This window comes from Mastigoproctus giganteus, chromosome 6 (genome assembly GCF_048544385.1).
Source record: "Mastigoproctus giganteus isolate SK-2022 chromosome 6, ASM4854438v1, whole genome shotgun sequence".
NCBI lineage: Eukaryota > Metazoa > Arthropoda > Arachnida > Uropygi > Thelyphonidae > Mastigoproctus > Mastigoproctus giganteus.
Genome location: NC_143580.1, coordinates 44,907,390 through 45,029,285, shown reverse-complemented (window position 1 = coordinate 45,029,285; position 121,896 = coordinate 44,907,390). Strand labels below are relative to the sequence as shown.

General features: G+C 39.1%; 1 protein-coding gene across 1 annotated transcript; it reads left to right on the top strand.

The window, feature by feature from the left end:
* Window positions 1-6,501: 6,501 nt before the first annotated feature.
* On the top strand, window positions 6,502-77,636 carry Lamtor4 (Late endosomal/lysosomal adaptor, MAPK and MTOR activator 4). Its single transcript, XM_090375104.1, has 4 exons — window positions 6,502-6,605; window positions 35,446-35,530; window positions 74,617-74,737; window positions 77,140-77,636. Exons 2-4 carry the CDS (start codon window positions 35,453-35,455, stop codon window positions 77,235-77,237), a joined length of 297 nt encoding a protein of 98 aa, XP_090231230.1. The 5' UTR covers window positions 6,502-6,605; window positions 35,446-35,452; the 3' UTR covers window positions 77,238-77,636.
* Window positions 77,637-121,896: the final 44,260 nt, after the last annotated feature.

Here is a 121,896-nt window from a genome sequence, read left to right as displayed (position 1 = left end):
CTTTGCATTTGTCAAGGTTAAACTTCAGTTGCCACTTCTTAGCCCATCTGCCCAAATTATGTAGATCCTGTTGCAGTAGCACACTGCCATTGCTGTCATTAACAACCCTGCCAACCTTTGTATCATCTGCAAACTTCGATATTAAGCCTGATATACCTTCATCAATATCATTGATAAATATTCAAAACTACAGTGGATCCAACACCGAACCCTGTAGGACTCCACTAATAACATTAGTCCACGAAGAGCAGCAATCATCAATATCAAAATAATATTCATGATGGTATATCATGTTTAATTTCCAAGTTTGCAGACGATAAGAAAGTTGGCAGAGTTGTGAATGACACTAATGACAGTATGCTGCTGCAACAGGATCTAGAAAAGTTTAGTAGATGGGCTGAGAGGTGACAAATGAAGTTGAACACTGACAAATATAAAGTTCTACACATGGGAAGCAGTAACTCCAGAGTAACGTAGAAACTCTGTGGTGTCACACTGAGAGTGGTTGAGAATGAAAAGGACCTAGAGGTAATTGTGCAGGCAGCTATGAAATTTTTTGACAGTGCAGACGATCTGCAAGAGTAGCTCATGGTAACTTGTCAATGATATGCAGGAATTTTTCTAGCAGGGGATAAAGAGATGATTATCCTCTTCTATAAGGCGATGGTCAGGCCACACATTGAGTACTGTATACTGGAATCATCATTTTAAGAAGGATTTAGAGCTGTTGGGAAGAGTACAAAGAAAAGGTAACAAGATTAGTGAATGGAACAAACGGTTGCGCTTACGAAGAAAGGCTTCAGTTTTGCAGATTACAGTGTTTGGAGACTAGGCACCTTTGAAGCGATCTGATTGACGTGTATAAAGCTTTGAATGGTTTGAGCATGCTCAATGCTGATGGGATCCTTCCTCTTCCTCAAAATAATCGCCTGAGAGAGCATAGATTCAATTGAGGAAAGACAATTGTAGGATACATGTGCGGAAGTTTTCCTTTAGCCAGCGGGTAGTTGATTGGTGTAACAGACTTCCATCTTTCGTTGTGGAAGTGGATAGGTTAAATAAATTTACGTAAGAAGTGAACAAACTATTGGAACGAATTGGATTAAACGGAAAGTGGTTTTTTTTTTTTTTCTTTCGTTGTGCCATGCTCGATAAGTTTCTTTTCTTGCAACTTATTCCTCTGCTAATGCTACTATAATCAGGGTCCTATACACTACAATAACGCTTTATTGTAAAGCGTTATTGTAACGTATTGTCGTATGTTGTTGTAGTTAGGTTTTTAGGAGCTTAAGTTATTAAGGTTATATTGCTCCATATATGCTGCCTGTAAATTGAGTGTGTTCTGTTGTCCATTTTCTAAGCAAAAAGCCCGATTTTCCATGAGAAAAAAAGCCATTCATAACGCGACTAAATAAACCACGTCGTGAAAGAAGATCATAAATATTCTGTGATTGTCCGTACTCGAACTCGCGGCTTTTCTATCCGGTGTGCGGAGGATGGCAATTCTTCGGTTCTTCCACGTGGCCGTGTTAGCATTAGCATTAGTAGAGGCATATGATGCAAGAAAGCAAGCTTATTCAGCATCAGCCAAAAAAAAAAAAAAAAAACCCTCTCCCATTTCACCCCTGCGTTCGTTCGAAATACCTGTCCAGTTGAGCTTTAAATTTGTTTAGGCTATCAACTTCAACAACAAGTGATGGAAGACGGTTCCACCAACCAACCACCCGCTGGCCAAAGGCAAATTTCCGCACATCTATCCGACATCCGTCCTTCCTCAATTTGAATTTATGCCCTCTGAGGTGATTATTCTGAGAAAGATGAAGAATCCCATTGGCATTGAGCATGCTCAAACCATTCAAAGCCTTATACACCTCTATCAGATCACCTCGCCGGTGCCTAGTCTCCAGACTCTGTAATTTGCAAAACTTAAGCCTTTCTTCGTAAGAGCAACCCTTTGTTCCATTTACTAATCTTGTTGCCCTTCTCTGTACCCGTTCCAGCAGCTCTACATCCTTCTTGAAATGAGGCCTCCAGACCTGTATACAGTACTCAAGATGTGGCCTAACCATTGCCTTATACAAGGGAATAATCACCTCCTTATCCCTGCTAGAAAAATTCCTGTATATCATTGACAAGACACCATGAGCTACTCTTGCAGCTCGTCTGCACTGCTCAGAGAACTTCATATCTGCCTGCACAATTACCCCCAGGTCCTTTTCATTCTCCACCACTGTCAGTGTAGTACCGCAGAGTTGATACATTGCTCTGGGGTTACTGTTACCCATATGTAGTACTTTACATTTGTCAATGTTAAACTTCATTTGCCACCTCTCAGCCCATCTGTTCAACCTTTCCAGATCCTGTTGCAGAAGCATAGCGTCAGTAGTGTCCTTAACGACCCTGCCAACCTTTGTATCATCTGCAAACTTAGACATTAAACTTGATATCCCATCATCAATATCATTCATAAACACCGAAAACAACAACGGACCCAACACTGAACCTTGAGGAACTCCACTAATAACATTAGTCCACGTTGAGCAGTGTCCATTGATTACCACTCTCTGTCTTCTGCCACTCAACCATCCCCTTATCCATAGCAGCAATTTGCCTCCAATGCCACACTGCTCCAATTTGTGCAGCAGTCTTCCATGTGCAACAGTGTCAAAAGCCTTTCTAAGATCCAAATATATAATAAAAAAGTTATTCCATGCATCCAGTTCTTTTGTGACTACATCATAGTATCCAATCAAATTGGTCAGGCAAGACCTGCCCTTAACAAAACCATGCTGCGTCTGAGCTATAACTGAATTCTTGTCTAGATGATCCTGCAGTGCTTCTTTAACCAGTGCCTCCATTAATTTACCTGGAACAGAAGTTAAACTAACAGGTCTATAATTACTTGTGTCAGCCTTTGATCCTCCTTTGTGAATTGGGGTTACATTTGCACATCTCCAGTCTATGGGTACCTCCCCTGAGTCCAAAGAAGCTCTCATAATTATGGCTAGGGGTTTGCATACTTCCTTTGCTGCCTCCTTTAATATAACTGGATAGAGCCCATCCACCCCAGGTGCCTTTTTTATGTTTATCCTCAACAATCTCTCCTCCACTTTCCTCTCAGTTATTACAAAATCATCCAGCTCACTGCCAATGTTTACTTTACCTACATCATTCTCCTTCCTGAATAACTCCTCATGCGTGAATGTAGATGCAAAATACTCGTTTAGATTGTTAGCCACCTGAGCAGGATCCTCAACTGTTGAACCATCAATATCCAGTGGACCAATCTGATTCATCCCTTTCCTTCTCGAGTTCAAGTATGTAAAGAACTCCTTTCTGTTTTTCTTTGCATCCTTTGCCAAGGATTTTTCGTAGTCTGCCTTTGCCTGCCTAATCTCCTTTGTGACTTGGTTACAGACCAACTTATATCTATCATAGGCTTCCATGTCACCCATTAATTTGTATGTATCCCATGCATTTTTCTTCTCTGCCACATGTCTCATTAGTCCTTATATCTATCATAGGCTTCCATGTCACCCATTAATTTGTATGTATCCCATGCATTTTTCTTCTCTGCCACATGTCTCATTAGTCCATCTGACAACCATTTAGGCCTAAACCTTGAACAATATTTCTTAGTTGGTATGTAAAGCCTGGTAGCCACCAAGATTAGTTCCTTGAATGCTTCCCATTTTGAGTTTGCTATTGGTAACATCATCAGTTGGTCCCACTGTATAGAATTTAAATACTGTCTCAGACCATCATAGTCGCCTTTACGAAAACAAAAACCCGTCTCTTTACCTCTGATGGTAATTACCTCCTTGAGTAAATCCCACTTCAACACACTATGATCACTGCCACCTAGTGGTTCATTTATCTGCAGGTTCTTAATGCATGAAGAATCACTACTGATAATCAGATCAAGAGTATTGCTCCCTCTTGTTGCCTCACGAACATGCTGATGTAGAAAACAATCATCCAATAAATCCACAAAAGCCTTGCTAGTGTGCGAGTGACCAACCCACAAATTCCAGTCAATATCTGGGAAATTAAAATCCCCCATTATAAGACTCTCTGATTTACTGGCCCACTCTATTTCCCTGTACAATATATTATTATACTCATCAGAGTCATTAGGCCTATAGCACACTCCTACTCTCAATTTTGATTTCCCTATGCTTATGTCACACCAAACTGTCTCGACACTGCCCTGTCCATCGATGTCAACTGGCTTCACTTCCTTTGACTTTATGTGTTTCTTAATTAATAGCATAACCCCTCCTGTCCTGTCTATCCTTTCTATATACATTGTATTCCCCAAATTCCAGTTCCGCATTACTTATATCTGTGTGACACCACGTCTCTGATATCCCAACAATGTCTGCCTTTGATGTTCTGAACAATACCTCAAATTCATCAAATTTATTTACCAAACTGCTAGCCTTGGTGTACACGCAGGTATACATGCACCTGTTTCTATTCTTAGCTACCCTAACACAACCCATGTGTTTACTTGTAACGCAATGACTACCAGCAGTCTCTGAAATATCCTGCATCTTGTTTTTCAGACTTCTGCTCATTTGAATAGAAGCAGTGCAAGAATCACTTCCACCTCTGCCAGTGGCTACTGTTAATCTATTAGTCCTTGTATCCCCCCCAACTAGCAGTTTTCCGACCCACCTAACACTGCCTCGACAGCATCAGCAAAAATTCTTGCACCCTTTCTATTTAAGTGTATCCCATCCCTGTAGAAGCAATCTCTCCTGTTAACAAGTACAGTCCAGGCTGAAAAAAATTCTACCCCTTGAGACTTGCACAATCCCTCCAAGGCCGAATTGATCGACAAGGCTCTCATCATATACTCCCTCCTATCGTGTCTGGGCAGAATTGCAGACACTTTCAAGTTCAACCCTAATTCACGGCTTTTTTTCAACAGTGACCTGTACTTGCTAAGTAATTCCGCCGGTCTCCTACTCTTAATATCATTAGTGCCAACGTGTACAACTATATCACCTTTTGTGCCCTTAAAAGATGATATCCGCTCTACAACGTCATCAACCTTTGCTCCTGGCAGACATACCCTTGTCCTATTCCACCTATCCTTTTTACAAAGCATGTTCCCCGTTTCCCTGACAATAGAGTCACCAACAACTACTAGTTCCTGTGGGACCAGCGCATTCTGCCTAGGGGGCTGCCCCTGTGTTGCCTGATGACCAAGTGCAAGCTCTGGCGTTGATGTGGGCAGCTGAGAGCTTGATGGGCCCCTCAATTTATTTCCTTCGAGGGTATCCACCCTGTCCTTCAAGGTCTCATAAAGGCCCATAACAACGCTGAGTTGTCGCCTGATTTCCTTGCACTCCTTACATCGTGCACACACAAAGACATCCCCCTTGGCAGTATCATGTCCCGTACCCGACTGCTCCGCAAACATCAAGCAAACAGTGCATTTTAATAGACTGTGATTCAGAGGGCAACTGCCCCCCTCAGTTCTCCCCTGAACCACAGCACTCCCATTAGCTTGAGCCTTTTGCTTTGCTGCTCTGGTCAGAGTCATGATTCCAATTTAATTCAATAAAATTTAAAACAAAAATTAAATCCTTAAGTTATATCCCAAAACAGTTATGTTATATATATATATATATATATATATATTTTTTTTTTTTTTTTTTCGGTATCTGGTGTTCCCTTTATACAACTTCCGTATCACGTGTACCACTATAGTTATGTATTAATTATTTGTTACGATTAAGTCGTTATATATATATATAGAGTTAAAAATACAATTTTATTGACAATAAAGTTTATCAAGATTAATAGATTTACTGATTAATTGACAATATTATATTATGCAGTATACTACACTAAGCTTATGCTATCGTGTAAAAATGGCGGGAATTCACGAACGGTATTTATACGGACTCGTAAGTATTGATTAGCTTCGAAATCTCGCTATCTCAATTTAGAATAAACTAAGGATCCTGACTAGGTCTATAATCTACTTATAGAAGATAATTTGATATAACAATTGGTTAATAAATCGACTAAATTTGGTTAAAAGACCTCTCGTTCAATTTGTGACACGTGGATTTGATACCGTTACCGATACTAAGTAATATCTACGAAATCTCTGTCTAAGTTAAACTTTAAACTAAGTATCGTAACTAGGAATATAAAGCTACTCTAGAAAATAAGTTAATATGACAATTTAAACTAATAAAGCAGAAAATAAATCAGGAAAATCCTCTCTGTTTGAAGAGCTTTAAGGAGCAATGTCTGCCCAGGCTAACCTCGCACCCAGACTGTGTTGATCCACAGTGCTATTACAGCAGCTTTTGAATCAAGCCTATACGCTGTCGCAATAATGCTGTTTTGCTAAAAGTTATCAGTTGTGTTCATATTTCGGCTCTAAAATAGTTACAATGGTATTGCTACTTTCCGCAGCAGTTGCCGTACCGCGCACTGGTTGTATTTGAATTTATATTCTGTGTCATGCCATTTACGCTACCAGATGGCGTATATTTCCAATGAACTAACTGTCAAGTGATGTTTGATCATGTGATTGTCACATCCGCTATTTACTGAGTGGGTTGTTTGGGTTTTGTGAAGTAAGTATGACCTTTTAATAATTTTGATATATAGGCAGCGTTCACCCAATTTGTGATGGAGTTGAAGAGGTGTAATTTGGACTTTAACATTGCATTCCATATACAACTGTCACGTGTGATATTTCTGGTTATTTCTGGAATTTTATTCTCGGTATTAATCTGCAGTTCTCGTTTTGGTCATGTTTTATTTTTATTTATTTAATTTTTTTTCACCAAACCATTTTCGTTTTCTTTGACTCAGCGTTGATTATACACAGAGCTCAAAAGGATTTTCTCAACGGTTACTTTTGTCTCAGTAATGAGGATTTATATATATCTTAATGTGACTAAAAAAGTCTTAAAATTTGGACAGGCATTCAATGTTTCACTTTAGCTGATTTTTAAGTAACCTGGTTTTTTTGGTTTTTTTTTCCATTATTGGTAGTTTCTTAATTCAGCTTCCTAAATTATTTCCTTTGCGAAGCCGAGTACACCTCAATGCTCTTCCCAACTTCTGCACTGGTGTTCAAAGAAAGTGCATCACTTAGCAGTTGCACATTTTAAACCCTTTTTCGCGATGGTATGTTACATTAATTACTACCATCACATATAGAAATATAAACAAAAGATATTTATTAATAGTTAAGGCAAAGCTAAGTAATATTTGACAGGTGCTCTCAAAATATTCCAAAATGAGAATTTGCAACCTTTAGACAACCGTTTTGGTAAACAACAATTATGGCTGAAATGTTATCAGAAGCTCTCAATTTGCTTCAGTTTATCATTTTAAATGGAAAACGTTTTCTTAAATGAAACGTTTTCGAGGCGCAAACTAATCATCATCATCATCAGCCATTTTCAATCCACTGCAGGATGAAGGCCTCTCCAGCAACTTTCCAGTTCCTTCTGTTTTGAGCACTGGCCATCCATTTACTACCCACAAACTCATGAATTTCATCTATCCATCTCCGCCTTTGTCTTCCAGGATTTCTTCTAGTCCCCCTTGGGTACCATTCTGTTATTTTTTTAGTTCATCTGTCATCATGTCTTCGAGCTATGTGTCCTGCCCAAGACCATTTTAGTTCTTTAGTTTTGATAAGAATGTCCTTTACTTGAGTTTGCTGCCTAATCCACGTGTTTCTCTTGTTATCTAACAGTCTGATTCCCAATATAATTCATTCCATTCTTCGCTGTGTAGTTCTCAGCTTCTCTTCCATTCTTTTGGTGAGTGCCCAAGTTTCACTTTCATAAGTCATGGTGGGGAGTATACATTGGTTCATTATTTTACGTTTCAGACAAACTGGGATATTGCTCATCAGTATGTGACTATATTTCCTGAATGTTATCGATCCAAAATTTATTCATCTCTTGACTTCCAGCCATTTATCATTATTACAGCTAATAACTTGTCCCAGATAAGTATATGACTCCACCTTTTCAATTACTGCTCCTTCAATCATTATTTCCCTTTCTGTGGTATACTTGTTCATCATTACTTTTGTTTTAGCCATATTCAACTTTAGTCCTAAATCCTTACTAACTGTGCATAAGTGATTAAGATTTTCCTCTAATTCTTTGGGATTGGGGCTTACTAATATTTAGTTGAATATGAGTGCAAACTAATATTTAGTTGAATTGCCTCTGGCCCTGATGACAGCAGCACACTGTCAAGGCATTGACAATATCAATTTCTGAAGATAATCAACTGATATTTCATGGTTCCAAACACGAATTATGAAGTTCACGAAGGATCTTTGGTTTCTTTCTAGCAACTGCAGATTCCACACGATGCCGACAGTTCTTTATAGGATTCAGGTCCGAGCTGTTTCCTGGCCAGCTAACAGTTGTAACGGACCGTTTTTCCAACCATTTTTTCACTTGTAACAAATGTAAACACATTACTGTCGAACCTCTAATGCAGAAATGAAGCTAAAGTAACTACAGAAGTGCCTACTTACACTTTTCGCCTGATGACAAGGAGCAGAGTTGTCCTGAAAGATGTAGTTACTGAAAGTAGAATTTGAATTATTAAAAGTAGCCCTTGGCATGTTGACATTGTCTCTAATGGTTGGCAGCAATTTGCCTTCCAATAGAAGGTTCCGTTGGCATTTACGGAACCTTCTATAAACTGAAAGGGACCTACTCCGTGATACAAAATGCAACCCCATATCATTTGGCTGGTAATGAATTTCACTATAGACACCATACAGTCTGGATGGTATTCTTCACCACCTCTATGGCAAATCGTTTGTCTCCCATCCGAGAAAATAACTGACTTCCACTTCCCAGTGGTCCATTTGACATGCTGCTTACACTAAATTAATCAGCCCTTTTTCATTTTTTGTGTGAGGAGGGGTCTTCTTCTTAGGATGATGGCCTACAAGTCCATTTTTGAAGTGGTGTCTTCTGACTGTTACTACACTTACTACCACTCCTGTATGTTCTTCCCATTCTCTTTTCAGCTCACACGAAGAAGCTTTATGGTTTTTAAGGCATAAGCGCTTCAAAACGCAGTTCTGTTTTGGCGCAGAGACTTGTTTGCATCCGTTTCCTTTTTCCTATCAGCAGAACCAGTATACTTGAGTTTGGAAAAAAATCTACTCACTATCGACTGATTACAAGGCACTCTATAAGCAATATGACGGGAAGAACATCCTTCCTCACGTAAAGCAACAATAGCACTATTTTTTCATGGTGTTAACTGTCAAGTAACTCGCCAACCTGACACAGTCAAGGAATGACTGCAGAGCATGCTTATATAGCTGAGAGTAACAGCTGATGCAATATTATGTCATCACCTACGCATGTCAATCTTATCTGATACAATCTGTAAGAGATATTGCCATATACTTACATTATTCGGACAACAATTACAATCAATTTTGTCTGAAATTCTGCCCAGACACGATAGGAGGGAGTATATGATGAGAGCCCTGTCGATCAATTCGGCCCTGGAAAGATTGTGCAAGGCTCAAGGCGTAGAATTTTTTTCAGCCTGGTCTGTACTTGTTAACAGGAGAGACTGCTTCTACAGGGATGGGATACACTTAAATAGAAAGGGTGCAAGAATGTTTGCTGATGCTATCGAGGCAGTGTTAGGTGGAAAACTGCTAGATTGGGGGGATACAAGGACTAATAGATTAACAGTAGCCACTGGCAGAGGTGAAAGTGATTCTTGCACTGCTTCTATTGGAATGAGCCGCAGCCTAGAAAATAAGATGCAGGATATTTCAGAGACTGCTGAGTATCATTGGGGTACAAATAAACACATAGGTTTTAGGGTAGCTAAGAAAAAGAACAGGTGCATGTATACTTGCGTGTACACCAATGCTAGGAGTTTAGTAAATAAATTTGATGAATTTGAGGTATTGCTCAAAACATCAAAGGCAGATATTGTGGGGATTTCAGAGACGTGGTGTCACACAGATATAAGGAATGCACAACTGGAATTTGGGGAGTACAGTGTCTACAGAAAGGATAGGAAGGGAGGAGGGGTTATGCTATTAGTTAAGAAATACATAAAATCCAAGGAAGTGAAGCCAGTCGACATTGCTGGACAGTGCAGTGTCAAGTCAGTTTGGTGTGACATAAGCATTGGGAGATCAAAGTTGAGAGTAGGAGTGTGCTATAGGCCTAATGACTCTGATGAGTATAATAAGAAACTGTACAGGGAAATAGAGTGGGCCAGTACATCAGAGAGTCTTATAATGGGGGATTTTAATTTCCCAGATATTTACTGGAATTTGGGGGCTGGTCACTCACACACTAGCAAGGCTTTTGTGGATTTATTGGATGATTGCTTTTTACATCAGCATGTTTGGGAGGCAACTAGAGGGAGTAATACTCTTGATTTGATTATCAGTAGTGATTCGTCATGCATTAAGAATCTGCAGGTAAATGAACCACTAGGTGGCAGTGATCACAGTGTGCTGAAGTGGGATTTACTCAAAGAGGTAACTACCAATAGGGGTAAAGGGAAGGGTTATTGTTTTCGTAAAGGCAGCTACGATGGACTGAGACAGTATTTAAATTCTATACAGTGGGACCAACTGATGATGTTGCCAACAGCAAATTCAAAATGGGAAGCATTCAAAGAACTTATCTTGGAAGCTACTAGGCTTTACATACCAACTAAGAAATATTGTTCAAGGTTTAGGCCTAAGTGGATGTCAGATGAACTAATGAGACATATGGCAGAGAAGAAAAATGCATGGGATACATACAAATTAACATGTGACACAGAAGCCTATGATAGATACAAGTTGATCTGTAACCAAGTTACAAAGGAGGTTAGGCAGGCGAAGGCAGATTACGAGAATCTTTGGCAAGGGATGCAAAGAAAAACAGCAAAGAGTTCTTTACTTATGTAAACTCTAGAAGGAAGGGGATGAATCAGATTGGTCCACTTGATATCGATGGGTCAACTGTTGATGATCCTGCTCAGGTAGCTAACGAACTGAATGAATATTTTGCATCAACATTCACACATGAGGAGTTATTCAGCAAGGTGAATGCCAGAGGTGTATTCAACTCTGGCAGTAAGCTAGAGAATCTTGTAATAGCTGAGAGTAAAATGGAGGAGAAATTGTTGAAAATAAACACAAGAAAGGCAGCTGGGGTGGATGGGATCTATCCAGTTATATTAAAGGAGGCAGCAAAGGAAGTAAGCAGACCCTTAGCCATAATTATGAGAGCTTCCTTGGACTCAGGGGAAGTATCCATGGACTGGGATGTGCAAATGTGACCCCAATTCACAAAGGAGGATCAAAGGGCGACACAAGTAATTATAGACCTGTTAGTTTAACTTCTGTTCCTGGAAAATTAATGGAGGCACTGGTTAAAGATGCACTGCAGGATCATCTAGACAAGACTTCAGTTATAGCTCAGACACTGCATGGTTTTGTTAAGGGGAAGTCTTGCCTGACCAATTTGATTGAATCCTATGATACAGTCACAAAAGAACTGGATGCAGGGAATAACTTTGATATTACAGTGAAACTTCCCTTTAACGGACAGCCATGGGGAACGAAAATGTGTCCGTTAGATAGATGTGTCCGCTAACAAGAAGTCTGAGGGAGAAAAAAAAAAAAAAATCGTTAAACGTTTAATGTAAAATTAAATTAAAATATATATACAGATTTTGAACAATATTTTTGTAAATAATATACATACAATTATGCTATGCATATTATAACTTTATCTTAAGAAAAATACATACAGTAATCACTTATTTTCTTCTGCACCTTCTTCCGGCTGATAATTTTGTTTTCAACATTTGTTTGGAGTGAATAAACCATCGAAAGTCCTTCAGTATCTTCTTCAGCGGCAAAAAACATTTTTAAACGATTGATTTGTACGAGCGCTTCTATTTTCATCGGTGGTTCGTCGTTAATATGTTCTTCGACAGAATGACCTCCTTCCATTTCTTCATCCTCATGGGGAACTTCTTGAAAAATATCGATGATAATGTCGTTGATACCTAGAGCACCATCTGTAGTGAGGTTCGAGTCTATATCTTTGAAGCCAGGGTCACTTATAGCAGAAGTATTGTACCTTATCAATAGATGTTGAAGTTCTTGTTCTTCTTGGTGCTCCACATTGCTGTTCACAACTTAAATTTTTGCGTTGAGAAACCAGACTTTACAAAACAGTTCACGACAGTTTGTTTTCTGATTGCGTTTACTGAAGAGGAAATCCATTGAATCGCATCTAGGATGCTGATTTTCTTTGCAAGGTCACTCACACATGTTACATCGTTCATGTTTCAATGAGATGTCTTAAAACATGTTTTCTGTAGTGAAGTTTAAAATTTTTTTATTATCCCTTGATCCAAGGGCTGACACTCTGCAGATGTGTTTGGTGGCAGAAAAACGATTTGAATGTTGGACAATTCAATGTGCGGGTGAGATGCAGCATTATCCATGAAAAGATTAATTTTTCTGTTTTGACGAATCATGTTTTGGTTAAAGTGACTTATCCATTCGCTCATGATATCTCGTGTCATCCACGCTTTTTTATTAGACTTCCAGTCAACATTCAAAAGATTCAACTTTATGCCCTTGAAACGAGGATTTTGTGGTTTTCCTATAACAAGAGGTTGTTCAAAGTCTCCCAGCATATTTGTACACAATAGTACAGTCAAGCTTTCCTTAGAAATTTTTCCGCCCTGGCACTTTTCGTTTTTTAGACTCATTGTTTTTTCAGGAAGAGCTTTAAAAAACAACCCTGTTTCGTCACAGTTGTAAATACCCTTAGCTTCAAAATCACGACATAAATCTTCCAATTTGACGGTCCACTCTGTTACAACCCCAGTATCAACAGATCCACTTTCACCACTTACGGTTTTCCAAGAAATTTTATGCCGAGTTTTGAACTTGTCTAGCCATCCCACAGAAGCTTTGAACTCATTTACTCCCATAGATTTCGCAACCTCCAAAGCCTTTTCCCTAATAATAGGCCCATTAATGGGAATTTTTTTAGCACGTTCGCGACAAAACCACTCATACGGAACATTGTCAATTTGAAGTCCAACAGTTTACGGGAATGATTTTGAACCTGATCATTTCCGTGTTGCCAAAATTGTTTGAGGAGTTCATTTTTTTTTCTTTGGGATGTCGCTTACCTGCATCTTCCCGATTTTGAATTTTGCAGCGAGATTGCGAATGCTATTTTTTTTTTTTTTGCCGATCATACGCATTAATGAGTTCGACTTTATCTTTTAAAGTTAAATGTTTACGAGAAGACATTGTGCACTTCACACAACACTGAAGGAAACTGAAAAGACGAAAGGCTAACCATATTCCCCCCCCCCCTCCTGCACACACACCTATTTCAAAATTCTTGAAAAAGGGTTTAGAACCGCGACGTAAACCTTGATAAAATTCAGAGAATCGGAAATAGAAAATAAACATACGACTGAGGCAATACGTGGAAGAAAAGTTCCTAGAAAAAGGGCTGTAAGCTCGCCCGCTGTCCGTTATGGGGAGATCAAATTAAGTGCTAATCTAAACGAAACAGCGCAGATTGCCTATGTGCGTCCATTACAGAGAATGTCCGCTAGACGGAAGCTGCAAACACGTTAAAACCAATAGAGGTGAGTTGGGGAATTTGAAAATGTCTGTTGTAGAGAGGTGTCCGTTAGGAGAGGTCTCACTGTATATACTTGGATCTTAGAAAGGCTTTTGATACTGTTGCACAGGGAAGACTGCTGCACAAATTGGAGCAGTGTGGCATTGGAGGCAAATTGCTGCTATGGATAAAGGGGTGGTTGAAGGGGAGAAGACAGAGTGGTAATCAATGGACACTGCTCATCGTGGACTACTGTTTATTAGTGGAGTCCCTCAGGGTTCAGTATTGGGTCCATTATTGTTTTCTGTATTTATAAATGATATTGATGATGGTATATCAAGCTTAATGTCCAAGTTTGCAGACGATACGAAGGTTGGCAGAGTTGTCAAGGACACTACTGACACTATGCTACTGCAACAGGATGTCGCGGGTTCGATTCCCGCCTCGGGCTTGGATCAAAGTACTGCAAAAACCTTGGGAGGTGCAATATGGCCACAGATGCCGATGCGCCAACAACTACCAAATCGAGAAAAAAAAAAAAAAAAAAAAAAGATCGAGAGCAACAGGATGTGGAAAGGTTGAGCAGATGGGCTGAGAGGTGGCAAATGAAGTTTAACATTGACAAATATAAAGTACTACATATGGGAAACAGCAACCCCAGAGCAATGTATCAACTCTGTGGTACTACGCTGACAGTGGTAGAGAATGAAAGGGACCTGGGGGTGGTTGTGCAGGCAGATATGAAGTTTTCTGAGCAGTGCAGATGGGCTGCAATAGTAGCTCATGGTGTATTGTCGATGATATATAGGAATTTTTCTAGCAGGGATAAGGAAGTGATTATTCCCTTGTATAAGGCAATGGTCAGGCCACACCTAGAGTACTGTATACAGGTCTGGAGGCCTCATTTCAAGAAGTATGTAGAGATGCTGGAACGAGTACAGAGAAGGGCAACAAGATTAGTGAATGGAACAAAGGGGTGCTCTTACGAAGAAAGGCTTAAGTTTTGCAAATTACAGTGTCTGGGGACTAGGCACCAGCGAGGTAATCTGATAGAGGTGTATAAAGCCTTGAATGGTTTGAGCATGCTCAATACTGATGGGATTCTTCCTTTTGCTCAGAATAATCACCTGAGAAGGCATAAATTCAAATTGAGAAAAGACAGATGTAGGATAGACGTGAGAAAATTTGCCTTTAGCCAGCGGGTGGTTGGTGGAATAGACTTCCATCCCTTGTCGTGGAAGTTGATAACCTAAATAAGTTTAAGGCTCAGCTGGACAGGTATTTCGAATGAACAGAGGGGTGAAGTGGAAGTGGTTATTTTTTATTTATTTATTTTTTTTTTGGCTGATGCTGCATAAGCTTGCTTTCTTGCATCAAATGCCTCTACTAATGCTAATTTTAAGGGGTGATGCACTTTCTTTGAACACCAGTGTATGTACAGGTGATCCCCCGCTGAGTGTAGGGTTATGTTCTGACCAATGTTCACGCATGGCGATTCAGAATTTGGTGCTGCTAGTGCAAATGGTGAACCAAGTTCACCATTTGCACTAGCAGCAAAAAATGAGACTTTGTGATGATAAATACATTGGGCCTTGCATCTGATCATAGAACTGAGAGGTGCATTTCTTTTACTTTGGTCTTCGATCCAAACATTCAATAACTGTTCCATTTTTTTCAATAAGCGTGTCATGTCGACTAACAAAAGTGGAATTTTCACTTGTAGAGTTTGTTTCCAAGCTAATGCTTGCTTTAATTAATTTTGTCCTCCCACTTTTTAATTGCTCATATTGATGATTCGTTGCACTCGTATTCTTTAGCTAAAAATGCATATGCTCTTCCTTGCTCCATTTTCTCATGCAATGACAAAATTTTTCAGGATTTTTTCTTCTTGGATTCACTTTCAGATGTAGAGGCAAGCTTTGAAGCCATTATGTTAGGGTTACTATTGAAATAAAATATGAATTCACTCAATGATGAAACACACAATGAAGTCACTTTTCACTCAACTCAAACTCACAATGACATTGTCACTAGCAAAGACTCAAGCCCACTAAGGGATCATTCAAGTATTACGTAATGCAGTTTCTGATAAGTGCAGAGTTGAAAGATATATAATTAAAAATATTTTGTAATAAAAAAGTAAGTACAATATAGAGAGGCTAAATTTTGACTGATCGTGAAACTGCAAAGTGCCACAAAACAGCTGTCTCTGATAACAGAGTTGCTTAGAATGAAATTGGTGATGCTATAAATTCAGTCGCACTAAAGCAACTACATACTATGTAATAAGGTATCACAACTGAGTCAGATACACCACACTACTGCAAACCTTGGGCCATGTATGGCACGATCCACATCATATAGATTTCTACCACATAAGTGCAAAGCCGTTCTTGAAGGGGGTCACTTGTACCTCCTTGCAAGCCCTCATGGGTAGCATGGTTGGTTTTATCACTGTCCTCCGAGCCATGTGGATGGAAAAGACATTTCAAATCCTGTCGATGATGCGAGGAATTTTTATCTGCCTTTTTTGAAAGACCATTTTTTTCAGGGATGGGATGCAAGTGAATAGAAGGCATGCAGGAATATTTGCTGATGTGACCCAGGCAGTTATAGGTTGGTCAGAAAACTGCTGCTTGGAGGGATACAGACTAATAGCTTAACTAGAGCCACAGGCAGAGGCAAAAGTGATTCTTGCAATGCTGCTATTGGTGCATGTAGCAGCCTGGAAAGCAAGTTGTCTGGGACTTCAGTCACTGCTATGGATCATCATGGAAAAAATAAATACATAACTGTGTTAGAGTAACTAAGAGTAAGAACATGTACATGTATACTTTCATGTACATTAATGACAGGAGCATTCTAAATAAATTTGTTCAATTTTGAGTACTGATTAAGTCAGTACTCAAAATTGAACACTGAGTACTGACATTGTAGGAATAGCAGCAAAATGGTGTCACTCAGACTTAAGTGATGCTGAATTTGAATATGGGGGGGTACAATGTTTACAGGAAGACAGACAGGAGAGGAGAGATTGAGGAGATTATGCTCTTAGTTAAGAAGCATATTAAATCTAAGGGTGTGCATCCAGTTGACATGGGTGATGAGTGCAATGTTGATTCAGTTTGGTGTGATATAAACAATGGGAAAACAAAATTGAGAGTAGGACTATGTAATAAGCTTAATGACTGTGATGAGTATACCAAACAGCTATACAGAGAAATAGTGAGCCAGCAAAACAATGTCTCATAATGGGGTATTTTAACTTACCAAATGTTGATTGGAATTTTTGGGTTGGTCACTTGCACACTAGCAAGACTCATGGATTTCTTGGATGACTGTTTTCTACAGCAGCATGTTAGAGAGGCAACAAGAGGAAGCAATACCCTTGATATAGTTATCAGAGTGATTTTCATGCATTAAGAATCTGCAGATAAAAGACCCACTGGGTGGCTGCAATCACAGTGTATTGATGTGGAATTTAATTAAAGGCAACTACTGTAAAGGGAAAGGCATTTGTAAGAGTGACTACAGTGGTCTCAGACAATTTTTAAATTGTGTGCAGCAGCAAATTCTGAACAGGAAGTATTCAGAGAAGTAATCAAAGAAGCTACTAAGCTTTTCATACCAACAAAGAAATATTGTTCAAGGTTTAGACCTAATTGGATGTCAGAAGAAATATTGAGACACATGGCAGAGAATAAAAGTGCACGGGATGCATATAAATTATCTGGTTATACAAAAGCCTATAGTAGATATAAATTATTTAGCCTGTAATTAAGTCACAAAGTAGGTTAGTTAAGCTAAGGCAGATTATGAGAAATCTGTGACAAAGAATTCTATGCTTATATTAACAGTAGAAGGAATGGGTTTAATCATATATCACCCAGCGGGTCCACAGTATTAGAAAACAACAGCATCGAGTCTGCAAGATCAACACCGGACTCAACGGTGAAGGGTTGTCAACAGTGTGCGGCCGTCTGTTTCACCCCTCCGTTCGTTCGAAATACCTGTCCAGCTGAACCTTAAATATATTTAGGCTATCAACTTCCACAACAAGGGATGGAAGTCTGTTCCACCAACCAACTACCCGTTGGCCCGAGGGCTCACATCTGGTGAGTATGGGCTTGGCACACCCAGGGTCCTGAGCTGGATATCATCATTCTTCTCTTTCTTGGTGATTCCCTTCTACTTTTCTCTCTCTCTCTCTCTCTTAGGGTAACTTAGGAATTTTTTTTTTGGCTGGTGCTGCATAAGCCTCAGGCTTCCTTGCACCATATAGCTAATAATAATAATAATATTGGGCCACATGATGTCTATGGGTTAACTGTTAATGACTGTGCTCAGGTTGTAGAGAAGTTGAATAGGTAATTTGTAGCTACATTCATACATGAGTAATTCTTTAGGGAAGGGAAGCCAGAAGTTTATCAGACTCTAATAAATGACTTTGTGATACTGAAAAGAAAACGGAGGAGAAATTGTTGAAGAAAAGGCACCTAGGATGGATGGAATCTATCCATCCACCTCACATAATTATATTAAAGGAGGTAAGCAAACCTTAGCTGTAATTATGAGAGCATCCTTGGATTCAGAGGACATCCCTATGGACTGGAGATATGCAAATGTGTCCCCAGTTCATAAAGGGGATCAAAAACTGATGTGAGGAATTTCAGACATCTTAGCTTAACATCTGTTCCAGGGAAAATAATGGAATCACTGCTTAAAGAAGTAATGCAGAACCATCTGGGCAAGCATATAATTATACTGATCACAGCATGGATTTGTTAAGGGGTGGTCTTGTCTAATCATCTGATAGGTTACTCTGATGCAGTGAGGCGCCTCCGTAGCCAGGTGGGAAGGAGCAGCAGTGCGTAGCACACGCTTCTTGATTAGACCGGGGTTCGAGCCCGTCACCACCAAATACAAAGGATGCGGAAAGGTCAGGAATGACCACCGCATATTCGCGGAGCAATATGGCCTTAGTTGCTAATGCTCCTAAAAACCAAATAACAAACAAACAATCTGATGCAGTGAACATGGAACTGGATGCAAAAAGTAATTTTGATTTCAGGAAGGCACTTAACAGGGAATGCTGTTTTAACAGAATTAGCAAGTTTGCAGGGATCATTTAGTTACTATATTTAGAATTTTACTGAATTTGTAGTGTTAGCTCTATTAGAGCATAAGAACAACTCTGTGGTCTTAGATTTTCTGATGATACTTGTTATAGCAAAAATGTAAAAGTCCATATCAAGTGGCTGTGCGACATTCAGCATTTGTCCAGGGAGAAATCTGTCAGCCATGTGTAGCCTGTTTCTGTTGGTGGCTAGGTAAGGAGTAGCCCAAAGGGTGTAAACTGGTATTCTTCACTGAAATATGTCCTATTAGCATATTTACAGTGGTAGTGAGTCACTCTCAACGATTGAGCTAAGGAGCCTTGGAATTTATTAGGGATTGTGCCAGGGCTGTGGTACTAATAGAGAGCACCATGTTTATGAGCTGTCCGCCGAGGCAGCCAGTATTCTGAAGCGTGTGAAATAATTTTTACCATTAATGACCATATTTTTACATATTAATTGTAAAATATTTAAAAAATGTATTTCTATATATATATATATTTCTTAAAATTGTGGAATAATGATGCTGATTAAACTGCTCACTGTATAGATGTTATTTATGAAGAAGTGTAATGCTTGCTTAATTGGGAACAATTTCATTTTCGATTCATAACCAACGAGATTTGGAGGAGGTTATGTTTAAACCTTCTTTAAAAGATGCACACAATGAATGGTTCTTAAAAGGCAAAGTTTATTTTACTTTTCTTTTTTTTTTTTTTTTTTTAATTTGATATTAAAGGTAAACCATTATTAACCCACTGCAGGATGGAAGCCTCCTCAACAATTCATGCTGAGGGAAGTGGACCATAATCTGCCACGCTGGTCCAGTGCGGGTTGGCAGATCGACTGTATTCAGTAGTCAGGGGCTTGAACCCCGGTCTACTCAAAGAGCGTGTGCTACTGCACACCCGCTCCTGACCACTCAGCTACAGAGGCTTCCAATTTGATATACTCTATGGCAAATATTTGTTAAATGTGGTTTGTCGTGCACTTTTTTTTTAACTCCTTTTCCAAACTTTGATGGATTTTTTTGTGTTATTTATTTTGTAATACTACTATAAAGATTATTAAAACATTAATAAGAACTTATTTTAGCTAAAAAGGAATTTTAACCCCAGGGTAGCTGTGCAAAAAAAAGTTTCAAATGACCACTTAATGAATGGTTAAAGCATTAGCAGGTATTCAAAACTCAAAAAATAATTGAACTGTACATTTTCAATGTTAGTTTTTATTTAATATTATAATGAACACAAAATGCATTTTAAATTTTTTTATTATTTTTAATTTGAAAACAAATGGAAATATGATATATATTTACATATGAAATATGATACATTTTTGCAAAAAATTATTTTACATCTTCGATAAAGTTTTATTACCTAAACTTTTTACACAACTTTTACATTTTGTGAACATTTTTGTGAAAGTTGTAGAAGTCAAACTTCTCTAGTTACATAACTGTTTAACTATATAATCTTTATTTACATTTAGTTGCATAATGTTGTTTTTTAGTTACATAACTTTTTCCAGTGCCCTTGCTGGATGTTTATATGCATTCATGTTTATTTAATTTTATGTCACCTTGCTTTCTAAAGATACCTAAGCAAGAAACATGCATTGCTTGCAATGGGTAGCTTTGCCACAATGCTTTGTGTGAAAAACTCTGATTCACAAGCAGTGGTGAGTTTGGTCACTAATGCAAAAAAAAGATTGATGTTTATTTCTGCCATACTTCTTTATTTCCAACACAATGAGTGATGCAAATTGAAAGTCAAACCCACAATGGAGAAATACAAACATTTTCATTGACATCACTTTTATAGGTTTTGTGAGAAACTACCACCAGTGTGGCCATTATTGGGTTAAAATCAGTGAACTTGCAACAAAAAATATGCCTAATTTGGTTGACATTCATCATCACATCAGCCATTTTCAATGCACTGCAGGATGAAGGCCTCTCCAGCAACTTTCCAGTTCCTTCTGTTTTGTGCAATGGCCATCCATTTACATTTTGTGCAATGGCCATACATACCCAACAACTCATGAATTTCATCTATCCATCTCCGCCGTTGTCTTACAGATTTTATTCTAGCTCCTCTTGAGTACCATTCTGTTATTTTCTTAGTCCATCTGTCATCATGTCTTCGAGCTATGTGTCCTGCCCAACCATTTTAGTTCTTCAGTTTTGATAAGAATGTCTTTTACTTGAGTTTGCTCCCTAATCCATGTTTCTCTTGTTATCTAACAGTCTGATTCCCAATATAATTCGTTTCATTCTTCGCTGTGTAGTTCTCAGCTTCTCTTCCATTCTTTTGGTGAGTGCCCAAGTTTCACTTCCATGAGTCATGTTGGGGAGTATACATTGGTTCATTATTTTATGTTTCAGACAAACTGGGATATTGCTCTTCAGTATGTGATTATATTTCCTGAATGCTATCCATCTGAAATTTATTCTTCTCTTGACTTCCAGCCATTTATCATTATTACAGCTAATGACTTGTCCCATATAAGTATATGACCCCACCTTTTCAATTATTGCTCCTTCAATCATTATATCCCTTTCTGTGGCATACTTGTTCATCATTACTTTTGTTTTAGCCATATTCATCTTTAGTCCAAAATCCTTACTAACTGTGCATAACTGATTAAGATTTTCCTCTAATTCTTTGGGATCTTGGCTTATGACCACAATGTCATCTGCAAATCATAAATGGCTTAGGTACTCTCCATTCACATTGACTCCTTTCTGCAACCAGTCTAATCTTCTGAAAGCTTCCTCAAGGGCAGCAGTAAACAGCTTCGGAGATATTGTGTCTCCTTGTCGAACTCCTTTCTCGATTTTAAATTTTCTAATATCTTTGTCTAGACTAATAAAGGCGGTAGAGTTCTCATATATTTTCTTCAAAATCATAATATATGGGGTATCTATGCCTTGTCTTTCCAGTGCCCGAAACATTGCCTTATGCTGTATGGAGTTTTGGTTGACATATAGCTGATAATGTCTATAGTCATACAACCACTTGAATGAACTCATGGTCACTGCCAGATGGTCTGTTTTAGAATTGGAGTGATTGGGGAACTTTAATATTTAGATTACTTTTGTTTAAAATTAAAATTAATAATTTTTTTATCTCATTTTGATTTTGGTCTATAATGTAAATATATCTGCATTCACCTTTTTTTTCTCCTAGTTCAGTACTTCTTATGCTTCTTAATAGACTATATAGAGGTGATCTTGAGTTCATTCTCATGGTGGCAAGATTATGCATTCCATACTGCATGTGGCAGCCTTAGGTTGATGTATGGCTTTACAAGAATGCATTGCATATTGTAACCAAGTGCTAGGCATACATAAATAACAGAATAAAAGTTTGGAAAAAAAATAAAGAATTACTGTACATCTGGTGAGTATGTGCTTGGCACACCCAGGGTGTGCCAAGCTGAGCTGAGCTGGATATTATGATTCTTCTCTTTCTTGGTGATTTCCTTCTACTTCTCTCTCAGGGTAATTTAGAAATTTTTTTTTTCAGCTGGTGCAGCATAAGCCTCAGGCTTCCTTGCACCATACAGCTAATAATAATAATAATAATATGGTATTTTGGTACCATACTGTCAACTTGGCATACATGTCTTGTCATGTCATGAAATATATTAAATACTTATCGTGTACCAAACAGGGAAATTAAAATTGCTTATATTTATGGATTGTTTTTCCAGTTTATAAACAAGATTTTATATCTGTTTCTCCCATATCTCACTGTTTATGAATCAGAAAAAGTCTAATTATTGTTTGCAATTAAAGGTTATGCATAACACTTTTTTATGGATAATTACAGGTGAGAGAGTAGTAATAATATATTGGAATACAGGTGTTCTTTCTTAAGCGTTACAAAGAGAAATAATTGAAAACACTGAACTAGAAAATGAACAGTTGTTAGAATGTTGTGGGACAATTTCATCTTTTTAATCAAACATTGCTTGATTAAAAATATTTAATAAGTTAATGTTTGGTAAACAATTTATGCTATTAACTTTACATATGTTCATATCCTAGCATAGGCACCAACATTTTTAACAACCTTTCTTAATCTGTATTTTCCACTGAATGTTTAGAAAGTCTACAGGGGGACATTGCCAATCTCTTCCCTGATCAAGTCCTCCATTGCAGCAACAGTCCTTGACTTTCTATGGTATACATTTTCTTTTACCTAGCTCAAAAGAAAAGATCTACTGGAATAAAATTTGATATTGCTTGCCACACTGTTGGCCAACAACTGCCAATTCATCGATTAGAAAAATTAATATCAAACCAGTTTTGCACAGAAATATTGAAGTCTGGTAAGGTGTTGTCCTGTACAAAGATCATTTCTCATATATTTGAGCCACATGACTTCACCAAAAACAAAATTTTGAAGCACATTGTGGAATATCTTTCTGAATCTATTGTATCTTGTAAAATGCATGGGCTAAAAATTGCCATGCTCTTCTCAACTGTTTCCTGCTGATTTTGTGATCAGTTGGAGTTGGCAGTCACAGAGAATGGACATGTTTCAGTTATCACTTTAGGAGTATATTCAAAATTATTAAGGGGTGTGTGAGTTAATTTTAGTAGAAAATTTCTGTTTTTCCTTAATCCCTTTAATTATGATTTAAAGAAAATTAAAAACACTGTTGTCACACCACATGATAGTTTTAAATGTTTATTGAAGTGACTCATGTCAAATTACACGTAATGTTTTGGTGATATTTTTAGGCTTAATTGAATCCTGTCATCAGTCCTGTTGTGCAAAGGCTTACCTATAGGGGAAGTTAAAACATGAAATAAACCAGCAGTTGTAGTGTTACAACTGGATTGCATTATGAAATTACATTAATGAATTTTAATATAATATTGGCATTAAATTTAAAGAATTTAAATGAAATTCTTTACAAAATTACAAAGAATATTTTATGAGAAATTGTCCACAGGGAATATTGAGTAAGGTTTGAATTTAAATTTGGAAAGCACAAGGACCACCTGGTGTTATAGAAAGGAGGTGCACAAAAACATATAGAAAATTGAGGTAAGTTAACTCAGAAGGGAGAGGATATGGAAGTAAAATCTGAAGAAGGATTATCAAATCAGTAAGATTGTGGGACGGCTTACCTGAAAGGCTCTCCCTCCAGAATTCTGGAGGGAGAAAGTAGACTGGGATACTAGAACTGGTAGGGTGTGACTGTTTTTATAGAACAAGAGAAAGTGTGATCATTCAGGATTAAAAATAATGGACTACCCTCTAATAGGGTTGGCTTCAAACAAAGGGTAAAACAATTTGCTGGGTGAAAAGAGCTTCAGGCTAAGATGGACAATACCCAATTGATAAATAGACTAAAGGTGAAGGAAGTTGTTTTGGTTTCATGTTTATGTGGAGGTAAAGCTTAATAATTAAGTTCCAAATAACAATCCAAATTCCATGAAATCGAGAAAATTAGGAATAAGGATGTATTTATAAATTACAGAGAAACATTTGAACTCAGACAGATCAGAAAATTACCAAGGAATTAAGACATCAGAATGGAATAGGCAGGTTAGCTGCAGCTGTAGTTTCTTTTCCTTTTCCATTATTACTTTCCATTATTACCTCGGAGGGCGCTGACTCTATTTAAAAGTTACAGCTGACAGTTACAGGCTCCGCAAAAACGATAAGTGTTTGCCTTTTATTTACATGATTGTTGTTTTATATTGTACTTAATACGTAGTCATATAGTTATAGTTACGCTGGTTATTTTTTATTTTAATTTAGATAAAGAGTTTTTGTGGATTTTACTTACGATAGGTAAAACCGTTATTTTTGTTCGATTTTTGTAGCCATTGTTTTTGTATATAGGGAATTCAAAGTTTTTGTAGGGAATTCAAATTTTTTAATTGCGGTAGCTCTAACGCATAATTATATAGTAATACGCTTCACTGTTTCTATTTCATAGTTTCTATTCAAATACTACTGACATTTAATTTATTGATTTTATTAATTTAAACTACCATGCCCCGAACTAGAGCAGCAAAGCAACGGGCACAAAGTGGCAGGAGTGTTGTGACTCGGGGGAGAACTGAGGGGGGCGATTCTCCAACGCGTCACAGCCTAAAACAATGTGCAACTTGTGAAATGTTTGCCGAACTCTCTGGAACGGAACATGATATTGCCATGGGGGATGTCTTTGTGTGTGCGCGATGTAAGGAGTGTAAGGAAATCAGGCGACAACTCAGCGTTGTTATGGGCCTATATGAGAGTTTGAAGGACAGGGTGGATGCCCTCGAAGGAAATAAATTGAGGGGCCCATCAAGCTCTCAGCTGCCCACATCAACGCCAGAGCTTGCACTTGGTCATCACGCAACACAGCGGCAACCCCCAAGGCAGAATGCGCTGGTCCCACAGGAACTATTAGTTGTTGGTGACTCTATTGTCAGGGAAACGGGGAACATGCTATGTAAAAAGGATAGGTGGAACAGGACCAGGGTATGTCTGCCAGGGGCAAAGGTTGATGACGTTGTAGAGCGGATATCATCTTTCAAGGGCACAAAAGGTGATATAGTTGTACACGTTGGCACTAATGATATTAAGAGGAGGAGACCGGCAGAATTACTCAACAAGTACAGGTCACTGTTGAAAAAAAGCCGAGAATTAGGGTTGAATTTAAAAGTGTCTGCAATTCTGCCCAGACACGATAGGAGGGAGTATATGATGAGAGCCTTGTCGATCAATTCGGCCCTGGAAAGATTGTGCAAGGCTCCAGGGGTAGAATTTTTTTCAGCCTGGACTGTACTTGTTAACAGGAGAGATTGCTTCTACAGGGATGGGATACACTTAAATAGAAAGGGTGCAAGAATATTTGCTGATGCTATCGAGGCAGTGTTAGGTGGGTCGGAAAACTGCTAGCTTGGGGGGATACAAAGACTAATAGTTTAACAGTAACCGCAGGCAGAGGTGAAGGTGATTCTTGCACAACTTCTATTAGAATAAGAAGCGACCTGGAGCGAGGGGTGTTGGGGGTTTCAGGGACGGATGGCAGTCATCCTGGAATAGTTGGGTATATGGGATGTGTTAGGGTAATAAGGAATAGGCATAGGAGCATGTATGCTTGCATGTATACCAATGCTAGAAGTATAGTAAATAAATTTGATGAATTTGAAGTGTTGGTCAAGACATCAAAGGCGGATATTGTTGGGATAGCAGAGACGTGGTGTCACAAAGATATAAGGAATGCAGAACTGGAATTTGGGGAGTACAATGTGTACAGAAAGGATAGACAGGACAGAAAGGGAGGAGGTGTTATGCTGTTAATTAAGAAAAACATAAAATCAAAAGAAGTGCATCCAGTTGATATAGATGGACAGTGCCCTGTTGAGTCAGTTTGGTGTGACATAAGCACTGCAAAAGCAAAAATAAGAGTAGGAGTGTGTTATAGGCCTAATGACTCGAATGAGTACAATGAACAGTTGTACAGAGAAATAGAGTGGGCCAGTAAATCAGAATGTCTTATAATGGGGGATTTTAACTTCCCAGCTATTGACTGGAACTTGTGGGTTGGTCACTCACACACTAGTCAGACTTTTGTGGATTTATTGGATGATTGTTTTCTGCAGCAGCATGTTCGAGAGGCAACCAGAGAAAGTAATACTCTTGATCTGGTTATCAGCAGTGATCATTCGTGTATTAAGAATTTGCAGATAAAGGAACCACTAGGTGGCAGTGATCACAGTGTGCTGAAGTGGGATTTACTCAAAGAGGTAACTACCGTCAGGGGTAAAGGAAAGGGTTTTTGCTTCCGTAAAGGGGAGTACAGTGGTCTCAGACAGTTTTTAAATTCTGTACAGTGGGATCGACTGACGATGTTACAAACAGTAAATTCTAAGTGGGAAGCATTCAAGGAATTAATCGTGGAAGCTACTAGACTTTTCATACCGATGAAGAAATATTGTTCAAGGTTTAGGCCTAAATGGTTATCAAATGAACTAATGAGACTCGTGACAGAGAAGAAAAATGCATGGGATGCATATAAATTATCAGGCGACGCAGAAGCCTGTAGCAGATATAAGCTAGTCTGTAATCAGGTCACAAAGGAGGTTCGGCAGGCAAAGGCGGATTACGAGAAATCTTTGGCAAAAGATGCTAAGAAAAACAGCAAGGATTTCTTTACTTATATAAACTCTAAAAGGAAGGGGCTGAATATGATTGGTCCACTTGACATCGATGGTTCGACTGTTGATGATCCTGCTCAGATAGCAAACAAACTGAATGAGTATTTTGCATCTACATTCACACGTGAGGAATCATTACAGTTTGAAAATGGAAGAAGGTTATCAAATTGTAGCAGTGTGCTTAATGATTTTGTAATAACTGAGAGCAAAGTGGAGGAGAAATTGTTGAAGTTAAACATAAGAAAGGGACCTGGGGCGGATGGGATCTATCCAGTTATATTAAAGGAGGCGGCAAAGCAACTAAGCAAACCCTTAGCCATAATTATGAGAGCATCCTTGGATTCAGGGGAGGTTCCCACGGACTGGAGATGTGCAAATGTATCCCCAATTCACAAAGGAGGTTCGAAGGGTGACACGAATAATTACAGACCAGTTAGTTTAACTTCTGTTCCGGGTAAAATAATGGAGTCACTGGTTAAAGATGCATTGCAGGATCATCTAGACAAGACTGCAGCAATAATTCAGACACAGCATGGGTTTGTTAAGGGAAAGTCTTGTCTGACAAATTTGATTGGTTATTATGATGTGGTCACAAAGGAACTGGATGCAAAAAATAATTTTGATATCATATACTTGGATTTCAGAAAAGCTTTTGACACTGTTGCGCATGGAAGACTACTGTACAAATTGGAGCAGAATGGTATTAAGGGTAAGTTGCTACAATGGATAAAAGGATGGTTAAGTGGGAGAAGACAGAGGGTGGTAATCAATGGGTGCTGCTCTTCGTGGACTAATGTTATTAGTGGAGTCCCACAGGGTTCGGTGTTGGGTCCACTGTTGTTTTGTATATTTATCAATGATATTGATGAAGGTATATCAGGCTTAATGTCGAAGTTTGCAGATGACACGAAGGTTGGCAGGGTTGTTAATGACAGTAATGGCAGTGTGCTACTGCAACAGGATCTAGATAATTTGGGCAGATGGGCTAAGAAGTGGCAACTGAAGTTTAACCTTGACAAATGCAAAGTACTGCATATGGGTAGAAGTAACCCCAGAGAAACGTACCAACTGTGTGGTACTACACTTAAGGTGGTAGAAAATGAAAAAGACCTGGGAGTAATTGTGCAGTCAGATATGAAGTTTTCTGAGCAATGTAGACAGGCTGCTAGGGCAGGTCATGGGGTTTTGTCAATGATATATAGGAATTTTGCTAGCAGGGAAAAGGAGGTGATTGTCCCTCTGTATAAGGCAATGGTCAGGCCACGCCTTGAGTACTGCGTACAGGTCTGGAGGCCTCATTTTAGGAAGGATGTAGATTTGCTTGAGCGTGTACAGAGAAGAGCAACACGATTGGTGAGGGGAATGAAGGGATCCTCTTACCAAGAGAGGCTTAAGTTCTGCAAATTGCAGTGGCTGGAGACTAGGCACCTGCGCGGTGATCTGATTGAGGTCTATAAGGCCTTGAATGGGTTGAGCACGCTGAATTCTGATGGGATCCTCCCACTTGTTCAGAATACGAACCTACGGGGACATAAGTTCAAATTAAGAAAGGATAGATGTAGAATAGATGTGCGGAAATTTGCCTTTAGCCAGCGGGTGGTTAATTGCTGGAACAAACTTCCATCTGTCGTTGTGGAAGTTGATAGGTTAAATAAATTTAAGGAGGAACTGGACAGGCAATTGGAGGGTATGGTGTGATTTTTTTTTTTTTTTTTTTTTTTTTTTTGGCTGATGCTGCATAAGCTCCTACACTGCTTTCTTGCATCAAGTGCCACTACTACTACTACTACTACTACTTCTTGGAACATGTAATGCAACAGGTTGAAATTGGCTCCTTGTTTCTTGTTAATTTCTCTAGTCACTGTTGCGAAAGCAAAAGCCCTTCTCTTTGCCCCTGGCAGTAGTTAAATTTAAATTCTACAATGTCTTTAAATTCTACATTAGTACACTGTGATCGTTGCCACCCAGTGGGTCTTTTATGTGCAAATTCTTATTTGCATGAAGAATCACTGCTAATAACAAGATCAAGAGTATTGGTTCCTCTTGTTGCCTCTCTAACATGCTGCTGTAGAAAACAGTCATCCAAGAATTTCACAAAAAGTCTTGTTAGTGTGTGAGTGACCAACCCACAAACTCCAGTCAACTTCTGGAAAGTTAGAATACCCCATTATGAGTCATTCTGATTAACTGGCCCACTCTATTTCCCTTTATAGCTCTTTGGCACTCACCACAGTCATTATGCCTACAACACACTCCTACTCTCAATTTTGTTTTCCCAGTGCTTATATCACACCAAAGTGACTCAACATTGCCTTCGCCATGCAAGGCAGATAGCTGATAAACTGAGTAAATGAGTATCTTGCAAGAAGGGGTGATATGGAACATTCACGTAGGAGGAGTTATTCAAGGAGGGAATGCCAGAAGTTTATCAAACTCTAACAGGGAGCTAAGTGATTTTGTAATAACTGAGAGCAAAGTGGAGGAGAAATTGTTGAAGTTAAACATAAGGAAGGCACCTGAGGTGGATGGGCTCTATCCAGTTATATTAAAGGAGGCAGCAAAAGAAGTAAGCAAACCCTTAGCCATAATTATGAAAGCTTCCTTGGGCTCAGGGGAGGTCCCCATGGACTGGAGATGTGCAAATGTATCCCCAGTCCTCAAAGGGGATCAAAGGATAACATGCATAATTACAGACCTGTTAGTCTAACTTCTGTTGACTTCTAATGGAGTCACTGGTTAAGGAAGCAATGCAGGATCATCTAGATCAGACTGCAATTATAGTTCAGACACAGCATGGGTTTGAATTTAAATTTGGAAGGCACAAGGACCAACTGGTGTTATAGAAAGGAGGTGCACAAAAACATACAGAAAATTAAGGTAAGGTAAGTTAACTCAGAAGGGGGATATGGAAGTAAAATCTGAAGGAGAATTATCAAATCATTTGTCTGACAAATTTGATTGAATACAAAGGAATTGAATGCAATGAATGCAATGAATAATTTTGATATCATATACTTGGATTTTAGGAAAGCTTGATACTGTGGCACATGGTAAGACTACTGTACAAATTGGAACAGTATGGCATTAAGGGCAAGTTGCTACAATGGATAAAATGATGGTTGAGTGGGAGAAGATAGAGAATGGTTATCAATGGACACTACTCTTCATAGACTAATGTTATTAGTGGAGTTCCCCAGAGTTCATTGTTGGGCCCATTGTTGTTTTCTGTATTTATTAATGATATTGATGATGGTATTTCAGGCTTAATGTCGAAGTTTGCAAATGATACAAAGGTTGGCAGGGTTGATAATGACAGTAATGATAGTACGCTACTGCAACAGGATCTGGAAAAGTTGAGCAGATAGGATGAAAGGTTACAACTGAAGTTTAACATTGACAAATGTAAAGTAGTACATATGGATAGCAGTAACCCTTGGGTAACCTATCAACTGGGTGGTACTACGCTTAGGATAGTGGAGAATGAAAAGGACCTGGGGGTAATTGTGCAGTCAGATATGAAGTTTTCCGAGCAGTGCAAAAAGGTGGTAAGAGTAGCTCATGATGTCTTGTCAGTGATATACAGGAATTTTGCTAATGGGGATAAGGGGATGATTGTCCCCTTGTATAACGTAGCCAAGTGGTCAGCAGCAAGAATGCATAGCATGCGTTCCTTGAGTGGACCGGGGTTCAAGCCCGTGACTACTAAATACGATAAATATTTGTATTGACGATTTATTGTAAACTCTACTGACTTGGTTGTTGTGCCCGAGTATAAACAGAAAATTTATTTATAAGGCAATGGTCAGGCCACACCTTGAGTACTGTCTGGAGCCCTCATTTCAAGATATAGAGCTGCTGGAACAAGTACAGAAAAGGGCAATGAAATTTGTGAGTGGAACAAAGGGTTGCTGTTACCAAAAAAGGCTTAAGTTCTGCAAATTGCAACTTGTAGAGACTAGGCACCTGCAAGGTGATCTAATTGAGATGTACTGTATAAGACCTTGAATGGATTGAGCAGGCTCAGTGCTAATGGAATTCTTCCTCTTGCTCAGATTACTCACCTTGAGGTGACAAATTCAAATTGAGGAAAGGCAGTTGTAGAATAGATGCGTGGAACTTCACCTTTAGCCAGCAGGCAGTTGATAGTTGGAGCAAACTTCCATCTGTTAAAGTGGAGGTCAGCAACTTAAATAAGTTCAAAGCAGAACTAAACAAACATTTGAAGTGAATGGATGGGTGAAATGGGAAGGGTGGTTATTTTATTTATTTTTTTTTGACTGATGCTATATAAGCTTGCTTTCTTGCATCATATGCCCTACTAATGCTAAGTGAACTGGATGCGATACATACTTAAATTTAATATTCTTCTTATGGCACAGAAATGAGGATCAAGGAGTAGTGTAACAATCTTATGAATTTAGAAATTTTGCTTATAGATGGTGATTAGAAAAACATTTCCAGTACCCATTTATATGAATTAAAATATTTCAAAGACAGTTATTCTCCACCAAAAATATTTCATGTATTGAAATAATTTAGCAGCATCAATGGCAAATCTTTTCATAGTGCATAATATTCTTTAATGTTGTAGGTATCAATAACTAGGGCAGGAACTGTTGCAAAGTGTACATTTGTGTTCATTGTGTTTCCCTATGTGTTTGTTTGTGCCCACATGTAGACATGAGGATTAGTAGTAGTAGTGTTAACCATGTAGTTACTATTAGCATCAACTATCTGTGATGGCAACTTGTTCTAGTAACCAGCAAGTCACTGACAAAAGAAAACTTTCTGTACTCTGGTTTAAACCTCATCCCCTGTAATTTGAATTTATGGCCCCTAGTTCTGGAATTCTTTCTCTCTCCTCAGTGTATCAGCATTTTGGCTGATTTGCACCTTTGATGAGTGGTCTCCATTTTTCATGTATTTTACTTCTGTGTTTCACTTCTGCATAACTCCAAAGCTCAGTTTCCTACAGAATTGTATTTATGATGGTGTTTCTTGGTTTTCCTTGTTTCTTTTTCTTCATATTTTGCCTTCCAGCATGTCCAGTAACATCCCTCTATGCCTCATAGTGTCTGATCTATTGTAGCCGTTATCTTCTAATTCATCTTAGCAATTCTTGTTCTTCTCCGACACATCTTAAAACTATTATTACTCATTTTTTTCTCTCCAGCTAATCTCTTCTATTCTCTGCCAGCACCACATTTCAAACGCCTCTAAATCGGTTTTGTTTAAAGTCCATGTCTGCTGAATATAATGGAATTGATCAAATGTATGTTTTCATAATTCTTTTTCTTAGATCTAGTGACATTTATTTGGCTTAGTAAAAAGATTTTACCTCTAAATGCATGATTTGTCATTGCAATTCTTGAACTGATTTCATTGTGGCAAGATGCATTGTTATAATCTGTCCTAGGTATTTAAATTTTGTAACCTCTTCTATTTTTTCGCCATCAATTTCGATGTGAAATTGTTTTACCTTTTTACTTATCGTAATCTTTGTTTTATTTGTATTAATCTTCATTCCATATTTCTTCACTTTCTTGGTTAACAGTTTTAGCATATTAGATAACATTCTTGGGCTACATACTTGATTATCTGCAAGCTTAATTGTGCTAAGCATCCTTCCACCTATCTTTATACATAGGTCATTTATCATCAAATGCTTCTTTCACTATTAACCCTGTTCGGGCACAGACTTTTTTTTTAACCCCAGGGGCTCACATCTGGTGAGTATGGGATTGGCACACCCAGGGTCCTGAACTGGATATCATTCTTCTCTTTCTTGGTGATTCCCTTCTACTTCTCTCTCTCTCTCTCTCTCTCTCTCTCTCTCAGGGTAATTGAGAATTTTTTTTTTTTTGGCTGGTGTAGTATAAGCCTCAGGCTTCCTTACATCATATAGTTAATAATAATAAATAATAATTCTGCAATTCTGCAAATATATTAAATAAACCTGGGTAAAGCAGGCATCCTTGCCTCACTCCTCTCCCTATTTTGCTGTTTCTGTCAATTCTCCATTTAAGTTAGAAGACAGAGAGCCATCTACCATCACCCTCAGTTAGCGATCAGAGAGAAAACTGGATAACCAATTACAAAAAACAGTTGACAAACCATATGATGGAAGCTTGTTTAGAAGACCTTTATGCCAAACATGATCGAAAGCTTTTGAGATGTCAAGAGCAACTGCTTGTTTCACCGAACTTTTCCATTGAATTTCTCCATAAATGGGTAACGTAAGCCAGAATATCACCAGTGGATCGACACTGATGGAACCCATATTGGTGATCATTGATCAGATGGAAGGTGTCTAAGTAGTTTAAGAGTTGCCGGTTAATTGATTTCTCCATTACTTTAGAAAGAGTAGAAGTAATTGCAAATGGATGATAATTGGATGGGAGGGATTTGTCACCCTTTTTAGGAACTGGCCACCAAGGTACAGGGAAATAAAAAAATTAATAAATAAATACCCCCCCCCCCCCAACTTAGATTTGGTTTCCTCACCAAGCTTAACTGTCAGTCCCTTTCTTTCATTAATATAGATATAGGAAAAGTCAAAAAGGAAGTATTTTTTATTTTTGATAAAAAGGAAAAGATTTTTTGAAGATGAGGGAATAGGGGGGGTTAAACTGTAACTTGTCTACGACTATCTCAGTACAAAGCACCAACCAGCACAGAATCCAAAAGGATGTTTTCTGCTGCTAATTAAATATGTACCAAAATTAGATCCAGTTTGAACAATAATATTATTGAGTTTCTTAAGTGCTCACTTTATTCAGACAGGTAATGTTGGATGTTTATTTTTTTTTTTTAGAATAACTGTGTTCAATAATGTTTGCTAGAATATTTATTATTGTAATAAAAGTTCAATTTAAAACATGAATTCAAGTAATTACTTGTTTTTTCCTTACTTTATTGCACCTAATTGTCATCAAAATATATTGCGAAAAATGTTTTTTTTTTTTTTTGGAATACTGGTATCCCGGTTTCATAAATTTAAAAATACTGAAATACCGGTATTAAGATTTTGACTGGTATTGTGTGCCCTAGTTGGAAGGGCTGGAAACTTTATCATATCACCTGAAACAGGCCATTGCCAAGAATTTAGATCTGAATGAAATGATCTAAAGATTTTCAGCTGAGAAAAATTATTGTTGAAGGTGAAATTTTAATGATTATGTAAAATTAAAGCTATTTGTTCAATAAAGTTAAAATTAATTAATTATATTTTTTATTTTAAGATTTTAATAAAATGAACTGAATTAAATAAACAATTATAAAAAAATTTATTTTTGTTTTTGAATTGGTGCTAAAGAAAACTTAACTCACTGTACCCAGCCTTTTGAGATGGCTCTGTCTGGATATATCAAAAGTAGATTATTGTATCTACTTTTGTTATATCACTGTATACCTATATTTAGTGGAGTTGGGTGAGATCTCCATTGCCACCAGACAATTAACACAATATATATACTGATTCCTTAAATATTCTTTTAGTGGCGTGGTGTGTTGGTATATCAAGAACTGGAAATTGGTGGAATAATGAACACTTATACCTGCGTGGAGTGTAATCTGCCATTAATTTCTTAAAGAATTGCAGATTGTTCTCAGATATTTGGCTATGTGAGGCTCATGGACAGCATAAGGACAGCATTACAGGAGTATAAGTATTCATAATTATCATTTACTTAATGTTAATTGATTTATTATTAATCTTATTAACCAATTTAATAACTAATGTAAAATTAATTATTTACAACTGTTAAAATTTAATTCTTTGCATGATGGTTGCTGCTAGCTGTTTGTTAACTAATGCAAGACTTAACCTTAACAAATAAGAAATGTGTAGTCAAATTAATGTCTAATAATGTATAATCAAATTAACATGTAATCAAAATTACAACTTTGTGTAAATCACATCACCATAATTTATCAGTTCTGCAATCTTTATTGTCACTGAAGAAATGGTACAGGAAGTACCACGAAACATCTGAGAATAAGCTGTAATTCTTTAAGAAATTAAAGGCAAATTACATTCCACACAGGTTTAAATGCTTATTATTTCACCAATTTCCAATACCTGTAGTTGATGTATACTTATATTCCTGTGATTTATGTGGGTTTTCCAACCTGAACAACGTGCAGATCGGTCGATGAAAATGTACTTGTACATACACATAATGCACAATAGTGCAGTGTGGTTTACACTGCTGGTGTGCCTAAAACCCAGCAACTTATACTCATGTGTAGGTATATAGCAGTAATGCAAAAACACTTTAATTAAACTTGATTATTGGGAAAAAATTGAAATGATGTGTTACTTGATATTGGTCTAAAATTAGTTATTTTGCAGACAAGTGTGTACAAATGAACTAACATGAAATGCTATAATTTGATAATTTTTTACTCTGTGACATTATAATTTGATATTGACCTTATAAAGTTAATGTAAATCTTAATTTTGGAATGTATTTCATTACTATTTTCTTTTTACATCTAGTTTCAAGATGACTAGTTGGGGTGTAGAGAGGATACCACAACAAACTGGATTTCTAGTGGTTAATGAGGAGGGTGGTGTTATGTCGGTATGTTATGATTATTTAATGATTCATAAAATTATCTAGTGTGTGTTTAGCTTGGTTGGATAAGTTTGCATGAAGGAAGCTATCAAATTCACCTATTAGAATTTGTCCCACTAGGAATAGTGAGACAGATATTATAAAAGCTAAGCCTCTGTTATATAGACAAGTACCTTTCAAACCATAGGGAGTTAAGATATTTAAACTGTAGTCTGTAACTTTTTTGGTCTTGTATAATAATTATTTTCTCATTAAATAATAAAAGGGTTTGAAAAAATTTCAAGAAATTTTTTTAAAGTCATGGAGTTGTCTAATTGCTATTCATGAGCAACTCAATTGGTGATAATACTCAGTTTCTGAGTTTTGTGATTCATATATGAAGCATTAGACTGACTGATTTAACAAACACATTTTCTGTTGGTTTAGTGAACGTTTTTAGAACTTCTGAGACTGTAGTTTGTAAATGTTGGCACAGCAGCTTTCATTCATTTGTAGTTGTTCGTATGCACTTCCAGAAAGAAAATTAAGAAGCCCAGAGGATTTGTGCCCTTTTAAAATGCATGCGTAGGTCCTTATCTGTTGTGGAAAAGGTTGTATTGTCAGGGATGATCAACACTGGTACTTCTGTGAAGTCCAAATACGAAGGATGCAGAAAGGTCAGGGAATGACCACCGCATATCCCCAGAGCAATATGGCCTTAGTTGCTAATGCTCCTAAAAACCAAATAACTTCTGTGAAGTGACTGTGAAACTATTTGATTTTCACCTTTCAAAATATACCTTACACAGTATAGTATATTTTGGAAGTGGCAAGTAATTTAATTAGTATTATTATTATTTTTTTAATACTGTACTTTCCAGTATATACTATATATTTATTTCACTTGTAATATTTACTGTATCTTTTTGTGTAGTGTATGTTACCTTTCTCTTGAGGTGGGGGAAGCTTTATTGTGTCATCTGTGGAAAGCATTCAAGGAATTAATCGTGGAAGCTACTAAAAGGTTCATACCTATTAAGAAATATTGTTCAAGGTTTAGGCCTAAATGGTTGTCAAATGAACTAATGAGACTCGTAACAGAGAAGAAAAATGCATGGGATGCATATAAATTATCAAGCGACTCGGAAGCCTATGGCAGATATAAGTTAATCTGTAATCAGGTCACAAAGGAGGTTCGGCAGGCGAAGGCAGATTACGAGAAATCCTTGGCAAAAGATGCTAAGAAAAACAGCAAGGATTTCTTTACTTATATAAACTCTAAAAGGAAGGGGATGAATCTGATTGGTCCACTTGACATCGATGGTTCGACTGTTGATGATCCTGCTCAGATACCAAACAAACTGAATGAGTATTTTGCATTTACATTCACACATGAGGAATTATTAAGGTTTGAAAATGGCAGAAGGTTATCAAATTGTAGCAGGATACTTAATGATTTTGTAATACCTGAAAGCAAAGTGGAGGAGAAATTGTTGAAGTTAAACGTAAGAAAAGCACCTGGGGTGGATGGGATCTATCCAGTTATATTAAAGGAGGCGGCAAAGCAACTAAGCAAACCCTTAGCCATAATTATGAGAGCATCCTTGGACTCAGGGGAGGTTCCCACGGACTGGAGATGTGCAAATGTATCCCCAATTCACAAAAGGGGATCGAAGGGTGACACGAGTAATTACAGACCAGTTAGTTTAACTTCTGTTCCGGGTAAAATAATGGAGTCACTGGTTAAAGATGCATTGCAGGATCATCTAGACAAGACTGCAGCAATAATTCAGACACAGCATGGGTTTGTTAAGGGAAAGTCTTGTCTGACAAATTTGATAGGATATTATGATGTGGTTACAAAGGAACTGGATGCTAAAAATAATTTTGATATCATATATTTGGATTTCAGGAAAGCTTTTGACACTGTTGCGCATGGAAGACTATTGTACAAATTGGAGCAGAATAGTATTAAGGGTAAGTTGCTACAATGGATAAAAGGATGGTTAAGTGCTAGAAGACAGAGGGTGGTAATCAATGGGTGCTGCTCTTCTTGGACTAATGTTATTAGTGGAGTCCCACAGGGTTCGGTGTTAGGTCCACTGTTGTTTTGTATATTTATCAGTGATATTGATGAAGGTATATCAGGCTTAATGTCGAAGTTTGCAGATGATACAAAGGTTGGTAGGGTTGTTAATGACAGTAATGGCAGTGTGCTACTGCAACAGGATCTAGATAATTTGGGCAGATGGGCTAAGAAGTGGCAACTGAAGTTTAACCTTGACAAATGCAAAGTACTACATATGGGTAGAAGTAACCCCAGAGAAACGTACCAACTGTGTGGTACTACACTTAAGGTGGTAGAAAATGAAAAAGACCTGGGAGTAATTGTGCAGACAGATATGAAGTTTTCTGAGCAATGCAGACAGGCTGCCAGGGCAGGTCATGGGGTTTTGTCAATGATATATAGGAATTTTGCTAGCAGGGAAAAGGAGGTGATTATCCCTCTGTATAAGGCAATGGTGAGGCCACGGCTTGAGTACTGCGTACAGGTCTGGAGGCCTCATTTTAGGAAGGATGTAGATTTACTTGAGTGTGTACAGAGAAGGGCAACAAGATTGGTGAGGGGAATGAAGGGATCCTCTTACCAAGAGAGGCTTAAGTTCTGCAAATTGCAGTGGCTGGAGACTAGGCACCTGCACGGTGATCTGATTGAGGTATATAAGGCCTTGAATGGGTTGAGCACGCTGAATTCTGATGGGATCCTCCAACTTGTTCAGATTACGAATCTAAGGGGGCATAAATTCAAATTAAGAAAAGACAGATGTAGAATAGATGTGCGGAAATTTTCCTTTAGCCAGCGGGTGGTTAATTGCTGGAACAAACTTCCATCTGTCGTTGTGGAAGTTGATAGGTTGAATAAATTTAAGGAGGAACTGGACAGGCATTTGGAGGGAATGGTGTTTTTTTTTTTTTTTTGGCTGATGCTGCATAAGCTCATACATTTGCTTTCTTGCATCACATGCCACTACTACTACTACTACATTAGTTGTTTTTCCACTTGTCACTCATTTGGTGAGGTTGGTTTAGGGTTTGGGTTAGAGTTCCATCATAAACTGGAGCAATTTCCAAAGGTTTCTTCAGGAGGGGCTGCAGGTAGCCAATCTTGTGTGGGAGCAGGCTCCCCAATCCTGTGAGCTATTTAGGGTTTTCAGCTGCAAGACAAGCAAGTCGTTTGTGAACACACATTTCTAAAGACATAGCTCAATTGAGTAATATGATCAGTCACTGATGCACCTAAAAAACCACCACCAACAATGACTATTGTGTACAATACTATGTACAATAAGTTTCAGTATAGAACTGTTGTATTTTTTTGCGGATTTATTTTTAACTGTAATATGACTTTGCATAATTTGGGACACTATTTATTGACCAATGAGATAAGGTGTTTTATGTAGCCTTGATACTACAGAATTAAGTACAGTTTTAATCTTAATTTTATCTTTAGCTTATGAAGCCTTGATGCCAATTCTTCCTTTCAGACTTGGTGAGTTGAAGATGATAAAAAAATGGGTACTGAAACTGTTTGACTTGTTCTCTCTCTCTCAATAGTGTGAACAGTTCCACTGGCGACTTTATTTGGACTGAGGAGAACCCATACATTGGAGCATCATTTATATCAAATGAATGTAAACATATTGTGGGAGTACTAATGCATTCTGTTCATTAGCAGTGGGAAAAGGATATGACCAGCTGATGGTTGGTGCACATTTAACAGGTGCTGTGATACAAATGACAGTCTTTTCAAAATCTTCAAGATAACTGTTATTCAAGTATTCCAGTGAAAAGAGTCTAGGAAGCACATTCTGAAATATGCAGGAATTTCTTCTGACTTTAATTTACTTTTCTTCTAGAAAATTAAGTAGATAGAAAAGTTGTATAGCAGTATGTCATTTGCATCTTGTGTCTCTTAGTTCCAAACATTAAACTTGTAGTGCATGTGACTGAAGTTTGCCACTTTTAATAATACCAGGTTGATCTTATATACTCAACTTGGAATTATTAAAGATTTATATTTTTGCTATTATTATCATCATTGTTGCCTTTGCATTGCTATCTTACACATCAAGTAATGCACTAACAATGAAAAAGGACCAAGTGCAGTCTTAATCCAGAGCTAGTTTAGGCTGAGATTTTCCAGCAGGAAGTCTATGTAACAATTTTGAATCACAGATGATGTTTTGAACAGCTTGGAAAGCTTTTAGCATTTGAAATGGAATAGAGGAGTTGGAAAAATATAATAGTTAAGTTGTGATAAATTTATATGATGTGTGCAGATCATTGTTTTGTGATCTTTTTGCTTAATCAGTTTATGCAGATGAATTCACCAGCTTGTAAATGTTAATTGTTTAATCCATTTCTAAAATGTAAAACTCTGTTTATGCTGTAATCAAAACTAAATTGATCACACACTCATCATTGGGGTGTGCGAGTGCCCTGATGGAAGAAGGAGCAGTTTTATCTGCTATTTTAAAACAAGGCAGCCACCATTTGATTTAAGTATAACCTGTATAAATTAATATGTTTACTGTCTGATCCAGACCAAATTTACAATACTTTTTTTGGGGGTGGGGGAGGAAAGAGTTCATTCTGATGGGGATATTTCCATTTCAATCAACCATTTAAATAAAGAAGGCCATTACTCAAAATACACTTTAATATGTTTGAAACTTCAATTTAACTGCCTTTCTGGAGCAAAATTTATAATATTTGATTTGCAATATAATATGGTCTAGTTACAATAAAATCATCATCTTTTAAACTTTGCATAAACCATTATGTTATATTAATTAATAATATCTGTTGATCCAGAACCTGGTTCAAGAACAGAATTTTTGATTTCCAAACTGCTGTTATACATAAATTTGTTTTACAAAAAACAGTGTGATGTAAAAGTATTATTACATTATTTTTATTTACTTGCATTATTTATTTTTATATTACATTATTGTTATTTTAAATTATTATTATTTTTTTATCATTTGGAAGTAATAAAATGGCAAAATAAACATCTCAATGCTAATCTGTCTATGTATTCATCACCCATTAGCATTAGTAGAGGCATATGATGCAAGAAAGCAAGCTTATGCAGCATTAGCCAAAAAAAGCAATGCTCCCATTTCACCTCTCTGTTCGTTCCAAATACCTGTCCAGCTCAGCCTTAAATTTATTTGGCCTATCAACTTCCACAACAAAGGATGGAAGTCTGTTACACCAACCAACTACCTGCTGGCTAAAGGCAAATTTCCGCACATCTATCCTACATCTGTCTTTCCTGAATTTGAATTTATGCCTTCTCAGGTGATTATTCTGAGCAAGAGGAAGAATCCCATCAGCATTTGAGCATGCTCAAACCATTCAAGGCTTTAACACCTCAATCAGATCACCTCACAGGTGCCTAGTCTTAGGACACTATAATTTCCAAAACATAAGCCTTTCTTCGTAAGAGCAACACTTTGTTCCATTCACTAATCTTGTTACACTTCTCTGTACTCGTTCCAACAGTTCTACATCTTTCTTAAAATGAGGCCTCCAGACCTGTATACAGTAATCAAGGTGTGGCTTGACCGTTGCCTTATACAAAGGGATAATCACCTCCTTATCCCTGCTAGAAAAATTCCTTTATATCATTGACATAATCTCATAATCTGCCTTTGTCTGCCTAATCTCCTTTGTGACTTGGTTACAGACCAGCTTATATCTGTCATAGGCTTCCATGTCACCCATTAATTTATATGTATGCCATGCATTTTTCTTCTGAGCTACTCTTGCAAACTGTCTGCACTGCTCAGAAAACTTCATATCTGCATGCACCATTACTCCCAGGTCCTTTTCGTTCTCAACCACTGTCAGTGTAGTACCACAGAGTTCATACGTTACTCTGGGGTTACTGCTTCCCATATGCAGTACTTTACATTTGTCAATGTGAAACTTCATTTGCCACCACTCCGCCCATCTGCTCAACTTTTCTATATCTGTTGCAGCAGCGTACTGTCATTAGTTTCATTAACAACCCTGCCGACTTTCGTACCATCTGCACACTTGGACATTAAGCCTGATATACCATCATCTATATCATTTATAAATACCGAAAACAACTATGGACCCAACACTGAACCCTGAGGGACTCCACTAATAACATTAGTCCACAATGAGCAGTGTCCATTGATTACCAGTCTTCTATGACTCAACCATCCCTTTATCCATAGCAGCAATTTTTCTCCAATGCCACACTGCTCCAATTTGTTCAGCAGTCTTCCATGTGCAACAATATCAAAGGCATTTCTAAAATCCAAATATATCATATCAAAGTTATTTTCTGCATCCAGTTGCTTTGTATCCACATCATAGTATCCAATCAAATTGGTCAGGCGAGACTTCCCCTTAACAAACCCATGCTGTGTCCGAGCTATAACTGAAGTCTTGTCTAGATGATTCTGCAGTGCTTCTTTAACCAGTGCCTCCATTCATTTTCCTGCAACAGAAGTTAAACTAACAGGTCTATACTTGTGTCGCCCTTTGATCCTCCTTTGTGAATTGGGGTCACATTTGCACAACTCCAGTCCATGGGTACCTCCCCCTGAGTCCAAAGAAGCTCCCATAATTATGGCAAAGCGTTTGCTTACTTCCTTTGCTGCCTCCTTTAATATAAGTGTATAGATGCCATCCACCCCGGGTGCCTCTTTTATGTTTATCTTCAACAATTTCTCCTCCACTTTCCTCTCAGTTATTACAAAATCATCTAGCTCACTGCCAGAGATTAATTCACTTCTGGCATTCCCCTCCCTGAATAACTCCTCATGTATGAATGTAGATGCAAAATACTCATTTAGTTTGTTATCCACCTGAGCAGGATTATCGACAATTGAACTATCAATATCCAGTGGACCAATCTGATTCATCCCTTTCTTCTAGAGTTTACATAGGTAAAGAACTCTTTGCATCCTTTGCCAAAGATTTCTCATAATTTGCCTTTGTCTGCCTAATCTGCTTTGTGACTTGGTTACAGACCAGCTTATATCTATCATAGGCTTCCATGTCACCCATTAATTTATATGTATCCCATGCATTTTTCTACTGTGCTATATGTCTCATTAGTTCATCTGACATCCATTTAGGTCGAAACATTGAACAATATTTCTTAGTTGGTATGTAAAGCCTAGTAGCTTCCAAGATGAATTCTTTGAATGCTTCCCATTTTGAATTTGCTGTTGGTAACATCATAAGTTGGTCCCACCGTATAGAATTTAAATACTGTCTCAGACCACCGTAGTCTCGTCCTTTATCTAAACCTTGGTTTTCCAATAAATGTGCTAAGGCTATTCAAGTGAAGAACGTTGCAGTTTGTAATTGGCTTGTTTCCAAATCTTCAGATTCATTTTCTGCATACACAAACTCGCAACAATTGTAAAAAAAAAAAAAAAAGCAAAGTGCAGCCAATATCAACCCGCTGCAGGATGGAAGCCTCTTCAACAATTCATGCTGAGGGAAATAGATCATAATCTGGTGCAGTGCAGGTTGGCAGATCGACCGTATTCAGCTGTCAGGGGTTTGAACCCCGGTCTATTCAAAGAGCGTGTGCTACTGCACTCCCGCTCCTGACCACTCGGCTACTGAGGCCTTTTTATAAAGCAGTTATTAATCAGTCCAAACTAGATTTTGAACAGGTTAAGATTAGAAAACTTGCTTCTTGCCCTAATGGTAGCTGAGCATTCTGGTCTCTTGCCAAAGATATTGGCTGCAACTTTTGGCCATCTCTGCTCCCACCTCTGTCAAAACCAGATGGTGCTATTGTCACTTCAGCCAAGAATAAAGCTGACCTGCTAGCATCCCATTTTTCTTCCAACTCATGTATTAATAATCTTCGAAAAACACCTCCCACCATTCTCAACACGCTCCATTCAATGCCTCTTGTGGTCTTCCGTCAAAAGGATGACAGAAGGATTTTGATGAATGTTGATGATAAGAAAGCTCCAGGTCCTGATGGTATCTCTCCACTTGTTCTCACTGTGCTACTGAACTTACTCCTGTTCTTTGCCACCTCTTTCACTTTTTTATTCCAAAAATGTGTTTTTCCTTCTGCTTGGAAATTTGCTCATATTCAGCCAGTTCCTAAAAAGGGTGACAAATCCCTCCCATCAAATTATCGTCCCATTGCAATTACTTCTACTCTTTCTAATGTAATGGAGAAATCAATTAACTGGCAACTCTTAAACTACCTAGAAACCTTCCGTCTGATTAATGATCGCCAGTATGGATTCCGTCAGTGTCGATCCACTGGTGATATTCAGGCTTACGTTACCCATTTATGGACAAATTCAATGGAAAAGTTCGGGGAAACACAAGCAGTTGCCCTTGACATCTCTAAGGTTTTTGATCGTGTTTGGCATAAAGGTCTCCTAAACAATCTTCCATCTTATGGTTTGCCAACTGTTTTTTGCAATTGGTTATCCACTTTTCTCTGTGATCACTCACTCAGGGTGGTGGTAGATGGCTCTCTCTTCTAATTTTTCCGCTAATGCTGGTGTCCTTCAAGGTTCAGTTCTTTCCCCCACTCTTTTTCTCTTGTATATTAATGACCTTCCATTGACCGGAAATCCTATTCATAGTTTTGCTGAAGATAGCATGTTGCATTTCACTTTTCATTTTGAGAAACCTTGCCCTGCTCAATCAACTTCAACTACTCAAATATCCACTACCAGTTCCTTAAATGCCGATCTCCAGGTAATTCTCCAGTGGGGGGCAAAAACAAATTAGTTGATTTCAATCCTTCTAAAACTCAGTCTTGTTTTATATCTCACAAAAAGGATTCTTCTGCTCCTATGCTTATCTTCGGTGACACTCAAATTTCTAGGGAAAATGATATCTCTTTTGGGGATTACCCTGACTTCTAATCTCTCTTGGTACAAGCACATTACAAATATTGCTTCCGCCGCATCTAAAAACTTAGTTTTCTCTTTCACTCTTGGTGTTACTTTTCTTCCAAACAGCTGTTCACTCTGTACAAATCCCAAATCTCATACCATGGAATGTTGTTCCCACATCTGGGGCGGTGCCCCCAAAACCTCTCTCGGTCTTCTAGATTCCATTCAGAAGAGGGCAGTTAGGTTAATTAATTACTCCTCTCTAACAGAGTCTCTCCGCTCATTGTTCTCATAGACCTACTGTTTCTGCTGCATGCCTTTTCTACAGATACTTCCATGTTCACTGTTCTTCTGAATTGACTTCTATAATTCTTTCTCTCTCTTTCAAAACAGTCCGAACATGTGCCGCCACCAGCCAACATCCATTTACTGCCCAACTTCAAACTCACAGAACCAACTTTTCATCTTCCTCGTTTATTCATTCAACTGCCATTTTCTGGAACAGTCAATATCTGTGAAATTAAAATACCCCATTATAAGACTCTCTGATTTACTGCCCCACTATTTCCTTTTACACTTTCTTATTATACTCATCAGAGTCATGAGGCCTATAACACACTCTTACTCTCCAGTTTGTCTCCCAATGCTTATGTCACACCAAACTGACTGGACACTGCACTGTACGTATTTCCTGAAAATTACAGTCTACAGAAGTTCAAGTCTAATGTCAACAAATATCTTCTTTCATCTTCTCAACCTCCAACCCAAGCACAGTACTAAGTATTATAGGTTCTAATACCTCTCGTGTTTGGGATTTTCATAAAAAAAAAATAAAAAAAAGTCGCCTTTACGAAAGCAAAAACTCTTCCCTTTACCCCTGATGGTAGTTACCTCTTTGAGTAAATCCCACTTCAGCACACTATGATCACTGCCACCTAGTGGTTCCTTTATATGCAGATTCTAAATGCATGAAGAATCAGTACTGATAATCAGATCAAGAGTATTACTCCCTCTAGTTGCCTTCCGAACATGCTGATGTATAAAACAATCATCCAATAAATGCACAAAAGCCTTGCTAGTGTGTGAGTGACCAACCCACAAATTCCAGTCAATATCTGGGAAATTAAAATCCCCCATTATAGGTCTCTGGTTTAGTGCCCCACTATTTCCGTGTACAGTTTCTTATTATACTCATCAGAGTCATTAGGCCTATAACACACTCCTACTCTCCAGTTTGATCTCCCAGTGCTTATGTCACACCAAACTGACTCGACACTGCACTGTGCAGCGATGTCGACTGGCTTCACTTCCTTGGATTTTGTGTTTCTTAACTAATAGCATAATCCCTCCTCCCTTCCTATCCTGTCTAACCTTTCTGTACACATTGTACTCCCCAAATTTCAGTTCTGCATTCCTTATATCTGTGTGACACCACGTCTCTGATATCCCAGCAATATCTGCCTTTGAATTTTTGAGCAATGTAGTCAGTCCTCGTATAACGTGTTTACACTACACGAATTCGATCATACATGATTTATCAATAGGGGAACGATATCTTATATAATATGAACCGAATTTGCTTATGCACGATTCGCCTTTGTGTTTACAAGAAATGGCAGTCGAACGGGAATCACCCGAATTGAACGCAACATGATAGGAGTGAAGAGAAGATTCTGAAAATGTATTTATGTGTTTTATATCAGTGAAGGGGAAACACATTTTACCATAATAAACCAACACAATTCCAGCTATCGGTATAATCGCAAATGCAATTAGATCGAGTTTACTACCAATTTATAACAGATTCCACTAGCAGAAACGCAACTGGAAATTGTTTTTATTTTTTTATGGTAGTAACCCCTAGAAATGTGCTTTAGTAAAATGTGAAGTGTTAATAGTATCTCTGCCTTTACGGTGTTTATTCAGTTGCTTCACGTTCACAGCTTTGTTTATGTGTATCAAGCGTGCCTCCTCATTTTCTTATTTGTGTTTTATTCCCTAAAAATGAGTAAAATACTTAAAAGGTGTGAAAAGGAAGTGTCCTGGTGAAGACACTGCAGATTCAGAGAGAAAAAGAAAAGCTATCGATAAACAGAGGCGGACTGGATCAAAAATTCTTACCCTGGAAAATTTGTAGTGGCCTCATACAAGCGTTTATGGCCAAAATCACATTGGCCTCCCTCCCACCGGGGTTTTCCTGGTACGGCTTATGGCCAGTCCGCCTCTGGCTGAAATTTTGGAATATTAGGCTCTTTGTCTCTAACAGGGATCTGTTACCAGCCAAATATGCCAAAAGACCAACACAGTATATGGAAATTTTATTTGAATTGCTTTCTTTGTAATTTTTTTTTTTATCTGAAGTAGATATCCAATATTTTGCTGAATAAATGTATTATTTTCTAAAGAAATCGCACAGATATCAATTTCATGCCTTAACAGAGAATAAATCTTTATACCAGTGTTTCCCAAACTTTATATAGTTGGAGACTGGTTTTTCCAATACTTTTTTTTTTTTGAAGCCCCACAAGTATAAATGAATACAAAAAAAAAAAAAAAAAAAAAATCACTATTTATTTACTCTTATAATATTAAGTTATTTCTTTTGCATTCCCTTTATAGCTTTTAAATAACTAAGAAGAGAGATTTCTAAAAATTATAGAAATCTTATAATACTGAGTATTAGACTAAAATATGGAATAGCAAGTGCTTAAAAAAAAATCCATATTATCCATTTTAAATTCACTCTTAATGATTTCTTCTTTCTTTAATGACAACCTAGGATTGGAGATATGCACTTCTACTTCCTTCTCCCATTTTAAAATTCCGTTAAATTAACTTTAACAACCTCCTTAATCCCTTTACCTCCCTACCTAAATGATTTAATTACCATTCTTCTTAAAAAAACTATTGCAGATTTATTCAAAGGTGAGTACTGTTTTTTAAGCACTTGCTATTCCATATTTTAGTCTATGAAGAGAACTAATGTGAATGGTGATGTCCTTTAACATCACACAGCAAAAGAAGACAGTTTTATTCTTAAACTTGAATGAGCATACCAAACATTCTTAAATGCCTTTTGCTAATAAAATTCTTTTCTGGACCAGAAGTAGGCTTGGATGGCTGCAAGGTTGGTGAGATTAGCATTTTAGCATTAGCATTAGTAGAGGCATTTGATGCAAGAAAGCAAGCTTATGCAGCATCAGCCAAAAAAAAAAAAAAAAAAAAACCCCACTTCCACTTCACCCCTCTGTTTGTTCAAAATACCTGTCCAGCTGAGCCTTAAACTTATTTAGGCTATCAACCTCCACCACAAGGGATGGGAGTCTGTTCCACCAACCAACCACCCGCTGGCTAAAGGCAAATTTCCGCACATCTATCCTACATCTGTCTTTCCTCAATTTGAATTTATGCCCTCTCAGGTGATTTTTCTGAGCTAGAGGAAGAATCCCATCAGCATTGAGCATGCTTAAACCATTCAAGGCTTTATACACCTCTATCAGATCACCTCGCTGGTGCCTAGTCTCCAGACACTGTAATTTGCAAACTTTAAGCCTTTCTTCGTAAGAGCACCCCTTTGTTCCATTCACTAATCTTGTTGCCCTTCTCTGTACTCGTTCCAGCAGCTCTACATCCTTCTTGAAATGAGGCCTCCAGGCCTGTATACAGTACTCTAGGTGTGGCCTGACCATTGCCTTATACAATGGAATAATCACCTCCTTATCCCTGCTGGAAAAATTCCTGTATATCATTGACAATACTCCATGAGCTACTCTTGCAGCCTGTCTGCACTGCTCAGAGAACTTCATATCTGCCTGCACAACCACCCCCAAGTCCCTTTCATTCTCTACCACTGTCAGTGTAGTACCACAGAGTTGATACGTTGCTCTGGGGTTGCTGTTTCCCATGTGTAGTACTTTACATTTGTCAATGTTAAACTTCATTTGCCACCTCTCAGCCCATCTGCTCAACCTTTCCAGATCCTGTTGCAGCAGCATAGTGTCAGTAGTGTCCTTGACAACCCTGCCAACCTTTGTATCATCTGCAATCCAAGGTATCTTTTTTAGATAAAGGAATAGGGTGGTCTATGTTTGTGTGTTTCTGAGTTGATTTGTCTACCATGGCTAGCTTTTTTGTGTCTGTGAAGGGGATATTGGTGAACACTGACTTGAATCAAACTTGCAAAACCTGCCTGACAGATTTCTCAAGATAGGAGAAACCTGTCACCATAAGAGAAACAATGGCCCCAAAGGATAATAATATGAATTTGAGTTCAAAGTGTCAAATACAAATTAATTATACTTTCCTATATTCCTGACAGGTGGAGTTGAGCTTGAAAGCGAAACTTTGCTAATAGGAGTGCACAATGGCATGAATGGTTACCATACACATAATGCACTTAACAGCATACATTGTTATATGTGTGTAATAGTTATGATGCTTTTTAAAAGATTTTTTTCCCCCTGTCTTCTGTTATAATGTAGTGGTAATAGTATGGGAAAGACGAAAGGATGTACCACAGCGGTTCAGGGAAAAAAAAAAATGGCAAAATAATAGAAATGGATTTGGAAAAAAAAAAAAAAAAAAAAGTACAATTTCTTGATTTCCAAGGACAAGAGAGAGAGTGAAAATTATTCAGAAATTATAAAACAATGTATTTTTTTGTTAATTTTCATGTATGAAAGATATTGAGTTAGAGAAAGGAGGGTAAGATAAAAAAAAATAAGTTTTAAATCTAGAAAATTTAATCATACCTTATCACAAATGTCACAATTTAAAAAAATATCAGTAGTGGAGTAGTGTCATGTGTAATTCAAATTGCACAATAAAAATGTGACACACCTGATAATTTAATTAATAATACTTAGGAAAAAAAAAACTAATAAAATAGTTATTTTATGCAGTAATGTATTAAATTTTTGAAATGATTAATTACTGACATTCAAAAACTGAAACCTGACACATTTGCAGGTTTCCACTGGTACTTGATCTAATGCAGGACTCTAACCTAGACTGTCCAGAACTTTTTAAAGTATAGGTTGCACATGTGAATAGGTTTATTTTTATTTTTTCTTGATGGAAGTAATTTTGTATTGTATTTTTTAGAATTTTGCTTTTTTTTTGTTATATAAATTAACTTCAGAGACTAGTAGTAGTAATGGTAAATGATACAAGAAAGAAAGCTTATATAGTATCAGCCAAAAAAAAAAAAAAAACCGAGTTCATCCATCTGTACACTCCAAGAATTTGTCTAGTTCTTCCTTGAATTTATTCAACCCATCCACTTCCACAACAACAGGTGGAACCCTATTCCAATCAACCATCCAGGCTGAAGGCAAACTTCTGCACATCTATTCTGCAACCATTATTCCTCAACTTGAATTTATGCCCCCCATGTGTGTAGTCTCAGCAAGTGGAAGAATGCCATTAACATTCAGCTTATTCGATCTATTCAAGCCTTTAAACATCTCAATCAGATCTCCCTGCAGGTGTCTACGCTTGAGACACTACAATTTTCAGAACTGAAGCATTCTAGGTAAGAGCACCCTTTTGTCTGGTTGTCCTTCTTTGCATCCATTCCACTAGATATACATCCTTCCTAAAATGAGACCTCCAGACTGTATACAGCACTCAAGATGCAGCCCAACCATTGCTTTATACAAAGGGATAATCACCTCCTTATCCCTGCTAGCAAAGTTTCTGTATATCATTGACAAAACCCTATCAGCTGTCCTGGCAGAATGCCTGCACTGCTCAGAGAATTTTGTCTGACTGCACAATTATCCCCAGGTCTTTCATTTTCCACTACCATGAGTGTAGTACCATACAGTTGATAAGTTACTCTGGGGTTACTGCTACATATATGCAGTACCGTTCATTTGTCAATGTTAAACTTCAGCTGCCATTTCTTAGCCCATTGACTTAATTTCTAGATCTTGTTTCAGTAGCTAACCCTGATGATAGTTGTTAACCATCCTGCCAACTTTTGTATCATCTGCAAACTCAGACATTAAACCTGATATACCTTCATTGCTATCATTCATGGATATTGAAAACAATAATGGGACCAGCACTGAACCCTGGGGAACTCCACTAATAACATTAGTCCATGAAGATCAATGCCCATTGATAACCATTCTGTCTTCTTCCACCTAACCATTCCTTTATCCATACCAGTAACTTGTCCTAATGCCATATTGCTTCAGTTTATACAGCAGTCTTTTATTAAAAGACTGCTGTATTAAAAGCAGTCTTTTAATAAAAGACTGCTGTATTAAAACAGTATTAAAAGCCTTCCAACAGTATTAAAAGCCTTCCTGAAATCCAAGTAAATGATGTCAAAATTATTTTTTGCCTCTAGTTCCTTAGTCACGGTATCAACAGTATTAAAAGCCTTCCTGAAATCCAAGTAAATGATGTCAAAATTATTTTTTGCCTCTAGTTCCTTAGTCAAGGTATCATAGTAACCTATCAGATTGGTTAGACAAGACCCTTGACAAATCCATGCTGTGATTGCAGTATAATTACATGCTTGCCCAGATGGTCCTGCATTACTTCTTTAACCAGTGATTCCGTTATTTTCCCTGTAACAGACATTACGCTAACAGGTTTGTAATTACTCACATTGCCTTTTGATCCCCCTTTATGAATTGTAGATATATTTTCACTTTGGGAGTCTATAAGGACCTCCTCTGAATCCAAGGATGCTCTCATAATTATGGCTAAGGGTTTGCTTACCTCCTTCTGCCACCCTTAATGTAACTGGATAGATTCCATCCACCCAAGTTGCCTTTTTTATGTCTGTCTTCAACAATTTCTCCTCCACTTTCCTTTCAGTTATTACAAAGTCATTTAGTTCCCTGTTAGAATCTGATAAACTTGTAGCCTCTCCTTTACCTAAATAATTCCTCATACATGAATGTAGATGCAAAATACCTATGCAATTTGTCTGCAACCTGAGTAGGGTCATCAACAGTTAACCCAAAGACATTGTGGCCAAATGAGATTCAACCCCTTCCTTCTAATGTTAATATAATCATAGAATTCTTTGCTGTTTTGTCTTTGCATTCTTTGCCAGAGACTTCTCATCTGTTTTAGCTTGCCTAACCTCCTTTGTGACTTGATTACAGACTAATTTATATCTACCTAGGTTTTTATATCACCTGATAATTTATATACATCCCATGCACTTTCCTTCTCTGCCACATGTCTCAATAGTTCATCTGACATCCATTTAGGTCTAAGTCTTGAACAGTATTTCTTTGTTGACATTCATAGCCTAGTAGCTTCTTTGATTACTTCCGTGAATATTTCCCATTTAAAATTTGTTGTTAGAAGAATGATTTTGTCCCACTGCACAGAATTTAAAAACTGTTTGAGACCACTGTAGTCACCATTGCAAAAGCCTTTCCATTTTCTCTTGACAGTTATGTATTTAATTAAATTCCCCATTAGTACACTGTAATTGCTGCCATCCAGTAGGTCTTTTACATGAAGATTCTTAATGTATGAAGAATCACTGCTAACAACCAGATCAAGAGTATTGCTTCTTCCTCTTGTTGCCTCTGTAACATGCTGCTGTAGAAAACAGTCATCTAAGAAATCCACAAAAGTCGTGTGTGTGTGTGTGTGTGACCAACCCACAAATTCCACTCAACATCTGGAAAGTTAAAATTCCTCAATGATTGAAGAATGCAGTGATTAAGTTTTATCAAGAGTTAGACTATTTGAATGGTATAAGCACTTCAGACATGCATGCAATGTCACTGAGAATGATGCTTGTGTCCCACATTAAAAGCATTATGCTGTCCAATTACCTAATGAGAATTGAAGACAGCCTCTCAAGATGAAATGTCATATTGCAGTTTCAAGCCATCATATCAAATATAATAGCTCCCAAATCACCAGATTTACGTTGGAAAATTTCTCTCTTTGACTTGATTTGACTTCTCTGTGTCACCGGCATCGCATAGAGTTTTCCCTTTTTGCAAAAACTGTTTCTTGTCTTTCCTCTTGCAAAGAAATAATAAAACTACATTAAAATCAGAATTTTTTTCTTAATTTTGTTAAAATATACATCTGCTTTATCACCTGAGAATAGTTTGCTGTAATTGTTCAGTTGGCCATTAAAAAAAATAAATAAATAATAAAAAGCAAACTTTATTCCTGCAGGTTTTCATTTTCAACACGTACAATATGGCCCACGAATGATGCCTCTTTCTTGATTTAGAAAGCAGTGAAGGCTAAAAAAAAATTTAAAGTTTATTAAAAACAAATATAATTAAAGATTTCCTTTCAAATAAAAAAAATAAAATTATGCAGTATTCAACTACTAACACATTAACTCAGTAAATTAGTTAATACTGCCTTCCTTTCAATCAATTAAAAAAACTAATGAGATAAGTACAGAGACAGGTATGCCATGAATGTAAAAACAAGTTGATGCAAAAAAACTCTAACCTAAGCTGTTTGATGTATGTACCGTAAAAAAACAAAAAGAAAAAAAAAACAGAGAGGGTAAAGGAAGCTAGCACGAGAACCAGAGGAAACTTACCTGGCAAACTCGTTTCCCACTACCACAGTTTCTCCATACATTCTTGGTAAACAGATGGTGTGTGTTATCAGTAGTGGCAGTAGAAGTTGATAATGATGTATTGATTAGTTTTTTCTCATTATTAAAAACAAGATTATTGAAGTTCATGAGTGTAATGCCTTTGCGGCTAAAATTTACTTATGGGAACACCCTCCAGACTGCCTCAGTCTTAGGGTGTTTATCTCCCCTTCCTGCTGTTTTAAAATAGGAAAATGACTTCTACAGATGGTGAATGTTATCAGTAGTGGCTGTAGAAGTTATGTTCCTATTTTAAAACAGCGGGAAAGGGGAGATAAACCCCCTAAGACTGAGGCAGTCCGGAGGGGTGTACCCATAAGTAAATTTCAGCCCACTCATGGGCTCCAATAATCTACTTTTAATTATAAGAAAAAACTAATCAATACATTGTTATTGACTTCTACTGCCACTACCAATAACACACACTATCTGTTTACTGAGAATGCAGGGAGAAACTGCAATAGCTGGAAATCAGTTTGCCCACTAAGTTTCCCATGGTTCTCATGTTGGCTTTCTTTACCTTAGCCAAAAAAAAACATTACTGAATGTTCACATGTACCACAGAGGTGATTTGATCCAATGGAGTATTATAATTTCAACTATATAATAAACTCATAGCAGAAGCTGTATGATTTTATTAATAAATTTGGTAGATAGCACACTTAGTTTGGTGACTGGATGGCACTTTCTGTCATGAATTCTGAAGACCAAAACAAGGAGACTTTCAACTCCTTCCAGCAATTGAAAGTCTCATAGTTCCAAACAGAATTCATAGATAGCAAGTTGGTTAACTGGGTTATCAGCAGCATTAAGTTAAATATTGTTTAACTTTAATTTAAATATAATAATATTTGGAGAACCAACCAGGTTTCACAAAAAAAGAAAAACGTTTCCAATACTTCTCAAGGAAAATAAATATTTTTCAGATCAGTTCTGTCAATTTTAGTGTGAGAACTCAGATGATGTTATGAAGAAAAAAGAATCAATGTACAGTGGTCCTTGGTCAGGGAACTGATAAGTGTTATGAGGAAGCATGATTATAAGTTATTCCAAGTGATTCTTGACATTTTAATAATTACTCATAGCAATGCTGAGTGCTAGATAATTTAGAGGGTTAGAAAACCATCAGGTGAACAAAATGATTGAATTTAGGCCATCTCTTTCCGGTACAGTTTTGATGAGGCTCTTGACAGTCAAGTGTGAAGGGTAATGCCATTGTTATAAACAAAACCATGACTCTATATTTCTGAGGAGATGCAATTCTCATCATCAGCCATTTTTAATCCACTGCAGGATGAAGGCCTCTCCAGCAACTTTCCAGTTCCTGTTTTGAGCACTGGCCACCCATTTACAACCCACAAACTCATGAATTTCATCTATCCATCTCTGCCTTTGTCTTCCAGGTTTTCTTCTAGCTCCTCTTGGGTACCATTCTATTATTTTCTTAGTCCATCTGTTATCATGTCTTCATGCTGTCTCTCCTGCCCAAGACCATTTTATTTCTTTAGTTTTAATAAGAATGTCCTTTACTTGAGTTTGCTGCCTAATCCATGTGTTTCTCTTCTTATCTAACAGTCTGATTCCCAATATAATTTGTTCCATTCTTTGCTGTGTAGTTCTCAGCTTCTCTTCCATTCTTTTGGTGAGTGCCCAAGTTTCACTTCCATAAGTCATGGTGGGGAGTATACATTGGTTCATTATTTTATGTTTCAGACAAACTGGGATATTACTCTTCAGTATGTGACTATATTTCCTGAATGCTATCCATCCAAAATTTATTCTTCTCTTGACTTCCAGCCATTTATCATTATTACAGCTAATAACTTGTGCCAGATAAGTATATGACTCCACCTTTTCAATTACTGCTCCTTCAATCATTATGTCCCTTTCTATGGCATGCTTGTTCATCATTACGTTTGTTTTAGCCATATTCATCTTTAGTCCAAAATCCTTACTAACTGTGCATAATTGATTAAGATATTCTTCTAATTCTTTGGGATCGTGGCTTATGACTACAATGTCATATGCAAATCATAAATGGTTTAGGTACTCTCCATTTACATTGACTCCTTTCTGCGACCAGTCTAATCTTCTGAAAGCTTCCTCAAGGGCAGCAGTAAACAGCTTCAGAGATATTGTCTCCTTGTCGAACTGCTTTCTCGATTTTAAATTTCCTACTGTCTTTGTCTAGTCTAATAAAGGAGGTAGCATTCTCATATATTTTCTTAAAAATCATAATCTATATAATATCGGTGTGTAGATACACCATAGACAACTCTTAAGAAACTACAAAGTAGTTGTTATAGGCATCATTTGCTCTTTCTCATATTGTGCTCTGCCCACCCACTGATGATAGGCCAATAGCCTTGAAACATGTCTGGGTGGTGGTAGTCACTGAGAATAAGTAACAATGGTCTTCTCTATTAGTGAAGCGTTACTTATTCGAGGTAGTGCAATATCATGGCAACTCATCGTGAAGGCAGAGCACAGTATGAGAAAGAGCAAATGATGCCTACAACAACTTTGTAGTTTCTTAAGAGATGTCTATGGTGTATCTACACACCGATATTATATAGATATTAAACTCTTAATGTATTATGCCTTGTGCATTTAGTTATTTTAAATATTGTCAAAATCATAATATATGGAGTATCTATGCCTTGTCTTTCCAGTGCCCGAAACATTGCCTTATGCTGTATGGAGTCAAATGCCAGGCATAATGGTGTTTTATATTCATTTGCTTTCTCCATTAGCTGTGATATTACGTGAAGGCGATCCATAGTTGAGAATCCTGTCCTAAAGCCAGCTTGCTCTTTTGGTTGATTCTCATCAAGTATACTTTCTAATCTGTTAGTAATGACCCTTGTTGAACAACTTGTAGATGTGGGATAACAAGCTAATTGGTCTATAATTTCCAATTTCTGATTTATCTCCTTTCTTATGCAGCAAAACTATGATTGCATTATTCCACTGCTTAGGCGTCGCACCTTTTCTAATGCACTTTGTGAAGAGCCTTGCCAGTTTTTGTGTTATGTCTCTTCTTCCCAATTTTAACAATTACAGTAACTTCATCTTTCCCCGGGGCCCTTCTGGTTCTTCATTTTCTTTAATGCATGTTCTCCCTCATCAGGAAGAATATCAGATATGTTGTATGTGTTGCTAATTTGCAATCCATCTTCCCCACCACTGGCATCATTCCCTCGCTCCTTGTATAATTCTTTATAGTAGTCTTCTGCTATTTGAATTATGGCTTCTCTGCTGTTTATAAGTACACCATCCCTATTCTTCAGTTTCAGTATCATTTGTCTTTCTGTTTTACTGCTCATGGCTGCTGATTTAAGTCCTTTGTTTTCCCTTAATGCTTGTTCTACTTTACTTGTGTTAAATCTTCTTATGTCCTCTCTGAATCTCTCTCTAATGGTTTTGCATAACTCAGTATACTCAATTTTGTCCTTGTCAGTGTTTATCTTGCTCTTCACTTGTTGCCTTCAGTTCATCATAACAAGTGTTTCTTGACTAATTTTTCTTCCTTGGATTTCTTTTTCCCTATAAGTTTCTTGGGCTTTATCGCTTTCAGAAAGTTGTAATATTCCTTGTCGATATCTTGGTCCTGAGCAGTCTGCAGAAGCTCAAACTTGTTCTTAAGTTCCAGTACATACTACTTTTTCTTGTCTTCTGTTATCTCAAAGACCTTTGTATTATTTACTCGAGTCAGTTTTTTTCCTTTCCTACATCTATATCAAGTGTACATCTTACCATTCTGTGATCACTTCCAACATTTACCTTATTCAGGACGGTAACATCATTCACAATGTATCTTCTGTTAGTGAGGATAAAGTCCATTTCATTAGTTAATCCATTTGAACTCTTCCATGTCCACTTTCTGTCCACCCTTTTCTTGAAAAAAATGTTCATTACTGACAATCCTTGAGATTCTGCAAATTCCACAAGTCTTTCGCCTCTTTCATTTCTTTCACCAATTCCAAAATATCTTCCCGTTTCTGGGCTGTTTTGTCTTTTTCCAACCTTAGCATTGAAGTCCCCCATAATAATAGTGTAGTGGGTTTTCTGCTCATCTACAGTACATTTCTCGAAGCAATCATAATCAGTTAACATCTAAAAGACAATTCAAACAGGAATCTGTGGATAAATAAATGTTGGGCAGGCTGATGTTTAAAAGGATACTCGACTGCTAAACAATCCTGTGACTGTATTTTAATGCAAAATGTGTAATTTTCCTGTGAAATTTAATTTCTATTTTCTGTTGCAGTGCACTTTAAAAAACCACCTGTTTTTTTTTTTAAAAATCTGTTTTCTGTCTTTTAGGAAGGACCTACTTTTTACTATTTTTTTTTTTTTTTTTTTTGCATTTTTGGCTAAAAAAATCCCCCTATTTTCCTCCAGCCTAGAAATACCTAATCTCCAACTTTTAAAAATCAAAAGTTTCCAGATATGCAGTTTTTTTAAACACAAATTATGAAACTTCTTTTCAACCAAATAGCAGATCAGATAGAAACAACAGTTGAACTTTAAAAATAATTTAGTTTAAATACAGTATATAAATTTTTTTTTAATAAAAATTCACCCCTTTAATTTTTTTTCCTTTTATAAATTACTTTCCCCAGATTTAGAATTTCATGTGAAATTTTAACCCTTTACCTGGTGCACTTGGTGTATAATATATTCTATTCTTGATGCAAAATTTATAAATTTAAATATCTATTAGAATCAAATCTATATGAATTTAAGTATTCCTTCAGTATATGATATTGGGTGGCATAGTAATGGTTAAGTGCTTATGGAATTGTGCTCCCCTGTTTTGATGTATAAGTGTGGTTTAAAGAATTATGTTTATTAAATATATGACATGGATAGAGATAATGTTGGTGAGTTTTAGGATAAAATTTTATTGCAGGTGCTAAAGAGACATACAAGATATTGGCATTTGAAAATTTTGTAACTAATAGCGACACACATACAGGGTTATTCACTACCAGTGCAACAAACTTGCAGGAGGTGTAGGGGGCACAAAGACGAATCGCATAGCATTGCAGGGTCCGAAATGCCTTCGTCATGCGGTAGAGGATGTTGAACGGGAGGCTGCGTGAACAGCGATCCCGCTGGAAGTCAGCATTTACGAACCATTTCTGTTGAGGAAACCAGGTAGCAAAAGTCCTCCAGAGTGGATAATCTGCAGGCATCCAATGATGGGATGCATTGCAGATGGTATGAACTCATTTGGTTTGTTGACAGTATCCTCCATACAGTGGATTGGGAAATACCCAATCGTTGGCCTATCGCTCGAGTACTCGTACTCGGATTGCCTTCTGCAAGACGTAGGACATTCTGTCTGGCATCCTCGTCGTTCGCTCTCGATTCATGGTACCTCTCGTGAAACAACCAGTCTCATATAACCTTCTGTGCACACGTGCGAAAATTGTATGATGAGGAGCACGCCTGTGCGTGAAACGTTCCTGGTACAAGCGCAGAGCGGCGCATCCATTAAAGTCCACAGCTCCATACGCGAGGTGCATGTCGGCCAGATCAACATTTGAATACTCGTCCATCCTACTCCCTCGGGAACCGGTTCGCAAATGCTGACTTCCAGCGGGATTGCTGTTCATGCGACCTCCCGTTCAACGTCCTCTACCGCATGACGAAGGCATTTCAGACCCTGCAATGCTATGTGATTCTGATTCGTCTTTGTGCCCCCTATACCTCCTGCAAGTTTGTCGCACTGGTAGTGAATCACCTTGTAGAGACCATAGGCTTACCATAGAGGATTTTCCCTTGTGAAAATTCCCATAGATTTTACATTTTCCTGTTGAAATAAGATTACCTTGTTGATATCTTGTTGCCTTGGTTATTTACTGGCTTGGGTTAGCCACCTTTAGGGAGAAGCCATTAAATATTTATGTGATCATTTACTGTAGACATTAATGTTTATTAATACATAAATGTATATATTAATGTTTATGTTCCTTGAGGTTGTCAAAAACATTCTCTCAGATATGCCAGACAAGCTGTACTTGCTACCTGGAAGTCTAAAATGTGATGGAACTGATATTCGGGTGACACTCAAGTCAAGTGGACCCAATTTTGGCGAAGTCCGGAAGGTCTGTGACAGCCAAATCCTCTGCTTGCACCTTCATGATGGTGGGACTGTTAGTAATCCTGGGTATAACCTCCATGCATCCTGGGTATAACCACCCAGGTGTGAACCAATGTAAGCAGGGGTCGAGGTGTGGCGCCCACACCACATGGAGGAACGCTACCCCTCTATGTTACCAGGCAGTACTAGGTGGTAGATGACTCTTATCAACCGGTGCAATACCACCACTTTGCTTATTGGAGGCTTGAAGTGGTGGAACCCATGTTTAGTCTCAAGAGCTAAGTTCCGGTCAACCCTTACCTATCTCTTCCATCATGCAGTATGATTGATGACTTTTGAGGTTATGATGAACGTCGTGGTGAGATCCAATATTCCTTACATTTCGAGGGTACAGCTCTAAAACGGTGTTCGCAGGCCGGCCGATAGTTAGTACACCGGACCGAACCTATTGGTAACTCTATAGAAGGCTTCCAGATCAGCTAGTGTATAATCTTGCTACCTGTACTCTGCCAGATAGTGACTGGAGGGAGTCCGAGTAGTGTATATGCGGGGACGATTGTCGAGGTCACACTATGTCAAGGATCTGGGTATATTCTTACCATGTGTATGCCATATCCAAAAATTTCATTACTTCAAACAGCATGTCCCACCGACTTTTTCGTACTATTGAATACACCATGAAGTATCAAACTAATAGAGCAAGCTTATCTGCGAAAAGATCTAAACCACCCAAACACTTCCTAATTCATTTCACAAATATAAGTGATCTCAATTCTAATCTCAACGATGTCCATTTCCACTTGCAGTCTGCCAAACCCCATGTACTTTTTCTAACAGAATCTCAGTTATCAGTTGATTCAACTACTGCTCATCTCAGATCCCCAAATTATTCGCTGTATGATTCCTTTCGCCTCAAAGGTGGTACTTGTGCATATGTCAGTTCTGATATTCCCTGTCAGAGACTTGGCAATTTGGAATCTCCTCTCTTTGATCTTCTCTGGCTTAAAATCTCTCTACCTCATTGTGTCAAATTCATCTGTTGTCTCTACTGTTCTCCCAACTCCACTAATCACTTGGAGCTCTTTGACTTCCTCTCTTTGCAACTTGACTTTCTCCTGTCCAACTTTCCTAACAGTGAGGTAATTTTCCTTGGTGATTTTAATGTTCACAGCTCCAGCTGGCTTCTGTTTTCTAGTCACGCTGACCCATCAGGTCGAGATGCTGAGGCTTTTGCAATTACTAATGACCTAGCACAGATCCTTCATTTACCTACAAGAATACCGGAAAATCCTAATCATACAGCCAATATGCTTGATCTTTTTCTCACAAACAACCCTTCTAAGTACACGGTCGAAGTGAGAGGTCCTTTAGGCACTTCAGATCACAACTTGGCGATTGTCTCTTCTCCAGTGGAACCTTTATCTCATGGCTATTCCCAACCTCGTGTTGTTTGGCATTACAAGAATGCAAAATGGGATGACCTGCAAGACTTCTTTTCCTTGGTCGGATTACTGTTTGTGTCAGTGAAATTATTCTTGTAGGAATGGAATCCTTTATCCCACACTCCACTTTAAAATCTCATCCTTTATCTGAACCTTGGTTTTCCAATAAATGTGCTAAGGCTGTTCAAGAGAAGAATGTTGCATATCGTAATTGGCTTGTTTCTAATTCGTCAGTTTCATTTTCTGCCTACACCAAAGTTATTAATCAGTCCAAACTAGAGTTTGAACAGGCTAAGAGTAGAAAACTTGCTTCTTGCCGCAGAGCATTCTGGTCTCTTGCCAAAGCTATTGGCTGCAACTTTTCACATCTCTGTTCCCACCTCTGTCCAAACCAGATGGTTCTGTTGTCACTTCAGCCAAGGATAAAGCTGAACTGCTAGCATCCCATTTTTCTTCCAGCTCATGTATTAATGATTTGGTAAAACACCTCCCACCATTCCCAACGTGCTTCATTCAGTGTCTCCTGTGGTCTTCCGTCAAAAGTATATCAGAAGGATTCTAATGTATCTTGATCCTAAGAAAGCTCCAGGTCCTGATGGTATTTCTCCACTTGTTCTCAAAACCTGTGCTCCTGAACTTACTTCTATTCTTTGCCACCTTTTTTCACTTTCTTATTCCAAAGGTGTTTTTCCTTCTGCTTGGAAATTTGATCATATCCAGCCAGTTCCTAAAAAGGGTGACAAATCTCTCTCATTCGATTATTGTCCCATTGCGATTACTTCTACTCTTTCTAAAGTAATGGAGAAATCAATTAACTGCCACCTCTTAAACTACCTAGAAACCTTCCGTCTGATCAATGATCACCAATATGGATTCCGTCAGTGTCGATCCACTGGTGATATTCTGGCTTATGTTACCCATTTATGGACTAATTCAATGGAACAATTCGGTGAAACTCAAGTAGTTGCTCTTGACATCTCAAAGGCTTTCAATCGTGTTTGGCATAAAGTTCTTCTAAACAAGCTTCCATCTTATGGTTTGTCAACTGTTTTTAGTAATTGGTTATCTAGTTTTCTCTCTGATCGCTCACTGAGGGTGATGGTAGATTGCTCTCTGTCTTCTAACTTCTCCACTTATGCCAGTGTCCCCCCCCAGGTTCAGTTCTTTCCCCCACTCTTTTCCTCTTGTATATTAATGACCTTCTTACATTGACTGGAAATCCTATCCACAGTTTTGCTGATGATAGCACATTGTATTCCACTTTCCATTTTGAGAAACCTTGTCCTGCTCAATCAGCTTCAACTTCTCGAAAATCTACTACCAATTCCTTAAATGCCGATCTTCAGGTAATTCTCCAGTGGGGCAAAGACAACTTAGTTGATTTCAACCCTTCTAAACCTCAGTCTTGTCTTGTATCTCGCAAAAAGGATTCTTCTGCTCCTATGCTAATCTTTAGTGACACTCTGATTTCTAGGAAAAATGATATATCTCTTTTGGGGATTACCCTGACTTCTAATCTCTCTTGGCACAAGCACATTACAAACATTGCTTCCTCTGCATCTAAAAAACTTGGTTTTCTCTTTCACTCTCGGTGTTACTTTTCTTCCAAACAGCTGCTCACTCTGTATAAATCGCAAATCTGTCCTGCCATGGAATATTGTTCCCACATCTGGGGTGGTGCCCCCAAAACCTCTGTCTTCTTGATTCCATTCAGAAGAGGGCAGTTAGGTTAATTAATGATTCATGTCTAACAGAGTCTCTCCACTTGCTTTCTCATAGACATACTGTTTCTGCTGCATGCCTCTTCTACAAATACTTCCATGGGCACTGTTCTTCTGAATTGTCTTCTATAATTCCCGCTCTCTCTTTCAAAACAGTCCGAACACGTTCCGCCACCAGCCAACATCCATTTACTGCCCAACTTCAAACTCACAGAACCAACTTTTCATCTTCCTCATTTATTCATTCAACTGCCATTTTCTGGAACAACCTTCCTTCATATGTATTTCCTGAAAATTACAATCTACAGAAGTTCAAGTCCAATGTCAACAAATATCTTCTTTAGTCTTCTCAACCTCCAACCCAAGCATGGTACTAAGTACTATAGGTTCTAACACCTCTCGTGTTTGGGGTTCACATAAAAAAAAAAATAATAAATAAAATATTACTTAGAATTTATATTTTGGTAAAGTCCCATAGGCTAACATGGGGCTAGTTTTGGGCTACTTTTAAAGAAACTTGAAGATGTTATAGCTCTCTTAATTTTGAGGTTGAGGATCTTATCGAAGAAAGGAAACGTCTTGTAATTACTTATTTGGTGCATAATTTTGTGACATGCCCCGTGTCCATTAGGGGCTGAGATCTGAAAACCCGCTTTAGAGAAATCTTCAACTCTAATGCAGATTTCTTCATGGGCTGGGAAAAGTGTCTATATAGACATATATTGATAGACTGTGGGAATTGTGTAGATTACTTTTGTAAATAATATAATGTCAGAAGAAGACAGAAATATTACTTGGTCCCAGGAATATGAAACATATTCTTCCTCTCTGGATTTCGCAACAAGACAAGTGTCTATCAAGAAAGAATCTTCTCGGACACCAGTAAGGAATAAATGTAAAAGGAAATCAAAAAGCCCTAAAACTATTATAATAAGGGAAAAAGACAAACCGAAACTTGATAAAACTAATATGGAAAAAATTATTACCTTGAATGATGAACAAAATATGAACCACCCATCTCTCGTTAAAGTAGTTCAAGCAAGTACAGCCAAGAATGGTGAGGGTTATGGAGTTTTTCATTCCCCAAGTGGTGTAGGTGATAATATAATTACTGTTTATAGTAGGGAGGACTATAGACTTTCTTTTATAGATGGTTTAAACTTGGGAGGATCATTAAATGCCTCTGAGGTATATGTTGCATTGGCTAAGATCAGAAAGGCTTTAGGAGAAATAATGTCTAAAGAGTCAAGTAAAATAACAAAACCAGCGTCCAATACAATTTTTGGTCTCTGGCCTAAATTGGAGGTGGTGACAACAGCTTTGGACGTGGACAATGAGCACCTCAAGCTATGAGCTAGGGATCTGGAGGAGAGTGCTTATCAGATAAATCAAATTTTAGATTGCCAGATTGAATTTCATAAGAAATCTTATGCAGAGATAGTGCAGCAGGATCTCAAGTTAATTGATCCTGTGGACATCAGGAATAAACCAAGATCCGAAGAGGGGACTGTCAGTGCTAGGCGGGATAGATCCTTATCAGTTCCTAGAGGTGTGCCTAATCCTCAGAATCTGGTTATTCTCAGGCCCACTGAAGACTCTTCCTTGAGTTCGAGTCAGGACATAAAGCAGAAAGTGACTCAAGTCATTAAGCGTGACCACAAGGAGATGAAAGTAAAGGTATTAGTCTCCTTAGGAATAAGGGGATCCTTGTGGAGACCAGAAATTTGGTGGATGCTAATAGGATCTCTTCTGCTCCTGCCTTGAAAGAGATAAGCCTTACAATGGAGAAACCTCAGTTATCAGATCCAACAGTGTTAATATATGGTGTCCCTCATGATTATGTTAAGGAGGATATACTTGAAGATCTATTCTTTAAAAACTTAAAAGATTTTGAATTCTCGCAGGATGAAGTTAAAGAGATGAGGTGACTTTCAGATTTAGTTCTTAATCAGTACAAAAGTGGTTAATTGGGTGATCGGATTTAGGCCTCGTATGATGAATTATATTCTGGAGAGTGATAGAATCTATCTTGGATTCACATCACACAGATTCCGTAGGTTTATGATTGTAAGCAAATGTTTCCGTTGTTTGGGGTATGGCCACTCGGCCTAATTTTGTTCCCATAAGGCAGTTTCTTGTGGACACTGTGCAGAGGATGGTCATGTCTATGGAGAGTGTCCCCATAAAGAAGATTCTCCAAAATGTGTCAACTGTAAGAGACATGGTAGAGATTATAATCATTCTGTAAGGGATGTTAAGTGTCCAGAATACTTGAAAGCGGTACAGCTTATGGACAGTAGAACAAAACATGCGAATAATGGTTAATGGTTCAAATTCAGTGAGAGAGTGGCTGATAAGAATCTAATTTTGGGTGATGTTATACATGAGGGTGTAAAAGTTCTTCAGATAAATAGTCAGCACTCAAGAGTGGCAGTGGATGACGTTAGAATATGGGCATTTGAAAATAACTTTTGACATTATTTGCAAACAGGAACCCTTCCATTCTTTGCAGGTAGGAGGTGGGGCCCATAAAGTTATGGGTTTTCTAACCTCGGCAAGAATTATTCATTCCCTTGAAAAACCTCCAAAAAGTTCAATAGTTGTTTTTATATAATGATACGGTGGTTACCAACATTACAGGTATGTGTACCGACACTGTGACCTGTTTAATGATCTCCACACCTTTCATAAGTTTTTATATTGCGTCTGTTTACTGTTTGCCAACCGAGGACATACAATCGAGTCTCTATCGGATTCATGTACTTTTGAACTGTCCATTGTACTCTCAACCTTACAGTGGATTTAATGTCTGTGGTTCCAAACCTATTGGAGACCAATGTAAATATCCTATTTGAAGATCGTGATAACTTTACACCTCTGCAAACCTTCTTGAGAACTGTCTTTACATTGAGGACTCAGCTAAGAACTTCAGCTTCTCCTGGGAATTGACTTCACAAAAAGACAAATGATTAATGTGGAAATGGAAGATTTACGTGAATTTTTGTTGTGTTGATTTCTGTTAATCAATGTTGATTTGGGTCAATTGCTATTGACAAGATGTCAGCAGGTTTGGAAGTTCTAGTGGAAAGACTAGATAGTGCTGTTAATTGAATGTGGAGGTAGTCTTTCTTTGAAGAGTATTTCTGTAGTTAAACATAGTCTATTGTATGTAAACTAATTATATATTGTTTTCTGTATTCTCAGGAATTCTGAGACTGAGCACATTTAAAACAAGTGTTGTATATATCTCTTTATATAATCATTAGCATTAGTAGAGGCATTTGATGCAAGAAAGCAAGCTTATGCAGCATCAGCCAAAAAAAAAAAAAAAAAAAACCCACTTCCACTTCACCCCTCTGTTCGTTCAAAATACCTGTCCAGCTGAGCCTTAAACTTATTTAGGCTATCAACCTCCACCACAAGGGATGGCAGTCTGTTCCACCAACCAACCACCCGCTGGTTAAAGGCAAATTTCCGCACGTCTATCCTACATCTGTCTTTCCTCAATTTGAATTTATGCCCTCTCAGGTGATTTTTCTGAGCTAGAGGAAGAATCCCATCAGCATTGAGCATGCTTAAACCATTCAAGGCTTTATACACCTCTATCAGATCACCTCGCTGGTGCCTAGTCTCCAGACACTGTAATTTGCAAAACTTAAGCCTTTCTTCGTAAGAGCACCCCTTTGTTCCATTCACTAATCTTGTTGCCCTTCTCTGTACTCGTTCCAGCAGCTCTACATCCTTCTTGAAATGACGCCTCCAGACCTGTATACAGTACTCTAGGTGTGGCCTGACCATTGCCTTATACAATGGAATAATCACCTCCTTATCCCTGCTGGAAAAATTCCTGTATATCATTGACAATACTCCATGAGCTACTCTTGCAGCCCGTCTGCACTGCTCAGAGAACTTCATATCTGCCTGCACAATCACCCCCAAGTCCCTTTCATTCTCTACCACTGTCAGTGTAGTACCACAGAGTTGATACGTTGCTCTGGGGTTGCTGTTTCCCACGTGTAGTACTTTACATTTGTCAATGTTAAACTTCATTTGCCACCTCTCAGCCCATCTGCTCAACCTTTCCAGATCCTGTTGCAGCAGCATAGTGTCAGTAGTGTCCTTGACAACCCTGCCAACCTTTGTATCATCTGCAAACTTGGACATTAAGCTTGATATACCATCATCAATATCATTTATAAATACAGAAAACAATAATGGACCCAACACTGAGCCCTGAGGGACTCCACTAATAACATTAGTCCACGATGAGCAGTGTCCATTGATTACCACTCTCTGTCTTCTCCCCCTCAACCACCCCTTTATCCATAGCAGCAATTTGCCTCCAATGTCACACTGCTCCAATTTGTGTAGCAGTCTTCCATGTGCAACAGTATCAAAAGCCTTTCTAAGATCCAAGTATATAATATCAAAGTTATTCCCTGCATCCAGTTCTTTTGTGACTGCATCATAGTATCCAATCAAGTTGGTCAGGCAAGACTTCCCCTTAACAAAACCATGCTGTGTCTGAGCTATAACTGAAGTCTTGTCTAAATGATCCTGCAGTGCTTCTTTAACCAGTGCCTCCATTAATTTTCCTGGAACAGAAGTTAAGCTCACAGGTCTATAATTACTTGTGTCAGCCTTTGATCCTCCTTTGTGAATTGGGGTCACATTTGCACATTTCCAGTCTATGGGTACTTCCCCTGAGTCCAAGGAAGCTCTCATAATTATGGCTAAGGGTTTGCTTACTTCCTTTGCTGCCTCCTTTAATATAACTGGATAGATCCCATCCACCCCGGGTGCCTTTCTTGTGTTTATCTTCAACAGTTTCTCCTCCACTTTACTCCCAGTTATTTCAAGATTCTGTAGCTGACTGCTAGAGTTCAATACACCTCTGGCATTCCCCTTGCTGAATAACTCCTCATGTGTGAATGTCGATGCAAAATATTCATTTAGTTTGTTAGCTACCTGAGCAGGATCATCAACAGTTGACCCATCAATATCAAGTGGACCAATCTGATTCATCCCCTTCCTTCTAGAGTTTACATAAGTAAAGAACTCTTTGCTGTTTTTCTTTGCATCCCTTGCCAAAGATTTCTCGTAATCTGCCTTCGCCTGCCTAACCTCCTTTGTAACTTGGTTGCATATCAACTTGTATCTATCATAGGCTTCTGTGTCATGTGTTAATTTGTAAGTATCCCATGCATTTTTCTTCTCTGCCATATGTCTCATTAGTTCATCTGACATCCATTTTGGCCTAAACCTTGAACAATATTTCTTAGTTGGTATGTAAAGCCTAGTAGCTTCCAAGATAAGTTCTTTGAATGCTTCCCATTTTGAATTTGCTGTTGGTAACATCATCAGTTGGTCCCACTGTATAGAATTTAAATACTGTCTCAGTCCATCGTAGTCGCCTTTACGGAAGCAATAACCCTTCCCTTTACCCCTAATGGTAGTTACCTCTTTCAGTAACTCCCACTTCAGCACACTGTGATCACTGCCACCTAGTGGTTCATTTATCTGCAGATTCTTAATGCATGAAGAATCACTGCTGATAATCAAATCAAGAGTATTACTCCCTCTAGTAGCCTCCCGAACATGCTGATGTAGAAAACAATCATCCAATAAATCCACAAAAGCCCTGCTAGTGTGTGAGTAACCAGCCCCCAAATTCCAGTCAATATCTGGGAAATTAAAATCTCCCATTATAAGACTCTCTGATTTACTGGCCCACTCTATTTCCGTGTACAGTTCCTTATTATACTCATCATAGTCATTAGGCCTATAGCACACTGCTACTCTCAATTTTGATCTCCCAATGCTTATGTCACACCAAACTGACTCAACACTGCACTGTCCAGTGATGTCGACTGGCTTCACTTCCTTGGTTTTTATGTGTTTCTTAACTAATAGCATAACCCCTCCCCCCCCTTCCTATCCTGTCTATCCTTTCTGTAGACGTTGTACTCCCCAAATTGCAGTTCTGCATCCCCTATATCTGTGTGACACCACGTCTCTGATATCCCAACAATATCTGCCTTTGATGTTTTGAGCAATACCTCAAATTCATCAAATTTATTTACTAAACTCCTAGCATTGGTGTACACGCAAGTATACCTGCACCTGTTTCTATTCTTAGCTACCCTAACACAACCCATGTGTTTACTTGTACCGCAATGGCTCCCAGCAGTCTCTGAAATACCATGCATCTTGTTTTTCAGGCTTCTGCTCATTCTGATAGAAGCAGTGCAAGAATCTCTTTCACCTCTGCCAGTGGCTACTGTCAATCTATTGGTCTTTGTCTCCCCCCAAGCTAGCAGTTTTCCGACCCACCTAACACTGCCTCGATAGCATCAGCAAATATTCTTGCACCCTTTCTATTTAAGTGTATCCCATCCCTGTAGAAGCAATCTCTCCTGTTTCTTGGTGGACTGAGGATAATTTGTGGAATTTTCTGCACTAGTGATTCACTTTTCATTCATTTCTTATTTCATATTATTTAATTATTCGGTTGTTCCAGGTTCAGGGTAATCTGGAAGCGAGATAGGCACCCACCGGTATTGCACTACATGTGGTGGGTGTGAGACTTGTGCATTCGGCATAAACAGACAATGTAAACCCAGGCCTAGAGAAGGGCACCAGGTAGCAGCTGCCTTGTATCGGTGGTGGTATAATACCGCACATGTTTTTAAGCCAATATCGTAGAGCTTCTACAGATGAGCTAGGTGGAGCTTTTGCCTAGGAGCCACCCTTGATTCTGGGATACACAAATGCTATGCACGAAGAGAGTATATGATATTCACTTTTGATCTTTATCATTATGTTAATAATTCATGGTATGTTGTTTTACTTGAAAAAGTTTAGCCATTTAAAAAAAAATCCTTATGGCACCATGCACATCAAAAATACCCATTGCTGTGGTAACGTTCCATAGAATTTTGTTTTTCCCTCTGTTTTTTTTTGCCTACTTGCTACCCCCAGATTTGGCTTTACAGTTTGAGTACAGCCAAATCTGGGGTAATTTTTTTTTTTTTTGATAACAAGACATTGTTTCTAATAATGTTTTTGATCTTATTAATACAAATATAACAAGATCAGGCACCTCCGTAGCCAGGTGGGCAGGAGTAGCAGTGCGTAGCACACGTTTCTTGATTAGACCAGGGTTCGAATTCGGTGACCACCAAATACGGAGGATGCAGAAAGGTCAGGAAATGACCGCCGCATATCCCCGGAGCAATATGGCCTTAGTTGCTAATGCTCCTAAAAAAATAAATAAATAAATAAATAACAAGATCAAAAATCATAATTAAGAATAAATTTTGACAGTTACCATTTTAAACTATTTCTTGCCTCCTCTGACCCCCCTCCAAAAAATACTGACTGGTGAAGTTAAAGGCACCATATGCCTACTGTTATTGTTTTTTACATATCCACTAGACAATTAACTTCTCAGCAGCTCACTTTTTTATAGCATTAAACAGCATTTTCAGATGCAGAGGAAACAATATATGTAATGTGCTTTATGCCAAGAGAGATCAGAAGTCAGGGTAATCCCCAAGATCTTGCCTAGAAATCGGAGTGTCATCGAAGATAAGCATAGAAGCAGAAGAATGCTTTTTTTGTGAGATATAAGACAGGACTGAGTTTTAGAAGGATTGAAATTAAGATATCCTTTCCCCACTGGAGAATTACCTGGAGATCAGCATTTAAGTAAATGGTAGGGGACATTCGAGAAGTTGAAGCTGTTTGAGCAGGGCAAGGTTTCTCGAACTGGGAGGTGGAATGCAATATGCTATCGTCAGAAAAACTATGGATAGGATTTCTGGTCAATGGAAGAAGGTCATTAATATACAAGAGGAAAAGAGTGGGAGAAAGAACTGAATCTTGGGTGACACCAGCATTAGTTAGAAGACAGAGAGGCGTCTACCATTAACCAGTGAGCAGTCAGAGATAAAACTGGATACTCAATTACAAAAAACAGCTGGCAAACCATAGGATGGAAGCTTGTTTAGAAGACCTTTATGCCAGACACAATCGAAAGCCTTTGAGATGTCAAGAGCAACTGCTTGTGTTTCACTGAACTTTTCCATTGAATTAGTCCATAAATGGGTAACATAAGCCAGAATATCACCAGTGGATCGACACTGCCAGCATCCATACTGGCGATCGTTGATCAGACGGAAGGTTTCTAGGTAGGTTAAGAGTTGGCGGTTAATTGATTTCTCCATTCCTTTAGAAAAAGTAGAAGTAATTGCAGTGCGATGATAATTGGATGGGAGGGTTTTGTCACCCTGTTTAGGAACTGGCTGGATATGAGCAAATTTCCATGCAGAAGGAAAAACTTTTGGAATGAGAAAGTGAAAAAAGTGGCAAAGACAGAAGTAAGTTTAGGAGCACAGGTTTTGAGAACAAGTGGAGAAATACCATCAGGACCTGGAGCTTTATTAGCATCAGATTCATCAAAATCTTTCTGACATCCTTTTGATGGAAGAGGCATTGAATGGAGTGTACTGAGAATGGTTTGAGGTGATTTTACCAAGATCATCAATACACAAGTTGGAAGAAAAATAGGATGCCAGCAGGTCAGCTTTATCTTTGGCTGATATGGCATCAGAACCACCTGGTTTCGACAGAAGTGGGAACAGAGATGGGCAAAAATTGTGGCCAATATTTTTGGCAAGAGACCAGAATGGTGGGCTACCATTGGACAAGAAGTAAGTTTTCTAATCTTATCCTGTTGAAAATCTAGTTTGGATTGATTATTAACTGCTTTACAAAGTATAAATGATACTTAATAATAAAAATTATTATTATTATGCTATGCTGCGTATAAAAACGTAGTACTGGAAATATTTTGTAATAAAAATTCAGAAATATAGGCTTAGTGGTTCGCTTTAAAACTATTATGTTGAAAGGGATTCGCTAAAAAAAAAATTTGTTGATAGGGATCCGTGATAAAAAATATGTTGAAAGGGGTTCGCGAGTCAAAAAAGGTTGAGAACCGCTGGTCTAGAGCAATGTTTCTCAACTGGTGCTACTCAGACATGAGGATCGTGCTCCACAAGCATTTAACAAATAAAAGTAAAGTCCAATTATTAGAACTATAACATTATTTATTAGAACCAAGTGAAGTCTTTTGTCCACGTTTTAATTGCAACCCTGCTCTTCCAACATTCTGCCTCCCCATTAAAACAATTTTAAGACCACATTTGGATTACTGTGTTTAGATATGGAGACCTCATCTGAAAAAAGACATTCAGCTTCTTGAAAGGGTCCAAAGACAGGCAACTCGCATGGTTGAGGTTGGAAAAACGGTGACCATATGAAGAAAGACTCCAATTATGTGGGCCACAGTGCTTATCAACCAGGCACCTCAGAGGTGACCTGGTTGAGGTTTATAAGGCTCTGAGAGGGGTTAGTAAAATGAACAAATTTGGAATTTTCACTGTTATAGAGAATTCCAGAACTTGTGGGGGGGGGAGCATAAATTAAAATCACAGGGGAAGAGGTTTAGACTAGATTGTAGGAAGTTTTCTTTTAGCCAGAGTCATTGATTGCTGGAACAGCTTGTCTTTGCAGATAGTTGATTCTGACAGTTTGAATAAATTCAAAGGTCAACTGGATAGTTATCTGTGTGAGGGGAGAAGCAAATAATTTGTTTGTTTTTTTTATTTACTGCCTTTTTTTTTTCTTTTTCCAGCCAGTGTAACAAAAGCCTATGGCTTCCTTGCACTATATGACTATTACTATTATCACATAGATGAAACAGTGAAGAGTGTCATCATGTGAAGACGTCATGATGACAGATCAACCATCCACCCTACCTTCCCATCTAGCAACAGCTGACATCCTGTTTCCTGAGATAAAGCATGCCCTTGACAGAAAGATTTCAGAACGTTGAGGACATAAAGAAAAACGTAACCACCAAAATGAAAATAATCTCTTTGGATGCCCTTGCTTGATCCTTTTCAGAATCTTTAAAAATGGTGTAATAGGTACATTCAATTTCGGTTACTTTGAATAAAAATAAAACCATTTTTGAGCTCCTTCACTTTGTGTTCTTTTTATTGCACCATTTCAGGAACTTTATTTCCACACCTTGTATCTACATGAATTTCCAGCACATTCTGTAATAGTTTTAACATATAGGTTACTGCAAAAGCATAATTTTAACGTAGCCATTTACCAAAGTACTTTAATTAAATTGGCATCGTTTTGGTTATATCTCATATTGTGAATGCCTTCACGAGTTGCCATGGTATTGTACTTCCTTGAATAAGTAACACTTCACCAGTGGAGAAGACTACTGTTACTTATTCTCAGGAGGCGTCTCCGTAGCCAGGTGGGAAGGAGCAGCAGTGCGTAGCACACGCTTCTTGATTAGACCGGGGTTCGATCCCGTCACCACCAAATACGGAGGATGCGGAAAGGTCAAGGGAATGACCACCGCATATTCCTGGAGCAATATGGCCTTAGTTGCTAATGCTCCTAAAAACCAAATAACAAACAACAAACAAACTTATTCTCAGTGGATACCACCACCCAGACGGCACCGTTTCAAAGCTTGTTGACTTCTTGGTGGGTGGGAAAGTACCCTGGTGTTGCAATAGTGACAACCCAGTTATGAAGTATAACTTCACAATATGAGAGATGCCTGTTGGTGTGCAGTGATATAGACTATAAAATATTTAAGGGCAAAGGCCTCGTGCTATGAGGTAGAATGAGTAACATATAGGTTAGTACAAAAGCATCAATTTAACATAGCCATCTACCAAAGTAGTTAAATTAATTAATTAAATTGGCATTGTTGTACTTATTCGAGGTAGTACAATACCATGGCAACTCGTGAAAGCATTCACAATATGAGATATAACCAAAACGATGCCAATAATTAGTTAATTTAAGTACTTTGGTAGATGGCTACCAAAATGATGCTTTTGCACTAATCTATATGTTAGTTATTCTACCTTGTAGCATGAGGCCTTTGCCCTTAAATATTTTATAGTAATAATTTTAATTAAATACTATATTTGTTTTTATTGATTTTTTTTTCTTATATTACAGACAGGATTGCATCTGAATTGGATAAACCCATGTTACATTGTGTATTAAATAACTATCAAACAAACAGTGTTTACTCCATTCATTCTATTCCTCTACTGTGTTAGTCTTTTATTATTATGTATATATACCGTTAATTTTTTTATATATTTTTAAATATTTTGTATATTCTGTTCACCCAATAATGATTGTCTGCCTGCCTTACACTGAACTTTGATGAAATAATAAATAGCTACCATTAGATGGGAATGCTAAATACTCCAGCACTGATGCCACATGGCCAGATTTGTCTTAGCATTAACTCAGTATGTGAAATCTGTAGATTGTGTTCAGTCCTGAAAGAGTTAAAGGATATTTAGAATTTTAGCATTAGCACATGATGCAAGAAAGCAAGCTTATATAGCATCATCCCAAAAAAAAAAAAAAAGCCCCTCTCATTTCACCCCTCCACTCACTCAAATGTTTGTCTAGTTCTGCCTTGAATCTATTTAAGCTATCAACTTCTATGACAGATGGAAGTTTGTTCTAGAAATCAACCACCCTGGCTAAAAGCAAACTTCCGCACATCTATCTTACAACTTTCTTTCCTCAATTTGAATATATGCCTTCTCAGGCGATTATGCTGAGCAAGAGAAAGAATCCCATCCACATTGAGCATGCTCAAACCATTAAAGGTTTTATACACCTCAGTCAGATCACCTCGCCGGTGCCTAGTCTCCAAACACTGTAATTTGTGAAACAAAACTTGAGCTTTTCTTAGTAAGAGCAGCCCTTTGTTCCATTCACTAATCTTGTTGCCCTTCTCTGTACTTGTTCCAACAGCTCTACATCCTTCTTAAAATGAGGCCTCCAGACCTGTATGCAGTACTCAAGGTGTGGGCTGACCATTGCCTTATACAAGGGGATAATCAACTCCTTATACCTGCTAGAAAAATTTCTATATATCATTGACAAGACACCATGAGCTACTCTTGCAGACTGTCTGCACTGCTCAGAAAACTTCATATCTGACTGCACAATTACCCCAGGTTTAAGCACTCAAGTTTACTAGGCTACTTAATAACTAATTATGTGCCTGTAAGCTAGTCTTTTAAGAAGATTCTAAATACCATTTTCCATTGGGAACAATTACCTCAGTTTTTGTAAATTGTATTTAAATTATGTTATTTTGTGTTAAGTAACGTTGATATTATTTTAATAAACCTGGTTTTTCTTTGTCTAAGAAAGTAACTTATATTTCAGTCTGGAGGAGACCTTGAGAACAATGAACATGTGGCTGAAATTATAACGAATATGGTGAAAATGGCAGATAAAACTAATTTAACCCTTTCGGAAAATGATGGAACCTTTAAGAGACTTTCTAGTAAGTATGATATATGCTGATACATATTAGCAGTTCTGATTAGTGCTGATAGTGTATGTTAGTGATCATACAGAATTAATCTGTTATCTGGCTTAGTATACCCAAATTGAAATTTCATTGTTGGGAATTTCAAATGATGAAACATTTCAAAACTAATCAATGAATTGACCCTTTTCAGTCACAGAAATTGAATGATAGCTGTGATCCATTGGTAGTTTTCAGTATTTAAATTGGTTTATTTCAACAGAACATTAAAAAACCTCTCAATATGGAAAACATGTTTTTTAACCTTTTTTTTTTTTTTTTTCTCTCCACCCATCACTCTAGTTGCTAGTCCTTTTGTAAAATAATAAGAGAAGTTTACCTCAATATAATATGTAGGACACTTCTGTATGATATTCTCCAGCAATTAAAACGAAAAAATCAAAAATATTACTTTACAGTGAAAAATAATTAAAAATCAATTGAACACAATTATTGATTTTTAATTATTTTTTACTGTAATATAAGATTTTCGATTTTTTTCGTTTTAATTGCCGGAGAGTATCATATGGAAGTGTTCTACTTATTATATTGAGATAAACTTCTCTTATTATTTTGCAAATATTGATATCAACGTAGAACGTATTGAGTATTACAGCTCTCGTTCGTACTATCAAGTTTATAGTCCCGTAGCTGGTGTGATTTGTTATTTCATGACCGAAAACAGATCTTGTTTGATATTCAGTTTTGATCTGCATCATTTTTTAAAAAATGGTACAGCTGTAAAAAAAATTATTTATATTTTAATGTTTGTGTATAAACTGTGACATGTGCCAACTAGTCTGATTCTCCATAGAGCTTTGGTTTCAGCTTTGATTTCTCTTGCTACACTATACTGTGCATCTTAAGTCAGGTTGTCAGGAAATAATATTTTTGGCTAGCAGCAGGACTGCTGTTACTAAAGATTACTTTTATTATATGATCATGTCAGAGTAAAGAATAAAATTATAAAAGTGCACTATTTTTGACAATTTTTTAGCATTAGTATTGGCAAAATGTGTAGAAGCAAGCCATGTACACTAACTCCCGTTATAATACATCCATTATTAGTGCTTTTTTCTTCTGTCAAATGATCAGTCTTATGAAGCACCATGCGTTTTTAATGTCTATAGCACTTCCATTTAAAATGCTTTCTGGCTTATATTGCTTATTTAAGGTCCCAGGAAGGAATAAATCCATATATAAGCCTCCTTCCTCTTCAGTTTTGGTTTTGGGAAATGGGTGATAAAGACTAAAGCTTAGGAATTGTTTAGTGCAGTTTATTTACTTTATAAAAATGGTTTCAGGTGCAATTTGTTTCCTCTATAGAATTTGTTTCTAATGCAGGTGATTTGTTTATTTCATATTTAACTCAAAGCTTTAAAGGTAGAAAGGCTGCTCTTTACAAATCAGCATCTTCCCATTTTTTGGTGCATTATCTCCCTTCCCCCCCACACACAACATTTTCATCCACTTTCATTGGTGATACAGTGATCAGTATCTTGTATATGTGTGTGTTTAGTAGGCAATGGCATACCACCACATTATCTGATGCCACGTAGACCATAACAAAACCAACTCCAAAAACTGCTGTTGAAGGAAGACCTGCAACTAGGTGGAAGGATGGGATCAATGAACTTTTGGGCATGACATTTTGCAATGCCACTCGTATAGCACATTATCGATGCAGTTGAAGGAATTTGTTGGTGGCTACAACAGCTCCTCAGGGACCTATGTGACTGGAAGAAGTGTGTTTAATATGACATCAATAAAATTTATTAATGACAGCATCATTATTATGTTACTACTAAATTTGTCACATTCATACAGTAATACTCAAGATATGTTTAGTTTAATATAATAAGTCCATATGCCAAGATAGCACATCTCATTTCTTCTCTTCATGTCCATGAATTTTTTGATCTTTCCAACATTTTGGTGGAATTTTGTGGTCATCATAATTCTAGACCTGTACTGTCGGATATTTATTTCACTTTAATTGCATAATAGATCCTTTGAGCTTTTTAATGCCTTGACAGAATTAGTTGGTCACAGATAGGGGTTACATGGTTTCCTTGCCTCCAAAATAGACAAACTGACTACAAAATAAACAGTTTACAAATATGTATGTGACTGCCTGACCTTAATTGTTTCAGTGCAAATACCAAACATAATTGCATCTAATTATATACATTGTAATTTCATTAACTGAACACTTTTCTATAACAAATTAATTATTTATAATTGATAAATTTGTGTTACTGTTAATGTCTTATCTTACACTAGCCTAAGGTTTTTTTGAGTATTTAATATTGTTTTCATATCTCTTGATTTGAAGTTCAAAATTTTTTTGAAGAGTATATTGTCGCTTACTTTTATAGTAAACTATGATGACCATTTCTACATGGTAGCACTGTCAAACAAGAAGATTCATGTAGTTAAGAGGAAGTATATACCACCAGAGCCAGTTCTTGCTTAACTGCTGTATATTAGTTACTTTTTTGTTAACGTTGCATATTATGCAAATAAAACAGGATATGTTCAATTTTTTTTATTGAATTTGCAAGTGATATAAAATAAATTTTCTTAATTACCATTCATGAGTTGTATATATCCTAAATAGTCACTTTAGAAAACTTACAATTTTTAATATTTCTTTTGAACAGCAATGATGTAAAGTGCTTTAATGGATTAATTAAGGCATCTGATTTTTTTTGTAGAAAATCAGAGTTCAGTGTGATTAAATCAATTTGTTATTAGTACTTTGTTTCTTGTCTCTTTTTTGGAATACACTTACAGAAGTTCACATGAACATTATGTTGTAATAATAGTTTCTTGTCTTTTTTTTCCAAAAATAAAAGTATGGCTTCATTTTAAATTCTGAAATTCTGCTTATTTTTGTTAACAAATTGGCCATTGTGTGTATTAGTCAATGTTGTACGAAGTATGTGGAAGTTGGAAACACAGCATTGTTCTATGTTATGCGTGACTACAGTGTTTCATCATACTTTTTTTGTTTATGTGCATGGTGCTAAGGTAATTAACAATGCCCTTCAGATTTTCCACGTTTTAAAATGTGGAAAAGTTAGTTTTCTATATGTATTCTATGTAGATGTTCCTTTCTGCTCAAGTGAAGTTGATATGCCTATATAAGCATTGTTAATAATTACTGAAAACAGTAAAGTGCCTCCCACTGAACCCCAAGGGACTCACTAACAACATTAGTCTGTGAAGAGCAGTGGCCATTAAAACCACACTGTCTCCTGCCACTTTATCTGTTATTTTACCTGTAGTAGTAACTTGCCCCAATGGAAAATTGCTTTGATTTGTGGAACAGTATCAAAAGCTTTATTGAAATCAAAATATGTCAGAATTATTTTTTGCATCCAGTTCCTTTGTTAATGCATCATAATAGCTAATCAGATTGGTCAGACAAGATCTCCCTTTAATAAATCCTTGCTGTGATTGCAACATAACTGCATTATTTCTTTAACCATTTACTTCATTATTTTCTGTTTTATATGAGGTCATATTTTTCCTTTACCATAATAATAATTGTATTTTATTTAGAATTATTCACTGATACATAAAATGAACCATAAAATAAAACAGAAACAGAAGTGCTCCTCCTTCATCAATTGATTGGGATGACTGCACATGCTGTCCTTTTCATTTTTGTAAAATGAAAAGGACAGCAGATTTGACCCATTTACAATAATTTTCAGCATTATTGGCATGATATCTAACATCAGGTTTTCTGAAGCTTTGGCTGGGGTTAACTGTTTCGTATGTAGAATTCCTGATTGGTATATTCAAAAATACCATCCTAGAATTGTTGCTCATTCATCAGCTACAGTGATACTGCTGTCACAACAGTTTTTTAAATAATGGGAAGAAGTTTCTGAATTTCTGTTATGGATAAGAATTGTGAATCCACTTTTCTCTGAATGTCATACTTCCCAAACTAAACCTTTTTTGTTTTTTCAAATACCATCCATTTTGGTATGATTTCAAAATCAGTCTTGTCTGTCTGTAATAGACCCCCAAAGGGGGGAAAAAAAAAGTTAATTACATGTACCATATCAGTTAATCACTTGCATTGAACAGTGAGTGACAATCAAACACTTGTTTTTGTGCTTTTTCTAATTAAATGATACAACCAAATGTTAACAAAAAAATAAAATAATGCAGCAAAGCAGCCATGGCTGACTTGATTTCACTGAAGACCAGGAAATGTGTGCGGAGTAAAAAGTTCAGTTTTCACCACATAACTACATGGGCTGTATTGTTCAATGTTTACTTTGCATCATTAGCACTTAAAGCAACAGTGACTGATTATTCAAATGTGGTTTTACACTTTATTTTCTTATGAAAATGGGGGTGGGGAAGGGCCTTTTCATTACACAACTTAGGCACTTTGCTTGGACCTCTGAAAAAATTGACCAACAAAATATAACTCAAATACAATTTTCTTACAACAATAAAATTCTTAAAAGTAATTTTTTAACACAGATTTCTAAAATAAATTCTTTCTGTGATTTTTCTGATAGCAAAATCATTAGCAATGTCATCAAAGTTCGTATACTGAGTAAGTTAGTGCTGGAATACATTGTGGAAATAACTTCAAAATGAGATTTATGGAAACGCTAGCAGATTTATTCAAAAACAAAAATATTAGATTTAATACAAGGATGTTTTTAACACATTTGATGTAATGAATGATGAGTAACCACAGCCCTGGGTGAAGCAGTGGTGACTCATACCACACCAAATATAGGTGAAGCTAACTCAACATTCAAATCATATAAAGGAATGAAACCAATCACATCAGGTTGGAGGATGGATTATAATGGCATTTCTTCCATCTACCGTGCAGGAGAAGCAGTGGTGACCAATAATGCACCAGTGCCAGCAAAACCCTTTCCTTTTACCATTAAGAGTAGTTATATTAGTACACGCAAGATATGCAAGCCCCATGTAATCACATATTTACAAGAAAATATATGAGAGTTGATCGTTAATTTGCAGACTGGTGCAAGATTGTTTACCACAGAACATCATAGCTGCCACTAAAGGCACTCTCCCTGATTGATACTGAGCAGCTGGGTATGCGTGCCAGTTCTTGTGGAGCTAGTGTTGCGTGAAGAGTTTTTTTTTTTTTTTTTAGCTGTGTGTCACTATCGTTTTGAAGCAAGTGTCATGTCTGACATACAGATGAACAGTAATAGTAATATATGATTTGTTATTGTGTCAGACTGGACTTAAATGCATCAGAAACAGTTAGATGAATGAGGGCATATGGTAATGAGTGTTTCGCTATGATGACCATACTGTCATGTGACCAAACTTCTGGTTTAAAGTGGTTTCTCCATCAAGCCAATGCCAGGCCCCATACGACTAATATAGTGCAGGCAGTGATCACTGCCATAGGTGCTGAGGTTCATCTTATTCACCAGACTTAGCTCTGTGTGATTTTTTCCTGTTTCCGCTTCTGAAGAAAGCTCTGAAAGGCAAGTGTTTTGTGTCTGACATAACGATGCTCGCAGAGCCACAATGGAAGTACTTTGCAGTCTTTCGAAAAATGGCTTGCAACAAGCATTTAATGCATGGGTGCAATGGTGGCGAAAGTGTAAAGTTCAAGGGAGAGTATTTTGAGAAGGAGAAATCCACAGAAAATTCAGATGATAATTAAGATCTTGCACCAGTCTGCGAATTAAATGATCCTCATACATAACGACTGTGCACCACATAGAAGGAACTACAAAAATAGATGTAAATTTTCACATTAAATGTGATACTGTCATACATGCCAGATGTTTATTCACTTCACTTTTCATAGAATGTAACCATCCTGTGACTTGTGCTAATCATGTTGACACATTTAGAAATGTTTCCTGAAAAGAGCAAGAAAAATAAAAATAAGTTAAGAATGGTAGTTAGTGAAATTGCATGCACACAGAAAAAAAAGGTACATGAAAGAATAAGCAGATACTGGTGTCCCAGTATACACAGTTTATTCACAATTTATTGTGAACAGTGTCGCCAAAGGTGAATATTTGATATAATAAGCATCCTGGCATGCAAATTCTGAATATCCAATAGAAATCAATCTACCCCTTACAGAGAGACACATTATGCAAATTATTTATACCTATAAAAATGGTTGCAAACACATCGCTTCATTCCCATTTCTTGGCTTGCTCAGTGGGATAGCCACATCTCCAGACTCAGTATGACAAATCATTTGGGTTAATTCTTGAAGCCACCACAGATGGAGGTGGCACATGGACTTAATATGTCATGCAGTGCCTTCTCGGCACTGGAAGCAGAGAGTCAGGAGACGGGAACCATTACAAGAAAGCTGGCCAGTGTCACCTGAGGGCTACGTCAACCAGAACAGACTGCTATGTGGTTCTAACAGCAAGGTGGAACTCTACAATGTCCTGTCATGAACTGTCTCTTGAGGTCACTGCAGCTGCAAGTGAAAACATTTCCAACCAGATTATGTTAAGAAGGCTCAATTCAAGTGGACTCTATGCAGGGAAGCCAGTGGTTTCTATCCCATTAACCCCTGTAATATAGGTGACGTTGTTTGGAAAAACACTGGACATGGTAATTGATGTTAAAGTCGAAATTATATATGCTTGGTTTAAACCTTGGTATAGAGGATTGTTGATGATATACAAAGGTACTGATGTTATGACATTGTGTGTCCCAATCAGAGAAAGGGACACACAATGTGTTTATTCTCTGACTCAGTCCTTTTAGATGGCTGATAACTCCTTTAGGAGTTCAGTATCTTATTGTATTACTTGAAGAATGACACAGTTGTGTTAGATTTAATTGTGGATATTGAAGTGTGGTTAACTCTGAGTTAATTCTATACATAAACTGTGTACATTCCAGTCTTATCTTTATTTAGAGTCGATCTATGAAAGTTAATGCTAGAAGATGCTTATTAATGTCTCTCTCTCCAACATGCACTAAATGAGGAGATTGAATTTATTTAAGTAAAATTCTGTAATACAGTATTTTGTGTAGGGTATTTATTAATTGTTTTGCTGTCTGGTTGACAGTTGGTTTTGTGTTGCAAATATTCCAATCAGGATTTAGTAATATATTGCATTATCCTGATGACAGCTATACTTTTCATATTATTTTTCAATATCCATAAGTGCTGGATACATACATTTCTTATTATAATGTTATGGATAGTCTACTAGCTGTGTTCTTATTTTCTTTTATTCTCATTATTACTAGTTGTTCTTCCTTTTTCTGGGAGATGCCTTTCTCTTTCATCTCCCATCTTTTCTAATACTTTCCCCTCCTTTCCTTACTTCTCCCACTATTATCCCATTTCTTTTCATAATTTACCTTGGTTTTTCCAGGTAATTCCCCGAAGTCCCAGTACAAGACTAGTAGTTTGGGGTCCTTGGTGTACCTCCATGTGGCTTTGGATGGGAGTCGGGGACCAGGTGTTCTCTGCCCCTGGCTGCAAAGACACCAAGTGCCACACTTAACATTCGACAGTACAACACATATACACTACACACCCACATTGTCACACTTGCTGGCTTTGGCTCATTGCCTTACAGATGCAACTGCGGCATATAGGGGGGAACCCTGGAGACCACCAAAAAATACAAATTATATTTGCATATTTGAAAATCCTATTAACCCCAAACCACTGCAGAGCTTGTCGAAACTGGTGCCATGAACATGTTCAAGCCATAACAAATGGGGTACAGTTCTGTTCTCTGATGAGTCCTGTTTCAGCCTACAAACAGATTCTAGACCTGGAGACAATGAGGAATGTGGTACCATCCCAATCAGAGAAAGGGACACACTGTGGGGGGGAGGAATAATGATCAATGGTCGCACCCTCTCTTCATATCTTCCATATGGGCTACCGTAACTGCACAGAGTTACTGAAACAGATTCTTGATCCCTGCATGTGACTTTTTTAGGGGTGCAGTCAGCCCAGATTTTCTTTTCATGCACACCACTGCAATTAGACATGGAGAAATATCTTGAAACTGAAGATATCCAACTGCTGAGGCTGAGAGAGAGAGAGAGAGAGAGACCATCACTTAAGGTGTTTTTACTTATACACTCTTGCAGATGATACTCGGCTCCTGCTGCCCTTTATTGTTTGCAAACTTTATTGTCTGATTATATCGCCACTTGAAAGTGAAATCTCGCACTTACCTACAGTGTACAAGGCAAACGTATTACCTTTATCAGATTTCACAATATAAGTGCCTCCATAGCCAGGTGGGCAGGAGCAGTAGTGCATAGCACACGCTTCTTGATTAGACCAGGATTCGAGCCCGTGACCACCAAATATGGAGGATGTGGAAAGGTCAGGGAATGACCACTGCATATCCCCGGAACAATATGGCCTTAGTTGCTAATGCTCCTAAAAACCAAATAACAAAACATTTCACAATATATTGAAATTCTTGGATATGTTTTCTGAAATTTTGTTGTATTTCTTTGTCATCTTATTGAAAGATGTTAATTAGCTTTGCATCACACAGGTCTGATGAAATATCCAGAATAAGGAACATCAAAGGAAGTTCCTTATTCTGGACCTGTAGGAATTGTGAGCAGGAGAAAAGGGAAGTGAAGGTTATTGGTAAACAATCTTCAACAGTTTTATGGATGACACAATAGAGAATAATGTTCTTTAGTGAGCATAATTTTAGTGTTTAGTGTTCATTAGGTGGTAGTGTGGAAGAACATTAGTGAAATAGGATCGCAGCAATACTTTTCTACCAGGTGGAAAAGTATTGCTGTGACCCTATGTGCTGCTAGTAGGTAAAATAAAATATGTTGCCCTAAATGTTGAATACTGATAAAACGTTTACTAATCCGAAAGCAATGTCAAAAAAAACTGGTGCACTCCTGAACTGCTGCCTATAGACGACACTCCTGAACTGCTGCCCATAGAGCTTCCTTGCCTACCTACCCACTTGCAGTGGCATTTTGTGAAATAGCTTCTCTTTTGTTTGTAAATTTTTCAAAACTAATGTAACAACCAAACATTTTGCCTTTTTTATCGAAATTACAACATTTTGTAATTGAATCAATTAAAATAATTAAATGCTAATCAATTTATATTTTATCGGTGACATCTGCTCTGACTACATACATTTAAAATCGAAGCCGATAATATTATTCTTTGTAACATTTTTGTACCTGCATTGTTCTCTGCATAACTTTATTCAAAGTTACTCATAATTTTAATTTTTTTTCCACAATCACTGCTCTGCAACCTCATTTTCATTCATCCCATCATACAAAGGGTACTAGGAAAGTTTTGCAATACAGCTTTGTTTATTTAATTTTTTCAAAGTAATTTCCTCTACATTCAATACACCTCTCCATCCTCCGAAACCAATCTTTAAACCAGTTCTGCCAAGTTTCACTAGGGAGTAAAGCACACTCGTTGTCCCAAGCCCGTAGAAGGTCCTCATCACTGGAAAACCGCCTCCCTTTTAGCTTCATTTTCACTTCATTTTCATTTGCGGGAACAGTGCAAAGTCGCAGGGAGCAAGGTCTGGAGTTTCAGTCCTGTCGTGGTCAAATATTCGGTGCAGGCTTTGGCGCGGTGAACTGGAGCATTATTGTGATGGAGGTACCAGGTGTCCATTCTTGACTTTGGCCGCAGGTTCTCCATAGATCCAATGACTTTAGGCAGGCATTGTTCAGTATACCACTTAGCTGTGACTGTCTTCTGCGTGTCCAAAACGACACGTTCCACAATTCCACTCGATTTGAAAAATACAGCTATCATTTTCTTCTTTACAGATCGGGATTTTCTGACAATTACGGGTGTGTCGTCATCATCAAAGACCCAAACTTTGTTTTGAGCCTTGGTCGGCAGATCGTAATAGTACAGCCAAGTCTCGTCACCTGTCACGATGTTGTTCACATACCGAGATTGTCCCTTATCAAACTTTTTTAACATCTCCCGGCACCAAGTCACACGTCGTGTCATCTGCTCTTCAGTCAGTTGATGCGGCACCCAGAGAGAACAAAGTTTCTTCACGTGTAAATGATCTTGCAGAATCGAACGAATTGCTGGTGCATTTAGGCCCAAAGTATCCTCTATCTGTTGGTAGGTCACTCGCCTGTTTTCGTCAAGCATTTTCCTCACAGTAGTAACGTTTTCCTCCGTAACTGACGTTCGTGGCCTTCCCGGCCTCTCAGAATCCTCCAGAGTGAAATTTCCCCTTTGGAATTCTCTATACCACCTGAATATCGTTGTACGATGTGGACAGTCATCATCTAGTGCAAGAGTCATTTCTTCTAAGCACTGGTCTATGGTTAAACCACGCAAGAAATTATACCACAAAACTGTCCTTATTTCATTTCGTGACCACGATGCCATCGCAAGCACTTTACACTCTCACTACTAATGAATAACTGAGCCCATCGACTTGGCGCGGCGGCTACTATGCACGTATGAACATGTCTCAACATGCAGCAACAAGCAGCTTCCTGTGATTCATTGTTGCGTCATATTGCAAAACTTTCCTAGTACCCTTTGTATATATATTAGCGAGTTTAAAAATATTAATGCACACTTGCCCATTATATTCGTTTGGAAACTTAAATCGCATTGTTTTAAAAGGAACATGTTCTAGATTTTTTTTCTTTTGCCAGAATTTATAAATAAATAAAATTTATTTTTGTTATTTTTTAGTTATAAGCATTGCCACATGCAAAATAAGAATAACATTTTTATGCAAATTATTATTGGTGCATTTAATACAGAATTATATTAGTTTTGAATTGAAATAAATTTTATACACATATTCCCCAACTTCATTTATCACTTCTATGATCTAAAAAACAAATTTTATGCTCTACTGGAGCCTTAAGCAAAGAATACAGCTCTCACTCTTGGGGTAACTCAAAAATTTTTTTTTGGCTGGTGCAGCAAAAGCCTCAGGCTTTCTTGCACCATATGGCTAATAATAATACCTTAATGTGTGTTTACTCCAACATCCTTTATGCATCGGTCATCTCCAGCTTTTACACACCAAAATTATGTTATTTGGTTTTTAAGAGCATTAGCAACTAAGGCCATATTGCTCTGGCGGTATGCGGTGGCCATTCCCTGACCTTTCCGCATCTTCCGTATTTGGTGGTCACGGGCTCGAACCCCAGTCTAATCAAGAAGCGAGTGCTCCTTCCCACCTGGCTACGGAGGCGGCTCCAAAAATATGTTTATGTGTTGTAGTAATGAATGATAAGTTTGAATCGGCGTTTGAACAATCCTACGATATCAAAATCACACAGATATCAAAATCGCAGCAAAGCAAAAGGCTCAAGCAAATGGAAGTGCTGTGGCTCAGCAGAACTGAGGGGGGCAGTTGTCCTCTAACTCACAGCCTTATAAAATGCACTGTTTGCTTGATGTTTGCAGAGCAATCGGGTACGGGACATGATACTGCCAAGGGGGATGTCTTTGTGTGTGCGCGATGCAAGGAGTATATCGATATCAGGCAACAACTCGGCGTTCTTGTGGGCCTATATGAGAGCTTGAAGGACAGGGTGGATGCCCTCGAAGAAACTAAATTGAGGGGCCATCAAGCTCTCAGCTGCCCACATCAACGCCAGAGCTTGCACTTGGGCATCGCGTGACACAGAGACAACCCCCAAGGCAGAATGCGCTGGTCCCGAAGGAACTAGTAGTTGTTGGTGACTCTATTGTCAGGGAAACGGGGAACATGCTTTGTAAAAAAGATAGGTGGAACATGACCAGGGTATGTCTGCCAGGGGCAAAGGTTGATGATGTTGTAGAGCGAATATCATCTTTTAAGGGCACAAAAGGTGATATAGTTGTACACGTTGGCACTAATAATATTAAGAGTAGGAGACCGGCAGAATTACTTAACAAGTACAGGTCACTGTTGAACAAAAGCCGAGAATTAGGGTTGAATTTGAAAGTGTCTGCAATTCTGCCCAGACACGATAGGAGGGAGTATATGATGAGAGCCTTGTCGATCAATTCGGCCCTGGAAAGATTGTGCAAGGCTCAAGGGGTAGAATTTTTTTCAGCCTGGACTGTACTTGTTAACAGGAGAGATAGCTTCTACAGGGATGGGATACACTTAAATAGAAAGGGTGCAAGAATATTTGCTGATGCTATCGAGGCAGTGTTAGGTGGGTCGGAAAACTGCTAGCTTGGGGGGAGACAAAGACCAATAGATTGACAGTAGCCACTGGCAGAGGTGAAAGAGATTCTTGCACTACTTCTATTAGAATGAGCAGAATCCTGAAAAACAAGATGCATGGTATTTCAGAGACTGCTGGGAGCCATTGCGGTACAAGTAAACGCATGGTTGTGTTACGGTAGCTAAGAATAGAAACAGGTGCAGGTATACTTGCGTGTACACCAATGCTAGGAGTTTAGTAAATAAATTTGATGAATTTGAGGTATTGCTCAAAACATCAAAGGCAGATATTGTTGGGATATCAGAGACGTGGTGTCACACAGATATAAGGGATGCAGAACTGCAATTAGGGGAGTACAACGTCTACAGAAAGGACAGACAGGATAGGAAGGGGGGGGAGGGGTTATGCTATTAGTTAAGAAACACGTAAAAACCAAGGAAGTGAAGCCAATCGACATCGCTGGACAGTGCAGTGTTGAGTCAGTTTGGTGTGACATAAGCATTGGGAGATCAAAATTGGGAGTAGGAGTGTGCTATAATCCTAATGACTCTGATGAGTATAATAAGGAACTGTACAGGGAAATAGAGTGGGCCAGTAAATCAGAGAGTCTTATAATGGGAGATTTAAATTTCCCAGATATTGACTGGAATTTGGGGGCTGGTTACTCACACACTAGCAGGGCTTTTGTGGATTTATTGGATGATTGTTTTCTACATCAGCATGTTCGGGAGGCAACTAGAAGGAGTAATACTCTTGATTTGATTATCAGCAGTGATTCTTCATGCATTAAGAATCTGCAGATAAATGAACCACTAGGTGGCAGTGATCACAGTGTGCTGAAGTGGGAGTTACTGAAAGAGGTAACTACCATTAGGGGTAAAGGGAAGGGTTATTGCTTCCGTAAAGGCGACTACGATGGACTGAGACAGTATTTAAATTCTATACAGTGGGACCAACTGATGATGTTACCAACAGCAAATTCAAAATGGGAAGCATTCAAAGAACTTATCTTGGAAACTACTAGGCTTTACATACCAACTAATAAATATTGTTCAAGGTTTAGGCCAAAATGGATGTCAGATGAACTAATGAGACATATGACAGAAAAGAAAAATGCATGGGATACATATAAATTAATGGGTGACATGGAAACCTACGATAGATATAAGCTGGTCTGTAACCAAGTCACAAAGGAGATTAGGCAGGCGAAGGCAGATTACGAGAAATCTTTGGCAAGGAATGCAAAGAAAAACAGCAAAGAGTTCTTTACTTATGTAAACTCTAGAAGGAAGGGGATGAATCAGATTGGTCCACTTGATATCGATGGGTCAACTGTTGATCATCCTGCTCAGGTAGCTAACAAACTAAATGAATATTTTGCATCGACATTCACACATGAGGAGTTATTCAGCAAGGGGAATGCCAGAGGTGTATTCAACTCTGGCAGTAAGCTAGAGAATCCTGTAATCACTGAGAGTAAAGTGGAGGAGAAATTGTTGAAGATAAACACAAGAAAGGCACTTGGCGTGGGTGGAATCTATCCGGTTATATTAAAGGAGGCAAAAAAGGAAGTAAGCAAACCCTTAGCCATAATTATGAGAGCTTCCTTGGACTCAGGGGAGGTACCCATAGACTGGAAATGTTCAAATGTGACCCCAATTCACAAAGGAGGATCAAAGGCTGACACAAGTAATTATAGACCTGTGAGCTTAACTTCTGTTCCAGGAAAATTAATGGAGGCACTGGTTAAAGAAGCACCGCAGGATCATTTAGACAAGACTTCAGTTATAGCTCAGACACAGCATGGTTTTGTTAAGGGGAAGTCTTGCCTGGCCAACTTGATTGGATACTATGATGCAGTCACAAAAGAACTGGATGCAGGGAATAACTTTGATATTATATACTTGGATCTTAGAAAGGCTTTTGATACTGTTGCACATGGAAGACTGCTACACAAATTGGAGCAGTGTGACATTGGAGGCAAATTGCTGCTATGGATAAAGGGGTGGTTGAGGGGGAGAAGACAGAGAGTGGTAATCAATGGACACTGCTCATCGTGGACTAATGTTATTAGTGGAATCCCTCAGGGCTCAGTGTTGGGTCCATTATTGTTTTCTGTATTTATAAATGATATTGATGATGGTATATCAAGCTTAATATCCAAGTTTGCAGACGATACAAAGGTTGGCAGGGTTGTCAAGGACACTACTGACACTATGCTGCTGCAACAGGATCTGGAAAGGTTGAGCAGATGGGCTGAGAGGTGGCAAATGAAGTTTAACATTGACAAATGTAAAGTACTACATATGGGAAACAGCAACCCCAGAGCAACGTATCAACTCTGTGGTACTACACTGACAGTGGTAGAGAATGAAAGGGACTTGGGGGTGGTTGTGCAGGCAGATATGAAGTTCTCTGAGCAGTGCAGACGGTCTGCAAGAGTAGCTCATGGAGTATTGTCAATGATATACAGGAATTTTTCCAGCAGGGATAAGGAGGTGATTATTCCATTGTATAAGGCAATGGTCAGGCCACACCTAGAGTACTGTATACAGGTCTGGAGGCCTCATTTCAAGAAGGATGTAGAGCTGCTGGAACGAGTACAGAGAAGGGCAACAAGATTAGTGAATGGAACAAAGGGGTACTCTTGCGAAGAAAGGCTTAAGTTTTGCAAATTACAGTGTCTGGAGACTAGGCACCAGCGAGGTGATCTGATAGAGGTGTATAAAGCCTTGAATGGTTTAAGCGTGCTCAATGCTGATGGGATTCTTCCTCTAGCTCAGAAAAATCACCTGAGAGGGCATAAATTCAAATTGAGGAAAGACAGATGTAGGATAGACGTGCGGAAATTTTCCTTTAGCCAGCGGGTGGTTGGTTGGTGGAACAGACTTCCATCCCTTGTGGTGGAGGTTGATAGCCTAAATAAGTTTAAGGCTCAGCTGGACAGGTATTTTGAACGAACAGAGGGGTGAAGTGGAAGTGGGTTTTTTTTTTTTTTTTTTTTTTGGCTGATGCTGCATAAGCTTGCTTTCTTGCATCAAATGCCTCTACTAATGCTAATGCTTTTTAAAAATAGTCTGGATTTCAACCGACCTCCGCAAATTAAGCTTCACGGACCACAAATACCACTTGTGAAGAAAAGTAACTATTTGGACTTGTTAATTGATTATAAACAGATTAAAAGATTAACAATAGCTTCAGGCAGAGGCGAAAGTGATTCGTGCACTGCTTCTATTGTAATGAGCAGCAGCCTAGAGAGCAAGTTGCTGGAGAATTCGAGAGCTGCTGAGGGTCATCATGGAACAAGTAAATACACCGATCAGACAAAACATTATGACCAGTGAGTCGTTATGCAAATCGAAGCAACTACAGGTGAACTACGGTGCGTGCGCGGTTCAGAACACGGTATAAAAAACACCTGATACTGAGCTCCATTAATCAGTGTTACTCTTGTTCTCCAGTGGGAAAGGCGGCGGACTTAAGCGAGTTTAATAAAGGCCAAATTGTAATGGTGAGATGAATGGGTCAGAGCATATCCAAAAAAAAACATATATTTAGGCCACCAGAATAATTAAATTCATCTGCTGTGCTGTGTCTTATGTCTTAATTGCGTGTGTTTATAGGCGATTTGTCTGTTTTGCTGGACGAAAAAGGTTCCCCCTTTTTTTTGCTGGACGAAGATACCCTCCCCCCCTCTGGGGGGAACCTTGCTGTCTATGACTGGGACCGATTAACTCAGCCACAGAGTGAAAAGTACCCATTAAAGTTCCTTGCGTAATCTGCGGGATTCGAACCCGGGCCTTTTCCACCCGGTGTGGGATGGACGGTGATGATACCACTGTGCTACCGCACAGACGGTCAGCGCATATCCGAAACGGAACGGCTGGTGGGATGGTCACGGTCAGCCGTGGTTAGTACCTACCGAAAGTGGCCCGAGGAGGGGATACCCACGAACCGCCGACGAGGTGTTGAATGACCACGGCTCATCGATGCTAGAGGTGAGCGAAGGGTCTCCCAGATGGTATGTGGCAACAGAAGAGAGACTGTGGTGCAACTCGCCGGTAACTGGAATGCTGGTGACGGGAGTAATGTGTCACAACACCCAATACATTGAACCCTGCTGAAAATGGGACTGTGTGGCCGCAGCGTCTACAATGGACACTCAAGCATCGAAACTGGACCTTGAGTGATTCGAAGAAGGTCGTCTGGTCCGATGAATTTTTTTACAATAGGCCCTTGCCATTGAAATCTTGGAAACTAGGTGGCAGGGCCTGCCAGAGTATGAAATAAAATCTACTGGGTATGACCTGCCAATTCGTGGCGAAGTGTGGGCAACGGTGGGATCCATTAGGCTAAATGGTCAGAAGATACAATGCATCATGACATTACACAACAGAACAATACCCATATACTTTTTAAATCTCTGGTCTCCACAGAGTACTACTATTTCACAAACAATGCATACAATGCGAAGATGGGGGGAAACCCCCAGTGCCGATAGACCCTAAATACTTTACACTTTTCCTAAACATCATTGCTGACCAGGCACACTCTTTCATGGCAACCGTCATTTCCTCTGGCGTGCCGTCTTTCAGCAGGATAATTCGCCATGTCACACCATCCGGATTGTTCGAGATTGGTTCGCGTAACAGAAGGACGACTTGCAGGCATTGCCCTGACCCCCAAATTCCCCAGACATCAATCCCATCGAGCATTCGTGGATTGTGTTGGAACTGCGATCTGCGGAGTCTCAACAACGGACCTTACAGGAGTTAAAGGATCTTGGTTACATGTTGGTACCAGATCCCATAAGGCATTTAGAAATCTTGTAGCGTCCATGCCTCGCCGGGTACGAGCTGTTTTGGCTGCACGTGGAGAACCAACATCATATTAGGTAGGTGGTCATAATGTTTTGGCTCATCGGTGTACATGGGCTATGTTAAGGTAACTAAGAGTAAAAATAGATGCATGAATACTTGCATGTACACCAATGCTAGAAGTATAGTTAATAAATTTGGTGAATTTTAAGTGCTGATCGAGGCATCAAATCAAAGGCAGATATTGTTGGGATATCAGACGTGCTGTCACACAGATATAAGAAGTGCAGATTTGGAATTTGGGAAGTACAATGTGTACAGAAAAGATGGACAAGGTAGGAAGGGGAGGAGGAGTTATGCTGTTAATTAAGAAATACAACATTTATTAAGTGCATCCAGTTGACATGGGTGTGCAGTGCAATGTTGAATCTGTTTGGTGTGACAAACACTGGGAAAGAAAAAAATGAGAGTACGAGTATGTTATAGGCTTAATGACTCTGATGAGCACAATGAACAGTTGTGCAGAGAAATAGGGTAGGTCAGTAAAGCACTGCTCTACTTGGACCAATGTTATTAGTGGAGTTCCCCAGTTTTCGGTGCTTGGCCCATTGTTGTTTTGTGTATTTATCAATGATATCGATGAAAGTATATCACGCTTAATGTCCAAGTTTGCAGGTGATACAAATATTGGCAGGGTTGTTAATAACACTAAAGACAGGGTGCTACTGCAATGGGATCTAGAAAAGGTTATTCAGATGGGCTGAGAAGTGGCAACCGAAGTTTAACCTTGACAAATGCAAAGTACTCCATATGTGTAGCAGTGACCCAAGAGAAACGCATCAACTGTGCTGTACTACACTAAACTAAGGGAGGTGAGGTGGAGAGTGAAAAAGACCTGTGGGTAATTTTACAGTCGGAAATGGTGTTCTCTGAGTAGTGCAGACAGGCTGCAAGAGCAGGTCATGTGGTTTTTGTCCATGGTATACAGGAATTTGCTAGCAGGGAAAAGGAAGTGATTATCACTTTGTATAAGGCAATGGTCAGGCCACCTCTTGAGTACTGCGTACAGGTCTGGAGACCTCATTTTAGGAAGGGTGTAGATTTTCTTGAGTGTGTACAGAGAAGGGCAACAAGATTGGTGAGAGGAAAAAAAGGTGTGCTTTTAGCAAGAGAGGCTTAAAATCTGCAAGTTGCAGCATCTAAAGACTAGGCACCTGCGGGGTGATATGATTTAGGTGTATAAGGCCTTGAATGGTTTGAGTAGGCTCAGTGCTGACGAGATACTTCCACTTGCTAAGATTAAGAACCTGAGGGAGCATAGATTCAAATTGAGGACAGACAGTTGTAGAATAGATCTGCGAAAGTCTGCCTTTAGCCAGCGGATAAGTTGATTGCTGGAACAGCCTGTTGTTGTGGAAGTTGCTAGCTTAAATAAATTTAAGGCTGAACTAGACAAACATTTGGAGTGGTCGGATGGGCGAAATGGGAAGGTTTTTTTTTTAGCTGATGCTGTATAAGCTTGCTTTCTTGCATTATATGCTTTAACTAATGCTAATAAATTAACGTTTGCTCCACATTTACAATATCTTTGTAATAAAGTAAGAAATTGCCTAGTGCAATTATTAGGGTGTCTAAAGGAGATTGGGGCGTGTCCCGGAAGACTCTTTTTCTGTATGTCCAGCAGTTTTCTTCCCCTTTAGAATGTATTCTGCTGGAGCTTGATTTTACCGGGCTACTATTGTTAGGATACTATTATTATTATTATTATTATTATTGTTGCTCTTATATTATTTCTCCCTGATTGGGGGCGGTCCCCTCCGTGATGGGTACTGCTACCAAGTACACAGGGTAGTTGTAATGTCTGGTGTTACTGTTTGTCGAGGAAATCTTTGACTATCCTACATGTGTTCAGGATTGCGACTTTCTAGGTGTTCTCTCGGAGACCTATTGCTGCTAGGCTGCTATGTAGAGTCTTTAGCACCATACTGGTGGTTGACACGATAATCGGGATGGTCGATACTTCTTGCATAAAGTTTATTACTTTATTATTTTTATTTTTATTTTATTATTATTATTATTATTATTATAATTATTATTATTAGCCGTTTGGTGCAAGGAAGCTTGAAGCTTATGCTGCATCAGCAAAAAAAAATTCCCGAGTTACCCTGAGAGAGAGAGCGAGAGGGTGTCAAAAGTAGAAAGGAATCATCAAGAAAGAGAAGAATGACGATATCCAGCTCAGGACCCTGGGTGTGCCAAGCCCATACTCACCAGATGTGATCCCCCGGGGTACAACCTAAGTTAAATTCAATTCCACGGTTGAAGCGGCTTAGTAATTTTAGATTATATCGAACAGTTTCAACGGTTGCTGTGTACGTCTTGGCCTGAGCGATCCCGTTGGACTTGTTTCTTGAATACTGTGGATTGTGTTATTGTGTAAAGAGACAGATACCCATTAAGATTTTAGGTTTTAAGCTTAATAATTTTATTAGTCTTAATTGTGACAGAAAGTGGTCTTTTAATGAAATCATAAACAAATGGCAAACACGGTGAGACACTGGAACTACTGGAAGAGTTACACGACAATTTATCCCAGACATAAATTTTTTGGTTAATAGGCATCTTACGAATTGTTTACTCCTGGCTTGGAAACACTCATGTTGATGACGGGCCATGGAGCTCCGAATGGGAAGTTGTTTGCACTTGGGCTAACTAATACTGATAGGTGTCTGTATGGCGCTAATGAGGATTGATATCACATTTTATATGATTGTTCTATTTATGAGACCTGCAGACGGCACTTTGTGGAGTTATTGGATTCTTGATACCTGAGAAGATATTCCATGGAAAAATTTAAATGGGACAAGTTTAAGAATTTTCTAAATTTGTTCTTTCGTCCTGAGGTGGCTTCTATTTTAAATTCCTTATCTGCCATAGAATATTCAAACTTATTCCTTACAATGAGCTACTCTGCTAAACGTAAACAATCCAGACGCCCATCTGTCCCCTCGTGGACTTCGGAACTTACTGCGTTAAAAACCCAAACCATGAATGCTAGGAAAACTTACCAACGAAACAGGCACCTGGCAGACACTGATGTCCAGAGTGATCTAAGGAAAAGGCTACATAAAGCCGTCGCAGATGCAAAAGTTGAATGTTGGCAAAACTTTGTTCGTAACATGGGAAACACTGAACCGTGGGGTCTACTGTACAAGATTTCCAGGAACCAGTTAATCTCCGGAGACATATATAACACTGTTATAGTAGACGGACAAGAAACTACCGACTGGTACTCTAATGTTGATACTATTGTAAATAAGCTTTTTCCTCAAGACAATCCAGAGTATGATTCTACCAAACAAGCAGAAATTAGGAGAGACAATCAACAATATATATAGGAACATGTGACGTCAATCCTTTTCCACTTGTTGAACTAGGAACAGCTGTTTCCAAACAGAACAGTAAAAAATGTCCAGGGATGGATCTGATAGAAAACCATATAATAGTCAAATTTTATGACCTATTTTCCAATATCCTCCTCAATCTCATGAACAAGTGTTATATCGAGGGAGTCTTTCCAAGACTGTGGAAGATTGCCTTACTTAAAGTAAGGCAATCTTCCATAAGCCTGGGAAGTCGACATCTAATCGCAGGGCATACAGACCAATCTCCCTCTTGGCAAACTTGGGGAAACTTTTTGAAAGGCTGCTCTCTCCAAGAATACAAAAAATGTTACAGGATAACAATCTATGTTCAATTAATCAGTTCGGGTTTAAAAAAAAAAACATCAGCAGAAGATGCCATTGCTACCCTCAAGAATTATGTAGAAAACTCCCAAGCTAAGTACGTAGTAGTAGTACGACATACTACTACCACTAGTAGCAGTGGCATGTGATGAAAGAAAGCAAGTGTATGAGCTTATGGAGCATCAGCCAAAAAAAAATCACACCATTCCCTCCAAATGCCTGTCCAGTTCCTCCTTAAATTTATTTAACCTATCAACTTCAACTACGACAGATGGAAGTTTGTTCCAGCAATTAACCACCCGCTGGCTAAAGGCAAATTTCCGCACGTCTATTCTACATCTGTCTTTTCTTAATTTGAATTTATGCCCTATTAGGTTCGTAATCTGAACAAGTGGAAGGATCCCATCAGAATTCAGCGTGCTCAACCCATTCAAGTTGTGCTATTAATACACCTCAAACTCTCAATTGCTAATGGTTTCAAAGAAAAGGAAACAGAATCCAGCCATTCCCTTTTATAATGAACGCAAAACCTACTTTTTTGGATGTTTGCATACAGCACGTGTGCATGCATTCATATGGCAGGAATAGGGCAGTGCGTAGGACAATTAGGCCGAGTCTGGGCGAAGATTATTTTGGGCTAGATTAAATTTAGTGTGTAGGGCTCTCGCGTCGTGTATAGATAGAGTGGGGGAGGGGAGGAAGAAGGTTGGAGGAAAATGCAGAAGTATTGGGGACACAGAATAGTTTCCCCCAGGTGGTCAGTGAGGCATGCCCATGCCTCACCAGAAGGAAAGGTGGGGTAGCAGGGGAGCTAGGCGACTGGTCGTCTCGTCCTCCTGCCAGGAAGGGGTATTAAAGGAGAGCCAGACTAGTGCTTGGCTCAGGCCGCCAGACCAGAAAGCTGCTATTTGTACTTCATTCAGATTTTTTGTCTATCTTCATGGTTGCTTAGTAGGTCATCTTTGGTGTTATGCACATTTTGGCTTCTAGCCATTATGTGGCTAGCGTGTATTCAGGTCCCATCTTCTTCTGTGCAAGGCTTCAGCAACCTTTGAGAAGGCAATATATTCCTGCCTCCCGTCCAGGAGGTGTTGTTCTCTATCTCTGGGCAAAAAAGGTGATCCGGGTGATGAGCAGGCAGCGGAGGTCATCATAAAGCTGGCAGTCATGCATGAGGTGGTGCCAGCTTTCCAGCTCTCCACAGCAGCAAGTAGGGTCATCTGTAATGCCCAGGGCTGTTAGTTTAGCCTTAAAGGCACCATGTCCTGTTAGCAGGAAGGTCGCGTGGAGTCCCGGCGTGAACCATGCTGGAGCCATTCGATAGAGTTTGCCAACGTTGGGGAAGAATCGTTTGGTGACTTTTCCCTTTGGGTGAATTCTCCCATCTGCTTTGCTCGGTTTGCATGAGATGATTTGTAAGTCTCTTTCTCAGTCAAACGGTTTGTGGTAGGACCTGCGTCGAAGCCGGGGAAGGTGCAGGCTCTTCCCTTGGAGAATTCATATAATACTCCATATTTAGCTACTTCGAGGTCTAAAGGTAGGGTTCAAGCCAGTACCTGCAGCGCGTGGGTGCTAACTGTTCTGCAGGCCCGGGTTATAGCGAGCAGCATGGCTCTATGCATAGAGTCGAGGATTCTGCGATTTTCAGCCATGGTGACTTTGGGGTACCATGCTCCAGAAGCATAGGTAGCTATCGCAGGAAGGCGGTTTTGTAAAACAGCTTGAGGATCTTCTTTTTCAATCCCCAGTCCCTTTTTGCGACTCTGGTAACAAGGGCTGTATAGCCCCGTATCTTCTTACGGATGTATTTCAAGTGTGCCTGGAAGGAGAGAGTGGGGTCCAGTATTACTCCCAGGTATCTAAGTTCCTTGAACAGTCGTAGTGTGATACCATCAATGTTAATCTTTGGGGGTCTCCTGTAATCTAGGGCACTCTTGAGGAGAATGGAGTCCGTTTTGGTTGCAGAGATCCTAAGGAAGTGGATATTGGTCCACTCTTGTAGGATTTTAAGGGCATGATTTGCCTTTCTTTCCAGACGACCTCAGGATGAGGTCGTTTGCAAAGGCTTGTGAAGACGCCTCTCCAATATCGGTATTTAGGAATTCATCCAAGACGATGTTCCATAACGTAGGTCCTACAACGGAGCCTTGTGGACAGCCTCTGTTGATTTTTCTGGTGAGTATTTTATATGGAGCATTCACCATGATGAGTCTACTGGAGAAGTAGCTTTGGATTACTCGATAGAGGTTGCTTGGCATCCCACTCTCCCGGTGCCGGGCCAGGACGCTCGGCCACCGAAGGGTGTCGAACGTCCCAGCAAAATCGATAGAGATAGCCAGGAAGTATTTGTTTTCTGGGGCGTGCAAGGACGTTATTTAGGGCATCTACAGTCGACCTTCCCGGTCTAAAGCCGTACTGGTTTGGGGACATTAGATTTGCCTGTAGGTAGTGATCCTGTATTCTGGTTAACAGGAGTCGTTCCAAGAGTTTACTGCAGACTGTTAGTAGGACTATTGGTCTGTAGGAAGTCGGTTGTTAGTAGGTTGACCAATAGCCCTACTAACTGCAGACTGTTAGTAGCGCTATTGGTCTGTAGGAAGTCGGTTGGTCTGGTGGTTTTGTCGGGTTTTTAATTATGAGTTTAATATTTGCTTTTTTCCAGTCCTTTAGATAGGTCCCAGTTTGGAGACATGGATCGAAGAGGTTCAGTAGCATATCGGGGGCTATCTCCACCACCTTCCTGATTATTTCCGGCTCCAAGAGTTCCAGACCCGGACATTTCTTACTTTTAATAAGGTGCGCAGCCGCTTGTAATTCCTCTATTGTGAAATCCGGTTCCTTATCTTCTGTTCGGTAGTCGTCATTCTCTGTGCACATCTTGATTTGTTGGGGTGTCTGTTGGTCTATATGATGGTGTAAGTTTGCGTCCAAAATATTGTTAACAGATGCCTCCCAAGAATTGGTAGCATTTCCCTGTGGTGTTATGGTGGTTGAAATTACCTCTACCCTGGGGAGTTTATTAGTGGTTACATTGTAGACCACTCCCCAGGGGTCAGTGTTGCCAGTAGTTGCGACCAGATTTTCCCACGAGAGTTGTTTACTTCTGCGTATGAGCGAGATGTACTGGTTTCTGGCCTCCTTGTAGATTTCCCGCAGTGCATCCACTTCAGGGGCAGGCCAAGATCGTCTGGCTCTCTGGAATGCTTTCCGTTTGTCCTGGACCTCTCTTCGGAGCCTCTGGAGCTCCGGACTCCACCAATGGTACAGCGCCTGAGGCAGGTTTTCTTCGTTTTATGGCAGCATTCGTGCTTTAGTAATGATCGCTGTGACTGTTTTTTGGAGTTGGTCAGGGTCTTGGTTTGTTTGAATTGCAGCTTGCTGTGTATCTTTTTCTGCTATTAGAGTGTCTCTGAAGTGGTTCCAGTTTGCAGTGTTCAGTGCATATCTCTGCAGCATTTTTCTCTCAGGATATTGTCTCTGATGATCTCTGTTGAGTTGGAAGGTCAGGACCCTGTGGTCGGATGTTGTCCAGGCATCCTGAACCGTCCAGTCTGTTATATTGCTAGCAATGTTCCTAGTGGCTAGGGAGACATCGATGGTTGATTCCCATCGTAGGTTGCAGTAAGTCGGTAGTTGATTATGTTGGTTTAGCACTGTTATCGTTGATATTGCTAGGAATTCCTCCGGGCGCTGCCCATTCCTTGTCCCCCTGCCTGTCTGGGCTATGGCTGTACCAAGCTGGTGATCTGCAGTTCATGTCTGCTCCTATTATTAGTTTCTGGTCAGTTACATGTTCTAGGTACCTTGTAGCCATCGTTATGTCCTCTCCAGGGCGGCAATAAAGGGCTAAGACGTAGAAGGCTCCCAGTGCTGAGATAAGATGTGCACAGAATGCCCAGGCCGCGCAGAGGTGAGTGATCCTGGTAACTGTTATATCTGGGTTTCTGACCACAATAGCGGCCCAAGGGATTTCATTTTCGGGCTGTATGATCTTGTATTGTAGAGGGTATCCCCTTACTTGATTGGCGGCTGCGTATGGTTCTTGGAGTATGATGATATCTATATTTTTGTCGTCGGCTTTCATCCTGACCTGGTCGGCCACTGCCCTGGTTCTATGAGCGTTTAGCTGGAAGAATTTGATTACTTTAGTGTTGAATTGTTTATGGTGTGGTGCCATAATCTGTTCTGGATTGGGTCAAGCTCTTGTATTTTTGGTATATGGGACACATGCTGTCTCTGAGGGAATGGGAGGCATCCATTTTATGACTTCTGCAGTTAGTACAAACGGGGTCTGTGCTCTTATTTGGGCAGTCGGTGAAGTTGTGGCCCTTGCAAGCGCAGTGGCCGCAGGTTCGCACAGCCTGGGAGCATGTGTGCGACGTGTGTTTGAACTTGCAGCAGTTGTAGCATTTGATGATAGTTACAAGATCCCGGAATCGGTGGCCACCCCAATATATATAAACTCTTGTCTGATTTATAAGTATTTGCCAAGCTACCGGGCAAATTCGAGCACAGTCAACAGACTCGAGCACAGTCAACAGACCAGTTGACTGTGCTCGAGGACTTGGTCTTGATGGTGTGCTTGGGTGTCACATGATCATTTAAATTTTGATCTGGCAAATGTTTGGACAGATTTCTATCAAACAATTCTCTTGCGACCTCCTCGGGTTTTATATCCTTATCTAGGTCGTATATAAGGATGGAGGGCCCCTTCCTTCTTGGGAGTTCACCTCTGAGCCCCAGTGTTGCCATCTTATGGTTGGCTATTATTTCGTTTATTTCCTCTGTGGTCTCTATTTCGATGACCACGCCTGGATTCCTTGCCTTTCGTACCGATTTTATTTTCGTGGTCCTTAGGTCATCGGAGAAAAAAAAAATATTGCCTGCTTAATGCCTTCACTAGAATGTTTGTCCACTTTATTAAGGGGTCTCAACACTACAAGGTTAGGTCGCCGAGTGGTGAATTTCTCCTTGGCTTGTATTGGTTGGGTGGCTGTGTGGTCACACTGAGCCGGTGTTCCCAGCGCATCTGCATAGGACGGAGTGCGCTGTGGCATATTTTTTGCTCCTCCTTCCTTATAAGCCTCCAGTTTAGCTGTGGCTATTTCAGATTCTAAATATGTTTGAAATAAAACAGACGCCATTAGATTCCAAAAAGTAACAATTTGGCCTCTGAGGCCTGCTGAGATTCTGTTGCTCTGGTCCCTAAATAGGTCTTTTAGGGCGGTCTTGAGAGTGCGTGCTTGATCCAAGGGGGATCCCTCTGGGAGTGCAGGGTCCAGGGGGGGGAAATCCTTCGGCTTGGTTTCAACTTGTTTTCCTGGTTGTAGGGAGCCAGGATCATCATGAGCGTCCTTTGGTTGGCTCTGGCTTCTAGTTGCTCTGTCCGAATTAGAGACTATTTGATTTTTATTTTTTCTTTTAGCCAAAGCTGTCGGTTTAACTTCTTGAGTATGGAATTGGTGTTTAGGGTTAACTTCTTCACAGTCAGAGTCACAGTCTTTTTCGTGTGGTTCTCCCACCATGTTTGTATCCATTTCGGATTTTCGAAGTTATCCGGATTAGTGAGGTCTAGATGCGTTATTTTGTTTGAGGGCTCTGAGAGCTTCTGGAGGATATAAACCACTAGCCCGTGGGTATATTTGTTGCCGTGTGATCTGCAGGCGAAGATTTGGGCTCTCCCCCACTGGCAGTTGGGGAAAGAGGCCAAATGGGGGGGGGGGGGAAACAGCCTAGTATATAAGTGGCCCCTGGAAAACGGGGTTACTTTCTCTGTGGGTTTTTCTTGGCGCCGATAACAGTGGTGACATCAGTTTTTTCACTACATGTATATTTGCTAAGATCCATTCTGTCCACCGTATGTCTATTGCAGAGGGGGGGGGAGACACAAAATACATGTTTCACTAGCACAGTAACGATAATTCAGCACAGACGATGGAAGACTCTTGCAGATCGGGTTTGGCACAAGTTGGATCACCACCCAGTCAAATGCAGGGTATTTACGTGGCCACTGCTTTATATTGGCGCCTGAAAACGCAAATAGCCTGCTAAATTCCCAGGTGAAATTTAAAAATTCTTACCATGAGAGTCCACTAGTTGACTTCTTTAAGTGAGAACACTCTTTAGGGCAATAACTATAATTAAAACGCATATTTAAGCACATTTTTCTTTAGCGTTGACCAGCACGTCCGACTAGAAAGGCAGCCCTCTAGCAGTCCATCATCATAATGTATATAACTACGTGTACTAGTTTTTTTTTTTTTTTTTTTTGCTGTCTCTCCGGTAAGGGCAACCTGGGAGCGGAATTGCAGGCACTCGCCAGTATTGCACTACCTCTGGTGGGTGCGAGATTTTAGGTGGTAATAACACCGGTACAGGAGGACTGTTGATCCAGGGCCGGTGCTAGGGATGGCCCCCAGCAGCAACTGCCCACACGTTGGCTGCACCCTGGTGGCATAATAGCTTGACACAAACAAAACAACACACATTAATATTGCACACATACCCTGACACTTTTCAGGCCCATTATGCAGAGTTTCTGCACCATAACAGAGTACAAAGGTGGAGATGGGCTAAGGGCTAGGAGCCACCCCGATATAAGAACACACACACACACACACACACAGTACCTTGATTACAATTATATATATATATTTATGATAATGTCTATAAAACTGTATATAATCTTGTATATAAATTGTTTATATCATGAGAATGTACATAAGATTGTGTGTGTAAATAAATGGAAAAAATATAAAAATTATACCATGGCAGTATTTTTTACTTCTGTCTGAGCAGCGTCAATTTGATGCTTTTAAAGGGTTTTTGAAAGCAATATTTCAACATAGGAGGTCTCTGTATAGATATACTGGTGCGCAAAATTTAAGGACCAGATAGGTTTTCACCTGTAGCTTCTCATAGGAGTGGCCTGGATATGGAAAAGCATACCAAAGAAATGTCGGGAGGGAAAGAAATAATTAAAGCAACGACACCGACAAACAACAGAAACAAAACGGTACAGAGGGACGTTTTCAAAAATCACAACATAGCACTGGCTGCCATGATACAGATGCATCACTGCCAAAGATAGAACAAAGGGAAGAGGTGGTCCTCAGTAAGAGACATAGCCACCACTAATGTCGATGCACGCTTTGCATCGCCTGTCCATAGTCCATACTTGGAAAAATGTTGGTTATAACATTGTTCCAGGCATTCTCGAGGCAGTGTTAGGTGGGTCGGAAAACTGCTAGCTTGGGGGGATACAAAGACTAATAGATTAACAGTAGCCACTGGCAGAGGTGAAAGTGATTCTTGCACTGCTTCTATTGGAATGAGTAGAAGCCTGAAAAACAAAATGTAGGATATTTCAGAGACTACCGGGAGCCATTGCGGTACAAGTAAACACATGGGTTGTGTTAGGGTAGCTAAGAATAGAAACAGATGCATGTATACTTGCGTGTACACCAATGTTAGGAGTTCAGTAAATAAATTTGATGAATTTGAGGTATTGCTCAAAACATCAAAGGCAGATATTGTTGGGATATCGGAGACGTGGTGTCACACAGATATAAGGAATGCAGAACTGGAATTTGGGGAGTACAACGTCTACAGAAAGAATAGACAGGATAGGAAGGTAGGAGGGGTTATGCTATCAGTTAAGAAACACATAAAATATAAAGAAGTGAAGCCAGTCGACATCGCTGGACAGTGCAGTGTAGAGTCAGTTTGGTGTGACATAAGCATTGGGAGATCAGAATTGAGAGTAGGAGTGTGCTATAGGCCTAATGACTCTAATGAGTATAATAAGAAACTGTACAGGGAAATAGAGTTGGCCAGTACATCAGGGAGTCTTACGATGGGATTCAGCCTTTCTTCAGTCTTCAGTCTTATAATGGGATACAGACCAGGCTTTTTCAGCCTGGTCTGTACTTGTTAACAGGAGAGACTGCTTCTACAGGGATGGGATACACTTAAATAGGAAGGGTGCAAGAATGTTTGCTGATGCTATCGAGGCAGTGTTAGGTGGGTCGAAAAACTGCTAGATTGGAGGGATACAAGGACTAATAGATTAACAGTAGCCACTGGCAGAGGTGAAAGTGATTCTTGCACTGCTTCTATTGGAATGAGCAGCAGCCTGGAAAATAAGATGCAGGATATTTCAGAGACTGCTGGGAATCATTGGGGTACAAGTAAACACATGGGTTGTGTTAGGGTAGCTAAGAAAAAGAACAGGTGCATGTATACTTGCGTGTACACCAATGCTAGGAGTTTAGTAAATAAATTTGATGAATTTGAGGTATTGCTCAAAACATCAAAGGCAGATATTGTTGGGATTTCAGAGACGTGGTGTCACACAGATATAAGGAATGCAGAACTGGAATTTGGGGAGTACAATGTCTACAGAAAGGAAAGACAGGATAGGAAGGGAGGAGGGGTTATGCTATTAGTTAATAAATACATAAAATCCAAGGAAGTGAAGCCAGTCGACATCGCTGGACAGTGCAGTGTAGAGTTAGTTTGGTGTCACATAAGCATTGGGAGATCAAAATTGAGAGTAGGAGTGTGCTATAGGCCTAATGACTCTGATGAGTATAATAACAAACTGTACAGAGAAATAGAGTGGGCCAGTAAATCAGAGAGTCTTATAATGCGGGATTTTAATTTCCCAGATATTGACTGGAATTTTGGGGCTGGTCACTCACACACTAGCAAGACTTTTGTGGATTTATTGGATGATTGTTTTGTACATCAGCATGTTCGGGAGGCAATTAGAGGGAGTAATACTCTTGATTTGATTATCAGTAGTCATTCTTCATGCATTAAGAATCTGCAGATAAATGAACCACTAGGTGGCAGTGATCACAGTGTGCTGAAGTGGGATTTACTCAAAGAGGTAACTACCACTAGGGGTAAAGGGAAGGGTTATTGCTTTCGTAAAGGCGACTACGATTGGCTGAGACAGTATTTAAATTCTATACAGTGGGACCAACTGATGATGTTAGCAACAGCAAATTCGAAATGGGAAGCATTCAAAGAACTTATCTTGGAAGCTACTAGGCTTTATATACCAACGAAGAAATATTGTTCAAGGTTGAGGCCTAAATGGATGTCAGATGAACTAATGAGACATATGACAGAAAAGAAAAATGCATGGGATACATATAAATTAATGGGTGACATGGAAACCTACGATAGATATAAGCTGGTCTGTAACCAAGTCACAAAGGAGATTAGGCAGGCGAAGGCAGATTACGAGAAATCTTTGGCAAGGAATGCAAAGAAAAACAGCAAAGAGTTCTTTACTTATGTAAACTCTAGAAGGAAGGGGATGAATCAGATTGGTCCACTTGATATCGATGGGTCAACTGTTGATCATCCTGCTCAGGTAGCTAACAAACTAAATGAATATTTTGCATCGACATTCACACATGAGGAGTTATTCAGCAAGGGGAATGCCAGAGGTGTATTCAACTCTGGCAGTAAGCTAGAGAATCTTGTAATCACTGAGAGTAAAGTGGAGGAGAAATTGTTGAAGATAAACACAAGAAAGGCACTTGGGGTGGGTGGAATCTATCCGGTTATATTAAAGGAGGCAAAAAAGGAAGTAAGCAAACCCTTAGCCATAATTATGAGAGCTTCCTTGGACTCAGGGGAGGTACCCATAGACTGGAAATGTTCAAATGTGACCCCAATTCACAAAGAAGGATCAAAGGCTGACACAAGTAATTATAGACCTGTGAGCTTAACTTCTGTTCCAGGAAAATTAATGGAGGCACTGGTTAAAGAAGCACCGCAGGATCATTTAGACAAGACTTCAGTTATAGCTCAGACACAGCATGGTTTTGTTAAGGGGAAGTCTTGCCTGACCAACTTGATTGGATACTATGATGCAGTCACAAAAGAACTGGATGCAGGGAATAACTTTGATATTATATACTTGGATCTTAGAAAGGCTTTTGATACTGTGGCACATGGAAGACTGATGAACAAATTGGAGCAGTGTGGCATTGGAGGCAAATTGCTGCTATGGATAAAGGGGTGGTTGAGGGGGAGGAGACAGAGAGTGGTAATCAATGGACACTGCTCTTCGTGGACTAATGTTATTAGTGGAGTCCCTCAAGGTTCAGTATTGGATCCATTATTGTTTTCTGTATTTATAAATGATATTGATGATGGTATATCAAGCTTAATGTCCCAGTTTGCAGACGATACGAAGGTTGGCAGGGTTGTCAAGGACAAGGACACTACTGACACTATCCTGCTGCAACAGGATCTGGAAAGGTTGAGCAGATGGGCTGAGAGGTGGCAAATGAAGTTTAACATTGACAAATGTAAAGTACTACATATGGGAAACAGCAACCCCAGAGCAACGTATCAACTCTGTGGTACTACGCTGACAAAAGTGTAAAGTGTAAAGTGTTCATTGTCTAACGGCCCAAGGGGTTTCCCCCATCTCCGTGTTGTGTACTCTGTTTGTGAAACACAGAACACTGTGAAGGCCAGAGATTTTAAAAAGTGTAAGGTACATGTTTATGTTGTGTAGTGTCATGTTGTGTTGTTCCTCTGACCTTTTAGCCGTTGGGCCCCTAGTGGGACCCCCCCGTTGCCCACACTTAACCCCGAGGAGGCAGGTCAGGCATAGAGGGATCGCATTAGAAGTAATTACTCTGGCAGGCCCTGCCACCTAATTTCCTAAGATTTCAGTGGCAAGGGCCTTAAAAAAAAAAAAAAAAAAAATAATAATAATAATAAATAAATAAAAAAAAAATAATAATAAAAAAATTAATAAGAAAAAAAAAATAAATAAAAAAAAAAATAAATAAATAAATAAAAAAATAAAAATAAATAAAAAAAATAAAAAAAAAATAAAAAAAAATAAATAAATAAAAAAAATAAAAAAAATAAAAATAAATAAATAAAAAAAAAAAAATAAAATAAAATAAAATAAATTAAAAATAAGAATGAAAAGGACTTGGGGATAGTTGTGCAGTCAGATATGAAGTTCTCTGAGCAGTGGAGACGAGGTGCAAGAGTAGCTCATGGTGTGTTGTCAATGATATATAGGAATTTTTTTTTTCAGGGATAAGGAGGTGATTATTCCCTTGTTTAAGGCAATGGTCAGGCCACACCTAGAGTACACTATACAGGTCTGGAGGCCTCATTTCAAGTAGGATGTAGAGCTGCTGGAACGAGTACAGAGAACGGTAACAAGAATAGTGAATGGAACAAAGGGGTGCTCTTACGAAGAAAGGCTTAACTTTTGCAAATTACAGTGTCTGGAGACTAGGCACCAGCGAGGTGATCTGACAGTGGTATATAAAGCCTTGAATGGTTTGAGCATGCTCAATGCTGATGGGATTCTCCCTCTTGCTGAGAATAATCACCTGAAAGGGCATAAATTCTAATTAAGGAAAGACAGATGTAGAATAGACATGCGGAAATTTGCCTTTAGCCAGCGGGTGGTTGGTTGATGGAACAGACTTCCATCCCTTGTCGTGGAAGTTGATAGCCTAAATAAGTTTAAAGCTCAGCTGGACAGGTATTTCGAAAGAACAGAGGGGTGAAATGGAAGTGGTTATTTTTTTTTTATTTATTTTTTTTATTATTATTTTTTTTTTTGAGGCTGATGCTGCACCAGCTTGCTTTCTTGCATCAAATGCCTCTACTAATGCTAATGCTAATGGGGTATTTAATTTCTCAGATATTGACTTGAATTTGTGAACTGGTCACTCACACGCTAGCAAGGCTTTTGTGGATTTATTGCATGATTGTTTTTTACATCAACATGTTCGGGAGGCAACTAGAGGGATCAATACTCTTGATTTAATTATCAGTAATGATTCTTCAGGCGTTAAGAATCTCCAGATAAAGGAACCACTAGGTGGCAGTGATCACAGTGTCCTGAAGTGGGATTTACTCAAAGAGGTAACTACCATTAGGGGTAAAGGGAAGGGTTATTGCTTTCGTAAAGGCGACTACGATGGTCAGAGACAGTATTATATATAATCATCAGTTAGTCCCACTGTAAATTCTATACAGTGGGACTAATGATGATGTTACCAACAGCAAATTCAAAATGGGAAGCATTCAAAGAACTTATCTTGGAAGCTACTAGGCTTTACATACCAACTAAGAAATATTGTTCAAGGTTTATACCTGAATGGTTGTCTGATGATGTAATGAGACATATGGCAGAGAAGAAAAATGCATGGGATACATTCAAATTAACACGTGACACAGTAGCCTATGATAGATACAAGTTTATCTGAGACCAAGTTACAAAGGAGGTCAGGCAGGCGAAGGCAGATTACGAGCACTCTTTGGCAAGGGATGCAAAGAAAAACAGCAAAGAGTTCTTTACTTATGTAAACTCTACAAGGAAGGGGATGAATCAGATTTGTCCATTTGATATCGATGGGTCAACTGTTGATGATCCTGCTCAGGTAGCTAATAAACTAAATGAATATTTTGCATCGACATTCACACATGAGGAGTTATTCAGCGAGGGGAATGCCAAAGGTGTATTCAACTCTGGCAGTAAGCTAGAGAATCTTGTAATAATTGAGAGTAAAGTGGAGGAGAAATTGTTGAAGATACCGCCCCATTGCTCTTCTCCCGGTCTTGGGAAAGGTAATGGAGTGGCTCCTTCAATCCAGATTATCCACCTACTACCAGACAGCCAACTTAGACTCTCCAAAGCAGTATGGCTTTAAGCCAGGATGCTCCGCTGAAGACGCTATGAACAATCTCCTCAACACAGCAAACTCAACCACAGAAAAATATCTACTAGCTATCTCCATTGACTTTGCTGGTGCCTTCGATTCTATCTGGTGGTCCAGCATTGTCAGGAGACTACGTCAACTCAATATTCTACTCAACCTCTACCGCTGTCTCCAGAACTACCTCTTCAACCGTTCAGTAACTGTTCAAACAAATTTTCAGAAAAACCTCCCGACCAGTTGTAAGAGGGTGTCCACAGGGCTCAGTTCTTGGCCCTACTTCTGGAATTTAATACTAGATGAGTTTCTTCTTATGGATCTTGGTCCTGTGGACTGTATGGCCTATGCAGATGACCTCATCCTCCTTATCAAAGCTAATTCTAGAACTCAGCTTGAGCAAATTGCCTCCCCTGCCTTAACGATCTTCCAAAATTGGGCAAACAACCACAAGTTAGTTATCTCTGGGGAAAAAACGAAGACTATCCTCCTCACAGGATCCTTGGACAAAAGAAGACCGCCCCAAATTAAAATCTCTGGGCAGACATTGCAACTCAAAACAGAACTAAAATATCTAGGAGTAACCTTCGACTCCCGATTAACATTTTTACATCGTCTTAATTATCTCTCCAACAAAATACATCGTTATACGGGCATGATCGTAAGAATTAGCAGAACAGACTGGGATTTGAAGAGGAGGACTCTCATGCTACTTTACCAAACCGTCTTCTTACCAGCTGTGTGCTATGGTGCAGCCATATGGTTCCCTCGTACCATCATTGCACGTAATAAAGCAAAACTACATACAATTCAACACAATATCCTACTCACCGTGACTAGAGCTTGCCGCACAGTCAGTAATCCTGCCCTGCAGGTCTTAGCAGGTACTCTTCCTCTGGACCTGGAGGTTATTCGTCGTGGCCTTGCATACCGCATAAAGAGAGGAATTCCCACCACCATTCTGGATATAACACTCAATCTAGCTAATGATCCAAAAAACGAAATGAAACAGATTTACTCTAAGCTCTTCCAGCATTGGCAAAGATCTTGGGAGCAAAAAGCCAAAGGTGTAACAACTAAAAAATTTCTTCCACAAATTATGATAACTGCACCAAAACCTCTTCCGTGGTACTCACCAGGCCTTCACGTCTCGTTCTTCCTCACTGGTCATGGATCGTTTCGGGCCAAGCTGCATACCTTGGGTCTCACCAATTCTCCTCTCTGCACATGCGGTGACAATGAAGACTGAATTCCCCTCATGTATAATTGCCCTCTTTATGATTTACCTAGAAGTCTCCTAATTACCAGAACTGGAAATATACCCAGTGGCAGGAACATCTCTACATAATTGACAAAACCAACTACAAAGCCTTCACTACTTTTGCCCAGACTGTATTTGAAATGCGTCAAATTCACCTACAGCAAACTGTTCAGCGCACCCCCCCCCCATCTTATAATGAACCCAAAACTCAATTCACAGAACATATCCTGAATGGAATCAAAGAAAACACACCAACAGGATATTGATCTTTATCCTGACCTAACAGGAATCTCTCGACGTTCACAAAGGAAGCTATCTGACAAACCCACCAACCCAAAAAAAGGACTTTTCTACAATAGACACAAGAACTCCAAGCAATCCTTGAGCTTCATGAATCCATGTGCCTCTTCTCATCTCCTAAGAGAAGATTATCCAAGTCCTCTACCCAGTGTGGGACACTGCTCATTGCCTACAAGTCACCCTTGGCTGAAGAAGATTAAATTGCTGACACTGGGCTCTTGCCCAATGTGGAACCCACTCACTTGCTGGCACCTCTTCTCTTCGAGGAGTAGGACAATACTGATTTTCTTACCTGGGTAGGTACTCACATAAATACTCCTCTGGGAGTGGCACTGGCATTTGACTTTTCAAATGCCGGGTCATGCTATTAGGCAACCTCACCTTGTGGGTCACTTGACCTCACAAGCTTTCCTCTTCCTCCTGAGGTAGGGTGGGCTCCCCCAAAGGGGGGAGCCCACCCTACTTCACCCTTTTTTCTGCTTACTTTCTTTCTTCTCCTCAATCTCTCACCCCTTCTCCTATTTCAAAAAAAAAAAAAAATATTTATTTTTATTTTATCCATTTATTCATTAATTTTTTTTATTATTTTTTAATTTATTATATTATTTTATTTTATTTATTTATTTTTTTTTTTGGCCCTCCCTGGGAAGCTCAGGCTAACCCCAGGGTTGGCCAGCCAGAGTTCTCTTCCCACTTACCTGGTCCGGCTCCCAGTGCCAGTGACGGTAACTAGCAGTCTATGGTGTTCCACAGACCCTATTCTAAGCGGCCAGATGAACAACCTAACCCGCACTAAGCAAACATGAACATACAAGGTATGTTCGTGTCGGACGGCACCTGGGATTTTTCCCATCTCCGCGCACGAACATACACTGAACATACACTAACATGAACATACACTGAACATACACTAACATATGCTATCTGGCCTTGACAGTACTGTCTTACTTCACAAGAGATTCAAATGCGGAGTTGTGCGAAAGCACCGGTGCCGCCTGTCAAAAAAACACGATGTCACTATATGAAGATAAACGCAAGAAAGGCACCTGGGGTGGATACGATCTATCCAATTATATTAAAGGAGGCAGCAAAGAAAGTAAGGAAACCCTTAGCCATAATTATAAGAGCTTCCTTGGACTCAGGGGAGGTACCGATTAACTGGAGATGTGCAAATGTGACCCCAATTCACAAAGGAGGATCAAAGTCTGACACAAGTAATTATAGACCTGTGAGCTTAACTTCTGTTCCAGGAAAATTAATGGAGGCACTGGTTAAAGAAGCACTGCAGGATCATTTAGACAAGACTTCAGTTATAGCTCGGACACAGCATGGTTTTGTTAAGGGGAAGTCTTGCCTGACCAATTTGATTGGATACTATGATGCACTCACAAAAGAACTGGATGCAGGGAATAGCTTTGATATTATATACTTGGATCTTAGAAAGGCTTTTGATACTGTTGCACATGGAAGACTGCTACACAAATTGGAGCGGTGTGACATTAGAGGCAAATTGCTGCTATGGATAAAGGGGTGGTTGAGGGGGAGAAGACAGAGAGTGGTAATCAATGGACACTGCTCATCGTGGACTAATGTTATTAGTGGAGTCCCTCAGGGCTCAGTGTTGGGTCCATTATTGTTTTCTGTATTTATAAATAATATTGATGATGGTATATAAAGCTTAATGTCCAAGTTTGCAAACGATACAAAGGTTGGCAGGGTTGTTAATGACTCTAATTAATGACAGTACACTGCTGCAACAGGATCTTGAAAAGTTGAGCAGATGGGCTGAGAGGTGGCAAATGAAGTCTAACATTAACAAATGTAAAGTACTATGTATGGGAAGCAGTAATCCCAGAGTAAAGTATCAACTCTGTGGTACCACACTGACAGTGGTAGAGAATGAAAAGGACCTAGGGGGAAATTGTGCCGGCAGATATGAAGTTCTCTGAGCAGTGGAGACGGGCTGCAAGAGTAGCTCATGGTGTCTTATCAATGATATACTGGAATTTTTTCGGATAAGGAGGTGATTATTCCCTTGTATTAGGCAATAGTCAGGCCACACCTTGAGTACTGTATACAGGTCTGGAGGCCTCATTTCAAGAAGGATGTAGAGCTGCTGGAACGAGTACAGAGAAGGGCAACAAGGTTAGTGAATGGAACAAAGGGTTGCTCTTACTAAGAAAGTATTAAATTTTGCAAATTTAAGACTGGCTGATGCTGCATAAGCTTGCTTTCTTGCATCATATGCCTCTACTAATGCTAATGCTATTGCTAGTTACTGAGCGAATGAAGAGGTAGTTCGGGAGACAGTGTAGAGGTTGAGTCGAATATCAAGTTGACGTAATCTCTTGACAATGCTGGGCAACCAGATGGAATCGAAGGCACCAGCAAAGTCAATGGAGATAGCCAGTAGATATTTTTCTGTGGTTGAGTTTATGTTGAGGAGATTGTTCATAACGTCTTCAATGGAGCATCCATCCTGACATAAAGCCATACTGCTTTGAAGAGTCTAAGTTGGCTGTCTGGTAGTAGGTAGATAATCTGGACTGAAGCAGCCTCTCCATTACCTTGCCCAAGACCGGGAGAAGAGCAATGGGGCGATAAGATTTGGGTAGAGTAGGATCTTTGTCTGAACCTTTTAGGATGAGTCGATGCAACGGCTGTTTCTAAGAATCAGTGAAAATTCCTTTCGAAAGGCATTTGTTGAACAGTGCTAATAGGTGGTTTGGAAGATGTATTACTGCTTTCTTGATGACATCAGCCTCAATATTATCGTGACCAGGGCAGTTCTTTATTTTTGATCTGTGAAGCGCTTTGTTCATTTCCTCAGAGGTGAAAGGAGGTTCAATTTTATTGTTGGAGAAGGCCGGGTTGTCTTGTTCAATTTGCTTTTGCTCCTCATTGATCAGTCTGAGTAGGGTGTTGGATTGCCGTCGGAAGTCAGGGTTGCATTTAACATCTCTCCCCTGGGCCGCTTGTTCAATACAATGCGATAAACGACCCCCAAGCATCTGCATTACCAGTAGTTATCACAAGGTTCTGCCAAGACACTTTCTTTTTCTGCCGAATGAGTCTTGTGTAGTCGTTACATTAGCATTAGCATTAGCATTAGTAGAGGCATTTGATGCAAGAAAGCAAGCTTATGCAGCATCAGCCAAAAAAAAAAAAAAAAAAAAAAACACTTCCACTTCACCCCTCTGTTCGTTCAAAATACCTGTTCAGCTGAGCCTTAAACTTATTTAGGCTATCAACCTCCACCACAAGGGATGGAAGTCTGTTCCACCAACCAACCACCCGCTGGCTAAAGGCAAATTTCCTCGCGTCTATCATACATCTGTCTTTCCTCAATTTGAATTTATGCCCTCTCAAGTGATTTTTCTGAGCTAGAGGAAGAATCCCATCAGCATTGAGCATGCTCAAACCATTCAAGGCTTTATACACCTCTATCAGATCACCTCGCTGGTGCCTAGTCTCCAGACACTGTAATTTGCAAAACTTAAGCCTTTCTTCGTAAGAGCACCCCTTTGTTCCATTCCCTAATCTTGTTGCCCTTCTCTGTACTCGTTCCAGCAGCTCTACATCCTTCTTGAAATGAGGCCTCCAGACCTGTATACAGTACTCTAGGTGTGGCCTGACCATCATATTATACAATGGAATAATCACCTCCTTATCCCTGCTGGAAAAATTCCTGTATATCATTGACAATACTCCATGAGCTACTCTTGCAGCCCGTCTGCACTGCTCAGAGAACTTCATATCTGCCTGCACAACCACCCCCAAGTCCCTTTCATTCTCTACCACTGTCAGTGTTGTACCACAGAGTTGATACGTTGCTCTGGGGTTGCTGTTTGCCATGTGTAGTACTTTACATTTGTCAATGTTAAACTTCATTTGCCACCTCTCAGCCCATCTGCTCAACCTTTCCAGATCCTGTTGCAGCAGCATAGTGTCAGTAGTGTCCTTGACAACCCTGCCAACCTTTGTATCGTCTGCAAACTTGGACATTAAGACCGATATACCATCATCAATATCATTTATAAATACAGAAAACAATAATGGAACCAACACTGAGCCCTGAGGGACTCCACTAATAACATCAGTCCACGATGAGCAGTGTCCATTGATTACCACTCTCTATCTTCTCCCCCTCAACCACCCCTTTATCCATAGCAGCAATTTGCCTCCAATGTCACACTGCTACAATTTGTGTAGCAGTCTTCCATGTGCAACAGTATCAAAAGCCTTTCTAAGATCCAAGTATATAATATCAAAGTTATTCCCTGCATCCAGTTCTTTTGTGACTGCATCATAGTATCCAATCAAGTTGGTCAGGCAAGACTTCCCCTTAACAAAACCATGCTGTGTCTGAGCTATAACTGAAGTCTTGTCTAAATGATCCTGCAGTGCTTCTTTAACCAGTGCCTCCATTAATTTTCCTGGAACAGAAGTTAAGCTCACCGGTCTATAATTACTTGTGTCAGCCTTTGATCCTCCTTTGTGAATTGGGGTCACATTTGAACATTTCCAGTCTATGGGTACCTCCCCTGAGTCCAAGGAAGCTCTCATAATTATGGCTAAGGGTTTGCTTTCTTCCTTTGCTGCCTCCTTTAATATAACTGGATAGATCCCATCCACCCCGGGTGCCTTTCTTGTGTTTATCTTCAACAGTTTCTCCTCCACTTTACTCCCAGTTATTTCAAGATTCTGTAGCTTACTGCTAGAGTTGAATACACCTCTGGCATTCCCCTCGCTGAATAACTCCTCATGTGTGAATGTCGATGCAAAATATTCATTTAGTTTGTTAGCTACCTGAGCAGGATCATCAACACTTGACCCATCAATATCATGTGGACCAATCTGATTCATCCCCTTCCTTCTAGAGTTTACATAAGTAAAGAACTCTTTGCTGTTTTTCTTTGCATCCCTTGCCAAGGATTTCTCGTAATCTGCCTTCGCCTGCCTAACCTCCTTTGTAACTTGGTTGCATATCAACTTGTATCTATCATAGGCTTCTGTGTCATGTGTTAATTTGTATGTATCCCATGCATTTTTCTTCTCTGCCATATGCCTCATTAGTTCATCTGACATCCATTTTGGCCTAAACCTTGAACAATATTTCTTAGTTGGTATGTAAAGCCTAGTAGCTTCCAAGATAAGTTCTTTGAATGCTTCCCATTTTGAATTTGCTGTTGGTAACATCATCAGTTGGTCCCACTGTATAAAATTTAAATACTGTCTCAGTCCATCGTAGTCGCCTTTACGGAAGCAATAACCCTTCCCTTTACCCCTAATGATAGTTACCTCTTTGAGTAAATCCCACTTCAGCACACTGTGATCACTGCCACCTAGTGGTTCATTTATCTGCAGATTCTTAATGCATGAAGAATCACTGCTGATAATCAAATCAAGAGTATTACTCCCTCTAGTTGCCTCCCGAACATGCTGATGTAGAAAACAATCATCCAATAAATCCACAAAAGCCCTGCTAGTGTATGAGTAACCAGCCCCCAAAATCCAGTCAATATCTGCGAAATTAAAATCTCCCATTATAAGACACTCTGATTTACTGGCCCACTCTATTTCCCTGTACAGTTACGATATCTTCTATATATTTCCATAGAGCTTGGACCTGAGCGGGAGGCCAGGAGTGCCTAAAAGTGTTTCGGGCAGTGTGGACATGGCGTCTTAGGTTTTCTAGTTGCCTGCATCATCATGGGACTGTTTTTAGGTGCTTCCGACGTTTTTTCTTAGTTGTCTCACATGCTTCTTGGATTGTGGTTGTTAAAAGGGATCAAGATGGTTTAGTTTGGATGTATCCGTTTGTAGTATTGAATTTATATTATCCTTGAAGGCATTCCAATCAGCTGTTTTGGTGGAATATCTGATGATATCGTGGTATATGGTAGGAGTACAGGCCTCATGAACCATCCATGATGAGAACTATTGTGCTATGAACCATGCGGTGAGGGTAACGTCAATGTTTCTTTCCCACAGGGTACTGCTGTAGGTAGAAAGGTGATGTGGTTGGTTAAGAAGAAGATGAGAAGACAAAGAAATGGAGAAGATGAGAGGAAATATTCTAAGCGGGAAACTGCATGGCCATCCACCCGGCTATGCCAGAAGCGATATCTACAATTGGCATCCATCGTTACGAGGATTTTGCTGGAAGGTAAGAGAGTTATGACTGACTGGAGATATTCAATATATGGTGCGATATCAGTTCGTGGTCGGCAGTACAAGGAAACTATGTCCAGAGAGCCTTGTTGGCAGATAATGTGTGCACAAACACCAAAAGGTGTACATAAGGAGTCGATCTTCGTGACTGTAATTGTAGTGTTCCTAATAATGATGGCTCACATGGAGTATCTGTGGTTGTCTAAATTATCCTATATGCACGGGGGTAGCCTTGAACCTGTCCCTTGTGGGTGTATGGCTCTTGAGCACAGAGAATATCAATTTCTTCTTCACCCATTTTCATTCTAATGTGGTCGACCACATTTCTGGTTCTTTGGGCATTCAGTTGGAGAATCTTGAGGACGTTGGTGGGATAGCGATTATGGTGTACAGCCATTGTCGGTTTTGTTCAGGATGGTTCTCAATACCCTTAAATAGATTGGACATTTGTCATCCCGGATGGAGTGATTGGGATCCATTTTTGCTGCTTTGCAATTGGCGCAGTTAGACGCTTGGGTTTTGTTTGGACAATTGTTTTAGGTGTGTCTGCGTTTGGCACAGTGGCCACAAGTGAAATCTTGTCGGACACAGACATGGGATGTGTGCCAGAATCGGAGGCATTAATGCACTTGATGGTAGGTATGTGCTCCTTGAATCGGCATGAACCCCAGCTAACAAATATTCGTTGTTGTTGGCGAATATTTGTTGGCTGGGGAGAGTTCAACTACCCATTTGCAACAAGTACCCGATCTGGATTTGGTGGAGTACTTGACTTTAAATTCACTTTGAATTTCATGTCTGGTGATATGATCAGCAAGGTTCCTATCATATACTTCCTCAAGGAGGTCATCTTTGGAAATTCTTTTTTCGACTTCGAAGATTACAATAGATGGGCCTTGTTGTTTGGGTATCTCAGCGCTAAGACCAAGTTCATTTATCTGTGGGATTTGGATAATTTTTCTGCATCTTTTTTAGAAGCAGTCTCAGTGATGATCCCAGAATTACGGATTTTCTGAGGCTTTTTATTTTTATAGTTTTCATTTGGGGTTTCAAGTTGGTAGTAACAACTTCTTTGACAGCCTCGCTTGAAGTGAAGGAACCTTCCTGGGTCGCCCGAAGGATGACTAGGTTTTGTTCTCTATTTTGTATGTATTGGGAGGAACAAATAGTTTATCTGCCATTTGTTGGATCCTCAGCGCATCTGAATATGACCTGGGGCGCTGTGGCATTTCACGTAATTCCCGGTTCTTGGTCTGGTGACAATCATCAACCGTGATATTCGGTTCACTGTCCATAAGGTGACAGCCAATACCGGCCAGTGGTAAGGCAGTGTGATAGTAGTAGTAGTAGTAGTGGCACTTGATGCAAGAAAGCAAGTGTAGGAGCTTATGCAGCATCAGCCAAAAAAAAAAAAAAAAAATCACACCATACCCTCCAAATGCCTGTCCAGTTCCTCCTTAAATTTATTTAACCTATCAACTTCCAAAACGACAGATGGAAGTTTGTTCCAGCAATTAACCACCCGCTGGCTAAAGGCAAATTTCCGCACATCTATTCTACATCTGTCCTTTCTTAATTTGAACTTATGTCCCCGTAGGTTCGTATTCTGAACAAGTGGGAGGATCCCATCAGAATTCAGCGTGCTCAACCCATTCAAGGCCTTATAGACCTCAATCAGATCACCGCGCAGGTGCCTAGTCTCCAGCCACTGCAATTTGCAGAACTTAAGCCTCTCTTGGTAAGAGGATCCCTTCATTCCCCTCACCAATCGTGTTGCTCTTCTCTGTACACGCTCAAGCAAATCTACATCCTTCCTAAAATGAGGCCTCCAGACCTGTACGCAGTATTCAAGGCGTGGCCTGACCATTGCCTTATACAGAGGGACAATCACCTCCTTTTCCCTGCTAGCAAAATTCCTATATATCATTGACAAAACCCCATGACCTGCCCTAGCAGCCTGTCTACATTGCTCAGAAAACTTCATATCTGACTGCACAATTACTCCCAGGTCTTTTTCATTTTCTACCACCTTAAGTGTAGTACCACACAGTTGGTACGTTTCTCTGGGGTTACTTCTACCCATATGCAGTACTTTGCATTTGTCAAGGTTAAACTTCAGTTGCCACTTCTTAGCCCATCTGCCCAAATTATCTAGATCCTGTTGCAGTAGCACACTGTCATTAACAACCCTGCCAACCTTCGTGTCATCTGCAAACTTCGACATTAAGCCTGATATACCTTCATCAATATCATTGATAAATATACAAAACAACAGTGGACCCAACACCGAACCCTGTGGGACTCCACTAATAACATTAGTCCACGAAGAGCAGCACCCATTGATTACCACCCTCTGTCTTCTCCCACTTAACCATCCTTTTATCCATTGTAGCAACTTACCCTTAATACCATTCTGCTCCAATTTGTACAGTAGTCTTCCATGCGCAACAGTGTCAAAAGCTTTTCTGAAATCCAAGTATATGATATCAAAATTATTTTTTGCATCCAGTTCCTTTGTGACCACATCATAATAACCAATCAAATTTGTCAGACAAGACTTTCCCTTAACAAACCCATGCTGTGTCTGAATTATTGCTGCAGTCTTGTCTAGATGATCCTGCAATGCATCTTTAACCAGTGACTCCATTATTTTACCCGGAACAGAAGTTAAACTAACTGGTCTGTAATTATTCGTGTCACCCTTCGAACCTCCTTTGTGAATTGGGGATACATTTGCACATCTCCAGTCCGTGGGAACCTCCCCTGAATCCAAGGATGCTCTCATAATTATGGCTAAGGGTTTGCTTAGTTGCTTTGCCGCCTCCTTTAATATAACTGGATAGATCCCATCCGCCCCAGGTCCCTTTCTTATGTTTAACTTCAACAATTTCTCCTCCACTTTGCTCTCAGTTATTACAAAATCATTAAGCACACTGCTACAATTTGATAACCTTCTTCCATTTTCAAACTGTAATGATTCCTCACGTGTGAATGTAGATGCAAAATACTCATTCAGTTTGTTTGCTATCTGAGCAGGATCATCAACAGTCGAACCATCGATGTCAAGTGGACCAATCATATTCAGCCCCTTCCTTTTAGAGTTTATATAAGTAAAGAAATCCTTGCTGTTTTTCTTAGCATCTTTTGCCAAAGATTTCTCGTAATCCGCCTTTGCCTGCCGAACCTCCTTTGTGACCTGATTACAGACTAGCTTATATCTGCTACAGGCTTCTGCGTCGCCTGATAATTTATATGCATCCCATGCATTTTTCTTCTCTGTCACGAGTCTCATTAGTTCATTTGATAACCATTTAGGCCTAAACCTTGAACAATATTTCTTCATCGGTATGAAAAGTCTAGTAGCTTCCACGATTAATTCCTTGAATGCTTCCCACTTAGAATTTACTGTTTGTAACATCGTCAGTCGATCCCACTGTACAGAATTTAAAAACTGTCTGAGACCACTGTACTCCCCTTTACGGAAGCAAAAACCCTTTCCTTTACCCCTGACGGTAGTTACCTCTTTGAGTAAATCCCACTTCAGCACACTGTGATCACTGCCACCTAGTGGTTCCTTTATCTGCAAATTCTTAATACACGAATGATCACTGCTGATAACCAGATCAAGAGTATTACTTTCTCTGGTTGCCTCTCGAACATGCTGCTGCAGAAAACAATCATCCAATAAATCCACAAAAGTCTGACTAGTGTGTGAGTGACCAACCCACAAGTTCCAGTCAATATCTGGGAAGTTAAAATCCCCCATTATAAGACATTCTGATTTACTGGCCCACTCTATTTCTCTGTACAATTGTTCATTGTACTCATTCGAGTCATTAGGCCTATAACACACTCCTACTCTTATCTTTGCTTTTGCAGTGCTTATGTCGCACCAAACTGACTCAACAGTGCACTGTCCATCTATATCAACTGGATGCACTTCTTTTGATTTTATGTTTTTCTTAATTAACAGCATAACACCTCCTCCCTTTCTGTCCTGTCTATCCTTTCTGTACACATTGTACTCCCCAAATTCCAGTTCTGCATTCCTTATATCTTTGTGACACCACGTCTCTGCTATCCCAACAATATCCGCCTTTGATGTCTTGACCAACACTTCAAATTCATCAAATTTATTTACTATACTTCTAGCATTGGTATACATGCAAGCATACATGCTCCTATGCCTATTCCTTGTTACCCTAACACATCCCATATACCCAACTATTCCAGGATGACTGCCATCCGTCCCTGAAACCCCCAAGACCCCTCGCTCCAGGTCGCTTCTTATTCTAATAGAAGTTGTGCAAGAATCACCTTCACCTCTGCCTGAGGTTACTGTTAAACTATTAGTCTTTGTATCCCCCCAAGCTAGCAGTTTTCCGACCCACCTAACACTGCCTCGATAGCATCAGCAAATATTCTTGCACCCTTTCTATTTAAGTGTATCCCATCCCTGTAGAAGCAATCTCTCCTGTTAACAAGTACAGTCCAGGCTGAAAAACATTCTACCCCTTTAGCCTTGCACAGTCTTTCCAGGGCCGAATTGATCGACAAGGCTCTCATCATATACTCCCTCCTATCGTGTCTGGGCCGAATTGCAGACACTTTCAAGTTCAACCCTAATTCTCGGCTTTTTTTCAACAGTGACCTGTACTTGTTGAGTAATTCTGCCGGTCTCCTACTCTTAATATCATTAGTGCCAACGTGTACAACTATATCACCTTTTGTGCCCTTGAAAGATGATATCCGCTCTACAACGTCATCAACCTTTGCCCCTGGCAGACATACCCTGGTCCTGTGATTGGGAGGAGGGGCATTTATTTTTGGCTGCTGTACCATAGCAGCATAAGTTGATTTTGAGATAGGTGTAGGGAGCAGTGCTGGCCGAGTCTGGTGGTTTGATTGTGCTGTCAGATCTGGGAGAAAAAGAGCACTGAGTGCTATGGCTGGTCCGAGCTGGATTTCTGAAGGCCTTTGTCAGAGTATAATTTGTTTCCCTCAGTTGTTCAATGATCGCTCTTAATTGTTCATTCTGGAGTATTAAGTCATGTAACATTTTCTCCAGGGTACACCAGCAGCCTGTAACTTTTTAGGCAGCTGGCTTGGTTACTCTACTTCCTTCAAAGCGAAGGCAGCATTCCATCATGGATCGGAGGATCATGATTTTCTCCAGGTGAAAGCAATCCTATCCAGTGACGACTGCATGGATTTCAATTGTTTTTGTAGGTTCTTCCAGTGAGCAGCTGAAGGAGAACAGGTTTTAGTGGATTTCTTGACTTGTTTTTTTTTTGGGTTTTAGCCCTTTTCGCTCAGCTGGAAGGGTGGAGTTGTTCATCTTGGTGTCCACACTAACGTCCTTGTCATCAACAATAATATTACTATTATTGAAATCCCGTTGCGGGGAAAGATCAGTGCCTAACTTAGCTGGTTTGTTGTTGAGCCATTTAATCAGAGCTGAGTTTGGGCAGGCGTTTTCAAGTAAGTAACGCCTTCCCAGACGAGGTGATACCGTGTGCCAACCTCTCGCCAAATTAGCTGACGTCAAGAAACGCTGCTGAGACTGAATCTATTCTCATCAGTAACGAGTACCTTAAGTAAAGATTTCTGATTGTAACCTTTAGAAATAGTGTTGGTCCTTAAGTCTTGCACACCAGTGTAGTTGATATTTAAGTCTTAGGTCAACATGTACTTGTTTGGTTCTTGATACTTTGAGCGAATGTGAAGGAGTATTTTTTTTTTTTTTATTCTGGACTGGGCACCCAGAGCTTTTTTTTTTTTTTTTTAATTATTGTTTATTTTATTGAAATTTTTTTTGTCTCATAATCTAATCTGAGACCTTAGGTGTCCCATCTACTCGAATTGTTTTGGCCTGTTTTGCATAGTTTGTATATAATGTACAACGAAACGAGGGGGATTTGAACGGACGTTCTGG

Coding starts and splice junctions, on each gene's coding strand:
- Lamtor4 (XM_090375104.1), top strand. CDS start 35,453: ATGACTAGTTGGGGTGTAGAGAGGATACCACAACAAACTGGATTTCTA. Junction 35,531..74,616: donor AGGAGGGTGGTGTTATGTCG/GTATGTTATGAT, acceptor CTTATATTTCAG/TCTGGAGGAGACCTTGAGAA. Junction 74,738..77,139: donor AACCTTTAAGAGACTTTCTA/GTAAGTATGATA, acceptor TTACTTTTATAG/TAAACTATGATGACCATTTC.